General features: G+C 38.3%; 1 protein-coding gene across 1 annotated transcript; it reads right to left on the bottom strand.

The window, feature by feature from the left end:
• Positions 1-54,321: 54,321 nt before the first annotated feature.
• GPR139 (G protein-coupled receptor 139) lies at positions 54,322-111,325 on the bottom strand. The gene is made up of 2 exons (XM_001366522.4): positions 111,061-111,325; positions 54,322-58,221 (listed from the first exon to the last, which is right to left on the bottom strand). Exons 1-2 carry the CDS (start codon positions 111,179-111,181, stop codon positions 57,287-57,289), a joined length of 1,056 nt encoding a protein of 351 aa, XP_001366559.1. The 5' UTR covers positions 111,182-111,325; the 3' UTR covers positions 54,322-57,286.
• Between the last annotated feature and the right edge of the window lie 32,854 nt (positions 111,326-144,179).

The raw sequence follows: 144,179 nt of genomic DNA, 5'->3' as shown, positions 1-144,179 counted from the left end.
GAAGTTCAAAGGAGAAGTTCCTTGGACGGAAAGTTCAGGACTTTTTATAGTCCATTTTCATGTCACTTCCAGTCCCTTCCTCACTTTATAGGAACCAATCACAGTCTTTCAATTTACTCTGCCCAGGGGTGGGGCAGTGGCCTCTGGAGTTGTCACCTACTCTAGCAAGTGACTTGGGAACTCTCTTGCTTAGTATCAAGTAAGGGTACTTTAAGTTCTTGATTTGTTTAGCTAAAAATAGACAAGGGGGAGTTAATCCTATCTTCACACAACCAAGGTGATATTTGAACACATATTTGTCCTTATTCCAGTTCCTCCTCTGATGACTCACTGTTTCTGTAATATGCAAGTGTGGAAAAGATTTGAGAATAGTTACAAAGTAAGAAGGAAGCATTTGTAGATTAATTTCATGGAGTAAGAAAAAAAGGGCAAAGTTAATTTCTAAAAAATTGTGGGAGGTGGGAGGCAAATCTGGCCTCAGACACATCCTATCTGTGTGACCCTGGGCAAGTCACTTAACCCCCATTGCCTAGTCCTACCACTTTTCTACCACTTTTCTGCCTTAGAACCAATATACCATATTGATTCTAAGATGGAAGGTAAGGATTTTATTTATTTTTAATTAATTAATTTTGTTCTTACTTTTTAGACTCCATTGGTTTTTTATTTAGAATATTTTTCCATGGTTACATGATTCATGATTCCCCCCACCCCTTCCCTTCCCTCTCCTGGATCTAACAAGCAGTTCCACTGGGTTATACATGTATCATTGTTCAAAACCTATTTCCATGTTTTTCATATTTACAGCATAGTGATCTTTTAACATTAAAATCTCAATCGTATCCCTATTGAACCACGTGATCAATCCCAAGTTTTTCTTTTGTTCTTCTGCTCCCACAGTTCTTTCTCTAGATATGGATAGCATTCTTTGTCATAAGTTCCTCTGAATTGTCCTGGGTCATTGCATTGCTGCTAATAGAGAATTCCATTACGTTTGATTGCGCCACAGTGTATCAGTCTCTGTGTACAATGTTCTCCTGGTTCTGCTTCTTTTGCTCTGAATCAATTCCTGGAGGTTATTCCAGTTTACATGGAATTCCTCCAGTTCATTATTCTTTCAGCACAATAATATTCTATCAGATACCACAATTTGTTCAGCCATCCTCCAAATGGATGAACACCTCTTCATTTTCCATTTTTTTTTGCCACCACAAAGAGCATGACTATAAATATTTTTGCATGAGGTATTATCCTTATTATCTCTTTGGGATACAAATACATCAGTGATATGGCTGGATCAAAGGCCAGGCGATCTTTTAAAGTCCTTTGTGCATAGTTACAAATTGCCCTCCAGAATGGTTGGAGAAGGTAAGGGTTTTAAAAATATAAAAAAGCTTGGAGTGGGGTTTGAGTTTGGAATATGGGATGACAGAAAGGAAGAGGGATGAAATTCTAATGGGGAAAGCATGATATATGAAAGTGGAACAGACAGAAATGGTATAATGGTTGCAATGGAGCAGATCACATTGTCACATGGAAAGTCTATGTTTGGGTGAAACAAGAAATGAGTTTGGTAAGAAGAGTAGGAATAAAATTATTTTATACTGAGACCTCTGGTCCAGATCTCTTAGACATTCTTCATATTAATTTAGTTCAGCCCATGCTATGAAATACCAACTATTTATTAGACATTTGTTGTATGTAGTGCACCGGGTTAGTTGCTCAGGGAATTGCTAAATTGTGATGATACTTGATCCCTGCCCACAAGGAACCTTCAGTCTGATAGAGGGATAAATCATGCACATGGAAAGTTGTAATACAATTTTGAAAAACAAGTATTCTGATCTAATATAATGATTTTCTAGAATTCCAGAAGCCTGAGAATGAAATGATTATCTAGCAAGGAGTCAATGGACCCAAGAATGAGACTTTTGAACATGGTCAACATGAACATAAATACTTGTTATTTGAAAAAGCAACAATAACAACAAAAATTAAATTAAATTAAATTAAATGACTATTTGTAAGTTCCTGAGAGAGTTTTAGAATGAAGTCCTTTGTAAAGTTGGAAGAGAGACTCTCTTATGAACCAGAGAGATCCTGAAAGGGACAGCATTTGAGTTGAGAGTTAAAGGATGAAAAGAGGAAAGAAGGGAATTCTAAGTCTTGCTCCAGTATTAGACTAAAGATGTGGGATGATGAGAGCACAGGCTTCCTTGGGGGGATATGGTTTGTTCTATTGTGCTACTGCAACATATATAAATAGTGTTGTGAAAATCCTGCTTGGACCTGAGCTTCTGAAGGTTAAAGAATATAGGGATATGAATGATGGCAAATCAACTAATTTAGTATTTAAAAGGACAATTATGAGATAATCATACTCAGAAACTCAGGCTTCAGGTGATCTTTAGAAGCAGGAATTCTTGGTTAGTGAATTTATTTTAAAAATATTTTGATAATCATATTTCAGTAAGATTAGTTTCCTTAGGAATCCTATGATGAAGAGTTTAAGCTTAAATCTTAGCCCCAAAGAAAAGACAGGAGACTTCTTGACACAAGCAGGCAATTGTGGTTATGGATCATGACAGCTAATATCAGAGTTTTTAGGTTATGATTTGAAAGATGCTTATTTTTAGGAATTAAAATATTCTGAAAAAAGGTTCCATAGGCGTTACCAGATTGCCCAAGGATTCCCTGATACATAAAAGGCAGAGAACCTCTGACCTAGAGCATAACCAGTGGTTTGTCTATTTGGAATCTACGAATCCTTTCTCTCACTCCTTTCCCATCCTTTACTTTCGCATTTCCACCTTCTTTCTATTTCCCCCCTTTCCCACTTCCCAGTCGACTCTTAGCCATACCTTCTCTACCTCAATTATCACTTCCATCTTTTCCTTAAAAGTAACCTCATTTCTAGCCCTGGGTCATTCTGCTCTAATAAATGAGTTTTAGGCTTATCTTACTGAGTCTCAAGTCTCCACAGCACTTTGAAGGTTCTTTCATAATGTACCTCTGTGGATGTAACTCCATTGCACCTTTTTTAGTTCCTTTTTATGTGTTGTCTTCTCCTACCAGAAAGCAAACTTCTTGAGGACAGGGGTTATATTTTTCTTTGTATTTGTATGTCCAATATACCAGGCATAATGCCTGGTACATAATAAACGTTTAATAAATCTCCCTCTCTCTTATTTTTTCCCTTTTTTGTTTCCCCTCACCCACCATCTACCTCTTCCCTCCTCCTCTCTGTTTCTAAGTCTGCCTATGTCTCTCTCTATTTCTGTCTGTCTGTCTCTGTCTCTCTGTGTTATCTCTCTCTCTCTCCTGCCTCTCTGTCTCTTTTTCTGGCTCTCTCTCTTTCTCTGACTGTGCTTGTATCTCTCTATTTCTCTCTCTGTGTCTCTCTTTTCCCTTTCCTCTCCCTCTCCCTTTGCTTGCTTATTGCTCTCTTTCTTTCATTCTACCTTGCTGTCTCTTTTTCCTTTCCTATTTGGTTTTTCTCATCCCTATTTGTTTCTTCTCCCTACTTCTGTTCTTAGCTAACCATAATAGGGAATTGAAGTATATTAAAAACATTTGTTTTATTTGTTGAATAAAATTATATATTCTCTGATGATAATTTAAAGCTCAGGTGACTTTTCAAAACAAAATAAATTAAGTTGAAAATGACTGAGGTTATATTATGTTGTCATGGAAAATAACAATGGTTTTGGACACTAGGGTTTGAATCCTGGATCTAGCATTTAACCCTATGTCTGACACTGGGAAAGTCACTTTACCTCTTTGTGTCTCATTTTCTTAGCTATAAAACTAGAATACTAAAATTTGCCTTAGCTATTTTACCCATTGTGAAGCTATTTTTAAGTCTCTATAAATCTTTTTAATAATAATTTTATTAGTAGTTTGTTTTTATATCACCTACATCCTCCACCCCATATCCCTCCCCTATCCTTTCCAGAAATTAATTCCCTTTTATGAAGATTTTTTTAAAGAGGAAAAAAGAAGAAACAAAGTCCCTCAAAACTAATCTACATTTAAAAAAATCTGACATTATCTGAGTGATCCGCAATCACAGTATTCTACATCTGTAAAGAAGTTGGGGAGATGTCTTCTCATTTCTTTTCTTTGGAGCCAAGCCCGATCATTACTATTTCACAGCACTGAGTTTCAATTATTTTGTTGTTGCTGTTCTTTCTATTTCATTGCAGCAGTCATTGTGTATATTGCCTATATATATCTTAACTGTCACTATGGAGTTAGTTCCTACTTCTCTGTAATCTTTGATTTTTTCCCCCTTGTGTACCTGAATAGAGATTCTCTATTCTTTTTTGTTGTTCAGTCATGTCCAACTCTTCATGACCCTATTTGTGTTTTCTTAGCAGATACTGGAGTGGTTTGCTATTTCATTCTCCAGCTCATTTTACAGATGAGAAACTGAGGCAAATTTAGCCCCAGGGTCACATAGCTGGTAAGTGTCTGAGGCCAGATTTGAGTTTAGGAAGCCTCACTCTTTCCACTGTACCACCTAATTGCCCCTCTCCATTCTTACCCTAGACCTTTTTCTGGTTTGACATTTCTTAATATTTATTTGTTTAAAAAAAAAAAAAAACCCTTACCTACTGTCTTAGATTTGATACTAAGTATTGGTTCAAAGGATGAGGGTGATAAGCCAGCTAGGCAATTGATGTTGAATGGATATCCCAGAGTCCCAAAGCTAGTCCAGATTTGAACCCAGAACTTCCTGACTCAAGGCCTGGTGCTCTATTCACTGAGCAACCTCACTCCCCCCTCAATATATATTTTAAAGCTTGTCTAATTTTTAAAAAAAAGTTCTGATACTAACCTTTAAGTTCTTCTGGGAGTATTTTCCCTGAAAGATATGGAGCTAAAATGGTCACCAAGTCCCTAGTGAAGGCCCCTAGAGACCTGTCCTTGGTGCTGATCTGTTCACTATTTAAAAGTCTATTTGGATTGGGTGAAGACATAGGATGGGATGGCATAGACATAAAGCTTGGAAGGATAGATAATACTGGTTGAAACACAAGATCCAAATGTCTGTAGTTGGGCTATAATAATATGTCTTTTTTTTGGGGGGGGTCTCAATCTATGTTTTCATTAATGTAAGGAACTGCTGGTGATGAAACAGCCTATTAGTGCAGATCACAAACTGTTCTGTGATTAAGAATCTTAAAGAGTTGTCTGGGAGCCCTGAGAGGCTAAGTGACTTGTCTGGAGTCATATAGCCACTGACACTCAGAGTTGAGACTTGAACTCAGATCTTCCAAATCCCAATACACTCAACCATGGCACTTCTCTAGGCCAAATGTAATAAAATTTAATTTAATGGGGATAGTATAGCCATGGGAAAGGGGGAATAAAATGGGTAAAATTCACTGGAACTTGAGTTAGAGAATTTGGGTTCAAATTCTGGTTTTAATACTTAGTAGCTTTGAGACTTTGGGTATTTCATTTTTACTTGTCTGGAATTCAGTTTCCTTATTTGAAAAAGGATGAATTTGGACTAGATGATTGATGATGATGATGATGATGATAAGTTGCATTTATATAGTGCCTCCTGTGTGCTAGAAACTGTTCCAAACACTTTGCAAATATTACCTCATTTGATTCTCACAACAATCCTGGGAGGCAGGTGCTATTATTAACCCTATTTTATAGTTGAGGAAATTGAGGTCATCAGAGGTTATGTGCCTTGCTCAGGGTCATATAGGTAGTACGTTTAGGCCAGTAGCCTTAGTAGTCCGAGCCAGATTTGAATTCAGAGTTTCCTCACTTATACCCCAGCTCTATCCACTGTAACACCCAACTTCCTAGGACCCTTCCTCCTCCAGATGTACGATCTTATATTTGGATTCAATGTGCCAACTATGGAAATAAAGGATAGAGGAAATGTAGATAACAGATCAAGGAGAAATGGTCTGGGGGTTTTGGTGGACCACAAAGTCAGTATGAATGGGTGTATAATGGCAGCCAGAACCTAATAGCTTACCAATAGGATGTATTCTTTATTTTGCCCTGGACCTTTGACTTTTTCACTGTGGTGTGGAAATTCCCTTCCAACAATGAAAGTCTGTAACTCTCTTTAACAAATTGTTTCAGGTACTGAGAGGTGAAAGGGTTTACCCTTGATCACTTGGCCGGTATGTGTCAGAAGCAGGACTTGAACTGAGATCTTCCTGACTCCAAAGCCAACCTGTGCCTCAGTAATCTTATACTTAGGCACATTTGTATCCAGAACAAGGGCTGTGCTAACCAAGCTTCAGTGTGGCCTGTTCAGATCTCAGTTCAATATTATGTTCAGTTCTACCACCCACATTTTAGAAAAGGAAGTGATAAGCTAAAACAAGTTCAGCAAGAGGGCAACTTAGATGGTAAAATGAGTGAAGACCATGTCAGAGAAGGAGCAATTATATTGGAGGTTTTTTCCCTCCCCCCCTTTCCCTTACATTCTATCTTAGTTAATACTGAGACAGAAGAGTGGCAAGAGTTAGGTAATTGGAATTAAGTGAATTACCCAGGGTTACACAGTCAGGAAGTATCTGAGACCAGATTTGAACCCAGGTCCTCTCGATTCCAGGCCTGGTGCTCTATCCACTGTGCTACCTAGCTGCTCCTTTTGGTGTTTGTCCTCTCACCCTAATTCTTTTCTCTGTTTGCTATCTATTAGTTCTATCAGTCACTGAGGATGGGGATTTTATGTGGATCAGGAGAGACAAATGAGCTTTTTGTCATAGCTGGACACTTCAGTTTGAGGTCTAGGAAACATAGCAGCTCTTTTGCCTCACAGCAGTGAGAGGTCCCTGTACTCTTGGATGATCTGACAGCTTCTCTTTCACACTAATTTCCCTCCTATTTCCTCTCCACAAGGTCAGAGAAGTGTATACAGACATTCATCCTCTTATTCTGACACGGTTGGTTTGCCCCTGGCACTTGGTCACATTATTGGCTTCAGGCCGTGCTTCTGGTTAGGCATCCGGCTGTTCTTTTTTTTTTCAGAGGAAAAATGGCAGCACCCAGGATGACTCACCCTCTAGTCTCAGACTGCCACAGACTTCTTCTTCATGCCAGCTGGGCTGGAAGTGGGGGTGTTGGGTATGATATGTCTTCACAAACATGTCCCACCCACCAGGAGAGTCATCCAAATATTATCTCTGTGTCAGTCTGCAGCATTGGGCAGAGTCTAAAATGACCTACTGATAAGATAGTCTGTACCATGATCAGTAACTTTGCCTCAGTATGGAGGAGTGTTTGCACACTTTGTGTGAAGGAATCATAGTCTGAACACGACCTTTCTTCCTTTCTTTACCCTCCATCTCCTTATCCCTCACTCTCAGCCTTATGGTGTCATGGAGATCATAGGGATTCTGATCACTTGTTAAACTTCCATAATAAAAACTAAATTTGGTCACAGAGAATAAGCTCTCAGGCCAGATTGCAAAGATTCAGTATTGTAAAGGGTGAGTTTGATGCAGACCTTTAAAATCTTGTTAAACTGAGTAGGGTGGAGAATGTAGAATTTCTAAGACCTGGTTCTGTTTTTCCAAGTATCTCCATTGTTATTGATCAGGAAATAGCTAAATCACATCTTCTAAAGAATGGTCTGATTAGGGTGGAATAGTTTTAAAATTCACAGTATCACTATTAAAATCCTTTTTTGGGTATTATCTTGTGTCTTGCCTCTGAAGTATCACAGAGCTCTGTTTTGGGGAGGAACAGAAGCACATTGCATGAGCTTCTGAAAACTTCTCCCATATGTGTAGTCAATGGAGTGGACACAACACAAAAGGAAATTAGAAGGTTAGCCAAATGAATAGCTGGAGCTTCTTGAAGGCTTAAACTGGCCATTTGCTTTTTTCACCCTCTCACACATTGTAAAATTAATCTCTCCAAATATGATCTAGTTTAGGAAGGGTACACCCATGCTGGGGTGTGTACAAATCTAACTTAAATACCAACTATTTGCCTCCCCAAGGAATGATAGAGTCTTGAAATATCTCTAATATTCAGTCCCAGTTGCAATCCTCTGTCTTTGTTCCTTTTGCCAACACAAGACCGTTTCTTAACTTGTTAAGATCTGATACCCTACTCTCTGATAGATCTGCTCTCCTCTGATGTCAGCATCTTCTATTTTAAAGCACAACGATAATATCAAACAAGTCTTGAGCAGACCAATTGAAATAGTTTCTACTGAGAGATCACTGGTATTTCTTCTGAGATCTCCCTGGGATGGTTAGAGCCTCCTTTACACTACTAATCCTGCTTAATTCTCAAAATGAAGACATTTGATGAGATGATCTCTATGGATCCTTAACAGCTATGAAAATATAATCCTGTGATGAGAGGAAGGATTGTCTTAGAGCCAGGAAGATTTAGGTTCAAGTTTTGCCTCATATATAAGAAGTATGTGATAATGGGAAGGTGCCTTGTCCCTGTGCTCTAAGCAAGTCTTGAAAGACTCTAAGATTAAATTGCAGAGAAGGTAAAGGAATTTTCCTCTGCTGAGTTTTCCTTGTACCAATGGAATTCTGGGTCCAATATATATTCCTGGGATGATCTGATCAAATCCCTGGGACATGGTATTTGAGCTTATATGCCCTGAATTGTTTCCTTATCATATAATGAACCTCAGCACATTTACAGAGACAACCAATTTAAGTGACAATGTTTGCTATGTTTATTTAGGCAAAATTTGGTTGGGGAGGGGTGAGCTTCATTAATACTAGGATTGTCTTCTGGAATTTCATGGACTTCTTTGGAATCAGTGGATCTTTCGTGTTGTGGAACCCAGCACATATTGCATAGGACTGCATGCTCATGTGCACCAACCCATACGTGTATGGACTTAAAAATGATGCTCTAACTCCTGGTGCATTACTGGAACCATAATTAGATGAAATGTGTCTGTACCCTTAGGAAAACACCATATGTTTATCTGGAATCCCTGTAAATCACAGAAAGAGCGGAAATGGATTGGAGATGGAAAGAAAAAGCTAGTTACAAAATGACTTTGAGAATCATTGATTTGTTTTGGCTGGCTAGTGTAGTGAATAGAGCAATGAACTTGGTGTCAGAAAGAGTAGAATTCAAATTCTGCTTCAACCTCTCACTGGGTGGGTGACCCTGCAAAAGTCACTTAATCTGCCTCAGTGTGCTCATTTGTAACATGGGGATATTAATAGCATCTACCTCATAGTGCTGTTAGGATCAAATGACATAACAAAAATAAAGAATTTCTCTTATTAAAGGGATACTTCTCTTTATACTGTGATCTTGGAGTCTATAGTCAGCCCGACAATTTCATAGTTAATTATCTGCTCCAAAAAGTCTAACCATCACTATTAGGAATGGGGAAGTGGCTTGGAGGATCAAAGGGTGGAGTTGAATCTAGGTTCACTATGGTCTGGGGTGGGGTTTCAGGGTTTTGCTAGGAAAGGAAAAGGGGATGGACTGTTGGCTGAAAGTTCGGAGGAAAATTAGGTGCTGGTGGGCATCATTTCTCACCAGACCCTCCAGGCACTTCTGGATGGTTGCCAGTAGATGGAAGAAAAGTCACAATATTTATACCACAGATAATGCATAGAAATGTGACTTGTTTGAGTTCTTGCTGTTTGTCTTCTCTCACACATAATTGGAAAATTAATTATGGAGAGAAAAACTAACCACCTCTACCTTGGTTTTTCTGCATATGTTTGCATTACATTTTTTTCTGGTCAGCAACATAATGATATTTTTATTCTTGACCTATTCAAATATTCATATTTATTGATATAATAATATCAATAATATGTGCTATAAACTTATTCCTTTCCTCATCCTTTCCCTCCCCTTCCCATCTTTCCCCTAATGTTAGTTAACATATATGTATATATATAAACATACATGTTATATAGCTATCTATATATGTTATATATAATATAAAGATACCTATGTATGTATATATATTATGTGTTTTATACAGGCAAGACATCTAGGTGATAGACTGGATAGAATATGAGTGGATAGTCAAGAAGACTCATCTTCCCAAGTTCAAATATGGTTTACCAGCTGTGTGACCTTGGGCAAGTCACTTAGCCCTGTTTGCCTCATCTGTAAAATGAGCTGGAGAAGTAAACAGTCAGTCCATATTTGTCAAGAAAACCCCAAATGGGGTCAGAAAGAGTTGGACATGACTTAAGAACAACTATATATATATGTCACATATACATATTTGTGAAGTGTTTTGCTTATGCTATCTCATTTGATCTTCACAATAACCATTTGAAGTAGTTATTATCAACCAAACTGCTGGGGAAGAACCAACTATTTGACAAAGACTGCTGGGAAAATTGAAAAATAACATATCAGAAACTAGAAATAGACTAATAGCTAACACTATAAATCATGATAAAGTCGAAAGAGATACTCAATCTAGAAATAAAGGGTGATATCACAAATGAATTTGGGAAACTTGGAAAAGTTTACCTGCAAGACTTATGGATATGGGAAGAATTTATGATTAAACAAGACACAGAGGGCATAATGAAAAATGAAATGATAATTTTGATTACATCAAATTAAAAAATTTCTGCAGAAACAAAACCAATACAATGAAGTTAGAAGGGAAACAACAAATGGGGGGAAATTTACAGCAAGTACCTCTGACAAAGGTTTCATTTCTCAAAAATATAGTGAACTGAGTTAAATTTATAATACAAAACATTCCACATTTGATAAATGGTCAAAATATATGAATAAATAGTTCTCAGATGAAGAAATTAAAACTATCAATAGTTATATGAAAAAATATTCCAAATCACTACTGATTAGAGAAATGCAAATTAAAACAACTCTGAGAAACCACTGCACACCTATAAAATTGACTAATATGATCAAAAAAGAAAATGATAAATTTTGGAGAGGGTATGGGAAAATTGGGACACTAATACTCTGCTGGTGGAACTGATAAACCATTCTGGAGAACAATATAGAACCAGGCTCAAAATGTCATTAAACTATGCATGTCCTTTGATCCAATAATATCATTACTGTATCTATATCCAAAAGAAATCAGAAATAGGGGAAAAGGACTACTTGAACAACAATAGTTTTTAGCAGCCATCTTTGAGGCGGCAAAGAACTAGAAATTGAAGGGTTGTCCCTCAATTGAGGAATGGCTAAATAAGTTGTGGTATATGGTTCGAATATAATACTATTGTTCCATAAGAAATGATAAACAAGATGAGTTCAGAAAAACCTGGAAAGAAATCTGAACTGACGCAAAGTGAAGTGAGCAGAACCAGGAGAAGAGTACCATAACAGAAATATTGTACAATGGTTAACTGTGAAGGGCTAAACTATTATCAGTGAAACTAGGTCCCAAGATAACTCCAAGTCTCATGCTAAAAAATGCTATCTAAAGCCAAAGAAGGAACTATTGGAAAAGGATTGCAGATCACAGATATGCCAACTTTCACTTTATTTCCTTCATGAGGTTTTTTATTGTATGTATGATATGTGTCTTCTGTCATGGCATGGGGAATATGGAAATATGTTTTGCATGAAAGCACTGGTATAACTTGCAACAGACCATTTACTGCCGGGGGGCGGGGGGGGCAGGGAAGGTGAGAATCTGAATCACAAAATTTCAGAAAACAATTGTTAAATATTGTTTCTGAATGTAATTTTTTAAAAAAGGAAGCTCTGGTACTATTTGTAAAGCTTCAATTTTATCTCATTCAAAACACAGTTTAAAAGTTCCTTTGGTCTTATTCTAGGGTGTGCTGCAAATTTCTGGCTTTACTCTGAAATGCTGAATAGATGTAGCCTTATCTAATTGAATTACACTCCAATCACCATCAGCCAGAAGAGGTTAGTGACTATGGCCTGTGTATCTACTCCCGACTGCTGGGCAGAAAAGGAAGATCAAAGTCCCAGGAAATTATTTGATCTCTCATCAGCAAACAGGGGCCATAGGAGGACAGAACACTAATTAATTACTACCAAATGGAAAGCCTTCCCATTGAAACAGCTGGGAACAAGTTGTTTTTGACTAATAGCTTTGCCCTTCTGATAGGAAGATGATGCTACTGAACCAGACCTGCCTCATGTGTAAGTAAACTTGGTGATCACAAATGTGTAATTTCAGGAATCCTGGGAAGGCCTTGGTCTTCTTTTACTCTTCTTCATATTTCTCCTCCTTCCTTCCCCTGCCTCCAATCATTTAGCAGGTGTCTAAAATTCAGGGCTTCACATCTAAAATCATTCCTCCCTTCCACCCTCCTCTCCCCTCCCTTCTCTCTCCTTCCTTTCCTCCTTCCCTCCTTCCTTCCCTTCCTCCCTCCTGTTCTCCTTTATCTCTCCCTCTCTCCTTCCTCTTTCTTTCTTTTCTCCCCCCCCCCCGTCTCCCTCTCAATACATATGTAGTATAAATACTTGTTTCTTTAGAATCTAAGGAGGCACTAGTGTTCTTTAAGACTAGACATATGTTACTGTCATAAAATGAATATTGTTGATACAAACCACTGTGAATATAATTTTTCTTTAAAAAAAACATTAAATGATTTGTTTCAAAGGGATTGCTTTTTCTTTCATTGTCTTGCCATGTACGAACTAGTTTCATTGTTATCCACATTAAAAAAAACCTTTAACCTTGCAGTCATCACTGCTATGATGTATATTTAATTAAAGCACTCTTCCCCTACCTTATACCTTGACAATTAAAGCCATTATCTTAAATATTTATGACTTTCCTAAAATCAAAGTTTCTGTTGAAATATGTATTGACACAACCCCTTAATACATGTTGGCATAATTGCATGTAAATGCCTTCCTCTTGGGAGTTTAAAAAGAGGTTTTGATTTTGAATAGCCAATAGTAATACAGTGTTGTTTATGCTATTAATGATTAAAATTAATAAAATTTGATACAATTAAAAAAGGGATTGACCCCTTCCTCTCTTCTTCCTTCCTTCCTTCCTTCCTTCCTTCCTTCCTTCCTTCCTTCCTTCCTTCCTTCCTTCCTTCCTTCCTTCCTTCCTTCCTTCCTTCCTTCCTTCCTTCCTTCCTTCCTTCCTTCCTTCCCAAGGAACACAGGCTCCAATTAGCTCAACCAATGGGAATACTCTTCCTGCTCTGGATTTAAGAAAGGCTATATGGGACTTTGTCTGATTCTGGAACTAAAGTGCTGTCAGATAATATAGTTTTATTTGAAATTACTTGCATTAATGTGAGATAGTAATTTATTTCTCCAATTACTCCTAATGGCTTGGGAGGGTGCTAGCAACATATTCCCTAAGGGAGAGGAGCCACTTTCCTTCCATAGCCTCTCCTTCATCCCTGGGGAACTGTCAACCTATTCCTTGCTATGTTTAGGGAGCAAGGAATGAGGGAAGTAGGGACCTAATATTACACCTTATATATCCTTGTAACATTGAAGGGAGGACATAGTTTGTTCTTTTCATTTACTGAAGAATCCTAGAGACACTAAAGGGACTTAATTTTTGTTCTTTTACCTAAACCATAGAGGTTGAAAGAGATGTTAAAGATCATCTCTTTCAACCTTCTTATTTTACAGGTGAGGAAATAGAGGCAAAGAGGGGCAAAGTGACTTGGCTAGTTAGTAGAAGAGCCAGGGTCTCCAGACTCCTCTATCAGAAATATTTCCAAGAGAAAATGATCATCCTTGATCTATTTTCTTAAAGACCATCCACAGCAAATGCAGGGATTAAAAACAAACTGCTCTCTCCCATTAGTTTCTCCAATTATGGAACACTTCTATAATAATATAATATAATAATTATTATTTTGCTTTATATGTTTTTCCCTAAGATTGTAAGCTTATTGAGGACAGGGGTGGTTATATTTTTGGTTTTGCATCTTTAGCACCTGGCACATGTTATTGTGTTCACTTGTTCAGTTGTGTCCAACTCTTTGTAACCCTGTGGTTACAAAAAAAAAAGGAAAAAAAAGAAGAGAGGAAGAGAGAAATCCCTTTTTAAATTGTGTCCATGAGGTTTTCTTGGCAAACACATACTAGAGTAGTTACCATTTTCTTCTTCAGGGGATTAAGGCAAACAGAGATTAAGTGAATTGCCCAAAATGTCTGAGACCAGATTTGAACTCAGGTCTTCCTGATTCCAGGCCCAGTGCTTTACCAACTTAGCCATCTAGCTGCCCTGGCCTGGCACAGAGTAAGCACAATAAAATGCTTCTTGGTTAATTTATTGATAATCTCAAAGAACTTTTATATGTACTCTCTCATTTGATAGTCACCACTACCCTGTGAAGTAATGTAGTAAAGGTGTTATTGTCCTATTTTACAGGTGAGAAAATTGAGGCTCAAAGAATTTGTCACTTGCACAATGAGTGGCAGATCTAGGTATGACCATGATACTCCCCTGATCAAGAAGATTCAATGGCTCCGCATTGCCTCTAGGATAAAATATAGACTCCTCAGTTTGGCATTTAAGACTTTTTGTGATTTGGCACTAGTCTATCTTTTTAGGTGATTACACATGACGCCCCTTCATATTATCTATCCTCCAGTGAAACTAGCTCATGTTCTCTTTCTTTTTCATCTAGCCCCTCTCTGTGCCTTTGCACAGGCCTTCTATCTTTCATGCCTGCTATGCTATCTATCCTTACCTTTGCCTCATGGAATCAATGTCTACCTTTAAGTACCACCTCCTTTATGACGACACCCTTCTGATGTATCGCATTCTCACCTCCCTCATTCCCATTCTTTGTATTTCCTTTGAGGATATTTTTTTTTATTTCATTATACAAGCATATCTTTTCCCAGAAAATGTAAACTCTTTGAGAGCAAAGATTATCTCATTTATTCTTTCTTTTCAGTCACATTGCTGGCAGTGCTAGCAAATAAGAGACAGGAAGAGGGGAACAAGGAAAAGCTGTCTCATAAACAGAACTCATCAAAGCCAAGTCAGATCAACCTCTTTTCACCTCCAACAAAGTAGCAATATTTTGCCAAGAAATAGTTCTTTCTATAGCTTTAAGTTCTATAGCTTTCAGGCATTTAATAAATACTTGCTCTCCTAGCACTCACTATATAACCTCATCCAATTGCTTACTGTCTCAGAGAGGAAGGGAGGGAGGGAGAGAATTTGGAACTCAAGTTAGAAAATGAATGTTAAAAATTATTTTTGCATGTAATTGGGAAAAATAAAATATTACTGAACAAAAACAAAAACAAAAACAAAAAAGAAAACTACTTCCAATAAAGAAAAAAATACTCATTGATTGATTGTTTTTCTGATTTCTATTCTGGATCTCCCTCCTCTTGGACAACCAGCCAGTCAACAAATATTTATTGAATATCTATGCCTAACATGTAAGATGATATACTTAAGGTTCACCATCTTTGTGGTTAACAATCACTTAAAGGTACCCTTAAAGCTATAGAACTATTTCTTTGCAAAATATTGCTCCTTTGTTGGAGGTGACAAGAGGTTGTATAAATTGGTATGACTTGGATTTGGTGAGTTCTGTTTATGAGACAACTTTTCCTTGTTCCCCTCTTCCTGTCTCTTATTTGCTAGCACTGCCAGCCCTAGCAGAAAAGACTCCTGTCTAGTTGTATGTTGGCAAACTGTCTTCCCTCATCTCTTTTATACCAGGGCCCTTCCCCCAAGCACCTTTCTACCCTCTGAGGCTTTCAAGAAGTGATTTGATTTGAAAGCAACACATTAGCTGCAACACATTCCCCCTTATTACCATGGAGCAGGAGGTGATAAATTGCCCAGTTCTGGTCTTTGTAGTTTCTGTATGGTCTGGTTGTATCCCTGCTGATCTGTGATTGGGGAATTTGGGGTGGGGTGGTGGGGATGGCACAGCTGAGGTTGTAGCCTCAGTCACCAGGATCCATGGGCTGAGTCTGAATGACAGGCTCTCAGTCACGTACTGCTTGGACCCCAGACCTGCTGTCTTAAGAAAATGTAATTATGATCATATATATGACAGAACTGATTACCATTCTCCAGTGTTTGGAAAAGGACCAAGGGAGAAGTTAATTATTCTTGGTGGCTTTTTTGGGGTGGGGTGTGAGGATTCTTTTCAGATCCCCAAACAGTTCTCTGTTAGTCTTCATGGGGCATTATTAGGGGAGGTCAAGGTATAATGACCTGGCCAAAATAAATAGTCTTTGCTGTCATTTTGAATATCCTCCTTGCTATCTTTCAGGCTAGAGAGAGCATGATACCCCTGAAAGAATGCTTGATTCTGAGAGCTGAGTGTCTGGGCTCAGATTCCAGCTTTGCCACTGAATCCCTAGTCCATGTCTTCATGCAACATGGTTCTTGATCTCCTCTGAATCTTAGTTTTTTAATCTGCTAAAAAGAGAGGACTCTATAGACTTAGATTATGTCTAATTTTTTCTCTATCTTTGATTCTATCAGAAACGGATTGTCTTTTGTTATATACATACATAATTAGCAAAAATATCCCACCTCTACCTTCCTAACTGGGATGGTGGGAAGAACTCATAACAAATATGAATCCTCAAGCAAAAAAATTTCTTGAATTAGCTATGTCTCCTACTGATTTCCCATCAAATCTAAGAAATTTATTCTAAATCTTTCAATTTAGTTTGGATCACCAGAAAACTTCAGATTCTATAATTTCCCCTTACTTCTTTATAGTATTATTGGGTTTTAGACCTGGAAGGGACATTTCAGTTTATCATGGTGAATTCCCTTTTCCCCTGTCTCATATTCTTTCACCATTTTCTTCTTTTTTAAAACTTTATTTTTAATTACAAGTAGAAAAAAATTTTTGACAATCATTTTATGAAATTTTGTAATTCAGATTCTCTCCTTCCCTGCCTCATCTCATTCCAGAAGTGATAAATATCCTGATATAGATTATACCAGTGCTTTCATGTAATGCATATTTTCATATTCCCTATTCTATGACAGAAGATGCATATCACACATACAACAAAAAACTCACAAAGGCAATAAAGTGAAAGATGGTCTGTTTTAATCTGCAACCAGATTCCAATAGTTCCTTCCTTGGCTTTGGATAGCAATTTTATCATGAGTCCCTTGGGGTTTTCTTGGGACCTTGTTTTGCTGATAATGGTTTATTCTGTCACAGTTGATCATTGTACAACATTGTGTTACTGTATATACTTTGTACTCCTGGTTCGGCTCATTTCACATTGTATTAGTTTGTGTGTTTCCAGGTTTTTCGAAACTCATCCTATTCATCATTTCTCATGTTGCAATGAGATTATATTACTGCTGGGAGCCATCAAAGACCACGCTGTTTGACATGGTCCATGTGGAAACCAGAGACTGCAAAGCAACCCCCAGGAAGGATGGAAACACCCACTGAAACCCCCTTAAGTGACTTTCCTTATTAACATCACCTTATTATTGGAATTGCTATGATTATTATTCTTACTTAGCCCCAGGAAAAATAGATGAGAGCAACATGCTTGCAGGGTAATACAAATGTCCCACTCTGTCCCCCTAGGATATTACCAGGAGAGCCCACTTACAAAATTAAACCTAAGATTCTTATATACCCACTTAGATAGGACCCTCTTTTCAAGGCATAAAAATTTCTGGCAAATCTGTGCTCTGAATTCCCTAACCTATATTTGGGTCATGTGGATTCTACTCACTGATCCTGCCCTTAGCAACAATGTTTTGTTGACTATCTCCCTAGGCTTCCTGTCTGTTTGTAAGTTCCATGGAAACATGTTTGTTGAGAATGAAACTGTGTGCCAAGTAGATGTGTGATCATGAGGGTATAAAATAAAGCCAAGCCTCAGCCAAGGTGTAGTAGTTTATCCTGTGAAACCTGTGCTGTGGGTTGAATGCAGAAAGCTGTATCCCATCCATTATTTTTCTGACACAGTCCCACCTCCAAGACTCATCCCCTGTGGGAGGTTGGCCCACCCCACAGCAACTGAGCATATCAATTTATTCAGAAATGCATGCCAATTACCTGAAAAATTGGGACCAGTCTCCCTTTTCAGTAGAGGGATGGACCTAAATATAGGAGGAGGCATATATTCATACACTAAAAACAATTAATCAAATAAGGCCACTTAATTAAAAAGAAACAGTACAATATTAGGTCATTTGATTTCTAATTAGATGAAAGATTGGGCATTTTCCAAGTTGGGAGGGGAAGAATAAACAGATGCAATTCCCTGAATTCAGAGAAAGAGATGTCCCATTTCTCCCCAAGTATCTGAAAACAACCTAAGCAATAGTAAACAATAACTGATTGGTCAGCGTGGAACCAGTTTTCAGATAAGACATAAGGGTTGCTTGAGATGTACAATTGTGAGAAAACTCCCTGCATAAATCTTGGGATCTGATTGTGTTTCTGGTCAGCATAACTTAGGTCCTTGGTTAAGGGTCTCTAAACAGCAGGTAGAAGTGCTCTAGTTTTTCAGTCTTGCAGGGTTAGGTTCAAACAAGGCAATAAAGTTTTCTCCCAAGACAGAAGTTGGATTATACCCTTAAGTGAATAGAAAGGGAACTGAGCTAGCTACAGAATTGAGTCACAAGATAGAGTAAGAGTGGTTGACTCAATTGCTTCAATTCACACTACCACTTGCTGTCCTAAACCACTCAGTTCTCTCAATTTTCTTCACCACCAGGAATAGCTATAAATATAATTGTCAATCGAAAGTTAAAAAACATGTTTGTGCCCTGCAAAAATAGCTATGTGAAAGATCATTGACTTTATTAATTTATTTGAGGGATGGTAGTGGTGGTAGTATAGAACCAATTCCTCCATTCTCACATAGAAGGCTTATTTATCTTAATTTTATAGTCAATTCTTGCTCACTTGATTGTTTGTGATAATCTTGAATTTTATCCACGTGTCATGTGGTTCCCTGAAACTGTGGAATGTGAACAAAGGTCAGCTAGTTTATCAAAAGGCAGTGAGGCATAATGGAGATCGTGCTGGACTTGGAGTCAGGATGCCTGAGTTTGAGTTCTACTTCCATCACTTCAGGGCTGCCACAAGATCACAGGCAGGTCATTTATTCTCTCAGAGCTTGGTACTTTTCACATTTGTATAATAAACCAAAACAGTTCTGATATTGAAGTTCTCTCAGCTATCAACTGCAAAGTACTTCGGTCAGTCTGATGCAAATTAGATGCTGGGAAATAGGACAGAAAAGACATTTTTACCATGATGGAACAGAATATAAAATGGGACCAATGATGCTTGTACTATCTACTTCATAGTCATGGTGAAGAAGGTGCTTTTCAAGTCTAGAATACTATATAAATGAATTATTATTATTTTGTTGTTGTGGTTCATTTGTGTCCAAATTTTTGTGACCCCATTTGGGTTTTCTTCTAACTTCCTCTTCAGGTGACAACTCATCACTTTATGACCTACTGACACCATTTTCTACCTTTCCCCCTTTATTCTCTTCTCAAAAGAAGAGGTATCCCTTTTTATCATCAAGGCAAACTGCTCTATATATACCCTTGATCTCATATGCTCCCATCTGTCAAATAGATTGTTCCATTATCATTCCCCTTCTTTGTGTAACCTTCAATCTCTCCTATTTCCTGGTTCTGTTTCTGCAAACACAACCAATTCTTCCATTCTCTTCCATTCTCAAAAAAATTCCTTACATCTACCATCCATGCTAATTATCACCTTCTTTATTTGCTCCCTTTTTTAGTCAAACTTGGAGAAACTTATCAGTTAGTCAATGTCTTTCCTTTCTCTCCCATTTCTCTGAAATCTCTGCAATTAGTTTTCAGACCTTACTGATCAAAACAAAACTGTTCACTATAAAGTTAGCAGTGATCTCTTAATCAACATATCTAATATCCTCTTCTAAGTCCCCATCCTTCTAGATCTCTGCTGTATTTGACACCACTGATCAGTACCAGTGATCTTCATGGTACTTTCTCTTTTCTGGGTTTTTAGGACCACTGCTCATTTCTCATTCTCTTCCTATCTGGTCACTCCTCAGTCTTCTTTACTGATTATCCACATAACAACTCTCAGTAACTGAGTGAATCCCCAAGGTTCTGACTTGGGCCCTCTTCCTTTTTCTATCTTATATTTCTTTGTGAACTTATCAACTTCCATAGATCTTTTTTTCCCAGAGTTGAAAGATTGGTTATTTTTCATTAAAAAAAATTAAATTCAGTTTTATTTTTAGTTCCCAATTCTCCTCCTGCCTCCCCTCCCCCATTTCCTGGGAAAGGAAAAACAAAACCCTGGATTCAATTATTATTAAATTATCATTTATATGTAGAAGAATAGATCTATATATCTAGACATAGTCTCTCTCCTGAGTTGCCATCCACATCACCAATTTGAAATGGAAAAGGCAAAAAACAAAACAAAACTCAAGAGGCTCAATGAGGTTAAACTGATCACATTCCTACAAGGGAAAGTGTTAACTAGGACGCTTGCAATATCTAATATAAGAAATACTTAAAGTACTTAAGATACTTAAAGTAATAGAGAGAAACAACTCAGTTAAATTGATTACATTATTACACAAGGTGATAATTAAGATACTTAAGATATCTAGAACACTTAAAATACCTGATACCTAAATTACCTAGGATACCTAAGGTATGGATGATACTTGAGAAGGTTACTATCATTATTAGGGCAGCAAATAGGAATATTCAGAGACAGAGAACAGGGAGTCAGTAGAATATGATGTGATGATTTAAAAAAAATCAAAATAAAGTCAGAGGATAACAAACAGGAAAGGGAGAGAGAATTGGGGGGGGGAGTTATCTCATGTGAAGAGGCACATAAGAATCAATACAGTGGTGTGGAAGACACATCCTCAGAGAAAGGAAGTGGAAACCAATGAGACAGGAACTTGATCCCACAAGCACTTGACCCCCTGAGCAGCACCAGACAAATTAAAGAACTATGATTGGTTCCTGAGGTGAGGGTGGAGAAAAATGTTTATAAGGTGAGACCCAGCATGAAGTGTGATATTCTGATTCACATCCACTCTCTGGGATTTGGACTCTGGCTCTGGGGGCTCTTGCTGAAAGGATTCTCAGAGTTCCACTTGGATTCTGCTGGAATGGAGATTTGGATTCATATTCATATTCTGGTGGAGCTTGGGATTTGTATTCCTGCATTGGTGGCTCAGGCTGAAGGGATTCTCTGGCTCTGGTGACTAACTGAAGATTCATTCTTATGCTGGTGTCACTCTTGCTGAGGAGACTCTTACTCTGGACATTTGCTGAAGGAACTTTCCTGCTCTTCTGACTGGAGATTGAGCCCCTTTTGGGGGTAGATGGTGGTGAACTGGATTTCATCAGATCAGCACTTACGGTGGCAACCGTCTATCTCCTTCCTACATTTCCCTCCCTTTACTATCTTTACTTTGCTATAATGAAGCCACTAAAGCTACTAATAGCCTCATAATTTTAACTGTAATTATTATAATTTGGCAACCACCACCCCTTTTTAACTAGTACATTGTCATCCTCAGCTTCTCACTCTTACTTACTCCACATATCCAACCCCTTTCCAAATTTTGTCTTTTCAATATCCTTGTGTTTCTTGTATTTGTCCCTTCCTTTCCACTCACACAAAACCACCATCCTACTTTCAGGACTTCATTTTCTCTTCTCTAGACAATGGTAAGATGATCACTTTGCCTTGAGCCTCTTCCCACCCCAATCTTTTCTCCACACATCTTCCAAAGTGATTTTCCTAAAGTGTATCTCCCTCTCATTTCACATTCAAGAAACCCTAGTAACTCCCTATTGCCTCAAGGATCAAACCATTAAGCCACTTAGCTGCTCCCTCAGCTGATACATTCTTCATGAAGTCTTTCCTATTTCCCCAGTTACTAGAGTATATCCAAACTACCTTGTATTTAAAAAAAAATTCATATGTTCTACTTTACTTATACACATGAATGGTATCTTATCATTAGATTATAAACCTTTTAAAGCTAGGAACTGTTTCATTTTTATCTTTGTACCCTTAATATTTAGCACAATGTGCAACACATAATAAATATAGAACAAATAATTCATGACTAAAGACAAGATACTCAGCCTTAATTTCTTCTACTTTTCTTTCAAGGGTTTGTTCTTCCTGTGAAATTAGAGGGAGTTACAGCTGATTTCAATTTGGTCTCCTTATTTCTTCCTACTATATTCCAGAGGCCAGAGCAAATGGATATACTTCAAAAGGTTGGGATTCTTGTCCTGGCTCTGCCACTTCTTGGCTATGTGACCTAGGAATGTCATATAATTTAATAGTACCCCAGAGTGGGATGGAATCCCTGGGACCATCTCATCTAAGCCATACTGAAATAAGAATCCTCTTAATATCATCCTCAATGAGTGACTATCCATTCTTTGCTTGAAGACCTTAGCTAGAACCCATTTCCTCCTGAGGCAACTCATACCAGTCTGGATAGCTTTGCAACTTAGAAGTTTGTTTGCAAATATGTATTTCAAGTCCACAGACCTGGATTTAAACTTCACAACTGAATGAACTGAATAATCTTAGCCAACCTACTACATGTCTCTGAGACTCAGTTTCTTCATCTGTAAAATAGGGTTATCAATTCTTGCCTATCTACTCAAAGTGGTGATTGTGAGGAAAGCATTTTTTCCTTAAAGCATACCTCTTACAGATTTTTTAAATTTCCCTTAGTCCTTGGTGTAGTGTGCAGAGCACATTGCTTGAACTTGAAGGTTAGCTCTGGGACATTTCTGAAGCTTCCGACTTTTTAAAAATCTCTTTCAGTATTAAGTCCAGAATCTCACAAAGCCAATTCACCTCCTTGCTATTTATTTCTTTTAATATTCCCCAGGTTCTCCCTGGAAGAATATACTGATTTTCCATGTCAAAAGCAGGTTATCCTATGCCTTGGACTTTTGAGTTTAGAATTCTAGTACACTAAGTAATGTACTAGAATTCTAAACTCAAAAGTTTAACTCAAAAGTAAGTCCAGGCAAGCTTATTTTATTGCCCATATTGCTTTTCCTTCACTTCAGTCCTAGCCTTCCTCCTTCATTCTAATTAATGCCAGCCTATGCCAGCTTCACCTGATTATTTAAAAGGTATTCACTGCACTGAAGTACAGCATATGGTACCACAATCTCCTCGCTCTCAGAGCAGGCAGCTTTGCTTGTGAGGCACTTAAGGGCCCTGCTCTACTTTCCTATCTTGGAAGAGAGAGCTGTGGAGTTTGTTTCTAGGTCACATTGACAGATAGTATTATAAGCATGAGCTCCATTATGGGAGGGTGTCCCTTGGCAAAGGAAACCTGTGCCATTAATTAAGATTAAGCATTGACCTGGGTAACCTGTAGTTACTACTGTGTTCCAAGTGCAGGCTTGCTTGTCTGTCTTCTGGAAGAAAAGGTGAAAGGACTTAAAGAAAGCTTCTCCACTCTCCAGGTTCTTAGGGATAATGAAGTGTCCTTAGAGGGCACAGAAATGAGGCTTCAGTGTGAAATAAAGGGGATTTGAGGTAGAGGAAGGGAGATAGCCCAGGCCAGGGGGTGGGAAGGTGGAAGAGTTTCATAGAGAGGAGAAAAGGAGGGAAAAGAACAATAGCATGAACTGTAAAAAACAAACAACAAAGTTTTTCCCAAAGAGGAAGGAGTTAGATGTTCTGAGTAAGAAGTAGCTCCTCATTCTCCAAAGAAAGACATAATAGAACTTCAAAAACTATCAAATGAGAGACCCTTTTATAAGGAAGAAGCCAAGAAAAGTGATGATTGATGAATTACTACTTGGGATACTGAGGTAACTATTTGTATCCTGATAACAACAAAAGAAGGTATGTTCTTCGTCTTTGACATATATTCAAAATATAACAGAGTATCTCCTCAGGTTTTTAAAAATGGATGACAACTACCCAATTCCAGTGATTACTACCCAGTTTCAGTGGGCCCCTGTAATACTGCTAGAAGGAACCTAAATAATATTGAAAATATTGACAAATTGTTGAACAATAAACTGCAGAGAAGACCATAGGAACACAGGTTGTATTTTTTCTCATTGCTGCCCTTTAAAGGCTAGGGATACAGAGGAGGAGAAAAATTGCTTTGGGAATGGGATATCTAGCAAAGAAAGTGGTATCTGAGAAAATGATTTGGACTTCTGAATCTGAGTCTGTGTTGGAGTGCTCTTAACAAAGGACGAGAAGAATGCATTTGTCTGGCACCTTGTAAATCTAATCAAGAGAATTTTTCACTAAATAGAATGGTAGAGGGAGAAAACTGCCTATGTATATCCACTAAGACAGATACCTTAGAGCAGGGGTCCCCAAACTTTTTACCCAGGGAGCTAGTTCACTGTCCCTCAGAACGTTGGAGGGCGGGACTATAAAAACCTAACCCTAACCCTAACTGGGCAGCAGTATACACAGTGCAGAATCCCTTCCCTCAAATCACTGCCATACTGATGTCTTCCATTGTGCAGACACATAATCCTTTGTGTGGTGCCTTAGATATGCAATACATATCTATAATATGCAAAGTATTATGTCATGGAAGTAGTACTATATGTGAGTGTTGCCACACTTTGTGGCACCACCACATATAGTGCTTCTCTCATTAACCACTAATGAAAGAGGTACCCCTTCCAGAAGTGTGGTGGGGGATGGATACATGGCCTCAGGGGGCCACGTGTGGCCCGTGGGCCATAGTTTGGGGACCCTGGCCCTAGAGCCATGTTGGTGAACCTATGGTAGGCATTCTGGTGCATGCTGGAGGGGGCTGCTCCCTTTCCCCTTTCCATGCTCCTGAGGACATTTCTCCCATCACCTGCCCCTCTGCCCAGCTGCCCAATGGAAGTGCTTCCTCCCTCCCCTGTATAGGGTAAGGCAGGTGGCTCATATAGGGGCAGTTTGGGCATTCTATCTCTAAAAGGTTCACCATCACTACCATAGAGCATTTCTATAGTGAAGGAAGAACAGCATGCTCAAAAACTAACAAGAGACAAAATCCAAGAAAGGATCTAGTAACAAAACCAATAGCCTCAGAGGCAGAATCAAGATGGTGGCTTAGAGGCAGGAAAAGTCCAGACCTTGGCAAAACCCTTCCTCACCAATCAGATACAATGGTTTGAGGGGATTGAAAACCAAATCTAAAAACAGGACAGAGCTAGAGAACCCTCCAAAAAGCTGGAATTCTTGAACACTTGGGTTTAAGGGGAAGGAAGAAGGAAAGTCCCAGGACCCCTCCCCCAATCACAGTGCTGAGTCTCCAGTACTGGCTGCAATCTCTGGGTGGGCAAGGGCACTAGTCTGGAGTGAATACCTTGCTGGCACATCTGTGCCAGGCTCAAGATGTTGAACACAGGGGGCAGGGAGGCAGCTGGAATTGAAGCTCAGAGAAGGCAGTCTAGTCACAGCCAGGACACTACATTTTGTCCCGCCCCTCCTCTGGAGATTTTGACCTCAGGGCACATCTAGCTCTGCAGACCAACTCTTCCCAGGCTTAATTTTATCAATAGGGCAGATAAGAAGCCTTTAGAGGGCAGGGAAGCTCAATATCTCTCCTCCATAGATCGATCAGAGAGTTTTGCTGACTAAGCTCCAAGGGTGAAGGCTACAACCACTATAGGCTACAACCTTGATAACAGGGTGGGAAGTACAGCTCCTTTTCAGCTTCTGCTGCCATTTGAGGAAGATCTGATCTCAGAACTCATCAATACCATCAGACTAACCTAGTCAATCAGCAGAGCAGAGAAGTCACTTCAGGACAGGACAGCCCAAACCCACCTATCCAGCACATAAAGAGAGGAGCAAGACTACAGACAATTACAAGGGAGAAAGAAGGGGAAAATATGAATAAGCAACAGAAAAAGAAAAAAAAAGCAATAACAATTGACAGCTTCTATCCAGGTAATGAACAAAGAGCAAATGGAACAGAGGAGGACAAAGGAACACCAAGCAAAAACACAGAAACTCCAGTGAATTAGACACAGACTTTGGAAGAACTCAAAATACAACTCAAAAAACAATTAAGAGAGGCTGAAGACAACTGGGAAATGAACTTAAAAAGCAAATAAAATAAAAAGCAAAATAAGTCATCTGGAAACAGAAAATAGTGTCTTGAAAGCCAAAATTAACCAGCTAAAAATGAGGCAAAGAAGATGAAAAATCAAAAGGAGAAGGATGACCAAAAAGCCAGGTATAGAATATGAAATTCAGTCTTTAAAAACTAGAATCCCATAACTGGAAGCAAATTACTTCACAAGGCAGCAAGAATCTATAAAACAAAATCAAAAGAATGAAAAAATTGAGAAAAATATAAAACACCTCATTCATAAAATTCCAGACCTTGAAAACAGAGCCAGGAGAGATAATTTAAGAATTATTAGACTACTGGAAGAGCATGACAAAAGGAAAAGCCTAGACATCATTCTACAGGAAATTATCCAAGAAAACTTCCCCAAGACAGAAGCAAGACGGAAAAGTGGAGATTGAAAGAATCCACAATTCACCTCCTGTATTTAATTCTGAATTGACAATGCCCAGGAATATTATAGCCAAACTCAAGAACTACAAGACCAAGGAAAAAATATTACAAGCTGCTAAGAAGAAATCATTCAGATACCAGGGAACCACACTTACGATAACATCCAGGATCTGGCTGCATCTTCTCTGAAGGACCGGAAGGCATGGAATATGATATTCCAAAAAGCAAGGAAACAGAGTCTACAACAAAGAATCAATTACCTGGAAAAACTGACTATATTCTTGCAGGGGAAAGTATGTTCATTTAATAAAATAGAAGACTTCCAAGCATTCATAAAGAAAATACCAGACTTAAACAGAAAATTTGATGCCTAAACACAGAACTCAAGAAAATTTCTAAAAGGTAATTAAGAAAGGGAAAAAAAATGCACTACTTTTTTTAAGGGACCCAATAAGTTCATATTATTTGTATTCCTATAAGAAAAGATGATACTGGTAACTCTTATAAATTGTTATTATCACCTGGGTAGCTACAATAATTATACTTAGAGGGAACAGTGACAAACTGTACAGGATGAAATGTCAACATATATATACATATACATATACATGTAGATGTATGTATAAATATATATACAGAGAGAGATAAAAAAGAGGTTTGTACTAAGAGAAATGGGAAAAGAGTCAAAATGGGGTAAATTTATATTTCATAAAGAAGCACATGGCAGGAGTGGGGGGAGAACACTAATACACTGGAAAAGTAAAGAGATTGGAGACAGGAAATACTTAATTCTTATGTGCACTGAAATTGAAAAGAGGGAAGAACAATCAGATCCATTGGGACAGAGAATTGATTCATGCCTTACAGAGAAGTAGAAGGGTAACATATGGACTAGTGGGGAGGGAAGCAATACAAGAGAGGGAGAGGGTGGGGGATAGTTTAAAAAGACCCTAAATAAAATAAGAGGGGAATAAGAAGGGGGAGGGAGAAAGGGAAGTAAAATCAGGGCGGCAATTAGGGGGACTGATTAAAAACAATAACACTGGTGCAGAAGGAGATAGTGAAAGAAGAAAGGCAGGACTAGGAGAGGAAATCAAAATGTTGAGGAATCCACAGGTGGTAATTTTAATTTTGAATGTGAATGGAATGAAATCACCCATAAAACAAAGCAAATAGCAGAGTGAATTAAAAACCAAAATCCTACCATATGTTGTCTACAAGAAACACACATGAGACAGGTAGACACACATAGGGTAAAGGTTAAAGGATGGAGCAGAATTTATTGGGCATCAAATGAGAAAAAGAAGGCAAGAGTTGCAATCATGACATCTGTCAAACCAAAGTAAAAATAGATATAGTTAAAAGAGATAGGGAAGGCAATTACATCCTGATAAAAGGCAGTATAGACAATGAGGAAATATCAGTACTCATCATGTATGCACTAAATGGCATAGCATCCAAATTTCTAAAGGAGAAACTAGTGGAGCTCAAGGATGAAATAGATAGAAAAAATGTGCTAGTGGGAGACCTGAACCTTCCTCTATCTAAACTAGATAAATCAAACCAAAAAATAAATAAGAAAGAGGTAAGAGAAGTGAATGAAATCTTAGAAAAATTAGAGTTCGTAGATATGTGGAGAAAAATACATGGGGACAAAAAAGAATATGCCTTCTTTTCAGCAGCACATGGTACATTCATAAAGATTAACCATGTACTAGGGCATAAAAACATTGCAAATAAGTGCAAAAGAGCAGAAATAATAAATGCAAACTTTTCAGATTACAATGCAATGAAAATGATAATTAGTAAGGGCACATGGAGAAGCAAATAAAAAATTAAATTGGAAATTAAATAATATGATTCTCCAGAATTGGTTAGTTAAAGAACAAAACACAGAAACAATTAATAATTTCAATGAAAAAATGACAATGATGGAACATCCTTTCAAAATCTATGGGATGCAGCCAAAGCAGTATGCAGGGGGAAATTCATATCCTTGAGTGCATACATCAACAAATTAGGGAGGGCAGAGGTCAATGAATTGGGCATGCAAATTAAAAAAACTAGAAAGTGAACAAATTAAAGCCAATAGTCACATATTTTGTATACAAATGCCTAAAGTTCAATAAATCATCAAGAGCATCCAGAAGTCTTAATATAAATAGGCAACTTTGACTTCATAAATGTCACTGAGACTTCATGGGATAAAACCTCATGTGTGGAATATGGATCTGGATAGGTATACTTATTCAAAAGAAATAGGATGAGTAAAGGTAGAGTGGGATAGTAAGTATTATGAAGGCATATTTGTATGCAATTCAAGGAGTCAGTGTTGGGAGATATTATGGAGAGTATGGATCTCATTGCAGGTGAACCACCAATTTTGTCATGAGACAACATTATCTTGTGAGATGGGGAGATATGGATCACCTGGGCAGAAAAAAAGTTCAGGAAACATATCACAAACCTGGACTGGAGGCATGACATGGTAGTGAAGGGAGTGTAGTTATGTAGACATCTGCTGGAGTTGTATCAAAAACAGAGATAACTTCTTGACTTTTTTTTATCCTTACCTTCTGCCTCAGAATCAGTACTGTGTATTTGTTCCAAAGTAGAAGAGTGGTAAGGGCTAGGCAATGGGGAGTGGGTATGGGGTTAAGTGACTTGCCCAGTGCCTTACAGCTAGGAAGTGTCTGAGACCACATTTGAACCCTAGGTGTTCTGTCTTTAAGCCTGGCTTTCAATCCACTGAGCTACCTAATTGTCCCCTGGACTTTTAAAAATAGTTATATTATCTTTTAAAATGTGGAGGAACCCAAAAGGGAAAATTATATATTGTATCTGCTCCTAAGTAACAGGAAAGAGATAGTTGTTGGGGTTGGAATAATAGAAATCTGGGATGGGGGTATTTGAAAGTAACTAGGCAGAACCAGATTTCAAAAGATTCAAAGTAGGGATAGTTAAGGTCCCTCAGATTAAAATTCTACTGGAGAAATCAATTCAGGAGCATAAGTAACTTGCAAAAATGAAATTCTAAAGACATAAAGGGAAATAATTTCAGTGATAAGGAAAAATGTGAACTGTCTGGAGAGATCTGTATGAATGTATAGGGCATTTGACAATTGACTTGGCTTAAACAAATAAGTAAAGAAGACATAGGAAGGTAGCAGAAGATGGATACAAGAGGATGCTGCTGATTTGCAAAAAATAGTTTGAGTACTAAATCTCAGAACTAGTTGAGCTCATTGAAGGGGGCTCAGGACAACAAAAATGATTTTTCAAGCTGTACTGAGAAAAGATAAAAAAAATGGAAAAGGAGGAATACTTGGAGTGGATGGGACAATGATAAATGGACAATAAAGTGATGGCAGAGCTGCTCAATTTTTACTCTGTTTCTGTTTTCTACACCAGGAGAAAGGTGTAAGGTGTTTGAACTACAAATGACAGAACAAAAATAGCTAATAGAGAATCCAAACTAAGGATAAATGAGAAGACGGTATATGGAGGACACAAGGGCATGACCTCTGTATAATCGACATCTGGGTATCATGGTTACATGGCCATTCTTTAGCACCAAGCCTTCTTTGTTTTGTTCTTATATAAAATTTGACTAGGTCTACATGTAGCATAGAGGTCTATCACTGTCTTGCTGCTTCTCAGGATTGGCCTTGTTTGTAAGTATCTCTGAATAAATCCTATTCACTACCATGCTGGTATGAAACATGTCTTTCTTCAGTAGCTCAATACCCTCTTATTTTGATGGAACCATCACTTGGTATGAGTGCAGTTGATGGGATACCAAAGAAATGGACCTGAGTGAAGAAGATTTCATAGTGGAAGTCCTTGGTTGTCCACTCACATCCATGAGGTAAGGAGTGGCCTGTATGTGAGGTGCTTTTGGCCTGTTTTGTGAGTAAGGGAATGCCTCCCAAATGCCAGCCGTTCCATGTAACTTGGTAAAAGAATCTGAAGGAAACAAAAAGGTGTGATTTTGAAGACCACCAGAGTACAGGGTATATCAGGAAAAGAAGGGAGAAAGATTAAGAATGTTGGAAAAAATGTTTGAGGGAACCTTTTAATTTTATTGAAATATGAATATGAGAAACTTAATGTGGCTATCCTTTAAAATATAAGAACTGTAGTATATTTATTACATAGAATTATTTGAATATAATATATGAATATTCTGTCCATGAAAGACCATTCCATGAGTATATTTTAGTTGTTATGTGATAAATAGCATGAGTATTTTACCCAAGGAGGATAATGTGAATACAAGACTACTACTGCAAATCCTTGGTAATAAACTGAGAGCAATGGGCCCTATAACGTGAAGTGCATAACACAAGATGTCGCATATGGCAAGCACTTTACAAATATGAATGATTGTTATTTCTTTAATTAAGTACTGTACTAGGTTTTAAAAGGGATTAATATAAAATGCCAAAGGTGGTAAGATGAATGATTTTTATATAAGATAATTTGCAAATGCATTTGACTGGTTTGACATCATCTAACTATTGATGAATTTAATTGCATGCTTTAAATTCATGATATTCTAAATATTATTATTTTGCTTCTAAATGTTCTTGTTATAAATTCTGATAAACCATTATATAAGAACCTTAGTTATGAGGATTATAAAACTGCATCATTGGAGAATTTTAACTTCTTTGGATTCAGATACTGTGAAATTCTTAATTAAGTTATTAGAAGCTATTATCATAATGTTAAAACCTATGAATCATTTAATTGTGTATATATTTAAAAGGGAAGAAATAACAATTACTTTTAGAAAAAAGAGAGAAAAACTTTATAAACTTCCCTTCTTTGCAATTTTGCCCAGGTTTCTTGAGATCAAGAAATCTACTTGAGCAAGGTCACACAAGCCCTGTGGAAAAAACCTTATGAATTGGTTTATTAAGAAAATGGAATCCCCCCTCCATTACAAACACTTCCTGACAAAAGGGTGGAAATTCGTAAGTTTGTTTATAATAAAGAAGTGATTTTTGTGATGTTTTGTGATTATGAAAATTGTGAAGTTATATCTGGAATAGTATATACTGAAGTTAGTAGTTCCATCTTGAACTAACTTAGTCTTACCTTTAACTGACTCCAGTCTTAAACAATCATGTGTTTACTATCTATGTGGAATTCCAGATTCTAATTACTTTCTTAATTTTTATTGATTAATTTTTACACCAGGATAAATTTAAACTGGGGGGGGGGGAGAAAGAGTACAAGAAAAGGATGCTAAGTGAAATTTGTGTATAAGAGGTCTGGTAAAGTTTTATTGTTAACTATCCTGTAGCAACAACATAAAAATAATAATAATTGTATCCAAACTTAAGCTATAATTAGTTAGACTTTGTTGTTTAAGGTTAAATTTTTTGAGCCTGTGAATTTTCTTTTCGAGTTATATTTTTAGGTATATTTGTGTCATTTAGACAATGTTTCACTACTTCAAGAAAAATACCAGCAGCTCGTTGGGACTGAAGTCCATGGACTGCTACCAGTGAATATTTGTCCCTAGGGAGTAGTTTTGGGAATGGAGTGGGATTCTATAATAAGGGCAGGTTGTCAGTGGAAAATATGAGCACAATCGATATTTTCTTCATTTAATACTGAAGCACATCTAAGTTACTATAGGAGGATGCAAGTATGTGGCATCTTAAGTTTTCAATCCAAAATATAATCATTTCCATATCTTGAAGCAGATGAGTAGTTGGGTTTGCCATCTGCCTACTAACCATTAGTATTTTTATATTCGAGGTTAGATCCTCAAATTAAATTGGTAGGTAGAGCATGCTCTGAAATGCAAGAATGTTACGTAAGAATTATCTTAAATATGTTGTTGAGGGGATATTTAAAAGCAGTGGTCTATGTGTCTATAACATGCATTCCTTTTGGATATAGTTAACTAAACACATCTTACTATAGACAACTCATTTGACATACTGTTTTCTGTATACAATTTGAAACTAATTACTTAGTATATTTACACATTTTATATACTAGGTCTTTTGATACAATTGGAGGTAAATAAGCATCTTTTAAGTAAATCCATTTGTGTAGTGGTTAAATATAGGAGAAGAAGTCATCAACTTAGAAAGAGTGTTGTTACCTATGTATTCCTATATAGGATTAGATCCTTAGTGTCTAGTTCTTCTAATGGGGGAGAATTGGAATTAGAGTAAAAAAAATTGAGAAAACAACAAGAATGGATGAATATGTATGGAATTTTAAAAAGTTTTCAGAGTTTTTCTTTCTCTGGAATTTTAAAATGTTTAGGTTCTGGTTTCTTAGTAGTTATTTGAAGTTCTTAAATATATTAACATAAACATTTGCTAATATCACAGAACAGTTATAAGTAGAAAAACTGAAGTTTTTTCTCTTTCCGAGGATTAAGTCTGAGGTGAAGAATGAAATAAATGAACTTCCATCTTATAAATTTAAATAGGGGCCAGCTGGGTAGCTCAGTAGATTGAGAGCCAGGCTTAGAGACGGGAGGTCCTAGGTTCAAATCTGCCCTCAGACGCTTCCCAGCTATGTGATCCTGGGCAAGTCACAACCCCCATTGCCTAGCCCTTACCACTCTTCTGCCTTAGAACCAATACACAGTATTAATTCCAATATGGAAGGTAATGGTTTAAAAATAAACTAAATGGCAATGGAGTCCATGACAATTCAGAAAAGCCACTCAGCCATAGCTTACATGCATACTTTGGCTAATATTACATCTTTAGGTAAAGGTGATCATTTTGCAAGTCAGGCCCTCATAGATTATTTTTAAGATTCTTCCTTCAGCCTAGTGTTGCCCGTGCTAAATATCAGGTATAAGGTTTAAATAAAGATAGAACTAGCAAGAAAGATGCAAAAACTTAAATCCTCTGAAATTTCAAGTGAGCTATGGGTTCCTAATTTGGTGCTTTTCTTATAGCTCTATTGTCAATAGGATTAGAACCACAAGATGTAAGCTGATTTTCTTCTGCATGAAGTAATTATTGGTACCAACAAAACCAATGCAACCAAAATTAGAAGGGAAGCAACAAATGGAGAAACAATCTTTATAACAAAAATCTCTGACAAAGGTCTAATTACTCAAATTTATAAAGAGCTAAATCAATTTATTTTTTTAAACCCTTACTTTCCATCTTAGAGTCAATACTGTGCATTGGCTCCAAGGCAGAAGAGTGGTAAGGCTTAGGCAATGGGGATTAAGTGACTTGCCCAGGGTCACACAGCTGGGAAGTGTCTGAGGTCAGATTTGAACTCAGGACCTCCCTTCTCTAGGCTTGACTCTCAATTCACTGAGCCACCCAGCTGGCCCTGAGCTAAATCAGTTGTACAAAAATATCAAGCCATTCTCCAATTTATAAATGGGCAAGGGATATGAATAGGCAATTTTCAGTTAAAGAAATCAAAACTATTAATAAGCACATGAAAAAGTGTTCTAAATCTCTCATAATCAGAGATATGCAAATCAAAAGAACTCTGAAGTATCACCTCACACCTAGCAGATTGGCTAACATGACAGCAATGGAAAATAATGAATGCTGGAGGGGATGTGGCAAAGTTGGGACATTAATTTATTGTTGGTGGAGTTGTGAATTGATCCAACCATTCTGGAAGGCAATTTGGAACTATGCCCAAAGGGTGATAAAAGACTGTCTGCCCTTTGATCCAGCCATAGCACTGCTGGGTTTGTACCCCAAAGAGATAATAAGGAAAAAGACATGTACAAGAATATTCAGAGCTACACTCTTTGTGGTGGCCAAAAATTGGAAAACGAGGGGATGCCCTTCAATTGGGGAATGGCTGAACAAATTGTGGTATATGTTGGTGATGGAATACTATTGTGCTCAAAGGAATAATAAAGTGGAGGAATTCCATGGAGACTGGAACAACCTCTAGGAAGTGATGCAGAGCGAAAGGAGCAGAACCAGGAGAACATTGTACACAGAGACTGATACACTGTGGTACAATCAAATGTAATGGACTTTTCCATTAGTGGAAATACAGTGATCCTGAACAACTTGGAGGGATCTATGAGAAAGAACACTATCCACATTCAGAGGAAAAACTGTGGGAGTAGAAACAGAAGAAAAACAACTGCTTGATTACATGGGTCGAGGGGATATGATTGGGGATGTAGATTCTAAATGAACATCCTAGTGCAAACACCAACAACATGGAAATAGGTTCTGATCAAGGACACATGTAATGCCTAGTAGAATTTCATGTTGGCTACAGGAAGAGTAGGGGGAGGGGAGGGAGAAATAGAATATGATTCTTGTAACAAAGGAATAATGTTCTAAATTGACTAAATAAAATTACAAAAAATGAAGTAATTATTGGAAAAGTAAAATATAGGAGAGTTTACTAAATTGTACAAAAAGATTTCAGCAGAAATCTTAAAGAATCTGTGTAAGTGACTTAGAGTCAGAGAAGAAAATCTATTGAAGTGAAGCCCCCTTCAGACCTTCCCTGAGAATGAGATCTATTCCAGAATGTCAAAGAGAAGACATTTCCAGAGACCTACCTGGGACATCTGGTATCTAAGATGAAATGTGCTGATTAAATGGAAATTAGTAATGGGTTACTAAGCTACAAGGAGATGATTAGTTGATGTTGATCATTATTGCATTACTTTGACTTGTTTTGCTTCATAATATCTGTATTTGCTGAGTTTTCTTAGTTACCTTAGTAACATGAAAATCTCTTTCATGTTAGTCTATGGTTTTAGACATTCTTACTGTGGCTTGTGCTATTATTAATCAATTTTGTTTTTCTTACATTAATCAGTCATGGAAAATTGTGACAGATCTACATAAGATTCAGCAAATTATAGCAGACATACAACTACCCATTTAGGTGATCACCAGTGGAATCCCTCTTCTTGGTTAACTTGGCTGCAAGTTACTTACTCACCTTTGGTAAAGGGGCCTTTCTTGTCCTCAGTCTTATTGGTGTTTTTAGATTTGTATTAGTTTGCTGTATTAAAGCCTATTTGGAACTTACACCAGAAAAGCTTATGTTAGTGGCCCTATTGGTAATGATTTTGTTAAAGATCTTAAATAATTAGCTTATAGATAAATGATCTTTGGGAGATAGGCCTTCCATTGTCAAGGGGGAGAATTGATAAAATCAAATTATTCTGATTCTTTTTTGTAATTAATTCTATTCTGTATTATCCCCTGTAAGGGCCAGAATGTAAGGGGTAAAAATAAATGGTTGGATAAGATATTTAAGAGTGTGGTTACCAGGAATTATTCCAATTCCAATTCCAAATGATTTTTATGGTAATTTATTTACGAAAGGAGAAAGAGTGAAAGTAAGAATATCAGAGAATTGATATTTACTCAGGGCTTAAGAGGCCCCAGCAAAGGGGGCCCAGAGGTAAACTAAACAAAATTTTTAGCCTGGAAGCCTCCTCCAAGATGAGGTACCTCCAGAACAAGTCAGGGAAGTCAGCCTTTTTCTTTTTTCTTTTTTTTCTTTTTCTTTTTCATTTTTCATTTTCATTTTTTCATTTTTCACTCACCCACATGGTAGTTCTAATAGAAAATAGAAGCAGTCCACCGTCCTCAGCCAGAGCTCCTCCAGGGTCAAGTTGAAGGTACAAGACCCTTTCACAGGAAGTTCTTGGCACTTTTAAAGATCATTCCTTTCATTACTTCCTGTGCCTTCCTTCCATTTTACATGGCCCAATTACAGCTAAAGTTCTGCTTAGGACTGCCCAGGAGTCAGTCAGTTAATTCTGATTCATCACCCACTTTCATACATGTAGGTCACAGACCTCCCCCACTTAAGGATAAGTGGGGTTAAATGCTTCTGGTGATTAAATCTAAAAATGGACAGGGGAGAGTTAATCCCATCTTCATACCCCAATTTGTAAAATTACTTGTTATATTTCTTTGTCTCTGAGTAAGTTCAGAATTTCAGCTTTCCTCTATGAGCCAAGTAGTCTCATAAATCACCCTAATTCAAACAAATATATTATCTCTACACATCTTACCTGCCATGTACAATTAAGGGAGATTGGTCATCTTACTAAGAAGCCTTACAAGATGCAAGTAAATGTCAGGAAACCAACTGTCTCTGCAATGCAGGCTGTCCTTCATGAAAGTTTGAACTATACCATACAGGTAGATAGCACCAATGAACTTTCCATTGCAATAAGATGAAAGAAGTGGTTGTGTATAGCTCTGCATTCCTGACTTCTATCAAGTCATGTTTTTCTTGCTTGTACTTGCATTGCTGTTGTGGATTGTCTCCAGTGTAGTGCATCATTGGTCTCCTCTGTGTCCTCCTTGAAAATGAAACTACCTGCGCACCACTCAGGGATTGGAGAAAGGCAAGTGTTAATCTGATTTTTCAAAAAAGGTAAAAGGACAGATTATGAAACTTATTGGCCTTTGAGCTTGATTTTGATTCTTGGGGAAATTGTAGTATCAACTAAGAATTGGATAATGAAGATCAGGGTCTTAATCAAGACTAGGTCATGACAGACTATTCCCATTTCCTTTTTTTTGAAAGGAATAGATCAATGGAATATATGATATATAGATCTTAGCAAAGCACTTTTTCCTAGGGAAAAAAAGATGGAGAGATAGGAATAGGTGGCAATACAATTAGATGTTTTCATTACTGCTTGAATTCAGGATTGCCAGTCACAGAGAAGTCATTAATGATTTGGTGTCAACTTGGAAAAAAAAATTAATTTGTGCCTCTTTTTGGTTCCCAAAACAAACTTTTGATTTTAAAGGTCAACTGATTTGATTTCAGACCAAAGTGTTTCCCTCAAGGTTGAGGTCATGGCTCAAGTCTTCCCTCATTTTGTCTAATCTTTTGTTGTTAATGAGGATTGGCAGGGTGGAGACAAGTTCCTTGTTTTGTCTGTAACCAAGGATTCTCTTAGCTAATGAAGTTAGTCAACTAGCTACCATGCTAGAAAACACCTTGTCATGGAGGGAAAGGTGCATGTGTGCTGTGTAGTCATTCTAAATGCATTGTGGCTACTCCCAGCATCTAGAAGACCTATCTCTTATCCTGATTGACGTCTAAGACCTCCAGTCAGAGAGGCTTGGGAAAGGGGCATCACAGAAAGCATAAATTGATGGAAGGACAGGAAGTTGGCCCTTTTTTCCTTGAACCAGAGACGGAACATACAATGGCTTGGGGCTGACTCAGTCTGTTCACAAAGGAGGCAACTGGCTATGTAGCTTGTGATTCTTTCTTTTTCTCTGGTCTGCTTTTTTTGCTATTTGATAAATGATTATGAATAAGATACAGTCTCTGGAGAATTTTAATAGTAACAGTATCTCATGTATCCATGGATTCATATTGTGAAGTTTTTTTTGACATTGACTTAGATAGAGGCAGAGATCTTATGCTTATAAGAGTTTCAGTTTAGAGGTATATCTAATACCCTGGAAAAGTTAGGAATCAAAAAGATCTTGACAGGTTAGAGCATTAAGCTGAATCTATTAAGAATCAAAATCTCTAGGGATAAATGTAAAGTCTTACATAAGTTCAAAAAGTCATATTCAAAAGATCGAGATAAGAGAAACATTGTTAGGCAGTAATTTGACTAAAACGTTGACTGATGTGTAAGTATAATAATTGTGGATTGCAAACTGATATGAGCCTATAGTATAGTGTGACAGACAACAAAATGACTCATGTGATCCTGGCCTATTAGAGGAGAGGCATAGCTTTCAGGAATAAGGACATGTTTGTTTTCATTGTGTCTTGTTCTACATGTGTTACACCTGGAATGCTATGTTCAGTTCAGGAGATCATAGCTTAAGAAGGTTACTCATAGGGCGGAGTCAAGATGGCAGCTTAGCAAGCAGCAAAAGTTCAGACCTCGTGGAAGACCCTTCCTTACCGATACAGACTGAACGCTCCTACGGCACCGAAATTCAATCTGAACAACAGGACAGAAGCGGGGAACCCTCCTTCTGGACTCAAATCAAAAGGTACGCCCCCCCCCCCCAAAAGCCAGAATCCGAGAATACTCAGGGCTAAGGGGAAGGCAGAGCGAAGGTCCCAGGACCCCTCCTCACAACCCAGAGGGCTGAGCCCCCAGCAGCAGCGGGAACCTCTGAGCAGGCAAAGGTGCTGGCTTGGAGGGTCTACCTTGTGAGCAGCGGGGCGCCGGGCTCTGAGCATCCAGCTTGGACAGCGGGGAGGAAGCCAGGGAGAAACGGGTGGTGGCCCTCCATCCTGCTCCAGTCTCACCCTTGCCTCGGGCACATCCAGACCAATCCAATTGAACTAATCCCATCAGAACTCCTCAGAGTTTAGGGAGGTGGGCAAAGGCACTTGTGGACAGCGGAGAAGCAGCTGGAGAGAACTGGAGAGAGCCTGGGTGGCCCAGCCTTCCAGGAGTCTTCAGAGCCTCAGTGCTCCATACCGCATACAGCCCAACCCAATTGAACTCAATCCAATCAAAAGCCTTCAGAGGACAGGGAAGCTAACATTCCTCCCCTAGAGACTGTACCAAGAGATCTGACAAAGCTCCAAGAGGGGAGACTGACAGCCCCAAAACCAAAACAAAATGAGAGGAGCAAGAGCAGAGCCAAATACGGGGAGCAAAGAAGGGATAAACTCGAGCAAACAACAGAAAAAGAAGAAAGAAATAACAGTAGACAGCTTCTGCACAGGTAATGAGCAAAGAGCGAATGAAACAGAGGGGGAGGGATCAGCAAAGGAAAAATCAGAAATCCCAGCGAATTGGATACAGGCTTTGGAAGAACTCAAAATGCAATTCAAAACACAATTAAGAGAGGCTGAAGACAATTGGGAAAAGAATTTAAAAACTAAGATAAGTCATCTGGAAACAGAAAATAGTGTCGTGAAAGCCAAAATCAACCAGCTGGAAAATGAGGCAAAGGAGATGAAAGATGAGGTGAAGAAGATGAAAGATGACCTCCAAAGAAAATCCTCCAAAGAAAAAAGTTCATTTGGAAGAACAAAAGATCAAGGATATCCAGGGAAATCATAAAAAAAAATGGGAAGGAAGGAGGACTTGCAGTCCCAGATCTCAACTATACTATAAAGCAGTGGTTATCAAAACAATTTGGTACTGGCTAAGAGACAGAAAAGAGGATCAGTGGAATAGACTTGTCGTAAATGATCTCAGCAAGGCAGTTTATGACAAACTCAAAGACCCCAGCTTTTGGGACAAAAATCCATTATTTGATAAAAACTGCTGGGAAAATTGGAAGACAGTGTGGGAGAGATTATGTTTGGATCAACACCTCACACCCTACACCAAGATAAATTCAGAATGGGTGAATGACTTGAACATAAAGAAGGAAACTATAAGTAAATTAGGGAACACAGAATAGTATACCTGTTAGACCTTTGGGAAGGGAAAGGTTTTAAAACCAAGCAAGACTTAGAAAGAGTCACAAAATGCAAAATAAATAATTTTGACTACATCAAATTAAAAAGTTTTTGTACAAACAAAACCAATGTAACTAAAACCAGAAGGGTAGCAACAAATTGAGAAACAATCTTCAAAGAAACCTCTGACAAATGTTTAATTACTCAAATTTACTACGAGCTAAATCAATTGTACAAAAAATCAAGCCATTGTCCAATTGATAAATGGGCAAGGGACATGAACAGGCAGTTCTCAGCCAAAGAAATCAAAACTATTAATAAGCACATGAAAAAGTATTTTAAATCTCTTATAATCAGAGATATGCAAATCAAAAGAACTCTGAAGTATCACCTCACACCTAGCAGATTGGCTAACATAACAGCTATGGAAAGTAATGAATGATGTAGGGGATGTGGCAAAGTAGGGACACTAATTCATTGCTGGTGGAGTTGTGAATTAATCCAACCATTCTGGAGGGCAATTTGGAACTATGCCCAAAGGGTGATAAAAGACTGTCTGCCCTTTGATCCAGCCATAGCATTACTGGATTTGTACCCCAAAGAGATAATAAGGAAAAAGACTTGTACAAGAATATTTATAGCTGCACTCTTTGTGGTGGCCAAAAATTGGAAAATGAGGGGATGCCCTTCAATTGGGGAATGGCTGAACAAATTGTGGTGTATGTTGGTGATGGAATACTTTTGTGCTCAAAGGAATAATAAAGTGGAGGAATTCCATGGAGACTGGAACAACCTCCAGGAAGTGATGCAGAGCGAAAGGAGCAGAACCAGGAAAACATTGTACACAGAGACTAATACATTGTGGTACAATCGAAGGTAATGGACTTCTCCATTAGTGGCAATGCAATGTCCCTGAACAAAGTGCAAGGATCTAAAAAACACTATCCACAAGCAGAAGATAAATTGTGGGAGTAAAAATACCGATGAAAAGCAACTGCTTGACTACAGGGGTGGAGGGGATATGACTGAAGAGAGACTCTAAATGAACACTCTAATGCAAATACCAACAACATGGAAATGGGTTTGAATTAAGAACACATGTGATACCCAGTGGAATTGCGCGTCGGCTGTGGGAGAGGTGGTGGGAGGGGGGGAGGGAAGAAAAGAAAATGATCTTTGTTTCCAATGAATAATGTTTGGAAATGATCAAATAAAAATTAAAAAAAAAGAAAGAAATAAAATAAGAGCTCTCCAGAAAAGGGGATAGAATGTTGAAAATATAGAATATGATAATCTGGGAGCACAAATATCTATATTCTAGAAAATTCTTTCAACTAAATACCTATATGACGTGGGTGGGAATGAATATCTATCTTTTGCTCAGTTTTCTTATCTTTCAAATAAATGAGGTTTATTCTAGCTTATAGAGATATTACATGTCTGAACTATAAATTTAGTATAATATCTTGCATATAATACATGCTCAATAAAAAGAATTCAATGTAAAAAAAAAAGGTTACTCATAGGCTGAAGCCTATTCAGAAGAGAACAACTAGGATGCCACACCATAAATGATTTGTTTGAGAATTCTGGGATGTTTAATCTGGAGGCTTCAGAAGGTCATGATAACTGTGTTCAAGTATTATTTGAAGGCTTATAACAGGGAAGATGGATGAGATTTTCTATTTAGTCCCAGAGGGCAGAACTGGAAGCAATGGGCAGAAGTGGTAGAGAAGAAAACTTTAGATTTGTGGTAGGAAAATCTTCTTAAATGGGAATGTCTAAGAGTTGAATGAGATTCTTCAGGAGGTGGTGGGCTCCCTTTTAGAGATTTGCAAGTAGAATCTGGATAATCACTTGTGTTATATTTTATGGTGAGAATTCCTTTCAACTATGGGTTGGAGTAGGCAATGCCTGGAAATCCCTTTCAACTCTAAAATTCTATGCAATATAAATTAATGTAGTCTCATAAAATGCACAAATATATAGATTGTGAAAGATCTGAAGGTCATTTAGCTCTTCATTATGTTTCCATTCATATTTAAAGCACTCCAGGTAATCTCCCATAGTCCAGTATGGTATAGCCCAACTGGCCCTAGATTTGAAGAATGAGTCATACAGCAAAAAACTTTTACTAAACACTTAGTATATTGTGAACACTGTGCTAGGTATGGAGGGAACACAAATACAAAAGTTAAACGGACTAACTTTAAAAAGTTCCTATCGTACAAAATAAACACACACAAGTCATCAGAATTTCTATATATTTCCAACACATCTCAGAAATTCCATTTAAAATCACCCTAGACAATTCCATTTAAAATCACCCTAGACAATATAAAATACTTAAGAATCTATCTGCCAAGACAAACACAGGAACTCTATGAACACAACTACAAAACACTCTCCACACAATTAAAACTAGATCTAGACAATTGGAAAAACATTGACTGATCATGGGTTGGATGGGCTAACATAATAAAAATGACAATCCTACCCAAATTAATTTACTTATTTAGTGGCATACCCATTGAACAACCAAAAAAATTTCTTTACTGAATTAGAAAAAACCATAACCAAGTTCATTTGGAAGAACAAAAGATCAAGGATATCCAGGGAAATCATGAAAAAAAAATGCGAATGTGGCCTTGTAGTCCCAGATCTCAAACTATACTATAAAGCAATGGTCATCAAAACAATATGGTATTGGCTAAGAGGCAGAAAGGAGAATCAGTGGAATAGACTTGGGGTAAGTGACCTCAGCAAGACAGTCTATGACAAGCCCAAAGATCCCAGCTTTTGGGACCAAAATCTACTATTTGATAAAAACTTCTGGGAAAATTGGGAGACAATATGGGAGAGATTAGGTTCAGATCAACATCTCACACCCTACACCAACATAATCTCAGAATGGGTGAATGACCTGAATATAAAGAAGGAAACTATAAGTAAATTAGGTGAACACAGAATAGTATACATGTCAGATCTTTGGAAAAGGAAAGATTTTAAAACCAAGCAAGAGTTAGAAAAAATCACAAAATGTAAAATCAATAATTTTGATTACATCAAATTAAAAAGTTTTTGTACAAACAAAACCAATGCAACCAAACTTAGAAGGGAAGCAACAAACTGAGAAACAATCTTCATAACAAAAACCTTTGACAAAGGTCAAATTACTCAAATTTATAAAGAGCTAAATTAATTGTACAAAAAATCAAGCCATTCTCCAATTGATAAATGGGCAAGGGACATGAATAGGTAATTTTTCAGATAAAGAAATCAAAACTATTAATAAGCACATGAAAAAGTGTTTTAAATCTCTTATAATCAGAGAGATGCAAATCAAAAGAACTCTGAAGTATCACCTCACACCTAGCAGATTGGCTAACATGACAGCTATGGAAAGTAATGAATGCTGGAGGGGATGTGGCAAAGTAGGGACATTAATTTATTGCTGGTGGAGTTGTGAATTGATCCAACCATTCTGGATAGCAATTTGGAACTATGCCCAAAGGGTGATAAAAGACTGTATGCCCTTTGATCCAGCTATAGCTCTACTGGATTTGTACCCCAAACAGACAATAAGTAAAAAGACTTGTTCAAGAATATTCATAGCTGTGCTCTTTGTGGTGGCCAAAAATTGGAAAATGAGGGGATGCCCTTCAATTGGGGAATGGCTGAACAAATTGTGGTATATGTTATGCTCAAAGGAACTGGAGTAATTCCATGGGAATTGGAATGACCTCCAGGAAGTGATGCAGAATGAAAGGAGCAGAACCAGGAGAACATTGTACACAGAGACAGATACACTGTGGTACAATCGAATGTAATGGACTTCTCCATTAGTGGCAATGCAGTGATCCTGAACAACTTGGAGGAATATAGGAGAAAAAACACTATCCACATTCAGAGGAAAAACCGTGGGAGTAGAAACACAGATCTAAAACAACTGCTTGAATACATGGGGCAAAGGGATATGATTGGGGATGTAGACTCTAAATGAACATCCCAGTGCAAACATCAACAAAATGAAAATGGGTTTTGATCAAGGACACATGTAATATCCAGTGGAATTGCGCTTTGGCTATAGGAAGAGTGGGGGGAGAGAAGAGAGGGAAAGAATATGATTCTTGTAACCAAGGAATAATGTTCTAAATTGACTAAATTTTAAAAAAAAGAACTTCCCATCCTGAAGAGCACCAGGTCAGTGCTCTAGTTCTTCTTCCTACTATTTATATGATCTTGTTCTTCTTCATCTGTAAAATGAGAGGATTGTATTTGAAAGATCTCCAAGTCTCTTTCCTGTTCCAAATCCAGTAATTCTCTTAATAAATCAACTTATATTCAATGGGAATACTCCTTTGAGTGATTCAAGAATCCTGACCCAATTACAAGCTATTTGTTATAATAATAATAGTCAATATTCAATTAGTTTTTTAAGGTTTTCCAAATAATTTCATGTGTATTATATCATTGGATTTTCACTAAAAGTCTGTGAGATAAGTACTTTTATCATTATTGTTTTACTGATGAGGAGACTGAGATAAAATAATTTGCCTGGGTTAACTAAGCTATATGAGCAAAGATTCTAACTCAGTTCTTTCTAACTATGCTATATAATTGTCTGTCATCTTTTATGGTTCTTATCCTTGACTTCTTACAAACTCCAAGTCCTTTATGTGGATAATGTGGAAGAAAAACTCTGGACTCTCTCTCTCTCTCTCTCTCTCTCTCTCTCTCTCTCTCTCTCTCTCTCTCTTCTACCATATACATGTATCAATAATAAAATATCTACTTTGTATGTATTTCTAGGTATTGGAGACATATATTGGATGTTGTATATTATGTAGGTGAATTTGTCTATATCTATGTATGTACTGAGAGAAGTCCAGAGAATATGATATAGTGGATAGAAAGCTGTCCTTGAAGTCATTAAAACCCACTACAAATCCTGTCCTGGCACATAGTGCCTGTGGGATCATGTGTAAAGTCAAAACCTCTTAGTGCTCTGAGCAACTATCTAATGCTATAAATTAGAGAGAAGGCACTGCATTGGTAGAGGAATCATCTTGATCCTAGAATTCCCTATTGCCAAAGAAACCACAGATTCTATTTTTATTTTAATATTAATATCAATGTATTGTTTAGAGGGAAATCCAAATGGGAAAACATCCCCTACTAATTAAAAATTTCCCTTGCTCAAACCATGTCTTCTTAAATATATAGTGTTTAAAAGACAAAATTCATTCAGCAAGATAAATTCTACATTACTATTTTTGACATCAAATAGAACTGTAGAAATGGTAATGTTGTAGACAAATGCTTGGAGATCATCTATCTTACTGGAATGTTAAGGGATCCTATTAAGATTAAACAACGGTTCATCTTCCTTGACTGTGGATTTCTTTTCCAACTTGGCATGAATTAGCTCCTGAAGGAAAGGAAAAAATGACTGCCTGCTGAGGCTCACTCACCCATCTCTGTGGTTATACAGTGCCAGCCCAAGTTTACTAAAGGTATCTTCCTGGGGATAGTTTTCTGTCTTTCTGGACAATTAGTATAACAGATTAATAAACTCACATCTCTAGTAAATATGTGACTTTGAATCTTCAGCCATTTTCCAAATGGTGAAATCCAAATTTTACTTGCAAAACTCTAGTAATTTATATTTGTTTCCCTAGCACCTGGAATTCTTAACCAATTTAAATGACACTAAAATTCAGATCCCATTAAAGACTGTATAAAAAAGATTCTATTTTAAAATGCTAGCCACCCAATCTAGCTCTAGAGGGTATAGAAAACTAGTGGCTTTCATCTTTTCTGCCTTGTTACCTTTTGGGATGGATAAAAGCAGGAAATAAATGATGGAACAGAAGAATAAAGACATTTTCTGTCCCTAAGAGAGCACTAGGAGTAACCCAAGCTGGTTTTACTAATAGTCACTTGCTCTCTTTTCCTGAATTGCAGTTCCCCCAGTGCTAAAGACTCCTGTTGCCTTGGTTAGGATAGTGAGACCCAGACTTAACCCATGCAGGAAATGATCAGTATAAGATCCTAGGACAGAGTTCTAGCCTGGCCATCTCTAGTCTAGCACCAGTTCCATTCTCTGTCTTCCAAACTGTCTTTCTTCTTTTCCTTGGCATCCTCTCCAAACAAGTGGTAATTAGAAGGTTCTCTAGACAAATTCTCTCTGACTCCACCGAGCTTTATAGGCCTCTAATTTTCACAGGGTTCAGTGAGGAGCACTACATAAGCCTGAAAGTCTATTCTTTATAGGGGGCAAAATAAACCATATTTATTATTTCCAGTCATAGAGTCAGTCTTATGAAAGTTCTTTCACTTGGAATTTGTCCCAAGACATTGGAGTAGTCCATATAAGGTACTCAATCTTTTCAAATTTGTGGTTTTCCTGTAATTTTGGTAAGATTTTTTTTGTATCTCTGAGTTCATAAGAAGCTTATTAAATAAGGAAAGGTTGTAGAATTTATTTATTTGTTAATCCATGGAGCATTGATAACTTAGAACAAAGAAATATAATCATGTTTTGGGGCTAGGAAAATGAAGAAATTCTTTGGAACCTGTAAATATGTTATGAACTCATAACCTCTCTTGAAATAAAAATGCCCTTAACTTTGATGGCAATAGAGGATCTCTGTAGACACATGACTTTTTTTCTTTAAAAATGTCTTTTTCTAAAAAATACTCTAGGAGGAAAATACATCTCTAGGAACCAATGATGCCACTCTACATAAGCCTCATTCCTCTACACAGAGGAGAGATCTTGTTATCACAAGTCCTACTGAGTAAATTTTGTTTCCACCTCAAATCAATGGGCAAAATTCAATGACACTAGGTATTTAGTTCATTGAGCAGTACTCTTGTGGATAAGATTAAGAATGATGAAAGTGAAGGAATAATAAAAACATTACCTAAGTCAATCAACTCAATATCTACTATTACAGATGTTGCTTCACTGTGTTCTCCCATAGCCTCTCAATTTCAACTTGAATCATCATCAACCCAGTCATAGGGAAGTGTTACTCCCTAAGCTTCTTTTGTACTTAGTCCCTCCCTCCCACTCCATTGTCTGGACATTTTTATAGGGTCATCCATCAGGGCACCTCTAAGGGTAATCAAGTCCAACTCCTTGAACATACAAGTTCAAGCCAAGATAGTTAACTATTGCTTCTATTGCCACAAGTATCTTGGAGAGTGAGGAGTAATATATTCTCCCTATTCAGATATTTTCTCCAAGACCCAAGGATGTTCATTGATAGGATGTTCCTACTAATGCCTAATTTGTAGAATTTAGACCTGGTATGGACTTTTGTTCAGCATTCTCACTTTATAGCTCAGCAAACTGGGGGCCAAAAAGATTAAATGCCTTGTGCTGGTAGTAACAAAAAACTGGGCTTCAAATTTTGGTTTTCTGATTGCCTGACTCCAAATCTGGTACTTTACCTTACTCTGCCTTCCCATGCATTACGTTGCTTCATCTTATTCGCTTTGATTTAAATTCATTTCCTTTTGCTTTCTTTAATAGATTGAAAAATTGCTAGCCATCCTTAATGGGATAACTCATGGTTTCATATTATATTTTCCTACTAGTGCCAATCCTATGGTATAAAAATATAAGGTCCTAACTCTTTGCCTACTCCCCACTTTCCAAGATTGTGATAAAGGTGACTTTGAAACAATGAATGTTAGCCAGAGGCTTCTCAAATCCAAAGAAATAATTAGAACAAAAAGGAATATAATCTGTACAAGAGATTTTAGATTAGATAGAAGGGAGAATTTTCTGATAATGGAGATTAGACTGTTGATTATGGAATCATTTTCTCTGAAGGTCTTTAAAAATAAGAGAAAGAATGGTTGGGATTGGTTTCCATATCACCTCACGGAGATACAAAAAGGTGGGTGACTTTGGCTCCCTAATTCTATGTAACACCCCCTGCTGAGTTTTCTTTGGGTATTGGAAACAGGACCTTAGATATTAAGTCACTGAGAGTAGAGTGACATGGTTTCTGAACCATCTGTTCAATTTAGGCTTAGTCAGGGAGTTGGCAGTAAGGGAACAACACTTTATGGTTACTATAAATGAGGACTAGGGATAATGAGATTTCGGAAAAAGCTGAGTATATAGTGGGACAACCATAACATCTCATGACCTAGAGAAACAAATTGATTTGTCAATGTTGAGTCACTTGTGATGATTTTAATCTTTGTCTCTTAGAAGCCAGATATTTCAATAGGTAATTTTGTAAGATCAATGAATAATAATAGCAAGCCCTTTTCTTTATTCAAGGAACACATTTCGCCTCAGTTTTCTCTAAGAATCCTAGAGACATAACTGACATGACAAGGACCAGTCCCCTTACACACCACTAAAATTGATTCCACTTTCTCATCATCACTTAAATAAATGATCACTGTCCTAATGGGATTAGTAATTGATTTGATATAGCTTCCCATCTCTACATGCCGACTGCTGAAGTGGTTCTCAGTGTTGAGATGTCAGAGGAAAACTGTTTGGGAAAAAAGAATAATATAATATGGCATAACATATTTCATATTATTAAGTTTAAAGAATGGACAGCATGAAGATTTATGGTCTTTCTCTTTTACTTTTAATCCTCAGTGGCTATACTTTGCTGAGGCTTCTAGGCACAGGATATGAATGGCACATGCTGCTCTCTTCTCTCCTGTCTACTTCAGTACTTACACTGTCTAGGAGGTGGAAAATGCTGAAATAATTCACGGACAAGTCATTTCCTCCTGGCAGCAACTTTCCTGTCCCTGGAAAGGGATGCTTTTCAAAGCATGCCATATCAAGTATCACCTTCTGCTTTCCCAGGAGGCTTTCCCAATCCCCTGATCTGCTAGAGTTTTCTCCTATAATGTTACTTTCCATCTTATCTGTAAGAATCTTACATAAGCCTATTTATGTATATAGGTGCTTCTCCAGATCTAGTAGGATGTGAGCTCCCAGAGGGTAGGGCTTAGTTTTGTCTTTATTCATATCACCAGTGTTTAGCATAGTGCCTTACAAATAGGAAGCATTTAATAATAAAGATTTGTTGATTTATTGGTTGAGATTAACCTCTGTAACCTAGTCCAAGGCACTGAACAAAATAGCATTGGATTCTAGATTGTCATGTGGTACTAACTTGGGCAAAGCCCAAAAGTATATGTTAGAAGCATGACTTTTATTGGGAGTCTTTATTAATAATTGGATTGGAAGACCTTAGAGCAGTGGTTCTAACCCAATCTTTTGAATTGTATCAATTTGAAGTTATTTTAATTTTTGTTATGAATGTGTTATATTGCACAAATGCATATTTAATTAGAGTCAATTAAAATATTTCATAACTTTTTAAGAGTTGTGTGATATGCCTTAAGACAATGATGGTAAACCTCTTAGAGCTCCATGCCATTCCCTGCCTCACTGTCTGAGTGCTGGGCATCCTATCCACCCCCTTATCCCTCACAAGGGAGGGAGAAAATGCTCCCATTGGGCTGCTGGGTGGAGGGGCAGGTGAAGTAAGGAATGTCCTCAGCAAGTGTAGAGAGGGAAAGGGGAGCAGCTCCACCTGAGTCCCTCTGCCTTTCTAGTAATGAATTTGGTGAGGGAGAGAGAAATTCTTGTGCCCACAGAGAGTGTTCTGTGTACTATATTTGGCACTTGTGCCATAGGTTCACCATCACTGCCTTAAGCTAATCAAAGACAGGCTGGGATGTTACCAAGCCAGAGTTGAGAACTACTGTCCTAAAAAGCATCTATATTCCTAATAGTCTGGGAAGTGTTCACCAGGGCTTTATGTGGATGAAGGACCTCAAATAGACTCTGCTTGAAGACAATAACCCCAGTGATATTTCAACAGGATCATTATTACTTGTTGTCCAGGTATAGTGACAACACCTTGTGTCTGATTCTCTCCTGGTTGTTTGTGAGAATCAATGAGCCATATCTGTAGAGTTTCTAATTATTGGGAAGGAAGGAGTAAGGGGGTATAGAGAGTCAGAAATATACAGCAGAACATCACTAGTTTGGATGCTTTGTAAGAAGACCATCCTCGATGAGTAAAACATCTAAATTATAAAATATTTTTTAAAAATGTAAATTTCTTTGAAGAATGCCAAAATGTTGCCACATAGAAGGCCCTACAAATCTCTGATCTAAAAAATAGGCCAGAATAATTTGTAATGAGATATTCATTGTAGTTAAATTAATCCTTTAAAAATAATAAAATACAATTTACCCATAAATGATTAATTCCGCCTGTAGTTTTGCATATATAATTTTCTTGGCAAGTTCTTTTCTACAAGATAAACTTAATCTCAGTCCCTGAAGTACTACATTCTGAATTAGCTGAGTATCTTATATGAACTTTACTTGTTAACTCAAAAGAGTAAATATTACCAAAGATACCTAATTTACTGATAGACACTGCCTCAGAGACTAGAAAAACTTGGATTAGCATCAAGATATCTTATAGGTGTCATCGTTTTTCACAATAGAAAGGTTGTTTCAATTTATAGAATTTTAGTTGTCGGGTATGTAAGAAATCATATAGTCCAACTCCTTTATTTGTCAAGTGAAGAAACTGAGAACCAAAAGGTTATAGGGTCAAAGATTTAGAGTGGACAGGGACTATAGAGTCCATTTTGACCAAAAACTACATTGGGAACATCATGAGATTGAAGTTCAGAGAGAATAAGTGTTCAAGGTCCCAAAGGTAGCAATGAACAGAGCTTGGATACAAACCCTGGGCCTGTTACTCAAAACCCAGCACATTCAACACTGTATCATGCTGACTCATAAGTTTCCATGTGTACTCTATTGCTTTTTGTTAACAATTTAATAGAAACTTTTATATGATTATTTGGATTGTAAAAAAAGCAGTTACCAACTTATAGTAAATTTCATTGACCCAAGTTTTACTATTCAGACAGTTTCTGCCCATCACCAGTCCATTTTGGTCAGTGTCTTTGTAGGTGGTCAATTTTCCAGAAGATGCTGTAACTGATGTCCTTTTAAATTCACTTTGTCTCCTTCAGATTAAACAATCTTTCTGCTAACAATGAGTAAGGATAGCTAAAATCCCAGGTCAAGCCATATAACCAGTGAATATTATACCTCAGAATATCTCAGCTACTATGCTATGACCCTTTAGTTCATCTCAAAGTTTTCAATGGTATTTCAAGGCAAACCAGGTTTTCTCTATAACTCTGGCTCCATTTGCCCCACTGCATGCATTGTGGTATGACATTCTGAAGCCCACACAACTATTTAATGATAGAGCTAGGACAAGAGCCCAGATTCCTGCAGTCTTCTTTCCACTAAACCAAATTTTAATAAATTAAATCAATATTCTACAAATTTAATTCAATAAATTCTGGTTGAATTGAATTTGCTGGATATTTTAAGTATACTGGCAGGGCTTACCTTTGAAATGAATCTCACTGTAAAAAGCTATTATGAAATCAACATTCATTTTGTAAAAACAAATAATCTTCCATAATTTATTTGAGTGTATGTGTGTATGTGTTTCTGTACATTCGGATTTTCAAACATCAGATTTCACCTAAGTCAAGTCATACCTATGAAATAAAGGAAATAAAGAGTGTAAAACATTTCAGAACCATGGACAGAAACAGAAGTCCATTTCCTCCCTGGAGAGGAGTGAGGCAAAAATGATGTTAGTCAAAGGTGTTTTAAGGATTAGTACTAGGTGACTTTTGCTGGAAGGCAACACTGAAAGGCAGATGTACAATCCTGGAAGGGCTTTTTATGTATCATTTCTCTGAAAATTAGGTCTCATTTTAGCTACAGTCATCATAACTTCTGACTGTCCTTTGTGGTTTTTAGCTATTATGTAAATTGCCTTATAATACAAGATCATGAGGATAGAAACTATGACCTACCATGATAATTCTGACCACATATATTGAAAATAGAGGATTCTGTTATTCCAAATATTAGATATTGGTAATGTTTTTGCAACACTGACCTTTCCTTTATATACTAGATTTTGCTCTTTAAGCACCCTGGACTAATAGGTGAAGAGTCTGGGAAAATAAGAAACCATTAGAATGTCTCAAGTAATTCCAGAATACCAGTGAGGAAAGGAAATTTGAGGTCTTATCTAGTTCATTTGTCTTTAAATATAACTAAAAGGAAGCCATATGAGAACCTGGGTCATTAAAAAAAATCTTCAAAGAAGGTACCATAACTTCCCCTGGGAGTCAATTCAAATGTTTAGTAAACCTCAGTATTGATTTTTTTCTTTTATTATAGCTTTCCTCCTTCACCAATGTCATATCCTGACAACTTATTAGAGTGTAGTAGTGACCTTGAGTTCAAGAAAGTTGGAAAGTTGCATTCCTCTCTGACTCAATCTTGCTCAGTTCTTCAGTACTGGCCTCCACTACCTAGTACTGATATTGAATTGCCCTAGGATCTTTGTTTTTCTCCATCTATTGGATTGCTGAAATCTTAACTCTCCACATGTCTAAGGTCACCTTTTTCTTTCAAAATCTGTCTTAAATCATTAATAGAAAAAAACATAATTTATGGTATGTATTCCCAGTGCTTTTTACAATGCCTGTCCTGGGCATCAAAATTGCCAGTTTTGTTTCTGCTAGAAAAGGATTTGACTCTCTTCTAATTTAGGATCATCCTCTCTAAGTATGGTAAGGCTCATCAGCAGAAAACTTGTCCCCAGATTTTTGTTTTTACTGTGACAGTCTAGGAAACATGGAAACGTTGTATTCCTTGCCAGAGAATAGAATATTTACACTTTTGAAATCATGACTCTTTCAGAGTATAAAAGAATACCCAACTCTGGTTCCTAGATGCTGTAATTTAAGCCTGTTTCCTCATGTCATATATTTAGTGGTAATGGAGGATATTCAATGACCATTTTGTAGGTAACAATACTCCATTGACAAGGTGAGTATAATTTTGGAATGTTGACGATGAGTTTGTTTCCCCTGTAGCTTTATTCTCCTCCTTTTAATCAGAGAATTTCTTTCCTCTCCTTTTCCTGGCATGACAATGACACATTCTCCCAATAAACCCAGGAAATTCACAGTGTCTATTTATCCCAGTAGACACAAGCCTCTTAACCACCTTGTTGTGTCTGGCAAATATAAGGGATTAATTGCATATTGCCATAATGGCTGAGCCATCACATTTAGCTGAGTGCACTAATAAAAGGATTATTATTTAACAGTTCAGCTTCCATAAACTGCCTTTTATGCTGCATCCCTGGGTTGGTAGGAAAATTAGAAGGCTATACCAAAACCCATCAGCTTTACTCTGAAGCTATAACACAACCTTTCAGTAATTTTCTTACAGACATTTGTATGTAATTTTTATCCTTCAAGTTGATGTAGAAATAGATTGAGACTAGTTATATGGTTGTCAGTATGAATGGCAATTTGAGTGGAACAATGTGGAGACTGGAGAATAAAGAGCTAAGATTTCTAAGCACAGTCAATATTTCATTCTCTAGCATGGTCAGATGAGGGGGTACCATAATTCATTCAGTATTGTGGTTAATAGAAAATGACCCTATGTATCATATATGGAACACTTATATTTCAAGGATTAGAAGATAAATTAAGCACCAAGACTGAAAATAATTCTTTTTTTTGGTGATCCAGAATTTTGCAAAGTCTGAGGGTAATCATGTTACTTAGAACTGTCAGGGACCTTAGAGATCATTGAGTGCAAATTCTTTTATTTTATAGATTAAAAAAAAACCTGGGTCCCCAGAGAGGGAAAGTTTACTCAAGGTCACATGGGAAATAAGTAGGAGGAAGAGGATTCGAACTGCAAAGCTACTTCCACTACATCATTCTGTCTTTCATCATTAGGACCATCCTGCATTGTTGTTTCATAACTGTTTAGAGTACTATATGGCTTTACATGTACAGAGGAGATTGTTGATGAATAATGATTTTCTCAGTAACAGCTCCGTAACAGAACTGACTGGTATTATAGTCTCCCTTCCCTTCAATTCTATCTAGAAGAAGCAAAAAGATATCTTTTGGTCACAGAGAAAATAAAACTCATGTTTCCTTCCCATAACTAGTACAATGCATGAGGTGTTCTCTTCCTCATGAGATTCCTTTTTGTTTGCTTCTCTGTGTTGTAGCCCTCCAGTAGATTATGAGTTCCTCAATAGCAGGAAATTATCCTAGATCATATATCATATATCTGGAGGTAGAAGGGATCTTAGAGATCCATTAGTTCAACTCCCTCATTTCAGAGAAGGGGAAACTGAGACCAAAAGGCTTTCCCAATGTCACTGTAGAGATGGGATTTCCTCTGAATCTGAATCAATTTCTCTTTCCACCATGTCATACAATCTCTATTGAGTTCTTAAGTATGTCTTTGTATCTCCAGGCAGTAAGCATTTATTAAGGACTATTATGTGTTGGGTACTGTGCACCTTATACAGTATCTTGAAAATTTCTAGTTGCTTACCTAAACACTCTCAATAATTACAGACATGAAAAAAAGAGTATGCACCAGATCCAAATTTATTATTAATACAAACAAGTGTGCCAAACACAATATAGTATCTACTTAAGAAAATATGAACATTTATAATTTAAATATACTTCTTATTCCTAGACCTGGAATATCTATAATTCAATTTAACTCACTTAGTCACTTCAGACATTCCCAACTGGCCCCTCTACAATAAGTATACAGTCACATTTTTCAAGCACATGTTACCACAATAGACATTCACTCCTTTGAGTGGATTTTTTTTTGCATTTTTCCTTTAATATCTCTTTCTTCTTCTTTCTTCCATTCCTTGTCACTCTAAGACATTCTAGTTCCCAAGTGGTTTAATAAATACAGTGTGTGCTTGCTTAACATCACTATATGCCCAACAGGAGGTACAAATCATATAGCAAGAGTTTGGCTCATTAGCAGTCTTTCTAAGGAGCCTCACGGACCAAAAGTAAGGCCATAGCTTTAGTATCATGGACAGTGGCTCCTACGTGGCAGACTTCTCAAGTCAAGGCTTTGTTTCCCAAACTGGCCTGAAATAAAAGTCTTCAATGTATTTATTATCCTTATTTATTTATTTATTTATTTTTATCATTACTAATAATAAGTAAGCTAAAGCCCTCAATTTCTCTGAAGCAAAATTGTTCAAGAGACACATACAAGAGAGACATAACAAGGTTGTTCAAGAGACACACAAAGACATTCACATGAATTCTAACCAGCATAGAGTAAGAACTCAATAGAATGACAAAAAATTAGATCTCTTTTAAATATTATTTATCAAAATATAAAATATAATTCAAAGGAAAATCAATGACACCATTAGCCAATAGAATATCTATTGTTAAGAAAAATAATAAATTGAAGGACATGGAAAACATTCTTTATGCTCAGTCTTAAAAAAACCCCAAACCTCAACATTTAATTTTATATGTGAATAGTGATTAATATAGAACAGTGGGATTTATATAAATATTATTTTTCCATGATAAATACATTCACAAAAATGAATCACTTAATCTTTATAGATATTGCACTTGAACTCATTCACATAAAACTTAAACTAGCATTCCTTGTCACTAAACATTTAAAAAATAAATAGACCTATTATGGGTTAATACACTTTGGTAAATATAAATCCACAAGAAAGCACTCACTTAAGGGGTTAATGGGGAATAGTTAGGTCCATGAAGACTGAAACAGTAAAAAATAGTCACTCCTTGGAATTTGGGTTGTGTAGAGGAGTCAGGACTAACTGCAATATAGTGGCTTTTTCCCATTCATTTATTGCAAATCCTGTTCAATTAAATACACATACACTCTTCTTTGGGACCTTAATGGATTTAAAACAGATCATGAAGGTAATTTGTTCTGGTGAGAACCTTACTAGATTCTCAAGAAAACAAGGATTATCCTGTTTTATAATAAAAGCATCCCATTTTGAATTTTCAGAGTCATTTTGGAAGGACCAACCTGAAGTTTTTCTTAAATAGGATGGCTTTCAGGCCTAGAATTTCATTCATGGCATGGTAAACTGTTGGAAAAGTGATTGATTGATGGAATGGATTTACCTTTTTTTTTGAAACAGAGAACTAGATGCATATGAACTTAAACAAAGCGGGTGTGTATGTGTATATGTTTGCAGGATATTATAGGGAAAACCTGATTCATTTACACACTGTATTTGTGCTTGTTGGGGAAATGCAGGGAAATAGGTTTTCATCATTATAACAGTCCAGATGTAAACCAGAACTAACCCTAAGGGACAATGGGAGTCCAGTATAGAGAAGCAGGTGTGTTTCTCTGTTAACAGTTTCTGTTTACTATTTGGGAAAGCTGACTATACATATGAATTGTCAGGGAGAGTGGATTTTGTCTTTATTTAAATCTTGGGGGACTTGAGCCCAAAATATTTGGTCCATTTTTTTATCACCTCATATAAAGCAAATTAGAGAATGTCTGTACAAGAAGAACTGTGGATCTTGTTTTCATTGCTACATGGCTTTCATGAAGAGCAAACTTGGAATTCTAAGCTTAAAAAGCTTATTTGGAGTTTTGAAAAAAACCCAACATGACAATCCTTTTAGATAAAATAAAGCAGAGAGCTGTATCTATGTAGAATTCCACAAACTCATGAGTCCTCTGGAAAATCCAGTGAAAACTAATGGCAATGGTTTGCTTTTTTGTTGTTGTTTTGGACTCAAGAAATCTTCCTTTTCTTTTACTTGCCAGAAAGATCCTTTGTCTTGAATGTGATGAAAAAAATCTATACATAAGGTTAGTTTGTGGGGATGCTTCTTGGTTGCCCAGGATATATGAACAGAAAGCATTTTGTTTCAGAGCTTTTTCCAAGAGAGCCTAGCAGGAGTGAGAAGGATGGGTAAAGATGCTTCTATTTCCCGAAGTGTCATCTTTAGCACCAGTGACTGATGAGTGGGGATATGTCAAGTCAACAATCCCTTTTTAGGTAAGTGCACAAAATGCAAACAACACCTTGAAAAATGCAGAAACATTCAATCTTAGGAGCTAGGAATAGCATGATGAAGAGATTACCTAAGCTCTTTGAATAAAGAATGGGTAGTATCAATTAAGCACTACTGGGTCTTGGGTGTGTTGGTATAAAAAAAAAAGAGTCATTCCCAGTGACCACATAGAGTGCTGAGACTTGACCATATACTATTTTTTAAATGCTATGGGTCCATATAGACCCAAGAGCAGTATACTCCTGCCTTCCAGAGGTGTCAAACTGGCAGGGACTTTTGCTCTCAGCATGACTTGCCCCCCCAAAAATAAAATCATGCTTCTCTTCCTTTTCTACCAGCCTAATATGGATTCATTCTACTAGTTCTCTCAGGCTACAGAAACATGAAATCTGGTTGCCACTCTTGAGAAGAGAAGTTTCAGGAAGCATAATGTGAAGATCTCAGAGCCCCACTAAATGGAGCAGAAGTGGAAATAGCTTGCTGGTCATGGGGATACTTTTATAGGTTTCCCATTTTTATCGTATTGATAAACCAACATTTTGATACAGTGGGAGTTGGCTGGTGAAATCCAGGGACTACTGGTTATTGAGAAATTATGATTGGTATAGAACTGGACAGGCTGCTTTTGACACTTAAAGAAAGCTTTGAGTGTTCCTGCTGCCATGGTTCGGAATCGCTTGCTGATAAAACAATAGAGGAAGAAGTTGATCGCAGTGTTCAGCAGGGCCAGCATGTTAGCAATGTCTGATATAATATGCACCAACCAGCTATTGTGGATAGGTGACACATAAAGGTGATATAGGATCATTATGATTCTGGGGGCCCAAAGTGTGGCAAAAATGGAGGTGATGGTGAACAAGATGGCGGTGGTTTTTCCTGTGGAGTAGCCACGGAGTCGGAAATTGCTCTTTCGTCTAAGCTTGTATACGATGATAGAATTTAAGATGAAGAAAATGGAGCAGGGCACCAGGTAGACGGTGAAGCAATGAACCCAGATGAGGACGTGGTGCATAGAGGTGCTGATATAGTCTTCGATCCATATATTGGGCCACCAGTAATATGGAATGCTGGTCAGAAAGCAGGTAACATAAACACTTATGATGACTTTCCGAGTACGAGCTGGATAGGAGACAGTGTGGTATTTGAGTGGATGGCAGACTGCAATATACCTGTCAATAGTTAATGGGACGGTAATCCAAATGGAGGTGTGAATGGAAGAAAATTCCAGGACTTCTATGATTTTGTCTGGGACATGAGGCATTTGTTTGTTTAAGATAAAATCTTCCAGTAAAAAATCTACAAACACAATGAAGAAGAGGACCATGATGTCAGCAGCAGCAAGGGCTAAGAGATAGTTATAGGATGACTTCTGTCTACGTGCCACTAGCTGGGACAGGATGATCACAGTTAGGATGTTAGCTGCAGAGAAAAGAGAAATGAATTTCATTTAGAAGTACATATGACATTTTGGTTACCATTAATCCCCCAAGCCCATATCTTATAGGCATGTTCAGTTTCAATCACAGCAAAGTGCAAACAAAGGTTCAAATTCTTTTAATGGGTGGTGTACACATTATCACTTTATAAGCAACTTTACTGTTGATTCAGGTAGGAGGAATGTGGATTGCCTGGATTAACATTTGGGATTTTCCTCCCCTGTTAGACTGCAAGCTCCTTGAGGGCAGGGGAAGTCTTTTGACCTCTTTTTTGTCCCTTGGCAGAGTACCTGACATGCAATAGGTTCTTAATGAATACTAACTGATTTATTGATTGATTTTTGACTGGAGATTCCAGACCTAGGATTCTAACAGAATGATTTTCAGATTCATTTTCAAATTCTGCTCACTCTTTTTGTATCAGTTTCTTTAGTCACGGGCTACCTTGTTCATAATATCCACATATCCTTCTGAAATGGCTCACTGAACTTTGGATAAATTAATCTTTTGGGGTCTCAGTTTTCTCCTCTCTGAAATGAAAGAAGTGGACTAAATGATATCTTCTTTTGAGGATCCTTATTGATCTATCTTATTTTTATACCTCCTATATTTCCCAAATATATTTCCCCTTTACTCCTCCTCCCAAAGGAAAAAAAAAGGAGTGAAGAACCAACAATTCAGCAAAATGAACCAAGACATGTACCAAGTTTGACTTTATATGCAAAGTCCACCACTCATAGTTCCTTCTCTCTGCTAATATCCCTTGCCCTTTAACCAATAAGAGAGAGAACTACATTTTCATGATTCCTTCCATCCCAAACTAATTTATGTTGGAAATTATTATTAAAACAATTTTTAATTCTGAACTCAACACCAAAAAAGTACATTTCCACTTTCCCAGCATAATACATAAAGAATATTGCATATCAAAGTCTGAGTTTCCATTTTGTCTAGCTTATTTTTTTTAATTCTTTAGAGTTTAAGAATTGGTTCCAAAGCAGAAAAAGCAGTAAGGGCTAGGCAATTGGGATTAAGTGACTTGCCTAGGGTCACATAGCTGGGAAGTGTCTGAGGCTTAGATTTAAACCCAGGAACTCCCATTTCTAGGCCTGGTGCTTTATCCACTGAGTCACTTAGATGCCCCTGTCTGGCTTTCTTTTGAAAAAAAAACACAATAATTTCATGTTACTTTCAAATGATTCTGATTGTTGGTGCTTCCTTGTGAGTTTTTTTTTCTCCTATGAGTTAAAAAAATGTTTCAGGAGCCCACCTTTTTGGTATAACCATTGCCATGCATCTTCCCCACTCCCTTTAACAATAGAGGGGGTGAGAAACCTTGGAATGAATAAGTCTAGTCAAGTAATAAAGAATTCACATAGTGGTCCTAGTAAAAAATGTATGTCACTTTTTGAATCTTGTGCTCATCCCCTCTCTCTCAGGGGATGGGGAACAGGATTCACTGTACTTCCTTTGGAGATATGGTAGGCTATTTCATTGATAAGAGTTCTGCTGTCTTTCAGAGTTATGTATTTTTGTAATATTTGCTGTTCTTGTCCAAATGGTTTAGTTTTTGCTTACTTCTATCTGCACCAGATCATACTACATAGAATTCTCTGTAATTATCACTATTGTCATTTCTTATGTTTCTGCATTATTTCAATGAATTCCTATATCAACATTTATCCAGGCATTATTATATTTTAATCAGCATTTATATAGGCTTTAAGGTTATGAGGCACTTTATAAATATTAATTTATAATATATTATTATTAAATTATATTTAAATATCTTTTAATCAGTATTTGTATAGGATTTAAGGTTACAAAGCACTTAATAAATCTTTTCTCCTTACAAAAATCCCATTTTACATATGAGGAAACTGAGGCTGGTTCAGTCACTTGCCCAGGATCACACAATCAGTAAATGTCTGATGCCAAATTTGAACTCTGGTCTTCCTGACTCCAGGTTATATAATTACTAGTTTGCTCTGGAGTTATCAGCTCTCTGCACACATCTGCTTTATCTTTTGGGGCATGTAAACTGAGCCCCACTTTGGGACAAGTCACAAAACTAAGAGCTTTGATGTCTAATTAGTAGGTAGGTAGGTGATACTGAGTCTGGAACCTGGAGTCAGGAAGATGGGTTCAAATTTGGCCCTAGATCCTTATTGGATCGTGAGCATGCTTCTAAACCTCTACCAGCCTCAGTTTCCTCAACTGAAAAATGGGGTTTTTGTGAAAATGAAAAAGAGAAAATATCCGTACAGGGCTTCGCAAACCTTAAAGCCTCGGATATGTAAGACAAGCTCTTTTGACTTCAATAAGGATGAACTTACTCTCTGAAGACCCAGGGGGCCACTTAGTGAAATCTCCATATAAAACAATCCTCTTAGCACAATGTGAGAAGATACTTAGCCATGTGTCTCCATAGTGTAACCACACTCGTTCTGGCTCCTGCTCAAGGGCTGTGTCACAGTTGGCTTGGAGAGGTCTATTTCCCCCCTCCCCCCTCTCTCAAAATGCTATGGAAAATTGTTTTGAAGTGGTGGAGAGTTAAGTGCCCAAATCATATTACAGGTTGACTGGCTCTGGGCTCTTTCCTCGTCCCTCTTGGATTTGCCTTGATCATTGCACTAAAAGCTTTGTATCTTACTTGCATGCGGAATAAGACGGCAATCAAATTACCCGCAGCTTTCATCGGAGCTGATAGAAGTTTACCCACATGATTAGGGATAATTCAAGGGTTTGAGTTCACAGTGTGCGTGGGAACAGTGCTGCTGAAAAAAAAAAAAAAGGACTGCCTGCAAAAGTAAAAGCTGATCTGGCATCCGTCCAGCCATTAAATAAAAATAACACAATTTATTCATTAGACCCCTGTGAAAACGGAACTAAACCTTGTAGGGTCTGAGATTCAGGGTCATTTGGAATCATCGGAAACCCTAAAGTTTGAGTGGGGGCACATCTACCCCTAGAGCCAAATCTTCCCCAATGCCTGTAGACAGGTGGTGTAGGGGACAGGATTCCCGATCTGGAGTTAGGAAGACAGATGGGTTCAAATCTAACCTCAGACACTTCGTAGCTGTGTGACACTGTGCAAGTAAGTCAGTCACTCAATTTCTTTTTTTATAATTTAAATTTTATTTAAAAATATTTTTCCATATCACATGACTCATTTTCTTTCCCAACTCTTTTCCCTCCCCACTCCCAGAGCCAATCACCAATTCCACTGGGTTGTACAAATGTTATTCAAGTCACTTAATTTCTTCATCTGTTAAATAGGGATAATAATAAAATACCTATCTCACAGAGTTATAAGGAATAAGTCAAATTGAATAATATTTGTAAAATTTTTGGCACAATTCAAGGTACATAGTAGGTACTATATACATTTTGACTATTGTTATGGTTATATTTGTAAAGCAATATGAAAACCTTAATATGCTTTAAAAATGCCAGCTATTATTATTAGTAGTAGTATTATGCACCTATATGGGGCAATGAACAGAGCCCCAGACCTGGAGATAGCAAGACTTGAGTTCAAATACAGTCTCTAATACTTACTGGCTTTGGGGCCCTGAGCCAGTCACTTAACCCTCATTGCCTAGCCCATGCTGCTCTTCTGCCTTGGAAACAATACACAGCATTGATTATAAAATGAAGGGTAAGGGTTTTAAAAAGTCATCTTTTCATTTGAGAAAAAACTGGAGAGATCTGGGGGAAGTGACGCAAAATAAGCAGAACCAGGAGAACATTGTACACGATAGCAGCAATATTGGACAATCGATTATCTGTGAAAACTTGGCTACTCTCAGCAGAGCAATGGTCTGGGACAATCCTGAAAGACTTATGATGGGGAATGTGATCCACCTCCAGAGAAAGAGCTGTTGGAAGCTTCTTTCACAAGAGTGTATCTTTGGTTTTATTTTGGGGTTTGGGGTATGTATGAATGTGCTCCAACAATGCCCAATATTGAAGTGTGTTTTGCTTGACAATGAAAAATGAAAATAAAAGGAAAAATAATCATCTTTTCTATATGCATATGCATTTACTTTTTAAAGAAGACTTGGAGAAGCTTGTGAGTCAGAATGGTACAATGGATAGAATATTCAGGTTGGAGTCTGGAAGCTGTGTTATTTAGTTGTGTCTAACTCTTCATGACTCCATGGACATCTATGGGGTTTTCATGGCAAGGATATTGGAGTGATTTGCTATTTTCTTCTCCACTGGGTCCTTTATCCAAGCAATCAGAAATCAAGTGACTCATCTAGGCATACAGCTAGAAAGTGTCTGAGGGTAGATTTGTCCTCAGGTCTTCCTGACCCCTGCCCAACTTTCTATCCACTGAGCCACCTAGCTGCTTCCTAGGCAGAGGTTAAATGGCTTGCCCCTGGTCACACAATTGGGAAATGTCTGAGGTTGGATTTGAACTCAGGTCTTCCTCAATCCAGGTCCATAGCTCTTAACCATTACACCACAGCTGCCTCTAGGCTCAGGATGACCCACATTCAAATCCTACTCTAACACTTCTTAGCTGTGTGACTCAAGGAAAATCACTTAATGTATTTGGGTATTAGTTTCCCTGTTGGTAGAATGAAAGAGTTAGACTTGCTGACCTTCAAGGTCCTTTATGGCTCTCAATTTAAAATCCTAGGAGCAATGATATTGCTTTGAAACTTTTGAAACAGTTTCACCTCACCTCACCTTCAGTTTTTGCTTTCTCTCACTTCCTTCATGACTTAGTTCAAATCCTATTTCTTTTCAGGAAGTTTTCCCCATTCACCCTCCTCTCCCTTTTGCTAGTGCCTTCTCCTCTGATAGTGAATCAGTGGCTCTAGTAAGCCAACCACTTTCAATCATGGTGAGAGACAAGACATGTATAAAGAGGAACAATGTGGGAGTTAAGCATCAATAAAAGTCTAAAGCATAAGACAATGTCCAAGTATTCGACTGAAGAAATATGTGTGTGTGTGTGTGTGTGTGTGTGTGTGTGTGTGTGTGTGTGTGTGTGTGTGTAAGATGGGAAGGCTCACATCAGGTGGTAGTTGTGAACTAGGTGATCCCAGGTGATAAAGGGGCAAGTGATCATCAATAGACTTGGTGTGATAGCTAGATCTTTGTCTTTGGACGGAGCCTATTGAATGATGGGGTTTGAGCAGAGAATGGAGAACTGGTTTGCATGACTGGGTAGATGATGAGAAAAAGAGTGTCAGTCTGAGGACATAAAAGAATGCAAGATGCATGTGAGTAGGGAGTGTGTACAAAGGGGGATTTTAGGGCAAAGTGAGTATATGGTTTGGGAATGTAGGTTTATCCGTTAGAGCTGGAAGGAATCTTAGAAATCATCTCGTTCAATTTCCTCTTTTTTCAGAGGAGGACAGGAAATTTAAGCAACTTACTCAATGTCATACAGTGATAGAACTGGGGACTAGAACCTATAGTTTCTGATCTCAACTAACAGATGTATTTCACTCACCCAATAAACATTTATTTATTAAAAAACTTCTGTATTCATGGACAGTTAGGTGGCTCAATGGATAGAACATTGGTTCTGGAGTCAGGAAGACTCATCTACCCAAGTTCAAATTCAGCATTCAGACATATTTGCTGTGTGACCCTAAGCAAATCACTCAATCCTGTTTGCCTCTGTTTCCCCATCTGTAAAATGAGCTAGAGAAGGAAATGACAAAACACCCTAGTACCTTTGCCAGGAAAATCCCAAATGGGGTCCCAAAGAGTCAGACATAACTGAGAATAAACAAAGACCACAACAAACTGCTTTCAAATCATTGAACTAGCCATTAAAGATGGGGGAATTTGGAGACTGGGGTGGCAAAAATTTCAAAAGAGGTAAAATACCTTTTTTGGTGTGTGTATGGGGTGAGTTTATATTCTCATTGTTGAATAGTTGTAGATATCTCTGTGATTCACTTGGATGTGGTCACCTATTTCCCTGAGATAGTTCCCTTGTACTGGCTGTCCTCTAAGCCTAGAACCCCCTCACCTCCACTTTTTGCCTTCTCTGACATCCTTCAACACTTAGCTCAAATCTTATTTCTTCTTTTCAGGAGGCTTTTTCCCACTCACCTTTTACTCCTGGTTGTTAGTGCCTTCCCCTCTGATGTCATCCATCTTCTATGAACATGCCTTGTATGTACCTATTTGTATGTTGTTTCCCTGATTAGAATATAATTTTACAGAGACTTTTTTTGTATCCCAACTGCTAACACTCTGTCTGGCTCACAGGAAGTGCTTAATAAATGCATTAACTGACTATTGCTTTCCGTAGCAATTGACCTTTCATGCAGATGATCATTCTGCAGAGTTTTGTCTCCAGGGAGCATCTGAGGAAGCACTTCTCTCTTGCCAAGTTGATCTAGCACCCAAGATCCATGTTTTGAATTTGGCAAGGGCTAAGAGCAGCAACAGAGCAGCAACATTTTCCCACAACAGATGCTCTCAGTCTCTTCTCCAACTATGAAAAAAATATTGTGTCACAATGAGAAGAAACAAAATCATTTTTTCCTTTCCCTTGGAGTCCCCCCAAGGAGCTGTTTTTTAAATTCTTCCTTCCATCATTCATTGCTTCCATTCATTTCCCCCCAAATTTTCTTGCTTCCAGAGTATGTATTGAGAATAAAATATGTTGGAGGCAGTTATGGTTGACTCAGCCTTTTGGGAAAGGTAGCAGTGATATCAGCTGGTGGCAAGGGTCTGGTGGACAATTTTTGGACCTGAGATGATTCCTGCCTTTGGGGGTAATGATGGGAGGAATAGAATTTGTTGGTGTATGACCTTTGGTAAATTATGTGCTTCTTAGCAAGTTACTTTACATCTCTATACTTCTTTTTCCTTTCCCAAAAATTTAATTCAATTCAATAAATATCTATTATAGACCTACTAAACTCCTGGCAGTAAGTGCTGTGCTTATGACAACAAACAGATATTATCATCTGCCCATAGTACAAGGCTTGGCACATAGTAGGTGCTTAATTAATGTTTATGGATTGATTGATTAAGGAGGTTGTATTCTATTGGTAGTTGGACTACATCAGAGATTCGTAACCTTCTTTATGCCATAGATCCCTTGGGAAATCTGATGAAACCCAGCGTCGTGAATCAGAGGAATGGTTTTAATAGTATAAAACAAAATACATAGGATTACAAGGGAACCAATTGCAGTAAGTTACACTTATCAAAATATTTTTAAAAATAGGTTCATGAATCATAGCTAAAGAACTTTTGGAAATTATTTCCAAGGGGTCCTCTCATCTCTGAAATCTATTGATTTCAATCCTTGAACTTTGAAATTCACCAAAACCATCTCCTTAGTGATTCAACCAGGTAGTGATGTTATATTAGGCACTTGGGGGTAGATTTGCTACCTTCTGTATCACCTGGTAGATCTCTAATTCTCAGTCATTTTTTCTTCCCTTCCCTTCCTTCCCTCTTCTGCTGTTGAATGGGATGAGAGAAAGTTCTAGCAGGAGAAGTGACAAAATCATAATGATAATCATAGTGGCAGGGCATAGAGGAGTCCAAGCTTAGGCAGTTTGGAGGTAGAAGGGTCCAAGAATAACTGCAAAGGACTAGGGGCAAGAAAGAGTCAGACAGGTTAAGGTCAAGGTGATCAGAACACCAAGGAGAGCTCAAATAGACTATTGTGGAGTCAAGAATAGTGCTGAGTAATGTATTGCTTCCACAAAACTCTCAAGCATCTTGAGACCCTTAAATGAGCAAATTGATGATGTAGTAGAAAGAACATTGTGATCAAATCTGGCCTCAGACACTTCCCAGCTGAGTGACCCTGGGCAAGTCACTTGACCCCTATTGCCTAGCCCTGACCACTCTTCTGCCTTGGAACCAATACACAGTATTGATTCCAAAATGGAAGATAAGGGTTTAAAAGAAAGAACATTGTAGATTGGAAGATCTGGTTCAAGTTATGATTTTGCTACTTTCTATTTGTCATTTAATGTTTCCAGGCCTCCGTACAATGAGGGTATTGGAGTTGATGACATCCGAAGTCCCTTCCTTCTTCCAGCTCTAAAGTTAATATCTCATGATCTCTAGTAAGCACCTACTATGTGCCAATTACAGCACTAAGTGCTGGGAATAAAAAGAAATACAAAAGATATTTCTTGTAGTCTCTGGTTGACTCTGATCCCTGGAACATAATTCTCTGGGCTAAATAGATGGAGAAATAATTTGTTATTATTTTAAAAGCAAAATTTAACAAATAGTATTTATTATTAGAAGTTTTTTAGTAAAGTGCTTTATACATTTTAAAACACAATACAAATGCTTCTACTATTATGCTCTATAGATATTTGGCTATTATTAATATCAACAAATATTCATGATCGATATTAAAAATATTAATGACTAATAAGAGCACCATTTCTATAGCACCTAACAGTAACTAGAATCTACATGGCACTTTAAGTTTCCCCAAAGCTTTGTAAATCTTTTTCACATCGCACTCATAGACTGTAAGTGTTGGCTATTAATAATGGTCAGCAATGATACAAGGCTTTCAGGTTTATAAAGCATATTCTATATGAGAATACATTTGATCCTCACAGCAAACTGTGGGCTATATTCTATTATTATTTTCATTTTACAGATGAACAAACTGAGACTAAACAAGGTTAAGTGACTTTGCCCAGTCTGGGTAATTTAACCTTGTTTGGTCTCAATTTGTTCATCTGTAAAATAATAACCAACGCTTACATGGTCTATAAGTGTGATGTAAAAAAGATTTACAATGTTTTGGGGAAACTTAAAGTGCCATGTAGATTCTGGTTACTGTTAGATGCTATAGAAATGGTGCTCTTATTAGTCATTAATATTTTTAATATCAATCATTAATATTTGGTGATATTGATAATAGCAGAATACCTATAGTGTTTGAATCCTAGGCTCTAGTGTGTAAGGCAGGATTTGAACTCACTTCTTTTTTTTTTAGTTTTTAAACATTATTTTATTTGGTCATTTTAATACATTATTCATTGGAAACAGAGATCATTTTCTTTTCCTCTCCCCCTTCTGCCACCCCTCACCTAGCAGATGAGCAATTCCACTGGGTATCACATGTGTTCTTGCTCCGAACCCATTTCCATGTTGTTGGTATTTGCATTAGGGTGTTCATTTAGAGTCTCTCCTCTGTAATGTCCCCTCAACCCCTGTAGTCAAGCAGTTGCCTTTCCTCAGTGTTTTTACTCCCACAGTTTGTCCTCTGCTTGAGGATAGTTTTTTTTTTTCTCATACATCCCTGCAGATTGTTCAGGGACATTGCATTGCCACTAATGGAGAAGTCCATCACCTTCGATTGTACCACAATGTCTTTGTGTACAATGTTCTCCTGGTTCTGCTCCTCTCACTCTGCATCACTTCCTGGAGGTTGTTCCAGTCTCCATGGAACTCCTCCACTTTATTATTCCTTTGAGCACAATAGTATTCCATCACCAACATATACCACAATTTGTTCAGCCATTCTCCAATTGAAGGGCATCCCCTCGTTTTCCAATTTTTCGAACTCACTTCTTGACTCTAGGTCCAACACTTTAAAAGTAACATGACAGTAACTGATGCTACTGAAGTATTTAGGTTACTTATGCAGTGAAGAGGCTTTGGTAGACGACCTATGAAGTCCCTTCGACTCTGGGTTGATGATCTCACCTTCCTTCCATGGCCCTCCGGAGAGACCAAGCTCCCTTTCCTCTGGCATGTGGCTGAGTCCTAGGATGAAGGACTCCTACTTCTTACCAGTTTTGGGGCACTGTCGGTCACTTACACCTCCGAGATTCTGATTTCCCTGGGGTGAATGTTCCCTTCACTGACACAGGTTGATCCCCCTCCACCACTAAGGAGCTAGTCTCGAAGAGTTGCTCAAGCTGAACATTTTCATTACACAGTGGCCAACCTGGTAATGAGGTTTATTCTTTATATTCAAGATTAATCGAGTTTCTCCTCCAGAGGTTTCAGGCTTTGTCCTGAAGAACGAACAATTCAGCACTCTATGGCAGAGATAAGAAATACTCTAAAGGAGGGACTAAGGAAAAGGGGGGAAAGAGGGGGCTGAGACAGAACGTTTAGCAGCTCTTTAGGGTGGTGCAGGTATGTGCATGTGTGCATGATTATATATATATATATATATATATATATATATATATATATATATATATATATATATATATATATATATATATATATATATATATACACATATATGTGTGGCCAGAAAAAGAGAGACCCAGAACAGCCACAAGGGCACTTTGGTCTCTCCAAATCCCCAGAGATGTTTGATTAAAGGCTGAGGTTGGCTTTGGGAAATGAGATACACGGGAAGCCTCCAAAAGCGCCCTCTTCTCCTCTGCTAGTAGCCAGGCTTCTTTAGGAGTCGGAAAGCAACAAGCCTTCCACCTGCGCTTCTGACCTGAGAAGAGCGTCACTGGGCATCACCATTGGCAGATATAAAGGGTATGGAGCCCCATGTGGTCCAGAATCAGACTCCTTCCTTTCTTGGAGTTAGAGCCTTGGGGTCTCCTAGCATGATTAGGCAGTATGATTCTTGCCTGGGCTATGGTGTTTCAAAATTAGCAATATTTTGTGGGCTTCAGGGGTTGCTTTTTTTTTTTAACTTTCACCTTTCATCTTAGAAAAAAATATTGTGTATTGGCTCCAAGGCAGAAAAGTGGTAAGGGCTAGGAAATGGAAGTTAAATGACTTGCCCAGGGTCACACAGTTGGAAAGTATCTGAGGCCAGATTTGAACCTAGGACTGACTCTCAGTCCTATGAGCCACTCAGCTGCCTCCACATAAAGCAGGTGTAGCTTTGATAGATGCCTATGGGGATGAGAGCCAGTCTCCATCTGAGCAGGTAAGAAATGCACCGGGTAAACCAATCTATGTAGACAATGCCCACTATAGTCCAGCATTTTATCTCACAGATTTAGTTAGAGTACAAATCATGTTGAGACAGAATGCCCTGTATTCAGTCTATAACATGAATGCTAGTCTCTGAGCCACAGAATTTGAGAGATTGAAGAGTGGCCATCAAGTCCAACTCGTATATGAAAGAAAACCTGACAAATGGTTGTCGGGTCTCTGCTTGAAGACCCTCAAGTGGGAGAAACCACCACTTCTCCAGACAGATCATTCTACTTTTAGACAGCTCTGATTATTGGGAAGGATTCTTCTGACATAAGCCTAAATGTACTTCTTTGCAATTTCCATCTGCTGCTTCTGGTTCTGCCCTCTGTAGACAAATAGAATAGCTAGTCTCTTCTCCCCAATGGTGTTGTTTAGTCATTTCTCTGACTCTTTGTGACCCCTTTTGGGGTTTTCTTGGCAAAGACACTGGAATAGTTTGTCATTTCCTACTCTGGCTCATTTTACAAGTGAGGAAACTGAGGCAAAAGGGTTAAGTAACTTGTCCAAGGTCACAGAGCTAGTAAGTGTTGGAGGCTGGATTTGAATTCACAAAGATGAGTCTTCCTAACCCCAGGGCCAGCATTTTATTCTTTGTGCTACTTAGCTGCCCAGGTACAACTGTTCAAAGCCTTGAAGACAGCTAAAAAGCCTCTCTAAGTCTTCTTGCCTCTAGGTTAAACAATCCTGATTCCTTCCACTGACCTTCATGATATAAACTCAAACCCTTCATCATCTTGATTGCCCTCTCCCTTGGGTATTCTCCACCTTAAAAATGCCTTTCTTGGGGGTAACTGGATTGCTCAGTAGATTGAAAGCCAGGCTTTGAGATAGGAGGTCCTGGGTTCAAATCTGCCCTCTTCATTTCCTAGCTGTGTGATGTTGGACAATTCACTTAACCATCATTGCCTAGCCCTTACCCCTCTTCTGCCTTGGAACCAATATATAGTATTGATTCTAAGGCAGAAGATAAGGATTTAAAAATGTCTTTCTTAAACCTTGGTGCCTAGAACTGAACACACTATTCTAAATGATGAAGACAGCATCCAGAGGGACCATTACCTCCCTTGATAGCAGTATTGGAATGCTCTGTCAATTAAATTGGGTTTGGTACTCTGGCTCCCTCACATCCTCATTTCCTTTCTTTCATTAAAATAAAGGATTTATTGATGGCTTTTATTATTACATTATATTATAATCAAATGAAATATTTGTAAAGTATCTTACAAATATTAAAATGCTATAGAAATGCTAATTCTTGATATTGTTATTACTATTATCATTATTGCAGCAGCACATTCATTTCAGGATACCCCCTATTCTCTTTCTATCTCATCACTCCCCCACATGCCCAATGAGCCTGCCCTTTATGACAAAAAAATAATAGTTAAATAAAGCTGCCTGACATTAACTATGTCTGAGAGTATGCGTGACATTTCACTTCCCTCTTAAGTAAGAGGAAGGAGGTCCCATCTCCATTTGTTGCTGCCAAACATGGCCATTACCTAAAGCATTTAACTTTACATTCTAGACAGCTTACATAAACTTCATGTCATACTCTGAGATGGAATCATTAAGTGGAAAAGAAACCGGACTGGATGTTAGGACACGGACCCTCTACTTCCTCAACTCCCTTTGAGAGCTTAGATGGATCCCTTAGCTTCTTAGGTTTTCTTAATTGTGGAGGAGAGGAGGGACATCATACCAAATAGGATGGATCAACTGTACAAAGGCAAAGAGGTGAAAGGTGGAATGCCACGTGTGGGAAAAATCGAATGCGTCACTTTTACTGGAATGGACGTTGCAATATTAGCAGCATTTATACAGTGAACAACAGTAGCCAGTATTTATATCATGCTTTAAGGTTTACAAAATCTTTTTATACAGACCCATCTGGAAGGTGTTAATCAAACTCTCTCTCCTCCATCTATCTCAAAGGGAGGCCCCAAAGATGAATGAGAAGGTTGGAATGAAATTCCGGGTTCCTCAGGGCGAATGGGTTTTGTAAGTTAAAGGGAGTCTTTTTTTGCCACTATTAACTGGATTTGTTGAGCCACAGTGGGATTTGGTTTGGGGTGTTGGACTGAGATTTCTATATATCAAAAGCCTTTAAAAATATTCTAACCCATTTAATGAATACTTTAAGTAATATATCCCCATCCTCCTGACAAGCTAAATTGGTAGGTATTTATATTTGACATTTCCCCAAGTTTGTAATAATTGCCTCTCTTGTGAAGTGAACTCTTCAAACGCTGAATATTTCCATCTTTTTGTACAGATGTTTTCTTTTTCCCACCACTCCCTTTGCCCTAAGGCAAATAAAGAACAGTTAGGAAATGCCTGGGGATATTAAGAAGAGAAGACCTCAAGGGGTTAGAAATGCTGTGTGTGCCTCAGCCTTTGGGGGGGGGACAACAGTGAAGAGTCAGATTTTCTGACTCTTAGTACTTGACATTTGCAGTAACTTTCAACTTCCAAAATGCCATATCACCTTTGTTTTCCACAACAGCATTATTTTTTATCCTTGAAAGGAAAAGGCTGTAGACATGGGTCATAAATGTTTTTGTGTTTATTTACACGTGTGATTTCCTATTCATATAATGGGCAGCTAGATTGAATTGCATAATAATAATAATCATACTAGCTAACATTTTGGTAGTATTTATTATGTTCCAGGTATTGTGCTCAAAACTTTACAGTTATCTCATTTGAGCCTCACAATAACCCTGGAAGGTGGGTGCTATTATTAATGCCATTTTACAGATGGAAATGCTGAGGTAAACAGAGGCTAAGTAACTTGCCAAGGGTTACACAGCTAGTAAGTGTCTGAGAGGCCAGGCTTGAACCCAGATATTCCTGATCTATTGTTTCACCTACTCCTCTAGATATTATAACATATAAAATGCTTTGTAAAAGTGCTACCTAAATAGGATAACAGTGAGAGAAATAATAACAACTATAATCATATCTATCTGTATTTTCATTTCTCTACTTTATGTTTTTCAGTGACCTAGTTCAGGGTCGCATCACTTCTCACCTGGACAACAGAACAATCAGAAGAACCCCCTAAATGATTTCTTTGTTCTCAGTTTCTCTCCATTCTCCATATAGCTAATAAATTGAGAGTCCTGATAATAAATTGAGAGTCCTGAAGCAGATTTGACAGTTACTCCCCTACACAAGAATCTTCAGTTGCTCCCTATTGCTTTGAGGATAACTTACAAAATCATTGGCCTCTTATTTAATACCCTTTACAGTCTGGATTCCCACCAAATTTTTCAGTTTTATTTCATATTACTCTTCTGGTATTCTCCAATCTTACAGAAGTGACTCATTTGCTTTTCCCTATCATCTCCAAACTATGTGCCTTTGTACAGCGGTCCTCCGTGTTTGGAACATACTCTCTCCTCATCTCTACTTTGTAGAAGAGCACTTTCTTCAAAGCACAAATCTAGTGCCCTCTCTCCTACTGGTGTCCCCATTATCGATGCTTTCTTCCTCTTGAAATTATGTTGCACTCTTTTGCATTTACTTGTGTATGTGTATCCCCTTCCCTGTGCTGCAGTCTCCTTAAGGGGAGAGACTTTTGTTTTCATCTTTTAACCTCCTATGCATTATATATATATAGTCAGTACCTAATCAATGTTGGGTTGAATTGAGTTGAATAGTTAAAGCAAAAAAAAATGTATTTAGTTAGGACCGTAGCATGGAAACCAAAGCAACTATTAACTGGATTGAAATTGATTATCAAAATATCACAGCTTCCAAAAAAGAAAATTCTTTGCCAAATAATGCCATCAAGAAGATTTAAGCTATCCAGTCTGTTGTCAATCTTACCTGTTAATGATTTCCTGTTGATCTTATATGCATGTAACTTGTTTGTAGGTAATTATTTACATGCTGTGTCCCCCATTAGATTGGCAGCTTCTTGAGGGAAGGGACTGTCTCTTGCCTTTCTCTGTATCACTTGGAAGCAGCTGATAGGACAATAGATAGAATCCTGGGTCTAGTCTTAGGAAGACCAGAATTCAAATCTAGCCTCAAACACTTACTAACTGCATGATCATTGTTGCTTCAGTTTCCCTTATTCTAAAATAGGTATAATATTAGTGTTTATCTTGAAAGGATGTTGTGAGGATCAAAGGAGATATCTGTAAAAAGTGCTTAGCAACAGTAAGTGGCACATAGTAGGAGCTATATAAATACTTACTTCCTCTCCAACACAATGCCAGCACAGAGTAGAGATGTAATGTTTACTGACAGATAAAATATTTTTTGTGTATTCTTTTATATATCCTCGCTGAAAAAAAGACATATGATGGAACTTTGTTAGGAAGTAGAGGAAATGGGCTAAAAATATGGGAAGAAACATTTAGGTCAGACATAGAGATGAATTTCCTGATAACTACAGTGCTTTTTGGAAGAAGAAAATGGAAGGAGACAGAAGAGCCTCCTAACTGATTTCTCTGTTCTCAGTCTCTCTCCTCTATTCTCCATAATATGGATACATATACATATGTAACTATCTCAAACCCTGACAGTCTCTTAAATACTTAAGAGAACTTAAATACTTAAGAAAACAAGACCAAATGCCCTGGGTAGAGATCTATCTAGAGGCAGGTGCTCAACTGAATAGCCTTTAAAAGCATGAGAAATAACATCCTAAAAAATAACAAATATGAGGAATTCAGAGAATCAAATGACATAAAATGACGAACTAGGAAAACAATACACAAATTGGCTACCACGATGCCAATGAAAAAAGACAAACAAAAAAGAAACAGAATGCGGCATAATTATAATGATCCAATTTAGCATGGGAGAAGAGTTGAGAACCTTACTTAACCCTCTCTCCTCTTTGCAGAGATGGAAGACTATGGGTGTGAACTATTGTGTATATTGTCATACTTTGCCACTGTATCAGTTGGTTTTGCTGAATTGCTTTTCTCCCCATTCATTAAAAAACTTGTTACAAGAGATGGCTTGATGAGTAAAGGAATTGTGAAGAATATATTTAGAAATAAAGATGATGTAAAAATAATGGAAGTAACTTAAAAATAAGATTAAAAAAGAATCTGAGTAAAAAATAAATGACTATTTTTGTATTAGGATTCAGATATTCTGTGGCTGAAGAGAGGATTAATTATTTTCTTTTGGGGAATCTCTTAGTTCAGACTCCTCAATTTCTATGGTCAACATTTCCTTTCTATTGTAGTTCTTCAACCACTTGAAGCTGCTTTATCTTCAGGTCTCAGATTCTCAGAATCCCCTCTCTGGTGCTAAAGTTATTGATTCTTAATTCTTTCCCCTTCTTTCAACCCATCAGTCCTATACCAGATTTATTTCTTATGTTTAACAATCTTGACCTTTGAAAACATTTCACCAGTGCACTTGTTATTGACTTTCCAGTTCCTTGGCTTTTGGTCCTTATTTTCCACCTTGGGTTACAACTACCATATACATTTTCTGTTCCTAGTCCTAAATGTCTGAGAGTTTATTGGAGGAATCTATGAAACAGATCTTCTGTTAGAAATTCATGGCAACTAATTTTGACTGAGCATTTACCACTGCACAGTGAACTTTTTATTCCTTTTTTTTTCCTTTCACATTTCCTACAGAACCTGTTCCAAATCTTTCCCACTTTCTTCAAGCCTCCCATTCATTTCTCTCAGGCAATAACTACTTTATTGAGAAGATTCAGGACTTACTTAATCTTTCCTTTTCCACACTTCAAACTCCCTCAATGACAAAGGTTCTTAATCTGGGGTACGATGGACTATAAACCATTTTTTGAGCACTATAATTTTAATATAGTTGGTTTCTTTTGTACTCCTAAATAATTTTTTTTTTGTTATAATGAGTCTAGGAAGAGTTGGATAGGCATCACCAGAATGCCAAAGGAGTCTGTGACACAAAAAACTTAAGAATTTCCATTCTATATCCTCACCCATCTTTACTTCCTTTTCACTGGTTTCCAAAAATAAAGTGATCTTGGTCCCTGTCAAGGCTCAGCCCTTCTCTAATGCTTTTGATCTTACCCTCTCCCATTTTTTCTGAAACTTTTTTTTCAATCTCTTACTTTCCCTAATCTTTAATCTTTGACTATATATGGATTTTCTTCCCTCTGCATAAAGTCATGTCCAAGTCTCTTTTATATCAAACAACATTCTCTCAATCTTTCTAGCCTTTCAAGCTATCACCCTTTACGTCTCCACACCCTCATTGCTGAACTCCTAGAAGAGCAATCAGTATTAATTGCCCTTGTCCCCCTCTTTTGAGACCAGACTCCTTAAAGAAGAGCAGCCCTTACCATAGTCATGGGCAGTATTAGCATCTATCTCTCAAGCTCTGCATCTTTCAGGGATTTGCTCCTAGGTCGAATGATGCCATAATTCTTGCCAAGTGGCTGCATAGAAATTGCCATCTCTTTGCAATTTATGGCTGATCTCACTGAGACACCTAGGACTGGAATTTCACAATGTGTTCTCCTGAATCTACATCTCTGGAGCAGTGTTTATACAACCATAGGAATTAGGCTGCTATTATTATTATATTTCTGAAGTTTAAAAGTTAGAGAAAGTAAAAGAAAAATTTTTAAATGACAAAAAACCTTACCTTCTATCTTAGTTTCAATTCTGAAACAGAAGAGTGACCAAGGCTAGGCAATTAGGGTTAAGTGATTTGCCCAGGGTCACATAGCTAGGAAGAGTCTGAGATGAGATTTGAACTCAGATCCTTCCTACTCCAGTCCTGGTGTTCTCTCTACTGAGCAACCTAGCTGCCCTTAGATACAATTTTAATACTAATCTCTTTTCACTGCCTCCCAAACCCAAATCCACATCTTGGAAATGGACCTTGGGAAAGCGAAGGAAGAAAGGAAGGGCTGATGAGCTCTAGACTGATCACAAGCTCTTTGTGGTCCTCATCTGGGTCAGGGACCTCCACGGGCCTCTGACATGGCACTTTACCTGTTTTTTTCTGTAGCACTCATTCTACAGGTTGTGAGCAATAGAAATGGGGGACATTCTGTACCAAGAGCAGCTGTCTGGCCACCTGCTTTCAACATCAGCTGCTGTCCATGTCTATAAAAGGTGTTTGTGGTCTTCCCAGTGTCCTCCAAGTTCAATTCTTACTCCATTAAACAATACTTTTTACATTAAGGACTATAATGCATGTTTTGAATTAATTTGAATTTATTCTGTCCTTGGCCTCTGGGCTTAACCTTACCTAATATATCCAGGCAGAGGAGCACCTTTGGAAGGAAGATAACACAATCTCCTGCTACCGCCTACTCCAGTGCCAATCATCTGTCACTGCCAGAAAGATCATTTTTACAGTGAACCTAAATCCCTCCAGCTGGAGCTTGATACTTTTCTCTTGTTCCATGTTTAATGGAGATAAAGTTGATGTAATTTACTATGTAACTTTTTTAAAACTTTTATTTCCTGTCCTAGGAACACCCTAAAACAGAAGGGCAAAGTCTAGGCAAACAGGGTTAGGTGATTTCCCAGGATCACATAGCTAGGAAGTGTCTGAGGTCCTCCCAACTTCTGGCCAGGTGCCCTAGCCACTGAGCTCCTACTATATAACTTTTGTAGGGAATTTTTAAAAAATCACTCTTAGAAACAAGGATAAGACCAGAGATTGAGACCCAGAGGTGTCTCTCCAGGGGTTCTGAACCTGGGGTCCATGAACTTAAATGTCTTGAAAACTTTAATATTTTCATTTCCTTGTTAGGTTCCATTCTCCACCATGCCCCAGCATCCTTCTCATCCTGGAAGTTCCTTCTGCCCCTAACCTTCCTACAGTGGAAATCTACTCCACCCTTATGAGTGGTTAGTTCCACTGAATGACCAGCCATGCTTAGAATTTAGTAAGTCCTTAACAGATGCTCATTAACATGTTGACTAATTATCTTTCAGGATGATGGGCTTCCATCGTAATCCAATGTATTTTATTTTATGCACTTAGATATACTAAGAAGGAGTCTCTGGGCTTTATCATATTGTCAAGAGGGTCCATGACACAAAAAATGTTAAAAAACTTCCATCAAAGCCAACCCTCTTATTTTAAAGAAGAAGAAACTGGGGCCCAGGGATATTAATTGTCTTGCCCTAAATCATATGAGCAGGAAATGAAAGAGCTGAAATTCAAACCCAGGTCCTTTGACTCCAACCCCAGGAGTCTTTGGATCATATTCCTCCTTTCACTATTTAAATTCTTTCTGTGGTTCTCACAGTTAGCTCTTCCCTTGGTTTTCCTTGTTTTTTCTTTTATTTTGATGCCTATAATTGAATTCAGTCTGTTAGTATGATATGGACAATGGATAATATCTCTTTTTTGGTCTCTCTTTCCATCTGTGTCCTATAGGACTTCACACTGAGGCCATTTTGTCCATGATATTAGTTGTCTGGTTCATCCTTCTTCTTCTCCCTTTCTCCCTAGAGTTGAACATGATAGTGGCTGCCAGGGCCCAGCTAGTACCTCTGAGACCCAAGAAGCCTTCCCCTTGCCAAGGAGTTGTAACTAAGGTGGCCAATAGCCAGTGAGAGTCTGACTCAGGGTTGCGGGAAAAGTGAGTCAGCACTAGGTCCTCAGTATTGGAGCCAGCCAAGTCAATCAAATGACTTTCTCTCAACATGACATCAGACCTGCTGGCTGCCAGTTACCTCCTCCAGGCTGCTCGCCAATGGCAGCTTCCTTGGTGGCTCAGGCCTTTCAGTAACTATAGCAACGGTTGTGTCTAGGCATTGAAAGTACTAATGGGACTGGTCAGTAGATCCATACGGCTGGAAAACTACCATCTTTATCATAATCATCATCATCAAGAATGGATTGCTCTGGGTCTATGCAAACTGATTAAGGAAAGTGTGGTCTCCATGCTACTTTTTCAGGAGTTTACATTATAAATCAAGCAATATGGTTTTTAAAGTATTATAGGGATAGGGATTGGAATTATGATTTAATTGGCATAGGGAACTCCTTGATAAGGAAACTCTTTCTATGTAGATTGGCTTCTTCTATGCAACTTAAAACCTTAGGGACTTGTCTAGAGCACGTTGCATGATTTACCAGAGGTCACATAAGCAATATATGTTCAAAATTGGGACTTGAACCCAAATCTTCTTGGCTCTGAGATCATGGCAGAAAAGCAGCCACATTTGTGGGCTATCTAAAACCACCATGGCTTAGAGCCAAGGAATTTGGGATGTAGAAGAAGTTGAGCGCTGGTGAATAACCACAAGACTCAGAAAGACATAAATAGTTTAATCTTTGCTTCTTTGAAGTTACATATTTTTCCTTTCCTTCCTTCCTTGCTACATTTCTTCCTACTTTCCTTTATTTTTCCCTCTTTCCTTCCTTCCTTCCTTCCTTCCTTCCTTCCTTCCTTCCTTCCTTCCTTCCTTCCTTCCTTCCTTCCTTCCTTCCTTCCTTCCTTCCTTCCTTCCTTCCTTCCTTCCTTCCTTCCTTCCTTCCTCCCTTCCTCCCTCCCTCCCTCCCTTCCTTCCTCCCTTCCTTTTTTCCTTCCATAGCTTTCCCCCCTTCTTTCCTCTCCCTTATCTCTCTTTTTCCTCCCCCTCTCAATTTTCCTTCCTCTCTAGAAGTACAGTAGCCATTCATGGGCCAACCTGGTCCAGTTCACCTTCCCTTAGCAGTCCCAATCAGCTTTAGCCCTACTATAGCTCAGAGCTCCTAAATTCCAGTGATCCTCAGCTTCTCCATTAGCAAATACAAGGAATATGGCACCCAAATCAGCCAGATATTAATTTCAAATGGTGATTTTAAAAATAAGGTCAATTTAAAATATATGAATTCCTTCTCTCCATTTAAGGAAGTTATACTGTATTTATTCTCTTAGTATCTTGGAGATGTACATGATATACTGGGGACAGATTATCTGTATTGTCCCTGGAATTATTTCCTCACTTAGGGCATCAGGCAATTATCAAAGTTACACATTGTGTTTCTATTTAGGAGGATAATTTTCTTTACTTAGGGATTCTTTATTGATTATAATCCTTAATAAGTGAGAATGTGCTTGGATGTCACAAATTTGTTTGAATTTCACACCAGGGAGCCTTTCACATTTTAATAGCTGTGAGCAAGGCAGGAGACCTTACTTAAATAATTAGACTTGGGAATAGTAGTATAAATAAAAACACAATCCACAAATGCTAATTGCTCTTCCCTCTGTGTGACCATTAGCTCAGAGGGTCATTGGGATAGATATAAGGAAATGTGCTTTGGGGTTAGTAGACAAGAAAAGGAAAGTCTCCACAACTGATTGTCACATACTGAAAATTGTCATGTTCCCAAAATCTTAAAGAAAAGTTGGGTCTTCAGAGACCATCTTATTATCTGTTCCTGCACAGAAAACCCTTCCACAGTAACCCTGGCAAATGATCATCCAGACTTTTCTTAAAGACCTCCACGGATGGAGATCCCACTGCATTGCTTGGATCATTGCAAAGAAGTTTTTCCAACATTAACCTGAATTTCTCTTCCTGCAACTTCCCCTCATTGCTTTTAGTTCTGTCCTCTGAGGTCAAGCAGAGAAGTTTAGTCTTTCTATTATTGCCATTAAAATACTTGAATAAAGACAACACTCATATCCCTCCTTTTCTGTAGCCAGGCATCCTTACTATATTCATCTAGTCCTTTTATCGTTTGCTCTCTAGTCTTGGTATCCTTGTGAAAGACACAATCCAGCTTATAGCTGTCCATTCTAAAGTGTGACTCCCAGAGCCACAGTATATTTTGGGGGGCTTTATCTCCTAAAAACATATATGAAGAGGTGTGGGTTTTGATGTTGCCCCAGACAGACTCAAGCTGGATAGGAACATTTGATGCATGTCCAGTGAGAGACTAGATGTTGTCTCACAAGAAAGAGGAAGAGGGAAGATTCAGAAGAGAGTGGGAAATAGATAAACAAGCAAATAATGGTTCTAGGTCATGTCCTACTCTCTGCTATTCACAGAAGCATTTCCTATTCAGGTCAATGTTAGACTCAAATGTGTTTGGTTTCTGAATATCCAAGGCTTTCCCCCATTTGTACCATGTTATTTTGGACCATGGTCTGACAAGGCAGAGGACAGCAGAATGTCTTCCCTTGTTCTAGTTACATCTTTTGATTCAACCAAGGATATCATCAGCTTTTTTTGGTAGAGGGGGTATGGGTAGGTTTCATCTCACATTGTTAACTGAAAATAATAAAGTTGTTTAGTCATTCTTCAGTTGTGTCTGACTCTTTGTGATTCCATTTGGGGTTTTCTTGGCAGAGACTGGAGTAGTTTGCCATTTCTTTCTCCTGTTCACTTTACAGTTGAGGAAATGAAGACAAACAGGGTTAAGTGACTTGCTCAGGGTCACACAGCTAGTAAGTATCTGAGGCAGGATTTGAACGTATGAAGATGAATCTTTCCAACTCTACAGCCTTCTAGCTGCCCATAGTACTAATAATAGTTAACATTTATTTAGTCTTTACTATGGGACAAGCACTGTGTTAAGTAAAAACTTTACAAATATTATCTCATTTAACCTTCACAACAACCCTGTGAAGTAGGGACTATTATATCCATTTTTCAGATGAGGAAACTGAGCCAAACACAAGTTAACTGACTATATTAAACTAGCAATCTAGTCAAACACTGAGATCTTGTACAGAGATGTCTAACTCTTCCCCCCACCCCACTATAAATTTTATGCTACTTTTTAGAATCTATTTTATTTTTCCATTCTATATTTCTATTTGTTGCTTTTGGCTCATAATTTTAACTTATGAGACCGTATTGGATCTTCGTTATCTTTTCCACTGTTAACTCCCTCACAGCTTCATGCCTTCTGCAAATTTTTCATCTATATGTTCTATGACTCCATTAAAATAATTTATGAAATTTGTAAACAGCACAGAGCCCAAGGCACATCACTAGAGGCCTTTGTCCACATGACAACCAATAATTAATGGCTACGCTTTGAGTCCATCAATTCCATCACTTTTTATTTTCACCTAATGATACTAGATCTAGCCCACATCCTCCCATCTTGCCCACAGAACCTAGCATGTCCTTCTCCATCTCGTTCACAGAATGTATCATCTAAATCTTTTTCATTGCTAAAATAAGCAAAATACAGGAAAAAAACTGATCAGAAACCACCTCATTCTTGGAGATCAACCGCTCAATCCCACCTCCTTCCATAGCCAATTCCAATTGGAAACTTCTTCCTTTATGAAGCTTTCATCCAAGACATTTCTGTTTCTTTCTCTTTTCACATGCAGAAGTTTTGCCAATTCTACTTATTGTCAAACACACCATCTGGCAGCTGCCTTGGGGGAGAAGAGGTTCATTTGTTTTTCCCTTTCCTTGGACCCTGGGTGGTGGTGACCCCGTAGTCGGTGACCAATAGAAAGCCAAAAGCATCAGATGCTCTTCCTCTGGAGTTCAGTGTGGAAGTCAGAGGCTAATTGCAACTTCTATCTGGTTTGAGCTAGTTGATTAAATCTCTTCCGCTAAGTATCTTCCATCTGTCTCTTCAACAGTGGGTGCCAAAGGTGGGTATTTTTAGCTGTGGGGCAAGTAGTTTAATGGTTTTGCATATAAAATTTATCTACTCTGACAGTGCATTTCAATTCTGTCTTACTTTTTCAGGAACAAATGGGTTTTTATGGTTGTGATTGTTTTAAGAATGGCATCAACTAAACCATCTAGTAATGAAGTTATTTCCTTCACTGAGGCCCCGCCTCAAAGGTTCATTCTTGCTTCCTTTCAGCTTGAGTCTGGTTAGGAGGGATAGAAAGTTCTGCTGATTCCATATACTAAATCTTTCTCCCAGTTGTTTTTCTACTATATCCAACTTGAAAACTGTAGCCGTCCAGGCAAGCTAAATTAAATCAGAATAAGGGTGCTGGCATTTTCTCTTGGGGGGCTTCATCTCCCACAAACATATGTGAAGAGAAGCAGGCAATAATGCTACCTCAGCACAGACTCAAGCTGGATAGTAACATTTGAAGCACATCCAGTGGGAAACTAGATGTTATCTCACAGGAAAGAGGAAGGGGGAAGATTCAGAAGAGATGGGAAAATAGATGAAGATGGAAGTAATTGTTCTAGGTCATGTTCCACTCCTTGCTATTCAGAGCAGCATTTCCTACTCAAGTCAATGTTAGACTCACGTGTGCTTGGCTTCTGTTCATCATGCTAGAGCTTTCCTCCATTTGCACCAAATGTAAACATTTGGATTATGGTACTCTGCTTTAGATTGTGTGCAGGACCCTGAAGCTTCCCTGTCCAGTGTCAAGAGTCAGTGATATTTCCAGGCATTAAGACTTCAGCATTCCCAGTGGGGAAGTCATTTCTTTTATTTATGTATTTATTTTTGCTTGCAAAGCCAAGTCTAGAAACGACTTAGGGAAGTAGGGAATATAAATGTGGATTTATAGCTCCAGCACCAAAAGCTCTCTCTAGGAAACATGGTGTGTGGAGGTTATACTTGGGGAAATGAGCGCTGAGAGAATGTACAGCTTCTGTTTTATTCCATGTTACTTACTTAATATTCTATGTTAACTAAATTGTTCTTTTACACTCATTCAACTTGAGACCATGTGAATAATTTCTGGTTGTTCTAGGGGATCTAGAAAGGAGAAAATGAGAACACAGCTATGAATGTGAGTTGATGATGGACTCAAACAGATTGTGGATGTAATATTTGGGCTATTAGTAAATTCTCTAATCTCTAGCGTGGCTGAAAAAATGAGGAGACATTTATTTATTTGATTATATTAAAAAAAAACAAACCTTACCTTCCATCTTAGAATCAACACTGTATATCTGTTCCAAGACAAAAGATGGGTAAGGGCTAAGCAAAGGGGGTTAAGTGACTTGTCCAGAGTCACATAGGGAGTTCATAGATTTATTCATAATTACCTCTTAGAGACAGAAGGGTAGAAATAGATCAGTTCTCAATATAGGAATTTAATTCAGGTCTCATTCATAAGTGTCTATTTAATTCAACAATTTGTTATTTATAGTTTGCAAAACACTGTGTTAGGCACTTGTCCAGGAATAAAGACAAGACCTTGCCTTCATGGAGCTTCTAGGAGAAGAGCCAAGAAAAACACTCCAATAAAAATGATAGAAAATAGAATGTGGTGAATGCATTAGAGAAATAAAAACAAAATCGCCTTTAATTGAGGGTTTAAGTAAGACTTCACAAGTGAGTGACATCTGACTTGAGTCTTAAAAGAAAGATTTTCAACTAGTTGAAATAGTGGAGGAGAGGACATTGTGGGCATATAAACATGCCTGCTGTATATTCAATGTGTTCTGAACACTTTCATTGATGGTCAGAAGTGCTGGAGCCAGCTCGAACCATCTGAGAGAGTTAATTCTAGAATTTTCAGAAGCATTTGCACCTTGGAAATTTGCAAACTACAAATCAGTTGATCAATTTCTTGATTTATCAATGTCTTGATTGTCAAGACTTGAGAAAGTGCTAATAATGCAGATTAAACTTAAAAATATGTCTAGAATACTTTTCCTTTCATGGAGAGATAGTCAAAAGCATTTACCAGCAAAGATTTACTAGCCTTGGTGATGATAAACATAAAAGATACTATTTTTCATTATTACAAAGTTAGAAAATTTTTTCTTATACTGAACTAAAATTAGTCACCCTATAACTTGCACCCACTGGTCCTTCAATTCTGTTCTGTGGAACTATACAAATAAGTTGTCTCTCTCTTCCCCATGATAACCTTCAGATATCTGAATAATATCATGTCCTTCCTGAGTCTTCTAAGTCTTCTCTTTTCTAGCCTACGTTTAGGATCAAGGAGCACTGGCTAGGCTATTGCTGATCAGTTGTATGCCCAATGACAAATCACTGTATGCTCCACGCCCCAGTATGTTAATTTAAGAGACATCCAGAAATTTCTTCCCAGACATAAGAAGTGGGTCCAACCATATATATGCTGGAAAATGCATCTTGCCCAGACTATGACACATAGTTGGACAGGTAGCCCACTGAGTTTGTATATTAACATGTAAACATATATTAACATAATATATGATTAATAACATTATTATATGTAATATAATAGAAATGCATAATTAATAAATTACCAAGTTATATACTATTCATTAATATATTTCTATGCATAACATGCATATATTTATTATAACATTTCATATATAATTATATAATAAATATAGTTATATTATTATAGAATACATTTGTTAAATATATATAATACACTTATAGAGATAAACATTATATATTATATAATTATATATAAATTATGTGTAATCTATTTTTATTATATTTAATATTCTTTATTTTTTATTAAATGATACTATATTATGTTATTTGATATACATTAAGTACATTCCATAGCATTACACATACATAAACATATATATTATACATATATTTAAATTGGGAAACATGGGCAGAACAAGGATAAACAATTTGGGTAATGATTACAATATTATAGAACTTAAAAAAAAAAGACTTTAGAACCTTGATCAACCTAAGGATAAATTAAGAATTAGAAACATGAAGATGAAATATGCCACTAACCTCCTGGACATGGTCTATTTGGGAATTTATTTTGCTTGACTATATAAATATATTTAAACTCTTACTTTCAATCAGTATCAATTTAAGACAGAAGAATAACAAGGGCTAGGTAATTGGAGTTACGTGATTTGTTCAGGGTCACACAAGTAGGAAATGTCTCAGGATAGATTTGAACCCAAGTCCTCTGGACTTTAGGCTCTATCCATTGTGCTACCTAGCTGCCTTGACTATGTATATCTGTAAAAAGGATTTCCTTTTTCATTTTTGATGGTGAAGATAGAAGGGAGAAAAAAATAGATTTGGGGGGATTGAGATAAACAAATAAGTAAGTTTATGTTATTTAACCTCAACTGGGCTCTTAATGAAGCAAAGGAAATTTTTTCTTCTTTTTTAATTGATTCTCTAGTTCACTCTTCCAGACATTGTCTTCTTAACTCAACCCTTCTCCACTTTCCTCTCCCTAAAGTCTCTCAAGTGAGGGCTTCATCTCTTAACCTTACTGTCAAGATTAAGGCCATTTGCTATGAACTCTCTTCTCATAACCTCTCAGCATTTTTTACTCACCCTCTCCTTTTTCTTTCAGCTTCTGATAATGAGGTGGCTCTTCTTGTCAAAGCTAACTTCTCTGTGTACACTTGAAGCCATCTCCCTCTTCTCTAGCATATTAACTCCTCAATCTTCCCCTTCTAATGGTTAATCTCTATTTGCTGGCTCCTTTCATCATGCCCTCCACATTTCTCCCATTTATCTTCTTTCTACTTACAGCCACTACCCTAAGTCAGGTCCACATTGCTTTTTTTCTTAGACTATTACAATGGCACCCAATTGGTCTCTCTGCTTTGAGTTTATCTCAATTACAGTCCAAACCCAACAGAGGTCTCAAAGATGGTCTTCCTTTAGTGTATACCTGACTATGTCACTCTTTTATTCAATAAACTCCAGTGGCTTCAGATGGCCTTTAATAGAAATTTCTCTGTTTGGCTTTTAAAGCCCTTTTCAACCTTGCCTGAAACTCCCTCTAGAGTCTTATACTTAATTTCTCTTTCTGGATGTTTTGATCCAGCCAAACTGGCCTTCCTTTTGAACCTTACACACAGGATTCTATCTCCCATCTTCATGTTTTGGTACTGGTCATCCCTAAAGCTTGGGAATATATGACCTCTTAAACTTTACCCTCCAGAATATCTTACTTCAGCACAGTGGATTGAATGCCAGCTCCAAAATCAGGAAAGCTTATTTTGTGAGTTCAAAGCTGGCTTTAGATATTTACTATAAACATGACCCTGGGAAAATCACTTAAACCTGTTTGCCTCAACTTCCTCATCTGTAAAATGAGCTAGAGAAGGAAATGACCAACTACTGAAGTATCTTTGCTAAGAAAACCCCAAATGGGGTCACAAAGAATCAAACATGACTGAAAAAACAAATAAAAACAATAAAATATTACCTTCCATGTGAAACCTTTCCTGATTTATCAGTTGTTAGTGGTTTCTCTCCCTAATGACCCTGTACCTGACTATTAACTTGATTTGTTTGTTTATTTTTATTTATTATATTTTGCTTAATTTCATTTTTTATTTATTGTTATCTTCCCTGATGGAACATAAGCTTCCTAAGAGGAGAGATTCTTCCATATTTTGTATTTATACCCCTAATAGCTAATAGAGTACTAGGCTTGTCTGGAAGATACCCAGCTTCAAATGTTTACTAGCTATTTGATCCTGGACAAATAACAGCTTATATTTTCCTCAGTTTTCCAAAATATAAAATGGAGATTATAAAAATAGCAACTACCTCCTAATTTTTTAGGAAAAAATGAGATAATATTTATAAAGTGCTAAACAGGCATTTAATAAATGTTTGATTCCTTCCTTCAGCTATACAACACAGTGCTGGGCACATAAAATGTATTTATTAAATGCTTATTGATTTACTGATTGATCAATATAATGAGGGACAAAAACTGAACAGAATGAATAAGTGCCATATTAGTGTTATTAAAAGAGCCTCCAGCAAGTTAGGCAGCTCTTCTGTGGTGGTTTTAGGGAAAGACACTGACAAGATTAGCAAAAGATGAAACGAGTCCAGGGGTTGTGGTCTGTATGAATGGAAGAAAACATGTCCATCAGAGAGTGATCACAAATTATGGGATCATAGAATTATAGATTCAGAGTGAGTAGGAATGTTAATCCAGGACCTTTATTTTACATAGGAGGATCCTGGAGTCTAGAGTTTAACTGACTAAAGTCACACAGGAAACAAGAGACCAAGCTAGAATTTGAACCTACTGTAAATTCCTCAAAATATTAAAGAAATCAAGTTAAAGCCAATACCAAAGGCATTTTTGAACAGGAAAAGAAGTAATAAAATCAATATATAGCCTTGTTGGTGATACTTATTCAGGAAGGAAAGAATATTCCCATATGCTTTGCTTGGGTGATGATAATTTTTCCCATGTCATGAGATGTGTGTGTGTGTGCATGTGTGTGCACATATGTGTGTGTATGTAGATGTTGCAGAATGGTAGTATAAATTAGTAAAGCATTCTGATAATTCAACATTCTGGATTAGTGAATTGCCACCTACATCTCATAGCATGACAGAAGTGACAGTGTTGAAATTAAAAGACCTGGGTTTGAATCCTAGCAGGACCATTGCTGCTTGTGTGATCTTGGGCAAATTACTTTCTAGTTATGGCCTTACTTCCCTCTTTTCTAAAATGAGTAGTTTGGGGTCCATTGAGCTCTAAGCACTTCAGATGACCAATTAAAAAAATGGCATAAGTGTAAATGAAATACTCTTAGCAACCAACCAACCAACAAGCATTTATTAAGCAACTACTATGTGTCAGACACTGTACTAGCTGATAGAAAGATAAAGACAAAAATATATAGCCCTTGCCCACAATAAGTGTGGGAAGGCAGCCTAGTATACTAGAAAGGACACTGCCTGTAGAGGCAGAGGTTGTTATTCAGTTAGGTACAACTCTTTGTGACCATGTTTAAAATTTTCTTGGCAAAGATATTGGAGTAGTTTGCTATTTTCTTCTTCATCTCATTTTACAGATGAGGAAATGGAGGTAAATAGGGGTAAGTGACTTGCCCAGAATCCCACAGCTATATTTATAGACACCCTTACCTTCTGCCTTAGAATTGATACCAAGTAGTGGTTCCAAGGCAGAAGAGTAGTAAGGACTAGGCAATTGGGTTAAGTGACTTGCCCAGGGTTACACAGGAAGTATTTGAGGGCAGATTTGAACCAGGATCTCCCATCTCAAGACCTGGTTTTCTGCCCACTAAGCCATCTAGCTGCTTCTTGGTAAACTTTAATAAGCATGAAAAGGAATTTTGGTCTCGGGTTGTGATGGCTTAAAATGTCCCTGGAAATTGTTGAGAAGGGAAGTAACATAGAATCTTGCTTTAGGAAAATTGCTTTGGCACCTGTGTAATAGACACCATTTATCTAGAATTTGAAGATTTACAAAGCCAAATGTTATCTCATTTGATTCTCACAAGAATTCTGTATAGTAGTTATTATTATTAATATCATTTCATAGATAAGGATACTAAGGTTGAGTGGTTATGTCCAGGTGACTTGCTCAGAATCCCCCAGCTAGTAAGTCTTAGACAGGTGTTGAACTTGAATCTTCCAGATTCCAAGTCTGCACTGTATCACCTAGTTGCCTGATTAGAGCCTGGAATAGAATGTCCAGAGACAGGAAGAGAGACCAATGAGCAGGTTTCTGAAATAGTTAAAGAGAGATGTGGTGAGGTTCTGAATTAGGATCGTGATCTTCTAAGTGGGGAGAAGAAAATAGTAATGAAAGATGTTGTGGAGGTAGGATTGACAAGACTTAGCAACTGGTTGACTATGATGGGGAGAGGAGAGAATAAGAAGTTGTTAATGACTGAGATCATGAATCTGCGTGACTGGAAGAATGGTGGCATAGTCATATGGTGCCTTCAAATAGAAATGAAGAAATTGGGAAGATGGATGGATTTTTGGGGAAAGGTGATGAGTTCTAATATGGAGATGTTGAATTTGATGCCTATAGGTCATCCAGTGGGAAATATCCACTGGGTATTGGTATGAATAAGAAGAATAGATACATAGATACAGAAATCATTTGCAAAGAGATGATAATTGAACACATGGGAATTAAAATAGCACTAAGAGTAGGAGGAGAGAGAAAAAGGCCCAGTACCACAAACTCTTGGGGGATACCCATTTTTTGGAGGTTATACATGAATGAAGATCCAACAAAGAATACTGAGGAGAGTTTGGACAGATAGAAGGAAAACAAAGATTGTGGACTGCAAGACCAGGAAAAGATCATTATCTACCTCCCTGCCTGCAGGTTGGCTTGGTCTGAAATAATAAAAACCACCATAGTAATCTATTCTTTATCTATCTATCTGTGTCTCTATGTATCTACTTATGTACCAATGTATCTATCTATCCGTGTATGTATGTGTGTATGTAATCTGTCTGCCTGCCCTCCTATCTGCCTATCTACATATTTATGCATTTATCTATCTATCCATTCACTCACAAATCTATACATTTAATCATTCATTTATGTCTATTCCCTTTTTGTTTATTTTTATTTTCATTTCCAAATTCTGTCCCTTCCTCCCCCTTCCCCCCACCAATTGAAAAGGCAAGAAATATTATATCCATTCTTTTTAAAAATATCATTTTCTTTCTTTTATTTTAGTAGAAAATTTCCATGTTTCTCAGTTGGAAGATTCATGTTGTCTCCCTCCCTTCTTCCCTCTTCCCTCCCAGAGCTGACAAGCAATTTAGTCTATATCCACTCTTTCTAATAACAACTTGTAAAGACAGAGAACTTTGAAAGACCGAAGAATTCTGACCAACCATGATTCCAGAGGACTGAGGATAAAGCATGATATCCATCTGTCAGAGAAGTGGTGGACTTGGGCTGTGGAATGAGACAAACACTTCTGGATATGGCCAATGAGAGAATTTGTTTTGTTGCACTACGTATATTTCTCACAACAGCTTTGTTTTTATTTTTTTTCCAATGGAGGTAGAAGTGGTGGGAGGTAGAGAAAATAAATGCTTGCTTCATTAGGGGGGAAAAGTTTTTTTAAATCTCCAGAGAAAGATTCTCTACACTATTCCTGGGAAATGCATTCTGGCATCTCTTACTCCATAGAACTGGGAAACTTCCTTATTTTAAACTTAAATCTTTCCTGCTGTGGTTTGAGCCCATTTCCTGCTGTGCTTTCAATGAAAATAGAAAACCTGCTAGTGGTAATTTCCTCAGTACTAACTCGGGTTTCTATAGCTCCTTAAGGTTTACAAAATGCTTTTCTCACCACTACCCTCTGAGTTGGGTGGTACAAGTTTGATTATCCCTATTTCACAGGTAAGTAAAATGGAATTTGGAGAGATTAAGCGACATCCTTGTCTATATCATAGGATAACTAGCAGTCAAAACTTGAATTAAGATTCCAAGTCTAGTGTTTTTACTGCACCAAATAAATGTTAATATTTACTAATAATGCTAATTAATATTGAATACCAGTGACCCAATATGAATTTAATGTCCATTAATATTTACTAATAGTAACTTATATTTGATACTAATTAATATTTACTACTAATAATTCTATTACAGAATAATAACATCATAAATCTAGAGTTGGAAGGGATGTCAGAGACCAGCTCATCCAACTTCTCTCATTGTCCCTTCTTTATTTTACTGGGAAAGAAACTGAGGCTGTGGAGGTTAAATGTCTTACCCAAGACATGTGGTTAGTAAGTACCAAAGGAGAATTTTGAACCCTGTGTTCTTCTGATCTTGGTCAGTGCTCTATCCACTGAACCTACAGCGACCCTCACTTCATTCAATCTTCCCTTTTATCCTTTCTGTTGGGCAGCCAGGTGGAGCAATGGGTAGGACTTTACATTTGGAGACAGGAAGACCCGAGTTCAAATCTAGCCTCAAGACACTAGCTCTGTGACTCTGAGCAAGTCATTTAAACTCCACCTGCCCCAGTTCCATCAAGTCTAAAAACACCTACCTTTCAAGGTTTTTCGAGGGTCAAATGAGATACTATTTGTAAAGGGTTCCACACGGCATCTGGGACATAGTAGGTGCTTAATAAATATTTGTTTCCTTCCTTCCTCCTTCCTTTCTGGTATCTCTCTAACTGCTGTGGTAAATTGCCCTCTCACCACATCCTATTCTCAGAATACAGAGGCTATAGTTATGAGGAGAATTAGGGAGAATAGGGGACAATTTCACATAGTACCTTCTCCTTTTATTGATAAGGGGAGAATTTCCAAGAAACTCTTAGACATTGTCAGCAAATCTCTCATCATACAAAGGTCTCTCCAAAGACAAATGACAGGGGGTACTCTCTTCCTCTTTGGGTCTGACATTAGAACTTGAATTCTCTTGAAATATACAGAACTGATGGGCCACCTGGGTCAAATGACTGCAACATCAGTGGTCAGGTAATGTCATCCCCAGATAACAAGGCACTCCAAAAAGAGAGTAGTCAAGCCCCATTATTCAGAGACAGCAATGTGGCAATTTTCTTCAGGAGGAGAAATTGTTTTTGTACGTACAGTGAATGCAGACAACAGAATGACATTCAGGTCAAGGAGGCATAATTATCATGGAAATGGTTTATTAGCATTTGACAACTTAAAAAAAAGAGCACTAACAACCCCCAAGTCTGCAAGCACAATGAGGAAGGGGAGGAGCAGAACAGCTTCCAGCCATGTTAAACCACAGCTCTGAATTTGGAGCTTTGTTCATTTTTTAGAGCTGGTAGAGAGGTATATTTTCTCTTTAACATCATTTTTCACTGTCACTGGGAAAAGAAGGCAAATCCTACCCATGTGGCTTATAGTACTCAAAAAATACACATAGATCAGTGTCACAGGTCTGGGGGCAGAACTTCTGCCTGTTGAAGGTATGCTCTCGCCCACTGACTTCAGTTATGATTTTCAAGATGCTCCATTTTCATTTAGGAATCTATCATTTTGGTCTTCCTAACATTTTAGCCATTTCTAACCTTTAGCTTCTTCTGATCATGGCCAGTGCTCTTTTCACTGAACCTACAGTGACCTTCACTTCATTATTACTATCAAGTAATAATAGATGGCATTAAAAATAAAAACAACCTGGGCTAGGAGGTGGCTCAGTGGATTGAAAGCCAGGCTTAGGGATGAGAGGTCTTGGGTTCAAATTTGACCTCCAATACTTCCTAGCTGTGTGAACCTGGACAAGTCACTTAACTCTCATTGCCTAATCTTTTCTTCTCTTCTGCCTTGGAAACATTACATGGCACTGATTAAGGGTTACCCTTACCTTCTATCTTAGAATCAATACTATATATGGATTCCAAGGCTGAAGAAGGTAAGGGTTAGACAAATGGGGTTAAATGACTTGCCCAAGATCACACAGCTAGGAAGTATGTGAAATGAAACTTGAACCCAGTCTCCAGTTCTGTCTCTCAATCCACCGAGGCACCTAGCTGCCCCTAATAGGTGACATCTCTAATGCACTCTAAAATGTGCAAAGCATTTTACATAGTTGTCTTATTTGATCCTCTCAATAACCTTAGGAGGTAGGCTCAATTCTTTTCCCCATTTTATACATGAGTAAACTGAGGCTGAGGTTACTTGACTTGTCTGAGGTTACAATAAGAAGTTAATGAACTATAAATGAAGATTGAAGTTAATTTCAGGAACTCTCTATTTGAAGGAACTCTTGATGCAAATGCTTACATAACAGGAACCAGCTCTTCTCTCCTTGTTCCCCATCCCCACCCTCACCTCACCAGATCTGTTTTGTAATTGTGAGTGGGAAGGGGGGGGAAGGCAGACCTTTGATTTACTGTGATTTAGTCTCCCTCTACTAATATAGATTGACTCGTGCTTTGCAACTGATAGAGCAGTGATGGTGAACCTTTTAAAGATGGAGTACTGGGCCTTGCCCTCTCTCCTCCCCATAACAAGTGCCACACCCTGTCCCCCCCTCACTTGGTCCTTCCTTCTTCTCTCTCCTCCACCCTTTTACCCCAGACAGGGGAGGGAGGAAGGGCAGCTGGGCAGAGGGGTGGGTGATGAGAGGAATGTCCTAGTGTGCATGGAGAGGGAGAGGGAACAGCTCTTCCTCAGTCCCTCTGGCTTTCTAGCAATGCACTCTGGCAGGTGACTGCAGGTTTGCCCACAGAGAGGGCTCTGTGTGCCCTTTTTGGTACCTGTGCCATCACTGTTATAGAGTATTGCCAAAAGATTAAAAATGTTAAATGAATTTCCCAGAGTCTGAGGGAGGACTTGAACTGAGGTCTGTCCTGACTCTGAAGCTAATTTTCTAGGAAGATGCTATGATAGGCAGCAGCTGGGTAGTTCAGAGGTCAGAGAATCAAGCCTAGAGACAGGAGGTCCTGGGTTCAAATCTCAGATACTTCCTAGCTGTGTGACCCTGGGCAAGTCACTTAACCCCCATAGCCCAGCCCTTACTACTTTTCTGCCTTGGAACCAATACACAGTAGGGATTCTAAGGTAGAAGGTGAGGGTTTAAAAAAAAAAGAGATAGATGCTATTTCCCAGTGCAACTCATTTCACTTTAGCTGGGACTATCTATGGATGCAAGTGGGAATTTTAGACATGCCTTAGGAAGACCACTGGCTTGTCTCCCCCTATTAACCCTGTACCCAGCCTCCCCTCTCTATTCCCATGAGAAATATTAGGTTATCACAGGACTAGAACTTAAAAAAAATAGTCAACTCAATTTTGCTTTTATAGGCTAGGGATGAGAAGAAGAGGGAAATTACTTATCTGGTCTTGCTTAAAAATTGTTTCAAATAATTAAATCATCTGCCTCCAAAGAGGGAAATGGGAACAACAAGAGAGCCATCACTCAGAGAAGACAATATAGCCAATCAAAGTAATGCCTGTAATGGCAAGGGTTGTGGGGACCAGGAGAAAACAAGATTTGCAAGGACACAGAGAGAGTGTTCTGAATCTCTGATTGCACTGAAGGAATCGCCCTGCTCTGCTTAGCTCTGACTTCTGCACTATTGTGAAACACACAACTCTCTATACACATCTACAAAAACAAACCATCTTGATTGAGAGGTGGCACTGGGCTTTCCCTTTATTTAGCCTTAATGGTTGGCATAGAGATCACAACCACCCAGATCAAGAACTTGAGTATCTCACAAGAGAGCTTGCTATGGCAACTGCCTCTCCTGTAGCAAACTTAAGTCTTGTTGCAAATGAAAGCAACAAAACAAACTCAAACCAAAAAAAAGTCCTCGATGCCTGCCAGTCAGTGATTCCTGGCTATGACCCTAATTTGTTTTGCCTGCCCTTTTACTGCCACAGAGACCAACCTGGTTTCCCTGCATCCATGGCAGGCAAATCTTATTCATCCACATTCCCAAGACACCTGGCTCAAGGCTTCAATTTAATTGACGAAATATTCAGGAGAGGCAATGTGGAGTTATAGATCAAGAACCAGCCTCCTTTGTCAGGTGAAGATGCTAAGAGTCAGAGAGATTAAAGGACGTGTCCAGGGTCCTGCAACTAGTATGTGGTTGAGCTATTAAGCCATTCTCAAGGCTTTATTACTCTGCTAGATCAGGACAAAAAGTCTTGATTAGCCCTATTTTTCTTCAGAGGGAAATTGATTTTTATTAAGTATGGTGCACCCCATGTGTGAGACTTCAACCATGGTCTCATGGTTGTGCAATATTTGGGGCAGTCAAGTATCTTTCCCAAAATCTCTTTACCTTGTATAGTTTCTTCTCTTTCCTGTCTTCAGCTACCCTACAACAACTCATGCTAACAAGATATTAAGTGTATAAGGAGTTTTATTTAATCTGATAGAATACACAAATGGGTTCATGCACAAACTCCTTAATAATTAGGAAAACTTTTCTTTTCCGGAAGGTACCTCCTTTTGGTGGGTCCCATGTTTCCTTAGTACCAATACAGGTCACATTATTCATCACACCTATGAAGGGACAGGTATGGATTACTTTATTTTTAAACCATCGTAGAACCAATATTTGTGTAGGTTCCAAGGCAGAAGAGTGGCAAGGGCTAAATAATATGTGTTAAGTGACTTGCCCAGAGACACACAGCTAGGAAGTGCTTGAGGCCAGATTTAAACCCAAGGACCTCCCATCTCCAGACTTGGTTCTCAATCTACTGTCCCCTATGGATTACTCCTCAAAGCAAGAAGTTCCCTGCTATGCTGATTCTTCTTTCTTTTTAGCACCATAAAGATGGATAGTCGAGGGGCTCTCTCTTTAGAGATCAATGAAGCCCTGTCTCCTCTTTTTCTTTTTTCCTCTGACTAGAGAGTGGAAAGTTTCTTCTAGAACTTCTATTTAAGCAGAGTACACAAGTCAGCTCTTCATTTCCCACCCAGTTGTGGGCGGAGGGACATTCATCACTTTCAACTTCCTTTTGTGTATTATATTTTTCCATTAGACTTTAAGCTCCTTGAGGGCAAGGACTATATTTTTCTCTTCTTGATGTATCCCATCCCTTAGCATAATGCTTGGCACTCAGTAAGTAGGTGCTTAAATGTTTGTCTACTGACTTGACTCCCTTAAGGCTTTAAATCCCTTTTCTTTCTCTCACTCAGGCTTCATCTCTCCTTACACATTACTGTCAGATGACCTTAGGTTTCCTGGCAAGACTACATAGATTTGTTAACACCTCCCACCAAGTCATGTGCAGGCAAGTGTCTTTATGTCTGCATATTTGACCCTCTGCCTCTGTGTGTGTGTCTCCATCTCTCTCTGAATCTACATTTGGCTGTCTTACTGCATCTACTTTAGATTGCCAAGCCAAAGGTCCAGTTCAATTATGTGAAATCTACCATTCCAGGGGTATCCCTTTGGGGTTCCTCATTTTTGTTGTTCAGTTGTTTCAGTCATGTCTGACTCTTCATGACTCCTTCATGATTTGGGGGTTTCTTGGCAAAGTTACTAGAGTGGTTGGTGGTTTGCCATTTCCTTCTCCAGTTCATTTTACAGATGAGGAACTAAGGTAAAAAGGGTTAAGTGACTTGCCCAGGGTCACACAATTAGCAAGTGTCTGAGGCTAGATTTAAACTCATGAAAATGGGTCTTCTTGACTTCAGTGCTGGCCCTCTATCCACTCTGCTACCTAACTCAATTTTAGTCAGTGTTAGCTAAGTTATAGGGACCTTAGATCAGGGGAAGTCTCCCCTTTCTAGGGAATTTTTATGCCATTTAGGAGAACAGAGAAGAGGAAGGGGTCACCTTTTTTTGGCACTTTGCAAGACCTAAATCTTACAAGAGTGGGAACTGACTATTCATATGTCTTTGGGCAAGTCTCTTGATTTTTCTAAACTTTAATTTTCATTAAAAATTTCATAAAAATATGGAATCTATAATACTTGTCTTGCCTTAGGAGATAATGTATAAAAAACTCTTTGTAACTGGAATGCACTATATCAATTCAATGCAATAAATGGGAAGAATAATCATTCATGAAGTGACTTTAGGTCAATTTGAAGAACAATAGCAAGAAAGAGATAGTTTACAATCCCATGACTTGATAAAGTGATAAAGAACTGAAAATGGTGCTTGTCTTTTTCTCCATCAACAACCACAGACCAGTACTGAAAATGTTCATCCCACAAATTCTCTTCAGTTCCCTGGAGATGCTTAGCATAGTGCCTGACACAGAGTTGGTGCTTAATAAATATTGACTGATTGATTAGATCAATCTGGAAAATTTGACTGTTAATGGGAACTCTGTTGTCACTTGTTTTAAAGAATGAATAAATAAAATTTAAAGTCCCTTTCAGAATAACCTTGGTATTCCACCTCTCTCTATCCCACATCCCCCCCTTTATTCAAATTAATTTTATTTTTCCAATTACATGTAGGTAGTAACAATTTTCAACATTTCCAAAATTAAAAGATCCAAATTAACTCCCTTTTTCTCCCTTCCCTCTCCCCTCTTAGAGATGGTAAATAATTTGATCTGGCTTATATATTTATTATCATGCAAAACATACTTTTATATTGGTCATTGTAAGAGAACACCAATATAAAACCAAAATCCCAAAATAAAACCATAAATAAACTAATGGGGATGATAGTATGCTTTGATTTGATCTGACTCTTAACAGTTCTTTTTCTAGAGGTGGATAACATTCTTTGACATAAGTCCTTCAGAATTGTACCAAATCATTGTATTCCTGTGAGTAAATAACTCTTTCACAGCTGATTTCACAGTTGTACAATATTGTTGTTACTATATATAGTGTTCTCCCAGTTCTGCTTATTTCACTCTGCATCAGTTCATGGAGATCTTTCCAGCTTTTCCTGAAATCATCTTGCTCATCAATCCTTATAGCACAATGATATTCCATCACCAACATACATCATAGCCATTTCCCAATTGATGGACATCCGCTTGATTTCCAATTCTATGCCACCACAAAAACAGCAGCTACAAATATTTTTGTAAAAGTAGTCCCTTTTTTATGATTTCTTTGGTGTATAGATCCAGTAGTAGCATTACAGGATCAAAGGGTATTCAGAGTTTCATAGCCCCTTAAGGATAGTTCTGTTAGAAGGAGTTTTATTAATCTCACTCTCTCTTTAAGAGCAGAATTTATGTATTAGAGGGAGTTTCTGAATCACACATTGTCTCATTAAGAGCAGAATTTATAAGGAAAGATTGAGTTGACAGTTGGCTCTTTCTCTCTGACTTACTAGGAAGCAAGGTTTCTGTGTCGTTCTCTCAGTCAAGAAGATCGGGCAGTTACTTTTGAGAGTTTGGGATATAGATACCTATTTGAGGAGTCTGGCTCTGAGGTTTTTTTCATCTTAGTACTTTGAGGAGAAGGAGTCTATTACTGAGGGTCTTTCTCAGAACTTTGAGAAAGAAGGAGTCTGTGTCTGTGTCTCTGTGAAAGGCAGTTTATAACTGACAGTTAATAGAAGAATTACTTCAAGGAGTTTGTTATTGATTAATGTTCATCAATTAATTAGCTTAAGATAGATAGTGAATTAAATTTTAGTTAGACAGAGTAGATAAGTTAGGCCTACTTTGTCAGGCAAGAAGATCCTTAGATTTAAGGTTTCTTAAAGATTTAGTATAGGGTTTAGATTTTTAGGCATAGTATTTCCTACCTCTTACTTCCTATACCAACTCTCCTCTGAATAAGAGTTGGTTTACCAAACTGGTCTCCAGACTTTTATCACAATATTATTAACCCCTCACAGTTCCAAATGGCCCTCCAGAATGGTTGGATCAATTTACAACTCCACTCCACTATCCCATCTTAAGCTCTTGTTTCATTATTCAGTTGCTCTTGGAGAAGTCACCCAAAGAGTGGCACTGATCATTCTTTGTGGATAAACTCTGCCTATATCCAACAATCCATGGAGGAGGTTTCTTAGAGCAGCATTTTTGGTCTCTGGTACAGATGTATGAACTCCCAAATCTCTGTAGGAATCAGACTTTCCAAAGCTTCTATTTCATTAATGAGCCACTCCAAATCTGAATATCCCCCATCCCTTTACAGAATATTAATTTGAATTTCTTAACTCATACTGCAGGAAATCTGATACAAGATTACTATGTCTAGAAAGAGATTTGAGGCTATAGGGAGAAGGCTTAGTTCTGAAACTGTGAAGTAAACAAAATCAAGAAAATCATATACACCAACTACAACAAAGTGAATAGAAGGAACAACTATCAAAAAAATAAAAACAAAATTTGAAAAATAGTAATGAACAAAAGGATGGCTTGAAAGAAAAGATATGAGAAGACATTCCCACCTCATCTTTTTTTCAGACATAGGCAGTCCACAAGTGTTGCACATTACAACTATTTTCAGATTTCTATGTGTTGATTAGTTATGCTGATTTATTCTTTTTGGCTTTAAAAATGCTTTTCGTTATATGGGATGACTCTCTGGGAGAGGGAAGAAGAGGGATACTTGGTGATATAAAGATACAGCAATAAAAATATTTTTCAATTTAAAACTCAACATATTATATTGACTTTCATGAAAAAAAAGGCAAATCACCTTTTCAGGAGTAGTATAATTTTGGTTCCTCCTTCACCATCTTTCCTCCCATAATCTATGAATTTTAAGTTCTACTGTGAGAATCATGGACGTAATAATGAAAGAGGAGAGGATATTAATCATGCAATCACAGATTTTTGGTGTGAGGCAGGAATTTAAATATCTACCCAAGGTAGGGGCAGTCAGAAAGAGAGAAAATACATTTTTGTTCATTGAAAAATAAAAGACACTGTCAGCTGAGTGGCTCAGTGGATTGAGAGCCAGGTGTAGAGATGAGAAGTACTGTGTTCAAATATGGCCTCAGACACTTCCTAGCTGTGTTATCCTGTGCAAGTCACTTAATCCCCATTGCCTAGCCCTTGCTACTCTTCTGTCTTGGAATCAGTACAAAATATTGGTTCTAAGATGGAAGATGAGAGTTTTTTTTTAAAGAAGCAAAATGGACCTGTGAAAATGTTCTTCCTTTTTTGTATAGCAAGACAGTGGAGGCTTATTTTCTGTGGTCAGAAAAAAGCCCTCTGCATCTGGCTACAAGAGGCTCTGAGTGATGGAGAAAGTGAGTCAGTCTTAAAGAAATGGTATTATTTTGTCCTTCAGCAGGAGGTGGAATCTTAGGGGAAACTGGAATGAAAACTGAGAAACATGGATGATTGCAGGTGCTCAGGATGACTTGAGGAGTTTTGAGTGGGAAATTTGATCTAAGTGAGCAAATGTGAGAGAGTTGAGAGGTGACCAGTATATCTGATGACTTCCTCAGCTTCCCTGAGCTCTGTTAGAGTCTTGGCTTCAAGGAAAGAAGTTTCTGAAGTGGACTGATCAGTTGAAGGGATTATTTTCCTCTGGGAAGAATGCTAACAGCCAAGTGTCTGTGTCTCTTCTATATCCTCTGTCTCCTACATCTGGGAGGGCCAATATTAAATCCAAAGTTTTCCTATCCTTTAAAGTTTGTTTACACGTCTCTTTAATTAGTCCTAATGCTTGTTTAGCTAAAGTGACTGAACATAACTGCTTCTACTTTGTAGGCTTCATTAGTAGTAAAGTAGATAGTGTCAAGGCAAGGGATACAAATGAGACAGAATTGGCCAGAGAGCATAGATTCTTTCTGAAATAACTGGGGCTGAGGGTCCTGGAGATAATGAGAGAGAATCTAACTGATTTCATATTTTATAAAATATAATTTTTCCAAAATAGAGCAAACAGAAATCCAATCTTTTTTTTTCAGGTTAAAACAAGAGCTGAAAATCCTTCTTCCCATGCTAATAGACTCCCTTTCTGAAGGATGGGAAGTAACTAGAGAGTAGAACACACCCTGTGGGAAGAAAAGGAAAGTGTTTGGAGAAGACTGATGACGTTCATTTACCAAGGGTGGGAGCCAGAGGAGAGGGGGTGAGCTTCTCCTTTCCTATTATAGTAGACCAGAGAAGTTTTTGCTTTTTGTACACAAACCCTCAGAACCATACTATCATAATTGAAAAAAAAAAGGTATATAGAGCAGGTGGAAGAAAGTGGGTGGGACAAAAAATAAGTGGTGCAAATAACTGATATTTACATATTTCTTCAAGGTTTGCAAAGCACTTTATATTAATTTCTTCCCATTTTCAAGACAAACCAGAGACTGGTGCTGGAGGATTTGAGATTTGATTATTCATTTGCTTGAAAAGGGATCGTTTATATCATAGATATATTATAAAGAGTTCCTGTTTGGAAACTTCTACCAACGTAAATAGACAATTTCTTTGTAACTTTTAGAATTAGTTTCCCGGGGCTCTGGAAGTGAAATGACTTGCCCAGAGTCACAGAGTCTAGGTTACAGAGAAGATTTAAATTGAGGTTTTAGTAACCCTAAGGCCATCACTCTGTCACCACTACATTATTCTGCCCTTCAATGTTTGAGTTTATTTTCCAGGTGGAAGTCTAGAATGGTGCTGCCTTTGAAAAATGCTGATTGAGCTTTGTTTTAGGAAATATGAAAGTGATTCTTCTATATTTTGAAGAGAATTTCCATCTGATTCTCTCTAATCAAAGAACTCTAGAGATAGAAAGAACTGGTCTAGCTCCCTGTCTAGAACATTGTAGACACTTACAAACTATGTATCTGGAACCTGGTGTCTAGTGATTTATGAGAGAGTCAAACTTTCAGAGCCTAGATGATGCCCTGAGGGTAAAAAATTTTGTTTTTAGTCCCATAATCCTCTTGCCCTCTACTGACAACATATGCATTTGACCAACAGTGATATGGAATCTTGGGCTCTCCTTTGACTAGATTTATAAAATGTTGGAGGAGGAAGGTACCTCTGATGAAAGAATATAGTGCCTTTGACTTCCTTGATATGACCAGCAAGTAGCCTTTATTTCCTTTCCAGATCTCTTTCCTAAACACACCCCCATTTTCTGTAGTCATGTGGGTAAAGCTATCTGTCTAGCTTATAGATAACCAAGGGTCACTGATATTGCAATGCTGCTGTGATCCATTCTCTCAACCAAGCTGACCAGACTAAATGCCTTTCATTTGTCAAATGATGCCCATGAAGGTGACATTTTTCATCCTCCTTCACCGTGCAGTGGTATTGCAGGAAGGCTCAGTCTTCTTTCAGTTGCCTAGACTCTGAAAAAATGACAGCTCAGTCATCAGTGGGAGTCACCCACTGATAGTACCAGGATGAGAATTTTCTTTATGCCTCAGGCTTTCTCCTAATGTCCTCTAAGATATTGCCTTCTAACTCTGGCATCAAAAGGGTGACCTTGGTAGAAGGACATCCTGGATCCTCTCATTTCCTTTTGCCAACCTTTTGCCTGCAGGGTGAAAATGGGGATAGAATGAAGGGGGGGGGAGAAATTCTGTAGGAAGGAGAAGATGTGATAGATGTACTTCTGTGTGTACCATATGAGGTATGGTGATAAAATAATGTTACTGTTTTAGAAATAAACATACACAGAGTCCTTGCCTGGTAGAGCTAGAAGAGACCTAAGAGTACATCTAATCCAACCCTGTCATTATACACATAAGGAAACTGAGACCCTTGACATTTAAATAGCCCAAGGTTGCAAAGCCAATTAACTACAGAGCTAGAATTAGAAAGCAAATCTTCTATGTGCTTTTCATTATACAAAAACATTCTGAGCTTCTCTTTGGAAATTTCCTCCAGTCTATGCATATTATATTTTTAAAATTATTGTCATCATTACTAATAGAAACAGTACTTTGCATATGTTGAAAATACTGTCACATTTTATTGTGTTTGGTCATCTTATCAAATTGTGAATGCCCTTGATGATGACAAATTCTTCATCTATTATGGGTGACTTTGGGAAGCAAAGTTTATTGAGAATCAAATGAAATGGACAATAGATGATTATGGCAGATCTGGTCCCCACCTCAGCCCTCCAGTTTTAACCAAAGAAATGAAACTTTATTACATTACAAATAGACTCATTTACTTTTGTGACTAGTAGATTAATTCTGAAAGCAATTCCCATAGAGGGATTCTAAAGAGATTTCAAACAATGGCATAATGGCTGGAAAGATTCATGTTCTTTCCAAGGGAACCACTTGGAAAGGGTCAACATTCTCATAGATGTATGTGTTTAGGTATGCATGTCAAATTGACCTCGTTGCTCTACAGTCATGCCTAAAGGAGAGATTGGACATAGAGATAGGTGGACAGCAGGCTAGAGTGATGAACGGGACACACTCCCTTCCCTTCATTGACCCCAGGTGTGTTTGGCCAAGTTCACAGATATATGAAGGCTGATTAAATTAGTAAGCACTGCCCTTTTATAACAAGGACCAAATTCCTTCTTACTTGCATGCCAGAGCTCCATAACACAGGGCACCTTTTACATGTTTATTTTTGTTGGTTTGTTGTTGTTTTTTCAGCCACTGCCCTATTTCACCACTTTCGAGGGATGCTATTCATCTTCTTTATTAGGGCAGGTGATGTTGCTTGTGCTCAGTTCTGTGAAGTTGTGCTGATCCAGCAAAGCATACTCAAAGGAGTACATGGTAACAACTGGAATCTAGCCATCGGCCATCTCTAGCCGGTGCCGTGCCGTGCTGTGCTGTGCTGTATGTGTGTGATTCCCTCTGTTCAAAACAATTTAACTGATAACTTGCCCTTCACATTAGATTAGAATGAAAAGAAATAGATTTAGCAATACATTATTCCCCTGACCTTGTCAATGAACAACACTTTGGCAAACCAGAAGAAAAGTTAACCCTTGATATTTAGGTCTTTGTGTTCATTGGCTTGAGCCTGTCTTCTCCCTCCAAACTGGAGATTAATTTAGTTTATTTTCATAAAGGTCAAGGCCAGATGTTTTTCCCATTATATTGGCCTCGTATATATATCAAGCATATGGGGACGTCAGTGGATAGCAGCAAGGTAATTACAACACTTAAAATAAAAATGTGTTGCAGTGAAGGAAGCACTGGTCTGGGAGTTGGGATACCTCAAGTCTAGTCCTAACTCTGCCATTATCCAGTTGGACAAATCACTTGACCTACATTATATCATCTGCAAAATGAGGGGGGTCAAAACAAGATGACCTCTAAGCTCCTCTCCAGCTGGCATTGGGTTGATCCAGGTTTAAAATACTGGATTTGGAGTTGGGAAGACCGAAGTTTAAATCCTGCTTAATACACTAGTCATGTGACTCTGGGCAAATCACTTAATTTTGATCTGCCTCAGTTTTCTCATCTATAAAATGGGGATAATAATAGTAATACCTAGAGTTATTGCTGGGATCAGATTTTATATTTATGTGTATGGATATACACACATATTCATATACATATGCAAACCCAAAAGTGCTGCATAAATGTCAACTGTTATTATTAATAAATAAATATTTCTCCCACCCTTTTAAAAATCTAGAGATGGATGATTTGGCTTTGGGAAAGTTATTTTACCTTTCTGAGTTTCCTTGTTTGTAACATGTAAAATGAGGGGGTCAGATTAGGTTAATGTTTCTTCCAGTTGTAAAATTCAGTGGTTCTGTGATTTCTAAAATATCTAGCCCTTGATAGACCCTATTCTTGAGAGAGTAAACCACGATTTCCTCCTCAGAAAAGTAGAACTTCTGGGCAATTCTAAATATACTAAGTTATTTTTCTTTTTAAAAACTCAGTGCATTCTAACCAAGCACCACCTCCCCAACTCCCTACCAAACCCACTATAAAATAGAGTTCCTTCCCACATTTTTCTGAATTGATTCAAAGAACTATCCTTTAGAGAATTAGGCCTGGAGACATGAGGTCCTGGGTTCAAATCGGGATTCATATACTTTCCAGCTAGATGACCCTGGGCAAATCACTTAACCCTAATTGCTTAAGCCTTACTGTTCTTCTGTCTTAGAACCAATGCTTAGTATCATTTCTAAGACAGAAAATAAGGGTTAAAAAAAAACCCAAACAAACCCAGAACTACCCTGTCATGATACAGAATAGGGATTTTTAGTCTGAGGTCTCCTTACCCCCAACGAATCTGTGGATATATTTCAGGAGACCTTGAACTTGGATGAGGGAAAAAATATTTTCAGTAGCTTCCAACAGAAATTTGGCATTTCCATCAATTATGAATGCAGGCATCAAATGATTACTTGAATAAGGGTGTGTGTGTAGGCTTCACCTGACTGCCAAAGGGTCATGAGACATGCAGACAAAGGTTAAGAATCCCTGATATGGAATAAAACTCTCTAGAGGACTGAGGTGGTGGAGACAGGGGTGAGGGAAAAAGGAAGTACTGTGGCTGTGTATTATGATAGAAGCTATAAATTGTGGCTGTAACAAAATTCATTTAGAAGAACAAAAGGCCAAGAATATCAAAGAAATTAATGAATAAAAGTGTAAAGGAGGGAGGTCTAGTGGTACCAGGTTTGACATAAGGTTGTGATTGAATACTACTGTGCCATAAGAAATGACAAGCACATTAATTTTAAAAGAACATAGAAAGACCCACAAAGAAATTATGAAGAGTCAAACAGGCAGAACCAAGAGAACATATACAGCAACAAAAATATTGTTTGGAGAATGACTTTTGTTTTCCCACCTCCAGAGACAGAACTGATAAAAAGAAAGAAGCAAGATATAGTTTATATATACATATATATATATTTATGTTGTCAAATGATGCCTTCAGGGGCTTCAAAAGGAGAGAGAGAGATAACTGGGAAATTCAATGTAACAAAAACCAATTTAAACAAATTGTGGCTGTAAAGTTAGGATTTAGAATCTTGAGTTCTAACCATGGCTTTCGGCTGATGTGCTCTATAAGGGGGCAAACAACTCCTTAGTTTTCTTCTATGGAAACTGAAAAGTGTTTAAATAAATCATCTAAAGGTTCATTCCAGTTCTATCATTTCATGACCTCATCGAGAAACAGAAGGACTTTTTTCCCCTTTAAACACTTTGCAAACTCATATCTGAGACATAGTCCAAAGCTCACTCTGAGATATTCCATGGTATTCCTGATTTCCTGGCTATGCCAGTTCTTTGAATCAGAGTGATAATTGGTATTTCTTTCTTATATATTTCAGTTTCTCTCTCTGTCCTTCTGCCCCCATCCCCAAGATCTTGGCTCCATCTACTTCCTAATTCTGATGTCTCACCCATTTTAACCTATTGATATCTGGGGTTGCTCTCTTCAGGGTCTTCAAAATTGGCATTGCCTATGTGTTGGAATATAGGGCCACCAGCAGTGCAGATGCTCATCTCCCTGTTCCCCTGCCTCCAAGGCAATATGGGAAAGGATATGCCGAGGTGGATGAATAGCTGCTACCCTTCTTTCTTTGTTAATGGCCTTAAACAGTCAGTTTAGAGGTCAGATTTGCTGGCCATTTGTAATGGCCAGATGCCTTTTGTAACTTCATCTGAGGTTAAACAACATCTAATCATTTTGAGAGATTTTGCTAAACCGTATACAACTATTTTTGGGGCTGCACCATTCTCTTAATATTTTGGACTTTTGCTAGTTTGCAGTAGAGTAGGGTTTGATATAAGATAATTTAGACAAAGCAGAGAAATACTGTCTGTGAATGCTAGAAACAACTCTAGAGACCATTATAGGATCATAGGTCTTTGGTTAGAAGAGACCTCGGAAGCTGTCTAGTTCAACCTTCTCATCTTAAAACTGAAGAAATGGAGTCTACGGAGAAGGAAGGGATTTGTTCAAGGTCACAAAAACACTAAGTGTCATAGCTAGAATTTGAACCCAAGTCCAAGTCCTTTGACTCTGGGATCTCTGTCCATTTCATTATGCTGACACTAATCTGATTCTCTTATTTTATATTTTTGAGTGCAGGGAGATAAAAGAATTTAGCCAAGGTCATTCAAGTAATAGGTGGCAAGGCTATGACTATAGCCAGGTGCCCATCATTCTGTCCCCTATAGGGCATTCTGTGTACTCCCCTGTAAGACAGCTTTATAAGGAGGCATATTGCAAACTCTGTTGGAGGAGGTTCTGTATTAGGAGAATCTGTTCATGATTTGAGACTGAGAACAGCTTTATAAGTTGAAGCAGCAATGGATTTAGAATGTTGGCATATGACGTTGCATGCAGCTCAGTGAAGTGTCCAAATAACCTCTCATTTGATTTGAGTGAAGAATGGCAGAGGATAAAATAAGTTTCTCTGGAAATACTTCAGCAGTTCAAGCATCTATGATTTCACTATTTTCCTCTCTATAGGTAGAAATCACATTTCCTCAGAGACCAAGTAAGTAAAAAACCTTCAAATGCTAATTTTAATTTGGCCAAAAGGATTTGCTGCCTGGACAATCTCATGCTGAGCTCTTTGAATGTAGCTAGACTACTAGCCTTTAGATCAGATATATTTTATCTGGCATTCTAGATTTGAAATTAGAAGATCTGAGGTCAAATATAATTTCTGACATTTCTCAGTTCTGTGGCCATGAGGCAATTGGTAGCTTATTAATAGAATGATGGGAATTCTGAGACAGAAAGACCTGAGTTCAAATCTGTATTCAAACCTTTATTTGTGGTATTATCCTGGGCAAGTAATTTACCTCTGTCTGACTCAATTTCCTCAACTGTAAGGTGAGGAGAATAACATTGCCCACCTTCCAGAGTTGTTGCAAAAATATCAAATGAATTACTCTTTGTAAATAGCTTAGTGTAGTGCCAAGAACACACTAGGCACTTAATAAATCTTCCTTCCTTCTCTCCTACCCTTCCTCCTACTCTCCCTTTTTTACTATGTCCCTTCTTCCCTCCTTTCCCTTCTATGTCTTAGTTGACTTACCTGTGCAATGGAGATAATACTTGCGGAACCTGCTTCACAGTATTATTTGGGGCTCAAATGAGTCAATCGATGTATATAAAATACTTTGCAAACTTCATCGTACAATATGAAGAACATTAGTTCTAATGTTAGAGGATCTAAGTTCAAATCCAATTTTGGATGATTACTACCTTAGTGATCTTGAACAAGTCATAAATCAGTGGACTGCTGAGCTTTCTTGAAGTTCTTGCTCTTTGATCCTATAAATATCCCATTTTCAGCTCTATACCTGAAACCTTTCCAGTTTGTTTGCATTGGCCAGAAATTACACATGCCTTTAAGTAAACAGGGTCAGGTCTTTTAATAACTCCTAACAACCATCCACCTTTATCATTAAGTGACTCCGTTGCTCATGAATATTGATTGTGTACCCATAGTGAGTTTTACAACTGTATTCAGTGCCAAAAACAACTAAAAAACAACAAATGGAGGTTTCTATGGGTGGGGGGTCTTTTTAAGTAAAGTTTTAAAAATTATGTGTCAGATTAATTTCTCACTGCCCCCTTCTCATTAAGAGCATCACTTTCCTCTTCTCTAATTTAACATGCATTTCTTATTTTCTTTCATCCATTTTTCTTCTTTCTCCTGCAGGTCCAGTCAATGTAGCCAACCTCTATTGGCCTATCCTCCATTTGATGTGGATTACCACCTTATAATTTTTCTAGTAAACTGGTAAGAGAAGAGATTCATGTAAAACTCCAGTGTGGATTAGCTGGCAGTGAAAACAGTATAAAGAGTTTGGGTTAGTTTATGAGATTTCTTGTTACTAAGGCATTGGAGAATTGTATAAGTGAAAAGGTTCACAGCCTCGATCTGCTAGCTAATACTTATATGGCCTTGGTAAAATCACTTTACACTTTGAGCCTAAATATCTTTATCTATAAAACAAGGGAGCTGGACTAGGTGATCTCTAAGGTTTCTTTCAACTCTTAACTCCATCTCAAGGAACTTCTGTCATCATTGTTCAGTCTTTCAGCTGTTGAGTTGTGTCTGACCATAGGACCATAGCACAACACTTTCCATGGGTTTGTTTTTGGCAAAGAGGCTATCAAGTCCAACCAACTTCTTTATTTTACAGGATTAAGGAAACTGAGGCACAGACAAGTTAAGCAATTTGCCCAGGGACCCATAGCTAGACCCACTCCACATCCAACTCCAAATTCCCATAAACATTTCCAACCCACCTTGCTGTGCTAATTTGGAACACTTTGGGAGAGCCCACTGCTGGGAACAGTAATTCAATTAAAATCTCAGTTTTCAACAATATTATCAAACCCTGTGGTCTGTTACTTCACACCCAGCTTAACTGTGTGTTCCTGTCAGCTGCAGAATAATGAGAGTTCTCTAATTGGGGGGAGGGAGGGTATTACAGTGAAACTCTCAGTAATAGGAGTAATATGCTGAGCTAAGTCTTTTTTTTCCTCTGTCTCTGTCTCTCTAGGCTCTTCCCTGGTTGATGGGTGGAGCTGGTACCTCACTCAGCTTCTAATAACCACTTTCCTTTACTGTTAACTCTGGTGACTGTGAATATTGCTTGGGTATCCATTGTGGGTTTCACAACTGTAGTCAGTGCAAAAAATGCAACGCAAAACAACTCCTTTCCCTCTCAGACTGAGACATGACCCTTGAACCAGCCTTGCAAGCAATTTTCAAAATTCACTGGACCGTGAAATTTGCACATGCCCCATCCCCATTCCCCATTCCCTTCGGCCACCCCCTTTTCCATCTGGCCATATCTACTTTTCTCTACTTTGCCTTACACAGCCAGACTGGGGCAGACATCTCCAGAATTTCCCTTCCCACCCATCAATGACTCCCTACAAAATAAGATGTAAAGAGAAGAGGAATACATCCAATTTCTCTAGTTTCTTTCTGGCTTTTTGCACAAGGCTGGCTTCTGGCTTAAGGGGGGAGTGCTTTTCACTTCATGTTCTTCCTACCTCCTAGTTCTGCCTGGGCAGGTCTTTGCTTTTGAAGCCTCCTTCATTGGCATTAGATTCAGACTCTGAAGGTCTGAGCTGTCCAACATTCTCTCACTTAGAGAAACAAGTCCCCATTTTTAGAGCCATCACCTTGGGATGACATTCTGCCCCTTTGGTATCTAGAGGTGATATTGCTGAAAGAATAAGGTGTGGAATGAGGTGAGTGAGGCTAGGCTGCCATCCTGAAAGAGGAAATCCTGAGGTTAGTAGACTATTACTCTGTCCTAGCTATTATACTTTGTGTAGGAACTGGAGAGTAGAGTCTCCTGTTCTCCTTTTGGTCCCTATTACCAATGGAAAACTCAGCTATCCAAAAGTACAACTGGAAGGGGTAAAGTAGGCCCAATAGAGAAAAATGTGTTTGCTGGACAAGAATCAGTCCAATAATTACAAAACATGTGCTCATGCTGCCTGGTAAGAGATAATAATTTGTCTTCTTTTGTTTTTTAAAGGAAAAAAGTGATTCTTAATAAAAGCCAAATCATATACTGTGGGGTTTCACTTATACACAACCTTGGAAATGAGCATTTTTTTTTTCATGGCTACCCACTTCAGTGAAAAAAAAAACCCTACAACTAAATTTAAATGTTTGAATGTATTTGGAGGGCAATCTCAAGGATCAATCAATTAACAGTCAATATGCATTTATTGAGCAACTGCTTTGTATCATATTCTAAACTGAAACTGTTCCTGTCCCAAGGAGTTTACATTTTATTCAGAGGAAGCAGTACCTATTCTCTGTTCAAGTTCCCCCCTCCCCGCCCCTTGCCCCGCGCGCACCCCCTGCCCAAAGTACAGTGTTGAAAGACTGATCTGTGGCTAAAGTGTGTTTGTGTATGTGCGTGTGTGTGAGTGAACAATAGGGGTGAGGTTCTGAAATCCACAATTTCAGCTGAGGTTCGTGAGAGGAATCTGTCAAAGGAGGTACCCAAAGTGCAGTGGACTCCCTCACCTAACGGATCCGAACACAAGATCTAAGACCCACACTCCTTTCTACCCTTCAGGAATTCCGTACCACTGTCTGCTACACTTTAGGTAGAAGATGGAGAGGGTTGGGGCAAAGGAGTAATCTGCGCAGCTCTGCCTGGAAGAACAGGAGATTAGAAAGCAAAGCAAAACCAAGAAGGGGCAAGGACGGTGCTCAAGGAGACTGTCACCCGGGAGGCTGTGGTGATGGGTGTGTGTGTGTGTGTGTGTGTGTGTGTGTGTGTGTGTGTGTGTGTACTCTCATCACTATTTGTAAGGCACGGATCCAAGGAATCTATTCCATCCCCCACTCTCAGCCCCCTCCTCAGCCATTCTTTACATCCCTTACTCCCTGGGGGACTGTGGAATACAAAGGGACCGACAGAGAAAGCGCGCTCTTCCATCCTCTCTCCACAGAGCGCAAGATTAGTAGTGTCTCCTTCTTGATCTCGGACTTGATCTTGGGGTCAAGTCAGGACAGCCTTTCCGGGGTTTAGGGACAGGGGTCGGGACAACACCCCGGGGTAAGGGTCCGTGAAACCGGCTGTCCCAACCTGGGCTGAAAGGAGGCAGAGTAGAGGAGGGGCGGGAGCATTTGCATTCCTCTCCAGCCCTTTGCCAAGGCAGCTCTGTCTACAAGGCTCCCGGAACAGAGCTCAAGCGGCAGGCACATCTCAGGTGCTTAGCAGGTAGCAACTTTTCTTTTCCGATGGAAATCCCCTCGCTGCCCTTTGGGCATAAACTTTTCTGGTAAGGGCAGTTGGGGATGGGGTGGGGTTGGGGAGTTGGAGGCGAGAGTTCGGGATGGGGGCGGGTTTCGGTCATAACCCACCCCCTCTTCGCCTCGCAGTCGATTTGTCCCCGCAGCAGTCTCAGATCTTCCCTGGCAATCCCCTCCGAGAGCCACACAGAGGCACGCAGACACCCCGACACCCAGACCTATACTCCACCCCCTCCATTCTCTGCCTTACACACATACACACACGCTCACGCCCCTTACCTGGCAAGCCAAGGCAGAGCAGGAGACTGTAGTAGACCACCGGCAGAAAGCCCAAGCCGCAGGCATAGCGGTGGTGCGAGAGGAACGAGCTGTTGGCGAGATGGAAGTGTGTGTGCTCCATGAGAACAGGGGAGGGTTCCCGGGAGCCAGGGTGCGCGTCTTAGCCTCCTCCCAGCTCGGTTCCAGCTTCCAGCCTCCAAGCAGCCAGTACAGAGGCAGCTTCGGCGGTGGCGGCGGCGGCGGCGGCAGCAGCAGCTGCTGTGGCTCTTCAGCGCCTCCTTCCCCGCAGGACCTCCTTCTACCCGCCCCCCCCCCCAACTCCCGCCCCTCTCCTGCTACTCCTAGCTCCTTCCCTCCTCCCCTTCTCCTTCCCTTCCTCTCTGCCTTCCTCACTCTCTCGCCCTCACCTGCTGCGCCCTGGAATCCCCTCTCAATCCCTTTGCTTCCACCCTATCCCTCAAGTAGTCCCCAGGGTTGCTGCGAGGGGTCTGGGGAGGGGAGCGCAGTAAAGGAAAAAGGTGGAAGATCCCGCTATCCCTCTTCTCTCCAAATCTGTGGCTGACCAGCTACCCAATAGGGATGGACAGGAGATGTGTCCTGCTTTTTTTTTTTTGGGGGGGGGGTGAGGCGCTTGATTCTCTTGTCCCAGAAACCCAGACAGGGATCCTGAAATGTCTCTCCTTAGCCCCTTCCCATACTAGGGAATACGGGGGAGCTATTTCACTCAAAAAGCAGGCAGTTGGAGTTGACAGGGAGGAGGGGGATGGGCTTCAGGAGAAGAAGGAGGGCTGAATATAAAGACAAGGTGCCCCCTTTCCCCCGTGAGGGGATGATGTGGGTATGACCTGTAATTTCCAGCTGAGGCTCAGGTGGCAGTGTGAGTTGAACACCTCTTGTGTCCTCATTTTGCCTTCCTCTTCCCCCAATCCTCCCCAGTTCATTGTGCATCCAGGCTAGCTAATCTCTTCCCCCACCACAGTCTTTCCCCTCTCTCCCATCCATACCAGGCGTATATCTAATCGGGGAATGCTGCCACTTCTCCAGGCTTTGATCCAGACTTGGCAAGGACAGAACCAAATCAGAGATGTGTTTGGGGGTGGGGGAGTAGGGAGAGGCCACAAGGTTAATAGGAAACCTTCTAGGAGACTTAGGAGATAATGAATGCCAAGTTATTGGTTATTCTCCTCTATACATCCATCTCCTGGGAGCCTTCCCTACAGGAATGGACCAGAGATAGAGTCTGCCTGCTCTGGGGAAAAAACAGAAGCTTTTGAAGCAGTGAACTGTCACCACAGGGTTGGGGTGATAATAGTTGGAGTAGGGAAGAGATCTTCCTGGAGCTGCTCCCTTTCCTGTACATCAGAAGATACAGGTGAGAGCCCCCCATTTGAGTGCTCCAAGGCACAGTAGGAAAGCTTCAAGGGGTCATGAGGCTTGGGGCTGAGACCATAGCTATTATGTTCAGTATTAGCCCTACCTGTAAGTGGAGTAGGAGGCCACCTACAGAGTTAAATCCAGCAGACACACAAACACACAGTTTTTCTCCTGCTGGATTGTTTAACTGCCTGAAGTCTCACCATTTGAGCCACTATTTTAGGTTAATACACTGATTTTCTGGAAGGCCCCTGTGGAAATGAAACATATGAGCTGAGAAGGTTGACATATTAAGTTATAAAGACACACTAAATTTATCAGATTACCAAATGGGTGGCACCAGGGTGAGCTCTACTTCTCAACCACTTTCCCTAGGGGAATACCAGCCATTCCAGGATGCATGGTTCTATTGATGTGACAAAGTCTGGCACATAAGAAAAGTGCCTGGCAGAAGAGTGCCTGGAACTGATCACATCCATGGGGGGAGGGGAAGGAGGAGTTTGGGAATCTTAAGGAGGAGAAGATTCTGGCTGGGAGAGGAGTTGGTCTCTCAGTCTTGAGAAGCCAAAGAGAAAAGGTGGAAAAAGACTTTCTCCTGAGTGTTATCCACTTTTTCCTGTCTGTGACTGGAAATCTTTCCCCCGCCCCAACATTTCCCAATTGAAAAGACGATTGAAGAGAAAACCTGAGAAAGACATTTTAAATCTCTGTCCAACTTTACTTCAGCTCCTGTTGCCCTGAGTCTGAACTGTGGCCAAGGGGCCAAACCCAGGGAGAGACAACCTGACTTTCTCTCTGGGGGGCTCAGGCTGCCAAGACCTGAGTTCCTCCAAACTCACAGGAGGGAGGGAAAAGGGTTTTAGATAGAGACAGGGACCCCATTTCCCCCATTTCCTCTCTCATTCTTTCCCTGCTAGTTATTCCTTTGTATTACCTTGATTGAGTTGACATTAAAATAGTTAACTTTTCCCCAAGCTGTGTGTGAGTGAACAGATCAAGGGGAGACCCTTTGGTCTTGAGTAGTGGAGGGGGAACAAGAGGGACAAGAGTGAATCTGGGAGAGCAGCCTTAGCTAAGGAGGGAAGGCAGAAGAGGGGAAATCTTCAAACCCCCTCTTTCTCTTTCTGAGCCAACCCTAAACATCAGCTGTCTCCCTTGAACCCAGCTTTGAGAAGGGGGGGTCTCCACTCTTTATATATATACTGAAAGACCTTAACCCCTCATATACATTGGGAAGGGCTGTCCTTGATAATGCACTACTTCCTCACTGCAGTGGGAGAAGCAAGAAAGTATATGAAAACTAACTAGCTAATGACTGGATATCAAGATGAAAGTGGCATTTTAGTTGTAGAAAGAATATTGGATTTAGAATCAGAAGAGCTGGATTTGAGTCCCTACTCCAATATTGACTCTCTGTGTGGCAGGCATTGGGCAAGTTACTTTCTGAGGATCAGTACACTTTTCTGTAGAATGAGAATAATACCACCTCATAGGGTTCTTGAGGAAATTGAATAAGATCATGCAAGCAAGGTACTTTTAAATTATAAAGCAGGGGAAGCTAGATAGCACAGTGTTGGGCCTACAATTGGGAGGTACTGGGTTCAAATATGACCTCAGACACTTTCTAGCTCTGTGACCCTGGACAGGTCACTTCACCCAATTGCTTAGCCTTTACTGCTCTTCTGCCTTGGAATCCATTCTTACTATTAATTTTAAGATAGAAGGCAAGAGTTTTAAAAAATTACAAAGTGTGAGTTAAGTGTAAATTATAGTTTTGAAGATATGTATAATTTCTCTAGGAAGATAATCTAGTTGATTAGAAAAAGTTCAAAACTAGGGGCTAGGAAAACCCAAGTTTAAGCCCCAGCTCTGCAATTGAGACTTGTGTGACCTTGGAAAAATTACTTTCCTTTGCTAGACTTTGATTTTTTTATCTTTAAAATGGACTCAATCTATGTATGGCTTATGGTGACTGCTTTGATCAGTCTGTATTTTACTATCTATTCTTCTTCAAACCTGTAATTTAAAAAACAAACAAACAAAACAAAACCTCATTATTATCCATTTGCTTCCATCCCCTTTCTTGTACCTGTTCTTTTTTGGAGTTGATTCTTCCTGGGATTAGTCTTTCTATTCAGTTCAGCATTTCTGCCCTGATTGTTCCTGAACTGAGACTGTAGAGGGTGCAAGGTCTATGGAAAAAATTAACTATTTTACTGGTCTGCAGTATGATTTTAGGTTAGGAAAAAATGGACTAAAAGATCTCTGATATCTTTTTCAGCTCTAATAGTATTTGGTTTTGTGATGCCTAAAAGAGGGAGGGCTGATTAGATACCAAATACCAAAGATATACTTTATCCAATTAAATAAGTTTCCTGAAGGCTGGCTTTTCTGCCTTAACTTATATTATGGCAACTTCCTGTAGTCTTGGCTACAAATGGCTAAGTGAAATATTACTGCATTCTGTCCTACATACTTGTGGGATAGAAATTATTTTAAACTGGACCTATACAAGGTCTATTTTGAATTTTTCTTATGTTTTTGATTATTTTTCTATTCTTTTGATAATTGACACATATACCCCCATACTGAACATTGCATTCTGAGCTAAACTTGATATTTTTTTAAATACTTACTTCAGGGGGGATTGTATTTTAATTTAAAATCTAAGAATTTTTGAATTTTTTTTGTTTGAGATTGTATTTTTATAAAAATCCAAGAATTTTGTTTAAAATTTTACTTTTATAAAAAAAAATTCAAAGATTTTGATTCTATTTGAGAAAAGATCTTCAAGAAAGAAGCTTGAAATTTTTATATCCAGAGAATGAACTGTTGCAGAAAGATGCCGAAAACCTACACTTCATCAAGAAGATCAAGAATGAACTTTGGATGTGATTGATTGGACTGAACTTTTGATTGAACATTTATTGTAACTGTACACATTTATGCCAAAAGGGACTGCCCCTAATTTGGCTTTCTGTCAATGCGCCTAGCAAAACATAGGTTTTGCTTTCTTTTCTTTTCTATTTCCTCTCTCACTATTCTAATTTCTCTTAGAAAAATTGAATATTGTGTATATCTTTAGTTAGAAGTGAATTTAGAACTACAAAATGATTATGTTAAATGATCAATGGGGAGACTAGTCTCCCAATGATCATCAGGGGGGATTGTAAACCTTAAAATTCCTTAGACTTATAAATGTTGGAAATTTCACCATTGGGAAATTTCATACTTGGAAAATTTCTTACTGATAGTCTATTGGAATGTGAACCCCATGGGCATGGGAGGTTCCTCCTCCTCCCTTCTTAAGATTACTTTAGGACAGAAACCTTTTGCTGAACAATGGGAAGGACTTTGACCTATGCTTAAGCATAGAACAGGAATTTCTTTGAGTCATGATTGATTTTAGAATTGATACAATGGAGATACTTGGAATCAATCTCCACCCTACTCAGTCCTAACAGGATTGAGGAAGGGCTGCAGCATAGATCAAAATTTAATTATTCCAATCTCTACCCTACTCAGGTTAACAGGATTTAGGAAGGGCTGTATGTAGCAAAGGATCAAAGATTTAATTATTTGAAAATATGACTTTCAACAGACATGTGCAAAGCCAGAGACCTCTGGGTGGTCCTGGGTTAAGCTAGAGCCTCCATTGGCACAAGGAAATTGATGGACAGTGATTGGCAGATGTGAGAACTGAGGGGAGAGAACTTGGATGGTTTCCTTAAAGAGAGAGGGGTCTGAAGACTCAGGGTGGTGGTTGAGGAGTTTGGCTGAGTGGTTGGAGTGTGCTCTGAGAAGCTTGCTCTGAAGGAAGCTGAAGGTGGGGGCCTCTAAGACTGTTTCTCCATTTTGGTCACGTGAGTAATAGGGACTGGTCTCTTTTCTTTGCCCCAGCTATCTAAGGGCTTGGGCCTTTTGGCCCAGCCTAAACAGAAGGGGTATTTAAGCCCTATTCCCTTCTCTCCCCTTTCTCTCTCCCTCTCTCTCTCTCTCTCTCTCTCTCTCTCTCTCTCTCTCTCTCTCTAATTCCTTTCTTCCTCCTGTTTGTAATTAAACTCCATAAAAGGTTGACGGCTGACTTGAATTTTCATTTAGGAATTACATAACTGAATTCCTTGGCGACCTTAAATTAATATATATCAGTCTTTAAAGTGATTTCCTTGTCACAGTACCCAGTGGTACACTGAGTCCAAGGAATATGGTTGGCTGAATGGGAGGGAAACCTTCCAGAAAGTACTGAGGGGATGATGATCTTGATCTTCCTTTCTCCTCTACACTGATCCCTTTGTAACTGTGTCTTGGTCCAGAGAAAAGAGTATCTGTCCATAAGATCTCAGAACCTTAGATTTATTGATCTAGAACAAAATGGTACCCCAGAGGCCATCTAGTCTAACTTCCTTATTTTATATGTGTAAAGGAAACAGAGGGCAACTAGGTGATGCAATGGAAAGAGTACCAGGCCTGGAGGCAGGGATACTTTTTTTTCAACAGTTCAAATTTGACTTTAGACACTTAATAGCTATATGACCCTGGGCAAGTCACTATGCCTAGGTTTCCTCACCTATAAAATGAACTAGAAAAGGAAATATACAACCATTCAAATATCTTTGGCAAGAAAACTCCAAATAGGGTCATGAAGAACCAGACAAGACTGAAAATGACTGAACAACAAATGAAACTGAGGCTCCAAGAGGTGAGGAGACTTACCCAAGGTTACACTGATAGTGAGATGTGAATTTAAATCCTCTGTTTCCAGAGCCAGTGACCATGACTGTAAAGCCACATACAAATCTGCATGTCACATGCTAAAATGAGGGCCAATAGGATCCATTTTTTTATTTGTATGGGCAAAATAATAATAATATAACCTCTGTCTTAATCCACTAGAGGAGGAAATGGCAAACCACTCTAGTGTCTTTGCCAAGAAAACCCCAGGGACAGGAGGGCCCACAGTCATGAAGAGTCTGACAGGACTGAAGAACTACACAAAGACAATAATAATACATTTCTCTAGCATTTTGATGATTACCAACCTTTTATTTCATTATAACATTGTGAAATATGCAATGCAAATATTATTTCCATTTTATAGAATTGGAAACTGAGGCTTGGAGATAAAAAGTGATTGGCCCAAAGTCATAGACAATAAGCTTCAAGTCCTAGATTTGAATGGAGGTTTCCTAATGGAGAATCTAGGAACTTTCCACACTACCACAATGTTTCTCAGTCCCTTTTGAATGTTGTCTTGGGGTAGAATAAGGAATAAGCCTTTATTAGTGCCTAATCTGTGTCAGGCACCATGCTAAGTGCTTTTACAAATATTTGATCTTCATGACAACCCTATGAGTTGCTGATATTATCACTATTTTACAGTTGAGGAAATTGAGGCAGCCAGAGGTTAAGTGATTTGCCCAGGGTAACAGAGGCAGAGAGTGGCTGAGACAGAATTTAAGCTCCTCTCTCCACAAGGTTTGGAGCTCAATCCACTGCATAATGATGTTGAAAACAGTATCATGCAAAACACTGCCCAAGATACAAATACTGTAACATTATTCTTTCAGCAGCAACTGTCTCCCCTTACTCAAAACTCTGCAGTTTTTTGTTTTGTTTTGTTTTTATTCCTGTATTCTGGTAAAATTTATTTATTTATTTTAAACATTTGTTTTATTTCCTCATTTTCCAACATTATTCATTAGAAACAAAGATCACCTTTTTTTTCCTCCCCCCTGCCCCCACCCCTCCCATTGGCGATGCGCAATTCCTCTGGGTATCACATGCTTCCTCAACCAGAGCCTATTTCCATCCTATTGGTTTCCATAGTAGGGTGTTCATTCAGAGTCTCTCCTCCTTCATATCCCCTCCACCCCTGTAGTCAAGCTGTTGTCCTTCCTCCTGTTTTTGCACTGTTTGTCTTCTGCTTGTGGGTAGTGTTTTTATCTCCTTGGTCCCTGCAGGTTGTTCAGGGACATTGCATTGAGACTAATGGAGAAGTCCATTACCTTCGATTGTACCACAGTGTATCAGTCTCTGTGTACAATGTTTTCCTGGCTCTGCTCCTTTCACTCTGCATCACTTTCTGGAGGTCCTTCCAGTCTCCATGGAATTCCTCTACTTTATTGTTCCTTTGAGCGCAATAGTATTCCATCACCAACATATACCACAATTTGTTCAGCCATTCCCCAATTGAAGGGCATCCCCTCATTTTCCAATTTTTTTGCCACCACAAAGAATGAGGCTATGAATATTCTTGTACAAATCTTTTTTACTTCTTGTCTCTTTGGGGTGCAAACCCAGCAGTGCTATGGCTGGATCAAAGGGCAAACAGTTTTTTAGCACCCTTTGGGCATAGTTCCAAATTACCCTATAGAATGTTTGGATCATTTCATAACTCCACCAGCAATGAATTAATGTCCCTACTTTGCCATATCACCTCCAGCATTCATCACTTTTCTTCATTGTCATGTTAGCCAGTCTGCTGGGTGTGAGGTGTTTTGATTTGCATCTCTATGATTATAAGAGATTTAGAACACTTTTTCATATGCTTATTAATAGTATTGATTTCTTTGGCTGAAAACTGCCTATTCATGTTCCTTGCCCATTTATCAATTGGAGAATGGCTTGATTTTTTTGTACAATTGCGTTAGCTCTTTGTAAATTTGAGTAATTAGATCTTTGTCAGAGGTTTTTCTTATGAAGATTGTTTCCCAATTTGTTGCTTCCTTTCTAATATTGGTTACATTGGTTTTGTTTGTACAAAACCTTTTTAATTTGATGTAATAAAAATTATTTATTTTATATTTTGTGACTCTTTCTATGTCTTGATTGGTTTTTAAAGTCTTTTCCTTCCCAAAGGTCTTACATGCATACTATTCTGTGTTCACCTAATTTACTTGTAGTTTCCTTCTTTATGTTCAGGTCATTCACCCATTCTGAGTTTATCTTGGTGTAGGGTGTGAGGTGTTGATCCAGACCTAGTCTCTCCCACACTGTCTTCCAGTTTTTCCCAGCAGTTTTTGTCAAAAAGTGGATTTTTGTCCCAAAAGCTGGGGTCTTTGGGTTTGTCATAGACTGTCTTGCTGAGGACATTTATGCCAAGTCTATTCCACTTATCCTCCTTTCTGTCTCTTAGCCAGTACCAAATTGTTTTGATGACTGCTGCTTTGTAGTATAATTTGAGATCTGGGACTGCAAGGCCCCCTTCCTTTGTATTTTTTTCATTATTTCCCTGGATATCCTTGATCCTTTGTCCTTCCAAATGAACTTTGTTATGTTTTTTTCTAATTCAGTAAACAAAATTTTTGGAAGTTCAATGGGTATGGCACTAAATAGATAGATCAGGTTAGTGCCATACCCAGTGAACTTCCCCAAAATTTTTTTCATTTTTATTATATTGGCTTCATTTTTATTATATTGGCTCATCCTCCCCATGAGCAGTTAATGTTTTTCTGATTGCTCAAGTCTAGTTTTAATTGTGTGGAGAGTGTTTTGTAGTTGTGTTCATATAGTTCCTGTGTTCGTCTCGGGCGATATATTCCTAAGTATTTTATTTTGTCTAAGGTGATTTTGAATGGGATTTCTCTTTCTAATTCTTGCTGCTGAGATGTGTTGGAGATATATAGGAATGCTGCTGACTTATGTGGGTTTATTTTGTATCCTGCAACTTTGCTAAAGTTGTTGATTATTTCGATTAGATTTTGTTGATTCTCTAGGATTCTTTAAGTAGACCATCATATCATCTGCAAAGAGTGATAACTTGGTCTCCTCATTGCCTATTTTAATGCCTTCAATTTCTTTTTCTTCTGTAATGGCTACTGCTAGTGTTTCTAGTACAATGTTAAATAATAGAGGTGATAAAGGGCATCCTTGTTTCACTCCTGATCTTATTGGGAATTCATCTACTTTATCCCCATTGCAGATGATGTTTGCTGATGGTTTTAGATATATACTGTTTATTATTTTCAGGAAAGGCCCTTCTATTCCTAAACTTCCTAGTGTTTTTAATATGAATGGGTGTTGTATTTTATCAAAGGCTTTTTCTGTGTCTATTGAAATAATCATGTGATTTTTGTTTGTTTGCTTATTGATATGGTCAATTATGTGGATGGTTTTCCTAATATTGAACCAGCCCTGCATTTCTGGTATAAATCCTACTTGATCATAGTGAATGATCCTCCTGATCACTTGCTGGAGTCTTTTTGCTAGTATCCTACTTAGGATTTTTGCATCTATATTCATTAGGGAGATTGGTCTATAGTTTTCTTTCTCCATTTTTGCCCTGATTGGTTTTGGAATCAGTACCATATTTGTGTCATAAAAGGAATTTGGTAAAACTCCCTCTTTACTTATTATGTCAAATAGTTTGTATAGCATTGGGATTAGCTGTTCTTTGAATGTTTGATAGAATTCACTTGTGAATCCATCAGGCCCTGGGGATTTTTTCTTAGGGAGTTCTTTGATGGCCTGTTGGATTTCTTTTTCTGATATGGGATTATTTAAGAATTCTATTTCTTCTTCTGTTAGTCTAGGTAATTTATATTTTTGTAAATATTCATCCATATCGCTTAGATTGGTATATTTATTGCCGTATAATTGTGCAAAGTGGTTTTTAATGATTGCCTTAATTTCCCCTTCATTGGAGGTGAGTTCCCCCTTTTCATCTTTGATGCTGTTAATTTGCTTTTCTTCTTTCCTTTTTTTAAATTAGATTGACCAGTACTTTGTCTATTTTGCTTGTTTTCTCAAAGTACCAGCTTCTAGTCTTATTATTATTTTTTTATTAGTTCAATTTTTTGAACTTTATTAGTTCAATAGTTTTATCACTTTTAATTTTATTAATTTCTCCCTTAGTTTTTAGGATCTCTAGTTTGGTTTTCTTTTGGAGGTTTTAAATTTGATTGCTTTCATGTTTTTTTTATTTGCGTTTCCAATTCATTGATCTCTGCCCTCCTTAATTTGTTAATATATGCACTCAGGGATATGAATTTTCCTCTGAGTACTGCTTTGGCTGCATCCCATAGTGTTTGAAAGGATGTCTCACCATTGTCATTTTCCTCAATGAAATGATTAATTGTTTCTATGATTTGTTCTCTAACTAACCGATTTTGGAGTATCATATTATTTAATTTCCAATTAATTTTTGATTTGGCTCTCCATGTACCCTTACTAATCATTATTTTTATTGCCTTATGATCTGAAAAGGCTGAATTTATTATTTCTGCTTTTCTGCATTTGAGTGCCATGTTTCTGTGACCTAGTGTATGGTCAATCTTTGTGAATGTGCCATGTGGTGCTGAGAAGAAGGTGTATTCCTTTTTGTCTCTATTTATTTTTCTCAGTATGTCTATTAACTCTAATTTTTCTAAGATTCCATTCACTTATTTTACCTCTTTCTTGTTTATTTTTTGATTTATCTAAATTTGATAGTGATTGGTTCAGATCTCCCACTAATATGGTTTTACTGTATATTTCCTCCTTCAATTCTCCTAGTTTCTCCATTAGAAATTTGGGTGCTATACCATTTGGTGCATACATGTTGATTAGTGATATTTCCTCATTGTCTATAGTCCCTTTTAACAAAATATATTACTTTCCCTATCCCTTTTAATCAGGTCTATTTTTGCTTTGGATTTGTCAGATATCATGATTGCAACTCCTGCCTTCTTTCTATCAGTTGAGACCCAAAAGGTCTTACTCCTCCTTTAATTCTGACCTTGTGAGTATCTACCTGCCTTATGTGTGTTTCTTGAAGACAACATATGGTAGGGTTTTGGATTCTAATCCATTCTGCTATTCGTCTATGTTTTATGGGTGAGTTCATCCCAGTCACGTTCAAGTTATGATTGTCACTTGTGGATTCCCTGGCATTTTGATATCCTCCCATAATTCTGACCTTTATTCTTTAGCTATAACCTTTTAAGCCAGTGATTTACTTTAAATCAGTCCCCCTAGTCCCCTCCCTTGATATGTTTCCTTTTCTAGCCCATCCCTTTTTGTTCCCTTCCCTTCCCCCCTCTCTTTCCCACCCTTTTTGTGTTCCCTCCCCCTCACCCCTTGGTTTTCCCTTCTCCCTTACCCTGTTGGATAAGATAGAATTCAAGATCCCAATGGATTTAGATGCTCTTCCCTCTCAGAGTTGATTAGTTGATTTCACTGAGAGTAGGATTTAAGTAAAAACTCTCTTCCTCTCCTTCTTATAGGAGAATTCTTCCCCTCCCCTTCCCATGTGTATCTTTGTGTGAGAAAGATTATTCTATTTATTTTTTTCTATTTCTTGGAGTATATCTTAGTTCCATCAACAATTCACCCCTCCCTTTTTCTCCCCCCCCCTTTCTCCGTATCGTCTTGATGCCCCAAACTTTCCCTATGCGTGATTCTTCTTACTACTCTAATGATGCATAGAATTTTTGAGAGTTACACATTACATTTTCCCCACATATTAATATATATAATTTGATATAAATGTAATCCTTATAGAAGATAGTTTGAATAAAAGGAAAAGATAACATTTTTCTCCTTTTCCCTTTCCTTCATATTTACCTTTTCAAGTTTCTCTTGCTCTTTGTGTTTGCATGTCAAACTTTCCACAGAACTCTGGTCTTTTCTTTACAAATACTTGGAAATCTTGTATTTTACTGGATGCCCATACTTTTCCCTGGAGGCATATAGTCAGTTTAGATGAATAGCTGATTCTTGGCTGAAGACCCAGCTCTCTTGCTTTTCTTAATATCATGTTCCATGCCTTATGGTCATTCAGAGTGGAGATTGCTAGGTCCTATGTGACCCTGATTGGTGTTCCTTTGTATCTAAATTGTCTTTTTCTGGCTTCTTGTAAGATATTTTTCTTTTGCTTGAAAGCTTTGGAATTTGGCAATTACATTCCTGGGAGTTGTCTTTTGGGGTGTTAGTGTAGAGGGTGTTCTGTGAACTCTTTCAATGCATATTTTGTCCCCTTGTTCTAGAATCTCTGGGCAGTTTTCTTTGATGATATCATGTATTATAATATCAAGATTACTGTTTATTTCTGGCTTTTCTGGTAGACCAATGATTCTCAGATTGTCTCTCCTTCCTCTGTTTTCCAGGTCTGTCACCTTGTCAGTGAGATATTTTATGTTATCTTCTAATTCCTTAATCTTTTGACTTTGCTTTATTAATTCTTGCTCCTTTGCAAGATCATTGTCTTCCAGTTGCCTGATTCTGACCTTTAAAGACTGGTTTTCCTTTTCAGTTTGGTCTGACCTGTTTTTTGAGGCTTTGAGCTGTTTCTGCATTTGCATATTTTGGTCCCTCAGATTGCTGAGTTCCTTTTGCATTATTTCCCATTTTTCCTGCCAGAAGGCTTCCATCTTTTTGATAATTTCCCATTTAAATTCTTCAAGAGTTTGTGGAGAATTTCCATTTCTTTTGGAAGGTTTTGGAACATTTGTTTGTGTTTCCTCTTCTATTTCCTCTGTATTTTGTGGTTTTGCCCCATAAAATGTGTGCAAAGTCACCTCCTTCTTCTTGCTTTTTTTGGTGTTGGGAGGCTGACCCTCAGCACTGTTTGCCATTGCTATGGTTTTTCTTCCCCTTTCCAGTCAGAAATCTGAGTGAGGAGGGCTGGCTCTCAGTGTATGTGTCTAATGATCAATCGTGGATTTAGCCCCAGGCAAATTGTCCATTCTCTGCAGCTGCACTGTCTTCCCAAGGAAGCTCAGGGTCTGCCCTCCCCTGCCTGCCAGCATTTTGGGTGTTACTGCTCTCAGTTCTCTTCAGCTCCTTCTCCGTTGCCTTACTTCCATACTTTGAGCCTGGGACAACACTGTCCGCAAGGTACCCCAATGCCTTTGCCCACCCCAAGGATCCTGTCTTTTCGGGAGGCCCTGCATTCTAGGTGGGGAGGGGTCCTGGCCTCCCTGAGCTCTGAGGACTCCTGATGGGATTAGGTTCAACTGGGTTAGTCTGGATGTGCCCCGAAGCAAAAACCTCGGTGAGACTCAGATGGAAGGACCCAGCCATGGGGTTTCAGGCTTCCCCCATCTCTCTCCGGTTGCTTCCCTGCCGTCTGTGTTGGATGCCCCAAGCCTGGCTCAAGTTGCTTTCAAGGTGCACTCTTCAGAACAACACCTTTGCTGGCCCTGATGTTCCTGCTGCTGCTGGGGGCTCAGCTCTCTGGGTTGGAGGGGAGGGGTCCTGGGACCTTCCTTCTGCCTTCCCCTTAGACCCGAGTGTTCTTGGATTCTGGCTTTTGGGGGACATACCTTTTTATTTGAGTCCAGAAGGAGGGTTCCCTGCCTCTGCCCTGTTGTTAAGTTTGAATTGCAGTCCCCTAGGAGCATTCAGTTTGTGATTGGTAAGGAAGGGTTTTCAGAGGTCTGAACCTTGCTGCTTCTAAGCCGCCATCTTGGAAGCCTCCTTTGGTATAATTTAAAGAACGGATTCTTAACCATTTGTGTGTGTGTGTGTGTGTGTGTGTGTGTGTGTGTGTGTGTGTGTGACAGACTGTTGTATTGCCTAGTGAAGTCTGTTGCTTGTACTTTTTTAAAAAAATTTTTACCTTCTGCCTTAGAATCAGTACTGTGTGTTGGTTCCAAGGCAGAAGAGCAGTAAGAGCTAGGCAATGGAGGTTAAGTGACTTGCCCAGGGTCATACAACTAGGAAGTGTCTGAGGCCAGATTTGAACCTAGTACCTCCCATTTATAAACCTGGCTCTCAATCCACTGAGCTACATAGCTGCCCTGATTGTTCTTTTTAAGATCCTTCTCAAAATATTCTTTTTAGAAAATTCACAATTTCAGGTAGCCTTTTTTGGGTTGGGGTCATAAACTTTTTGGCAGTCTGGTAAAATCCATGGACTCTCTTCTGAAATTAATATTTTAAAATGCAAAAATTAAAACTCATTGGATTAGAAAAGAAACAAATTATACTTAAAGAAAAATTTTTTAAAAAAATCATATATAACCAAGATCAGATTGTTTACTGTCTCCAAGATGAGAGAGGGAAGGAAGGAAGGAAGGGAGACAATTTAGATCTTATAATTTTGGAAAACAAATATTGAAAATTTTATTATATGTAATTGGGAATATTAAATATTTTTTAAAAAATCATGGACCTTAGGTTAAGGACCTCAGACTTAAAAGAATCCTGTATAACTTCTTTTAACCCTTACTGTTTATCATAGAATCAATACTAAGTTTTGGTTCCAATGCAGAAGAATGCTAAGGACCAGGCAATGAAGGTTAAGTGACTTGCCCAGGTCATACAGCTAGGAAATGTCTAAGGCCAAATTCAAACCCAGGACTTCCTTTCTCCAACCCCCATACACTTAATCCAATAAGACACTGTTGGGTGATGAGGATCTGAAGATGAAAACATTAGTCCCTGCCTTTAAGGAGTTTACATTCTACTGGAAGGATGTGTAACATATGTAAAGATAAACAAACATGAAGTAATTAGGAGAGAGAATATTAATAACTGGGACCCCTAGTAGAGGTCCTATTGATCAGGGAGATCTGAAACCATCCCAGATGGGAGAGAAATGTCCTGGTGATATGACAAACCTTTACACAAAAAGCCTTTGGAAATGTTCCTAACATGTGTTGACATCTCCAGTCATCATCAGTCAGATGCTTAAGCTATAGTAGCCCAAATGACGAGGGTTTGTAAAGGCTTTAGACCATAGTTTCCACCTTAGCTTTTAACTGGCTTCCTGCAGCTACCATTTTCTTTTCTTATCCTCCAAAAGCTTCTGTTTGGTTTTGATTAAGGACAACCACAGTACAAAGGACAATGGTTTTATCAGTTTTTTCAAAGAATGGGATATCTGTTTTTTGATTAGGTTTATTGGCCTGTTTTTATAGTTCTAACCTAGAACAAATTATAACAACTTTTTCCTAAAATATTCTTAGACGTGTTCATAGAATAATGTGTGAATACTTAGACTACTAGAGGCAGCTAGATGGCTCAGAGATTTGTGAGCCCGGCTCAGAGATGGGAGGTGCTGGTTCATATCTGATCTCAGACATTTCCTAGTTATGTGACCCTGGGCAAGTCACTTAATCCTCACTGCCTAGCCCACTCTTCTGCCTTGGAACCAGTACATAGTAATTAATTCTAAGATAGAATTTTTATATATATATTTATATAAGATAGAATATTTATAGCACCTAGAGGTGGGTAGCTAGGTGGTAGAGTGAATTAAATGCTAGGCTTGGAGTCAGGAAGACTGATCTTTTTGTGTTCAAATCTGGGCTCAGGCACTTACTAGCTGTGTGACCTTGGGCAAGTCCCTTAACCCTGTTTATCACTGTTTTCTCACTTGAAAAATGAGCTGGAGAAGGAAATGGCAAAAATGAAAAATGAGCTGGAGAAGGAAACCACTCCAGTATTTTTGCTAAGAAAACTTCAAATGGGGTCACAGAGAGATGGACATGATTGAACAACAACACCTAGAAATATCCAGAGCTTCTTGGAAAACTATTGTCTTAGCAAACTCTTTTCTCTCTGTCATTATCCTGCCAGATGAGGAGAGGGGTCATTCATCAAACAAGGAATCACAGTATGTTCTGATGATACCAGGCTGCTGGGCAAAATTTTCTGGAGTGATAATTTCATTCTGTGCTTTCCCACCCCCTTTAATAATGATAAATAATATTTATTTAGGGCTTTAGGATTTGTAAAGTAGTTTATAAATATTATCTCATTTTAAAGGAGAGATGAATTTTAAGTGAGAAATGGTTCTTCTGGAGATCAATTGATCTGACTTCATTTTAACCTCCTAAAATGGTATATAATAATAACCTCACAATAGCTAATAATATAACACAATATAATATTAATAACCTCACAATAATAATGTTATTATGCCCACTTTATAAAAGGGAAACTGAGGTATACAGAAGTAAAGTGACTTACTAAGAGTCAGTTATCAAATGTCTGAGGCTGGATTTGAATTCAGGTCTCCCTGATGCCAGGTTCAACTCCCTCTCTGTTGTGCCACCTAGCTAAAACTTTTAATGAAGAAAGAAGAAAAGATAACAATTTACTCCAGAGATTATTGCTGAATATCCTGTTGTTATAAGGGGCTAGTCCTACCCTATCAACAGAGATGATTAGTGAAAAAAATGTGTGTGTTTCTTCTTAAGAGAGAGAGAGAGAGAGAGAGAGAGAGAGAGAGAGAGAGAGAGAGAGAGAGAGAGAGAGAGAGAGAGAGAGAGAGAGAGAGAGAGAGAGAGAGAGAGAGAGGAGAGAATCAGAAACTGAATCTGTTTAATTCTCTTGAGAGATGACATTCTTGTGCAAAACACCAAAAATTTCCAGTAGATATATATAATTAGAAATTGAAATCATGGTAGACAACCCCTGTATAACTCTTGCCTACTGAGTTTAGTTTCTGGAATAACAGATTGGACTCACCTTGCAGTTTTGCTCAACATAGGATTTCCCTTGGATATGTTAGAATTTGGCTTATCTCTCGCAGCAAAAGCTCTTAGATCTTGTATAAGCATTCAGGCTAATAATGGCATCAGATATAGGACGGGCTTTATTTAATTCAATAAAAAATGAAGAACAGGTTTGAGCTCCTTGTCAGTGAGAAATACTCTCCTCATCTCCTTTTTTGAGACCAATAATCTCCCTTCTGCTCGAATATATCCCACTCCCTCTGGACCAACCCAATATTCATAACTCACAGTATAGGTGAAGAAATGGTAGAAGGTTGTTCCTGGAGGTACAGGATTCCTTGTGATAATCCCCTTTTATAAACCTTTGGAGCTGTCCAAGAGATAGGATCTGAAGGCCTCTCTTTGGGTCTTAATGAGACTGAGCATATTGTCTCTTCTCTTCCCTTTTCCCATCAAGGCTAGGAATCTTTTCCTTTATTTCTTGTTGTCATTTTGCCTCTCACTTCACTTCTCTCTTCCAGACGCCAGCACCTAGGGATGCATTTCTCTCTGCAGAGGCTACATGCATATACAAGCCTACTCTAAGAACCAGGGCAGTGGATTTCTAAAAAGGGGAAGGAGAATCTCATTTGAGGCTTGGTCAAGGTGATTCTTAGTGGTTTAAAACTGTTCCCATTGCCCTGGCCCTTGTTAATATGGCTAATGATGAGTTGACTATCAGTAAAGTGATGCAACTTTGGTCTTAGGTCCTTTTTTTTCAGTGTTAAATAGGAGTTAGATCAATGCCAGGTAGTTCATGCCAATTTTGCTTGCAATATAAGTGCCTTGAGGGCAGGGTGCATTTCTCTCACATGCTCTGTATAATTCTGAGCATGTAGTGTCTGAGCAATGAACAATACAGGGACACAATGGAATTTTATAGGTGTTTCAAAATATTGTTCAGAGCCAGCCACTCAGGAGAAGATCTTGCCTGTCTCTTGGGTTTTCGTGTATTTTAACCTTTGCGCTCAACTGCCAAAAAAAGTTCAATTTTCTTTAAAAGTTACTGAAATGTGGCCAGAAGGGAGAAATGTAGTACTGAGGACTGCAAGAGGAAAGATACTTTCTGGAATCCTCCCTGCAGGGATAAAACACGGAAATGCACAGAAAAGCATGACTCATCAATGCAAGGATAAGGCAAATTTATCAGGGAGGAACAATTTGTACAAAAGGGAAAAGGGTCTTAGCAGGTACAAATAAGAACAGTCTTTCAGTCCAGGCCTGGGTGAGGGGCAAAACTGACCCAGCTTGGTTGTCCAAGAATCACGATGTTCTGAATGTCTGGACTTGAAAGTTGCCTTCCTGGGGATGACACTGAAGCAATAGAAGCAAAATAGCCACGCAGATAAAAGGAGGTTTGTCAACTCAGAACTCAGCTTCTAAAAGTTAGTGGGAGGGAACTGGAGAACTAAGCAGGCATGTGAGTGAATCCCTATATTTCTGTATATGGCATTCTTTCACATGTGTTGTGTCTCCCATTAGAATGTAAGCTTCTTGGGGCAGCTATGTAGCAAGGTAAATAGAGCACCAGGCCTGGAATAAGGAGGGCCTGGGTTCAAATCTGGATTCAGATTAGATCAATATGCATATATGAACACATAAATATACATACATACATATATGAAGTCATACAATAAATAAGGAACATATAGCAAATAAGGGGCACAAGGATAATGATAAAAAAGGAATAATAAATAAGAAACATACAATAAATAAAGGGCATAAGGACATATAATAAATAAGGAAAACAATAAATAAAGGGCATAAGGATATATGATGAATAAGGAACAATAAATAAGGAGCATGAGGATATACGATAAATAAGATATTCACCCATTTCACCTAGATGGTCATATTTATTTTCATATAGTTTGGCAAAGTAGTTCTTAATTTCCTTAATTTCCTCTTCATTAGAGGTTAGGTTGCCCTTTTCATCTTTGATACTGTAAATTTTATTTTCTTCTTTCTTTTAAAAATTAGATTAACCTGTACTTTATCTATTTTATTTGGTTTTTTCAAAGTATCAGCCCATAGTCTTATTTATTAATTCAATTGTTCTTTTGCTTTCTATTTTATTAATTTCTCCTTTGATTTTTGTGACTTCCAATTTAGTTTTTATTTGGGGATTTTTAATTTGTTCTCTTTCTAGTTTTTAAAATTGCATGCCCAATTCATTGACCTCTTCCCTCTCTAATTTGTTGATACAAAATTTCCCCTGAGTACTGTAAATCTTGAAATTTCTCAGACTTGTGAATGTTAAAAATTTCCCCATTGGGGAATTCTCAATTGGAATAATTCCCTACTGGGAACATTCGACATTTGGATTGAGAACTTTACTTGGATCAGAAATGGGAGGACCTCTACTCCACCAGTACTTAGGACTGCTTTAGGGGAGAAAACTCCTTGCTGAAACAATGAAAGTACTTAAACCCATACTTATAATGAGGCAAAAAGTTCTTTAAGCCATGCCTATTTTTAGAAGAAATACAAAGGGATGCTAAGTACCTATTAAAATTCAGGCAACTTGTAAACTTGCCAGGAGCAAAGAGGTGAAAAGTTATTCAGAAGTTTTTTTCTGGTTCAAACTTACTAAAGGGATTAGTTGACCCAGCAGTGTTTTTTCTGGTACAAATTTACTAAAGGGATTAGTTGACCCAGCAGTGAATTCAGAATGGGCTGTCCCTTGGAAAACATCTACTGTGATTGATAGATGGAAGAACTTAGGGGAGGTGACATAGGAGAAAACCCCCTATATAAGAAAAAGCAGAATCTCTTATGAAGCAATCCTTTTGGAGAATCCTTTTTGAGGAAGATCTCTAAGGAGGCTCTGGAGAAGGGAAGCTCTTGGAGGACAATCTCTAAGGAGGTCTCGCTGGAGCTCCTCTGAGGGGACTCTGTCCCTCTGGAGGCTCTTGAGAGAGGCCCTTTAAAACAGTCTCTGGCTGGAAGGCTCTTTGAGGAGGACTCTGGCTGGAACTCTCTCTGGTGAGGTCAGCTGAGATGGAGCTGGCCTGGTGTCACTAGAATCCTTGCTTAGACAGACCTTGTGTGAGTGATAAAAGACTGACTGACTGATTCTCTCTCTCTTAAGACTCAGGTCTAGGCCATGTTGGCTTAAAGTCCTTCATACTTATTTCCATTTTCTCTCTTTCTCTCTTTTCTTTAATTCCTCATTGTATTATTAATTAAATTCTCTATAAAACCCAGTAGACTTGGGTATATTAATAATTGGGAATATTTCCCTGGCGACCACCTTATATTTAATTTAAAACCAAGACATTGTAGTGAAACACATTTTCTGCGGTTATAAATTTACTCACCCACTCTTATATCTACTATAGTTTGTGTCTTCCACTATTTTAACTCTTACAGTTTATGACCACAACTCTTTTAACTGCCACAGTTTAAGGCCTTTAACTATTTTAAATGTTACAGTTTATGGCAGAACTATTTTAAATATAACAGTACTGTTTTGGCTGCATTCCATAGATTTTGATAAGTTGTTTCCTCATTGTTATTCTCTTCAATGAAATCAGTAATTGTTTCTTTGATTTGTTCTTTGACCAATCAGTTTTGAAGAATTAAATTATTTAGTTTCAGACTAGTTTTAAATCTGCCTTTCCACAAGAACTTATTGATTATGATTTTTATTACATTATGATCTGAGGAAATTGCATTTATTATTTCTGCTTTCATGATTGCAATTCCTCCCTTCTTTGTCTTGGTTGAATCCCAGTAAATTCTGCTTCACCCTCTTACTGTTACTCTGTGTATGTCTACTTGACTCAAGTGTGTTTCTTGTAGACAGCATATGGTAGGATTCTGTTTTTTAATCCATTCTATCAGGTTCCTTTTTTGTAGGTGAATTCATCCCATTCACTTTCACAGTTATGATTACTGTCTCTATATTTCCCTCCATTTTGACTTCCTCCTTGGATTCTGCCTTTTCTCTTATCCCTCTTACCCTCCCCTCCAACTTTTTGCTTTTAGTCAGTCTCCCTCCTTTCCTTTCCTTAATGTTACTCCCCTTCCCAGTACTTCCCCTTTTATGGATTCCCCTCTTACACAAGTGCCTTTTAAATAGCCCCCTACCTTCTCCTTCCCCTAGACTGCTCCCCTTCCCACATGCCTGTTTATTACCATTCTAATTCTTTATTGGGCACAAATCAATTCTCTGTCCCAATGGATCTCATTGTTCTTCCTTCTCTGAGTCAATTTCAGTATAGATAAGATTTAAGTATTACCTATCTCCAACCTCTTTTACCCTTCCATTGTATTAGTCTTCTCCCCCCTCCCCAATGTGCTTCTTTATGAAATATAAATTTGCCCCATTTTATCCCTTTTCCCATTTCTCTTAGTATTATCCCCCCTTTTTTGCCCCTAGTTACACACACACACACACATACACACACACACACACACATATACATTTCATTCTTTATAAATTGTCACTGTTCCCTCTTAAGTATACTTCTTCTAGCTACCCTGATGATAATAACAATTTTTAAGTTACCAGTATCATCTTTTCTTTTAGGAATACAAATCATTTGAACCTATTGGATCCCTTAAAAAAGTTTTTTCCCCCTTTCTTAATTACCTTTTGGTGATTCCCCAGAGTTCTATGTTTGGGTATCAAATTTTGTTTAACTCAGGTTTTTCTTTATGAATACTTGAAAATCTTCTATTTTATTAAATGAACATACTTTCCCCTGCAAGAATATAGTCAATTTTGCTGGGTAGTTGATTCTTGATTGTAGTCCCAGTTCCCTTGCTTCCCAGAATATCATATTCCATGCCTTCCAGTCCTTCAGTGTAGATGCAGCCAGGTCCCGTGTTATCCTAACTGTGGTTCCATGGTATCCAAATGGTTTCTTCTTAGCAGTTTGTAGTAATTTTTCCTTGGTTTGATAGTTCTTGAATTTGGCTATAACATTCCTGGGCATTGTCAATTGGGGAGTAAATGTAGGAGGTGATCTGTGGATTCTTTCAATCTCCACTTTTCCCTCTTGTTCAAGAATATTGGGGCAGTTTTCTTGGATAATTTCCTATAGAATGATGTCCAGGTTTTTTTTCTTTTGTCGTGATTTTCCAGTAATCCAATAATTCTTAGATTATTTCTCCTGGATCTCTTTTCCAGATCTATAGTTTTATCAATGAGGTATTTCATATTTTCCTCAATTGTTCCATTCTTTTGATTTTGTTTTATAGACTCTTGCTGCCTTGTGAAGTCATTTGCTTCTAGTTGTTGGATTCTAATTTGTAAAGACTGAATTTCCATCCCTGGATTTTTGGTCATCCTTCTCCTTGTGGTCGGTTTTTCTTTGTAGGTCATCTTTTACTTTCTTTGCCTTGTTTTCAAGCTAGTCAGTTCTAGGTTTCAAGACACTATTTTCTTGTTTTAATTCATATGTCTCTGTTTCCAGATGACTTATTTGCTTTTAAAGTTCTTTTCTTATTTATCTTCAGCCTCTCTTGTTTTTTGAATTGTGTTTTGAGTTCTTCCAAAGCCTATGTCTAATTTGCTGGAGTTTCTGTGTTTTTGCTTGGTGTTCTTTAGTTTTCCTCTATTCCATTTGCTCTTTGGTCATTACCTGTCAATTATAAATCCTTCTTGAATTTTCTGTTGTTTGCTCATATTTTTTCCTTCTTTCCTCCCTGTCATTGACTGTAATCTTTCTCCTCTGTTTATTTGCTGGATGTATGGGAGTGGGCTATTCTGTCCTGAAGGGTCTTCTTCTCTGCTGGCTGACTAGATTAGGTTGATGGAGTATTAATGAGCCCTGAGGTCAGATTTCCCCCAGCTGGCAACAGAAGCTGAAGGTGTGGAGGCTGAAGGGAGCTGTGCTTTCTGCCCCATTATTGAGGCATTCTGTCTAGGTTGCAGCCTTTATTCTGGGATCTAAGTCAGCAGGATTCTTTAGGAGGCTCTCTTAGCATAGTCCCTGGGGAAAGGGTGTTGGAGATTGAGTTTCCCTGCCCTCTGAAGGCTTCTTATCTACCCTATTGATAGATTAGATTAATCCAGTCATATAGTTTGTCTGTGGAGCTGGATGTTCCCTGAGGCCAAAACCTGGAAAATCTGGGCCACCTCGAAATGCAGAGTGATGGCTGTGACTAGGCTGTCCTCCCCTCTGTACCTCTCCTCCAGCTGCCTCCTTGATGCCTGGGGTCAGCACCCTGATATTCTAGCAACCACCAGAGATTTAGCACAGTATGTGGTGGTGGGGGTCTTAGAACCTTCCTTCTTCCTTTTCCTTAAACCAGAGAATTCAGTACCTTTTAAGGTGAATTCAACAAGAGGGTCCCCTGGCTCTGTCCTGTTGTTATATTTGGTTTTCTGTCCCCTCAAAGCACTTTGTTTTTGATTGGTGTGGAAGGGTTTTCACAGAGGACTCATTTTTTGTGGTTTCTAAGTGGCTAACTTGACTACTCCCCCTTTCTATACAATAAATAAGGAACATAAAGATATACAATAAAAAGGGAACATACAACAAATAAGGGGCATAAGGATGATAAAAAAAGGAACAATAAATAAGGAACATACAATAATATATAAGGAACATAATAATATATGATAAATAAGGAAAATAAATAAGGGATATAAAATAAATAAGGATCATAAGGATATACAATAAGAAAGTATAAAATTTAAAATTAATCTCAAATAATAAAATATATTTTAGGAGATTTATTAGTGATCATTAGAAATAAAGGAATAAAAGAGATACAAAATAAAAACCACATGCCCATGGATGATCAGTCATTTCAAAACCCCCATACTTACCATCCTTGCCTTCAAGCCCAAGAGGGCAGGACCCTCTATATCCCTGCCTAATATCTCCTTTCTATAGGAAGCATGTAACAACAGGAAGTCAGTGGGTTCCCAGGAAATGTAGTTCTTTTTTAGGGTAACAGATTTTCAATTATACAGAACATACAACAAATAAGGAGCATAAGGATATAAGATAAAAAGGAACATACAATAAATAAGGAACATAAGTAAAGAACATGCAACATAAGGAAAGATAAAGGTGGCATGGAATTCAATAGTGGATAGTACAACTGAAAAAACATATATTAAATGTTTATAAATACAACAGTGATATAGCCCCTGACCTTAAGAAGCTTATGTTCTTTTTATTTTTAAACCTTTCCCTTCTGTTTTAGTATAATTCTAAGAAATAAGAGTAATAAGAAATAAGAGAAATAAGAGTAATAAGAGTAATAATAAGTAATAAGAGTAATAATAATAAGAGTAATGGGGGGTTAAGTGACTTGTCACCTAGCTAAGATATGTCAAAGGTCAAATTTGAACACAGGTCCTTCTGATTCCAGGATTGATGCTCTTTCCACTGTGATAGCTGTCCCAAGGAGCTTTCATTCTAATAGAAGAGGCAGCACATGTAAAGGAATAATGGACAAGAAAGGGCAAAGTTATTGGAATAGTGAGTGCAGCAATACAACATCTAATGAAGGATCCTTTCCAGAAGCAGAGTTAGATTGATTTGATTACTGTTCTCAGTCCAAGAGGTGGAAAGGATTTATGTCTATAGCAGTAGTCATGAAAGAGGGAGTGAGAGGAGAATTAATACTATAGCAAGAAGGAAGATGATCTGGTTGGGTATCTGGGGTCAGTAAGATGTGGTGAGTTCTCATCAATCACTAAAGTCCCAGGGCATGAATATGGAGATGTGGTTGGAAGGTGTACAGCAGATTAGTGGTAGTGTCATAGCAAATTATATATATATATAAATACACACATGTGTATATGTACATATAGTATCATACCCATCATGTACACATAAACACACACATATATAGAAAATATATAAAACTCCAATATATAACTCCAATATACAAAATAGAACTCCAATGCACTCATGACAAAAAGGCTACCAACTGCCATAGAAGGAACCAATGGAGTCTGAATGCAGGTTGAAGCATAACTTTCTTCACTTTGTTTCCTTCATAAATTTTTCTCTAGTATCGATGCCTGTCTTTTTTCACCACATGATGAACATGGAAATCTGTATTGCATGATAATACATGTGCAATCTATATTATCTATATCATATTACCTGCTGCCTTGGGGAGAGATGAGAGAGCCTAGATTATAAAATATCAGAAATTGATTGTTAAAATTGTATCAACACGAAATCTGGAAAAAAATGAAATGAAAAAAGAAAAATACATGGAAACTATAAATGTATATAACACAATACATATATATATATATATTTAATAACCAGTGAATTTCTAGGCTTATTTAAAAAAACATTTGACAAGAACAACAACCAACTTTAAATTCAAATGAACCAAATGTCTTTTTAAGATGGATTAATTTACAACAAAGTCTTCAACATAAAATATTAGTCCTTTTGTGTAGGACCAAGGAGGCCAATAAGCTCCAGTTTAAACTGCAGATTTGCACAATTAACATACTTTGCTACATTTGATGGCACATGATATATACCTATGTATGCATATGTGTGTGTGTCAGTGTGTGCATGCATGTGTGTGTAAGGGGCTATCTCTTTCAGACTTTGGAAAGAAACAGAAATAATGAGATGGAAAGACCAAAGATGCATGCCATTTAGACTTCAATTGTACCCTTTAAAAGGTGAGTCCCTTTCAAATTTGAACTTATCATTTTGTATCTTGTAAAGAATATAAAACTTTAAGGAGCCCTTTTTTCTGTACATTGTAAAGGATATGTGGTGTTGATTGGATCATTTCTATATGAAAAGTCCAGGAAAACAACTGATGAACCAGCAGAGAAAATAACTTGCTCCCAAGGGCATATATTGACTTGCTTCCTTTTCCTCCAACTTGCTTATTTGCATGGACCAATGAGTAAAATTTAGTATTTAAAAAAGACAAAACAAAACTAGGAAACATAAAACTCCAGAGCTGTTTGATGATTATTGGGTTGTTATTGATTAGCTATGGACAAGTTTGTAGAGGCTAATATTTCAGAAATGTTTCCCCCCTAAACCTTTTCCCCCCTCTCCCTACTTCTCCTGTTTTACTGTAGAAGGCATCACAGTTTTTCCTGTCTCTTGGACTTTCAACCTAGGAGTCATCCTGAATTCTTTACTATCTTTCATCCCCTTCCTTCCCATATCCAAACTGTTGCCAAGGCCTGTCATCTTTGCAACATCTCTGGAATCACTTCTTCTCTCCTCTGACATTGCCATCCCTTTTTGGTGAAGACCCTCATCTCTTCATGCCTGGATTATTGCTCCAGTCTGCTAGTGGATCTGCCTGCCTCAAGTCTTTCTCCACCCCAATCCATCCTCCATTCAACCACTAAAGTATTTTCCTAAATTTCAGATCTGATTATCTCATACCCTTACTTAATAAACACCAGCAGCTCCCTATCACCTCCAGGATCAAATATAAAAGCATCTGTTTGGCACTCAAAGTCCTTTCTAACCTAGCCCCCCTCCCACCTTTCCAAGCTTTTTAAATCTTGCTCCCCAAGGTGTACTCTGATCCAGAGACACTGGCCTTCTGGTTGTTCCACAAACAAGACACTCCATCTCTCTGCTCTGGGCATTCCTGATGACTATCACCCATGCTTGGAATATTCCCCATCCTCATCTCTGCCAACTTCCATTCCTGGCTTTAGACAAGTCTCAGCTAAAGTCCCTCTTTAATAAGAAGCCTTTCAGATTCCTCTTAATTTCTCTTAGTTATTGCTTATTGATCCTGTAAATAGCTTATTTGTACATATTTATTTGCTTGTTCTTCCCATCAGATTGTGAATTCCTTGAAGGAAGGGATTGCCTTTTGCTTCTTTTTGTATCCCCAGGGCTTAGCACAGTGGTGATCCTAGGTGCTTAATAAATGTTTACTGACTGATTGACTAAGTCACCAAGTTAGGGTGAGGGTCTTTAGAAAGGGAACCCCCTCCTGGTATGAGGGAGAGTTTTGGAAAGGAAAGCCCTGTTCTCTCACTTCCTGCTTAGGAGATGACAGGCTTTAGGTCCTAGAAGAGTAGAATTAGAGGGGCTCCTGCTAGTCTGAAGGGATGTGTTCTTGATTTTTCTCAAAGAACATAATCATATTGTAGCTGAGCCTGAAGCTGTATGTGGTAGAGACTCCAGGGTTCAGTGAGGGCAAGTTGAATAAGAATAGATAGGTAAGATAAGACTTATAGAAGAGCATGGAATTTGAGAAGAGGAGGCTCTGAGATGTCCTTTCCTAAGGAAGTGAAAATCTAGGCAGAGGCAACTACTCAGTGGAATAAACAAAAGCAGAGGCCATCATCATGTGGAACAGGCACTAGGACTCCAGGCTTGAGTGAGGGAGGTGATTGGGCACAAGAATTATCAGGACAGATGTCATGTTGCTAGATCTCCCTTCTCCAGACTGTGGACCTCAGTGAAGTATTTCTGTATTTCCTTTCTCAGATCTTTGGGGTCCTCTTGGGAGCTTGAAGCCTTTTCTTCTGGGCATAGGGAAAGTCTATTTATCTTTCTTTGTTTTAAAGATTTATCATCTTTATAAACAGTAAATATGTTGTTTGATGCTGTTCTATTTCATGGTTCTCTCCCAGTCCCATCCGTTATTAGTGCCCTTTTCCTTGAAATTACTTTGTATTTTGGGGATATTTTTATTTACTTAGCTGTATTCATGTTATTCCTTTCTAAGAGACTGTAAGCTCCTTGAAGGTAGACTGACTTGTCTCTATAGCCTCAATGTCTGGCTTGGTACTTGGTACATAGTATAGTATAGTAGTAGTCTCTCGGTACATAGTAGGTACTTCAGAAATTCATGCTTAATTGGATGCTTGTTCAATTAGCTTATGAACTAATCTGTATTTTCCAAACACAGTACATTTGTACAAAAAGTAATTGTATTCAGATGTGTGTCTTACTCTATTTTGGGGAAGTTTTCTTTCCCAATTTTGCAAGTCTTTAAAAACATTTTTGGGGTGTGTATAATTCCTAGTGAGGGAATTATCTCCACCAATGTTTATTGGCAACTGTGTGAAATTTAAAGTTTTAAAGAGTTGACCAGTGGATGATGAGAGATTAAGCAAGGGACTCAAAATCAGTATGTGTCAGAGGCACTACTTGAGCCTAGGTCTTTCTAAATCTGATGCTGACATTCTGGAAAAATTAGGTGGTTTCCTTCTTTTTGCTACTGAGATAACTTTCTAGAGAATTATGATATTTAAACCTGTTGTCAATGTCTCCTCAGGATCACCTTTAGTGGGGACCATATCACGGATGCATGGGAATAGGAATGTATCCTACTCCTTTCCAGGAAGAAAACCCCATGTGGCTCCTTGTGTTCTGGTCCCTTTGCCAAAAGAGCATACATGACCAGTGGTTCCTTGTTGATTCCTTTTATGCTGTAGTCTAGAGTGTCTGGGGTCTGTGTTGAAGCTAATTGGTGAGTGAGCTTGGAAGAGTGCCCACTCAATAGGCTTTAAATGGAAATGCCAAAGTCTCTACCTTTCTCTTTTCTTCCTCTCCTCTGAGTGTGTTGCTTGGGGCTCTGCCAACTCCTTTTCTCCTCTCCCTGTCTTCAGAAGCAGGTATGGTAGCTATGAGCAAGAACATGAGCTTGTTTAAATGAGACTGAGGCTAGCTCTCAAGTCCACAGTTGCTTTTTCAGTTTTGTGTTCACCTGATCCCAAGCTATCCTGAGACACACATTTTCAGCTCTGGTGATAACTGCATAAGTACAAATGTTTGGGAGTTTCTTGGTCTGCTTCTAAGAGATGACCATTAACACCATCCTCCTGCAGCTGAAAAGCCTAAGAGAACCAAAACGTTGACTGGCTAGAAGACTAGGATCTGGTGAAAACTAATAAGAAAATGAAATCTGTTTAACAGCCTCCCAATCCCCTGAGAGACCTTTCCTAGTCCCCGGGAGAATATAATGGGTCACTGTTTACAATTTAAATATTTGCCAAAGCACAATTTTAATCTTAAGTCTTTTGTTTGGGAAACATTTATTTTGTGGTATAATAAATAAATAGCTGTCCTATACCTGATATCTACTACTTTGTGGATTGAGTGACTTTTCTAGAAGGGATCCTGCTAATTCCTTTTGCAGATTTTATACAAGACATTTTCCTCCGGAATTCAGAATGGGGGCATAATGAGAGTTAAAAAACAAATAAACATCTGATTTCTTCTTTGGGTTCTGGGTCTCCCTAAAAATGAACCCACTCTATTTGGGCTCTCATCTAAGGCCCCAAAGGGAAGAAGTCCTCCTTGTGCCATGGGTAAGACAAAGAATATTAGGCTCATTCAACTTTTACTTAAAAGCCTTTAGTGTTGGGGAATGTACTGTACCATGAAGTAGCTCATTCCACTTGAGGGTATTCCTAAATGTTAGGAAATTTTTCGTTATGTGGAGGCAAAATTGCCTCTTTGCAACTTCTCCTTGCTCCTAATTCTAGGTAAAGCAAAGACACCTAGGTGGTGAAGTAGGGAGAGCACTGGGCTTGCAAACAAGAAGCATCATCTTTGCGTTTACTAATTGTGTTACTTTGGGCAAGTCACTTAACCCTATTTGCATCAGCTTTTTCACCTGAAAATGAACTGGAGAAGAAAAAAGCAAACTACTTTTGTGTCTTCTTCAAGAAAACTTCAAATGAAGTTCAAAAACTTCAAAAGGAAGGGCAGAACACACTGAACAACAGCAGCCTAGGCAGAACAAGTCTAATCCTTTCAAGTAACAATCCTTTAATTCTTGAATACAATTATACTTTCCTTTCTAACCCTTTCCCCTGGTTTCTGTTAAACATCCTTGAAGTTCTGAGCTCTCTTCCTTCTTCCTCCACCCTTCAGTGACTTCCTACTGGCTCTGGGATAAAATACAGACTACTCGGTTTTGTATTTAGCCATTCACTATCTTGCTTCAATCTTTATTTTCAGATTTATTTTACATTACTCTCTCTTGTGCAATCTGCTTTTTAGTCAAATAGATCTACCTACTGTTTCCAGTGCATGAAATTCCTTTTTCTACCTACATACCTTTGCATAGAGAAGTGATGGCAAACCTATGGCACAGGTGCCAAAGATGACATACCCTCCCCCCCTCCAGTTAATTACTAGAAAGGCAGAGGGACTTGGGTGGAATTGCTCCCCTCCTCCTCTCCACTGCATCTTATGATATTTTTTCACATCCCCTGCCCCTCTGCCCAGCTGCCTAATGGGAGTTCACAGTGGGTACGGTGGGTAGTTCATAGGCAGCAGAGCTGGAGGGAAGCAAAGAGCTCTGACCATTCCCCTCTCTTTCTCTACAGGTGCTAAGGACATTCTTCACTTCAGCCTCCCCTCTGCCCAGTAGCCCAATGGGAATGCTTCCTCCCTGCCCTGTGTAGGATAAGAGTGGGGGCAGGGCACACCTGACAGTGTGGGGGAAGGGCACTTGGTCTTGGGGGGATCTTGGGGGTGGGGCCTGGCACCTCATCTCTCAAAGGTTCATCATCACTAGCATAGACCATTCCCCATACATAGAACACTCTCTTCTTTCTCTTAGAAACGATATCTCCTTTTAGGACTTAGTTTGAATATGACCTCCTATAAAAGGTGTTTTCTGATACCCTTGGTGGCTAGCAATCCCAAAAACTAACTATTAAATGCTAAATGCTAAAATGTTAGCATTTTCCCCTGGAAATTACTACATACATATAGTATTGACTTCACTGCATACCTCTTATTTTTTCTCCAGTAGAATATAAGTTCCTTGAAGGCATGGACCTATTTTTATTTCTTTTGTAACCTCCATTCTAAGGACAGTACCTGGAGTCTAGTAGACACTTAACCAATGTTTATTGTATTAATCAATTCTTGTGTAGCATGGTCAGCTCTCTCCTCCCTATACCAGATGCCTTCCTCTGGTCATGATCCAGCTTGGCAATGCCCTTACAATGGAAAAGTCCATCTGAGTGGAAATTAATTCAATTCAGTTTAATAAACATTTATTAAATATTAGCAAGACTGTCAAGAGGGGACAACTATTTTCAAAAAACCCACTCGCAGGTTAAGAGCCTTGTGTCTGAAAATGTGTTTCTATCCGCCCCATCTAATTTATTACTTGTTGACACAGATGTGGCAATTTAAATGATAGGGGAACAGGCCATGTTTGCTAGGGTCTCCTGATACTTGATTCTCAAGATGACTAAGATCCGTCTGTGTATTTATGTGGTGAAGAAATGACTAAGTATAATTAACAATCCCATTTCATGGTTCCCCACTGAATTCCTTTGTTATATAGAAGCATAAAGCGAACCTGTCAATCTTTCAAGTATTTATTGACAACATTGGACCCCATAGCAAGTCAGGACCGTCCCCTAGAGCCCCACTCAGAGACTCTGCCCGCATTTATGAAGGAGCAGAGCCTGATTTCATTTCTACTGCTGACAAAATCATTCACTTGATCGCCTCTTCATATAACTTCCTTTCTCATTCCAGCCTATGGTTTCAGTTCTCATAGAGCCATCAAATGTAAATTGGGGGGGGGGGGAGGAGAGGAATGGGAATTTAAAGAGATAGCATGGCACACTGGTTAAAACTCTAGACTTGGAATCCAAAAGACTCAGGTTCGAATCTTACCTCTTACACTTCCTAGCTCTGTGACTTCAGGCAACAATTTCTCTTATTCTTAGTTTCCCCTTCTGAAAAAGAAAGAATTGGATCCAATGGTCTTTGAGGTCCCTTCTAACTCTAAATTTATGATCCTATGACTTTGGTTTCTAGTTCCAGCAGAGCAGATGGTGCAAAATGTTGGACATCACCTCTTTGATGATTATTCTTTATTATGCCCTACTCCAACAAGACCCTCCCTCTGAGTCTTTCCTCTCATTGCACCCATCTTCTTAGAGAGTCTGAGGAGATCCTTGGAGAGACCCTGTCTGTGAGCAGAGATAACACAACTAACTCAGAAAGACAGAATGTTATATAGACCCTGACACCTGAAATCATCATGGGGATACCCTTCATAGGGTAAATTATGATGGATACCTTGCTGCCAATTGGTGACTTGACAATGGAAGGATCTCAGTCTCTCCATTGTACTACATGAGCCAAATCAACCCAGCCTCCTATTTTCTCAGTGTATCCCTTTGAGGAGTGAATGTCTCCCTGCTGGCCCCTGTAACCAGTCTAAGTTTCCAGAAGGGAAAGATGAAGGATCTAAAATGGAAACGTAGCTGACACACACTGAGGGCTTCCGCCTGGGACTTACTATATGTAGAGAGTTCAGGAACTACCCCCTTAGGTGTGAAAGTATCGTTAAGCCCCTGATTTCCTACAAATGCATGCTCTGCTCTCCTAAAATCCCCATTTCTGTAGTTGTCTATGTATTTGATAATAAAAGGGGATGAAGGGGACATTGTTTCCAGGTCACTGTTAGATCGTTATTCAGTTATTTTTCAGACTTTCCCGACTCTTGGTGGCCCCATTTGGGGTTTTCTTGGCAAAGATATTGGAGAGGTAGGCCATTTTCTTCTCCAGTTCATTTGACAGATGAGGAAACTGAGGCAAACAGGGCTAAAGGATTAACCCAGGGTCATGTAGCTAGTAAATATATGAGATTGGATTTGAACTCATATCGTTCTGATGCCAGGCCTAGGGAGAAGGTACCTAGAATGAGAAGGGAATAAACACTGACTGTCAGGTCTTTTTAAAAGCACATTAGCACAGATTTATTGACCTTAGAAGGTAGAAATCAGGGTTCAGGGCCCTGAGAGGATGACTCAGAGTGGAGATGCTTCCATAAACTAGTGAGGACAAGCTTGGTGGATGGAGGGAATCATAGGATCATAGATTTAGCCATGGGAAGGACCTCAGAAGTCACCGGGACCACTCTTATTCTACAGATAAGAAAACTGAGGAACAGTGATTAAGTGACTTACTGCTATTACAAAACTGGTGAATACAGGTCTTATTGACCTGGAGCAATAGGGGCAATTAGGTGAGGCAGTGGACATAGTACCAAGCTAGAGTCAGGAAGGCTTTAGTTCAAATCTGGCCTCTGATATTTCCTAGTTGTTTGATCCTGAGCAAGTCACTTAACCCTGTTTGCCTCAGTTTCCTCATCTGTAAAATGAGCTGGAGAAGACAATGGCAAACTACTCTAGTAAGTCTGCCAAGAAAACTCCAAATGAGGTCATAGAGAATCAAACATGACTGAAATAACTGAACAACAACAATTCCTTGATTTCTAGTCCAGTGCCCTGTCTATGTAGTATGGGGACATAGAACCAGAGAGGGCAGGCCTAGCATGATTGATCATTCATGTCAGGAACCTGGTTGGGAAAAGGGAGTAGGTCTAGCTTACAATTTGATTTAATGC

The sequence above is a fragment of the Monodelphis domestica genome, chromosome 7 (genome assembly GCF_027887165.1).
Source record: "Monodelphis domestica isolate mMonDom1 chromosome 7, mMonDom1.pri, whole genome shotgun sequence".
NCBI lineage: Eukaryota > Metazoa > Chordata > Mammalia > Didelphimorphia > Didelphidae > Monodelphis > Monodelphis domestica.
The sequence above is the reverse complement of the archived record's forward strand: the minus strand, read 5'-3'. Positions and strand labels throughout refer to the sequence as shown.

What these genes read in the sequence shown, in the direction of transcription:
- GPR139 (XM_001366522.4), bottom strand. Translation starts at nt 111,181, where the DNA reads ATGGAGCACACACACTTCCATCTCGCCAACAGCTCGTTCCTCTCGCAC. An exon ending in GCTCTGCCTTGGCTTGCCAG is followed by an intron (nt 58,222 to 111,060) that starts GTAAGGGGCGTG and finishes TTTTCTCTGCAG; the next exon opens with CTAACATCCTAACTGTGATC.